This window comes from Lotus japonicus, chromosome 2 (assembly GCF_012489685.1).
Source record: "Lotus japonicus ecotype B-129 chromosome 2, LjGifu_v1.2".
In the NCBI taxonomy this organism is placed as follows: Eukaryota; Viridiplantae; Streptophyta; class Magnoliopsida; order Fabales; family Fabaceae; genus Lotus; species Lotus japonicus.
In genome coordinates this window covers 72,490,093-72,601,412 of record NC_080042.1, presented here as the reverse complement: position 1 = coordinate 72,601,412, position 111,320 = coordinate 72,490,093, and the positions used below count along the sequence as shown (strand labels likewise).

At 37.2% G+C, this 111,320-nt stretch overlaps 10 protein-coding genes, 1 long non-coding RNA gene and 3 pseudogenes across 22 annotated transcripts; 8 read left to right on the top strand and 6 right to left on the bottom strand.

Annotated features, from left to right (window-relative positions):
- The first annotated feature begins 8,419 nt into the window (after positions 1-8,419).
- On the top strand, positions 8,420-9,754 carry LOC130737001 (uncharacterized). The gene has a single exon (XM_057588772.1). The coding sequence runs from the start codon at positions 8,420-8,422 to the stop codon at positions 9,752-9,754; it is 1,335 nt and encodes a 444-aa protein (XP_057444755.1).
- A 5,669-nt stretch (positions 9,755-15,423) lies between these two features.
- LOC130737000 (uncharacterized) lies at positions 15,424-16,862 on the bottom strand. The gene is made up of 2 exons (XM_057588771.1): positions 16,232-16,862; positions 15,424-16,145 (listed from the first exon to the last, which is right to left on the bottom strand). Exons 1-2 carry the CDS (start codon positions 16,860-16,862, stop codon positions 15,424-15,426), a joined length of 1,353 nt encoding a protein of 450 aa, XP_057444754.1.
- Positions 16,863-17,167: 305 nt separating this feature from the next.
- LOC130736999 (uncharacterized) lies at positions 17,168-20,775 on the bottom strand. The gene is made up of 5 exons (XM_057588770.1): positions 20,378-20,775; positions 20,127-20,284; positions 18,363-20,015; positions 17,840-18,179; positions 17,168-17,792 (listed from the first exon to the last, which is right to left on the bottom strand). Exons 1-5 carry the CDS (start codon positions 20,773-20,775, stop codon positions 17,168-17,170), a joined length of 3,174 nt encoding a protein of 1,057 aa, XP_057444753.1.
- Positions 20,776-26,206: 5,431 nt separating this feature from the next.
- LOC130739363 (pectinesterase 31-like) lies at positions 26,207-31,769 on the top strand (annotated as a pseudogene).
- A 1,437-nt stretch (positions 31,770-33,206) lies between these two features.
- LOC130739364 (uncharacterized) lies at positions 33,207-34,510 on the top strand (annotated as a pseudogene).
- Positions 34,511-37,241: 2,731 nt separating this feature from the next.
- LOC130735648 (pentatricopeptide repeat-containing protein At5g15340, mitochondrial-like) lies at positions 37,242-38,771 on the bottom strand. Its single transcript, XM_057587571.1, is given in 2 exon segments — positions 37,242-38,230; positions 38,232-38,771. Coding segments are annotated over 2 exon segments (1,278 nt in total). The 5' UTR covers positions 38,601-38,771; the 3' UTR covers positions 37,242-37,321.
- Positions 38,772-42,953: 4,182 nt separating this feature from the next.
- On the bottom strand, positions 42,954-50,630 carry LOC130739361 (ribosome biogenesis protein WDR12 homolog; annotated as a pseudogene).
- Positions 50,631-52,280: 1,650 nt separating this feature from the next.
- LOC130739362 (uncharacterized) lies at positions 52,281-57,300 on the top strand. 11 transcript variants are annotated; one of them, XR_009019855.1, is made up of 7 exons: positions 52,281-53,012; positions 54,382-54,567; positions 54,770-54,963; positions 55,258-55,372; positions 55,448-55,539; positions 56,793-56,855; positions 56,941-57,300. It is a non-coding gene; the product is annotated as an uncharacterized LOC130739362 (long non-coding RNA). The 11 variants fall into 11 exon arrangements; XR_009019856.1 differs by having other exon boundaries at positions 52,282-53,012; positions 54,465-54,567; XR_009019854.1 differs by lacking the exon at positions 52,281-53,012 and adding an exon at positions 53,946-54,381 and having other exon boundaries at positions 54,465-54,567; positions 54,750-54,963.
- A 7,028-nt stretch (positions 57,301-64,328) lies between these two features.
- Positions 64,329-67,560, top strand: LOC130736997 (UDP-glycosyltransferase 83A1-like). The gene is made up of 3 exons (XM_057588769.1): positions 64,329-64,341; positions 65,341-65,826; positions 66,680-67,560. Exons 1-3 carry the CDS (start codon positions 64,329-64,331, stop codon positions 67,558-67,560), a joined length of 1,380 nt encoding a protein of 459 aa, XP_057444752.1.
- A 9,581-nt stretch (positions 67,561-77,141) lies between these two features.
- On the bottom strand, positions 77,142-87,052 carry LOC130739360 (uncharacterized). The gene is made up of 4 exons (XM_057591636.1): positions 83,608-87,052; positions 83,023-83,282; positions 80,891-81,481; positions 77,142-79,763 (listed from the first exon to the last, which is right to left on the bottom strand). The coding sequence occupies exons 1-4, from the start codon at positions 86,974-86,976 to the stop codon at positions 77,339-77,341; spliced, it is 6,645 nt and encodes a 2,214-aa protein (XP_057447619.1). The 5' UTR covers positions 86,977-87,052; the 3' UTR covers positions 77,142-77,338.
- Positions 87,053-87,158: 106 nt separating this feature from the next.
- LOC130736996 (uncharacterized) lies at positions 87,159-89,031 on the top strand. Its single transcript, XM_057588768.1, has 2 exons — positions 87,159-87,423; positions 87,991-89,031. The coding sequence occupies exon 2, from the start codon at positions 87,994-87,996 to the stop codon at positions 89,029-89,031; it is 1,038 nt and encodes a 345-aa protein (XP_057444751.1). The 5' UTR covers positions 87,159-87,423; positions 87,991-87,993.
- A 62-nt stretch (positions 89,032-89,093) lies between these two features.
- Positions 89,094-91,118, top strand: LOC130736995 (uncharacterized). Its single transcript, XM_057588767.1, has 3 exons — positions 89,094-89,290; positions 89,483-90,698; positions 90,810-91,118. Exons 1-3 carry the CDS (start codon positions 89,094-89,096, stop codon positions 90,996-90,998), a joined length of 1,602 nt encoding a protein of 533 aa, XP_057444750.1. The 3' UTR covers positions 90,999-91,118.
- Positions 91,119-91,810: 692 nt separating this feature from the next.
- LOC130735647 (uncharacterized) lies at positions 91,811-92,728 on the top strand. Of its 2 annotated transcripts, XR_009018528.1 has the most exons (4): positions 91,811-91,937; positions 92,013-92,114; positions 92,195-92,260; positions 92,351-92,728. XR_009018528.1 is itself a non-coding variant. In XM_057587570.1 (3 exons), exons 1-3 carry the CDS (start codon positions 91,989-91,991, stop codon positions 92,408-92,410), a joined length of 252 nt encoding a protein of 83 aa, XP_057443553.1. In that variant the 5' UTR covers positions 91,981-91,988; the 3' UTR covers positions 92,411-92,728. The 2 variants fall into 2 exon arrangements, 1 of the variants encoding a protein (XP_057443553.1); XM_057587570.1 differs by lacking the exon at positions 91,811-91,937 and having other exon boundaries at positions 91,981-92,114.
- A 1,419-nt stretch (positions 92,729-94,147) lies between these two features.
- On the bottom strand, positions 94,148-97,875 carry LOC130739359 (cullin-3B-like). Its single transcript, XM_057591635.1, has 2 exons — positions 97,548-97,875; positions 94,148-96,282 (listed from the first exon to the last, which is right to left on the bottom strand). The coding sequence occupies exons 1-2, from the start codon at positions 97,706-97,708 to the stop codon at positions 94,242-94,244; spliced, it is 2,202 nt and encodes a 733-aa protein (XP_057447618.1). The 5' UTR covers positions 97,709-97,875; the 3' UTR covers positions 94,148-94,241.
- Positions 97,876-111,320: the final 13,445 nt, after the last annotated feature.

Below are 111,320 nucleotides of genomic sequence, written 5' to 3'. Positions count from 1 at the left end.
CAAACCTGTGAGAGTGCTTGACAGAGGATCTGGTGACTCTGACTGCCTCAGAGGCCTGTTGAGAAGTGGGCAAAGGTACTTGCTGTTGTTGCTTCTGAGGTTCCTTTTCCTCAATTCTCACTTTCTTCTTGTTCTTCTTTGGAGGAGGAGGCTTAGCATCATCAGAGTCTGAATCAACAGCTCTCTCAGAGTCAGCTTTTGGCTTTCTCTTAGCTTTCCTCTTTCTTGGAGAATCAAGATCAGGAGCTTCTGGAAGATTCTGAAAGAACTCATCTACATCGATTTCATATCCATCAGCCCTGAGAATGTCAATGTAATTCAGGATGACATTAGGTGGATCTGCTCTGCTCTAGATAGGATAGTCATCAATTGGAATTCTCCTCTTGACAACTTCAGATGAATCAGAAGAGGAAGCAGAAACAATCTCCTTGCTTGTCAGACCCATTCGCCTCATAGTGTTGAAGTTTAGAGGATCTCCAGTAAGAGTAGTAAGATCTTCAGTGCATCCAGCTTCCACTAGAGCATCAATCAGCTTACTCTCAGTGAAGATGTCAGATAGAAGTCTTCCAAAAGGAATGTACTTGATGGTGTTCTTCGTCACAACACCAGTAGTTCTGGACTTCTTGATGCACTCCTTCAAGTAGTTGAATAGAATGAATGGAAGACAAACTTTCTTTTGAATGGATGAAGAAGAGCATGACTTTCTGAGAGAGATTGATGTAGTCTTCAGAACTACCAGGAGGTCTAGTATTGATGCACTTCAGAAAGATTTTGTGCCACATGCGAAGCTCTGGAAGAAGTTCTTTAGCCTTGACATCAATTTTCCCAGGCTTCCATGTTGGTGCAATTCCAAGATTGATTCTCTCTTTGGCTTTCTTGGATTTGGAATCACCAGCCTGAAATCTGTAACCCTTGATGGTATCTGGACCAAGAAGAAGAGCAATGGACCTCACTGTGATAATGATCTTCCTTCCCAGAACATGAGACACAACATGATGTTCATCACAATCTGCGTGTTTCCAGAATTCCTTGACCAGTTTGTCACAGATGGGACCGGAAAGCCTCTTGAAGTAGGATTCCCATCCTTGAGCTTGAATCTGAGAGCGAAGATCCATACCATTCTTGGCCATGTTCTCAAAGTCCGGTCTTGATTCGCAAAGGACCAAAAGATCCTTTGGAGAGAAATTGCTGGTAACTGCACATTCCTTCTGTGTGATAGGGATTTGCTTCCCAACACCTTGAGCACTGACTTGACGCGGAGGACCTTCTTGTCCTGTAATCTGACCAACAACCAAATTTGGAAACTTGCTGCCTTCACCAGAACTTGCCATTTCTGCCTGTTCTTGAGCGGAGTATTCTTTGAAGAAATCAAGAGCAGCTTGTTCATCTATTCTCTCCATATAGGCGGTTGAAGGCTAGGGTTAAGAAGGTGAAGAAAAAAGATTGAAAAACCTTTTAGAGGGAGAAAGTGTGTAAGGGAAGTGAGAACGTGTGTGATAACGTGTGTGAGAACGTGGGTGTATAAGTTTTGAAAGTAACCGTTGAGTGATTGAAGACAACAGTTAAAGGAAATAAGTCAACGGTCAGAACTTAAAGTGTAATACACGCAATAAATACACAAATCAAGCGGTGGAGAATCAAGCAAATATAATCATTACAACAGAAAATCTCGAGAGGCACAAGGAACAATGCATAAGAGTTAACTGACACATGTTTGTTGTCTTGTCTCAGAGGAAACACCAATGGGTGCACACATATGATAAAGTTACCATCAGAACTAGACAACCTCTGATAAGAGCAGAGGCATCATAGTCAGAGGTTCTGAATTCTCTTCATATGAGACAAGAGTCCATATTCAGATTCTTCAGTATAAACTTGAATCTATCCTCAGCTAAGGGCTTTGTGAAGATATCTGCCCATTGATGGTCAATATCAACAAACTTCAACTGAAGTACGCCCTTCTAAACATAATCTCTAATGAAATGATACTTTACCTCAATGTGTTTGGCTCTGGAATGGAGAATAGGATTCTTACTGAGAGAAATTGTTGCAGTGTTGTCGCAGTAAATAGGAATATTGCTCTCAAGAATCTGGTAGTCCTCTAGCTGATGTTTCATCCAGAGCATCTGAGTGCTATATATAGCAGCTGATATATACTCTGCTTCTGCAGTGGATAAAACTATTGTAGACTGCCTCTTACTAGCCCATGAGACTAGATTACTTCCTAGAAATTGACAATTTCCAGAAGTACTCTTTCTTTCCGTTCTATCTCTAGCATAGTCAGCGTCACAATAACCTGAAAGCTTATACTCTGATGTTTTCTTGTACATGAAGCCAAGGTTAGTGGTACCTTTCAGATATTTGAGAATTCTCTTAACAGCAGTTAAGTGAGTTTCTCTAGGATCTGATTGGAATCGAGCACATAAATGCACACTATAAAGAATGTCTGGCCTAGATGCAGTTAGATACAGAAGTGAACTTATCATGTCACGATAGAGCTTCTGACATACTTTAGCGCTTGCATCTTCCTTTTCCAGAATGCATGAAGGATGCATTAGAGTCTTAGCAGGAGTACATTCTGTCATGTTGAACTTCTTCAGAAGTTCCTTTGTGTACTTGCTCTGATGGATATATGTTGCTTCTGGATACTGATCCACTTGGATGCTCAGAAAGTATTTAAGTTCTCCCATCATACTCATCTCAAATTCAGCCTGTATCATCTCAGAAAATTCTTTGCAAAGAGATGGATTAGCAGATCCAAATATAATATCATCAACATAAATTTGCACAATTAAGATATCATTCTGATAAGCTTTGCAAAAGAGAGTTGTATCTACTTTACCCCTAACAAACTCATTTTCCAGAAGAAATGAGCTTAACCTCTCATACCATGCTCTGGGAGCTTGCTTTAGACCATAAAGAGATTTCTTCAGCTTGAAGACATGGTCAGGATTCTTTTCATCCTCAAATCCAGGAGGTTGATGCACATAGACTTCCTCTGAGATATAACCATTCAAGAAGGCACTCTTGACGTCCATCTGATGTAGAATTATGTTGTGATTCACTGAGAAAGAGATCAGCAGCCTGATTGCTTCTAACCTTGCTACTGGAGCAAAAGTTTCAGTATAATCTATTCCTTCTTGCTGACTGTAGCCTTGAGCAACTAGCCTTGCTTTGTTTCTGACTACATCACCTTTCTCATTCAGCTTGTTTCTGAAGACCCACTTTGTTCCAATGACATGAACATCTTTAGGCTTCTGAACAAGGTTCCACACATCATTCTTTGTGAACTGGTTTAATTCCTCTTCCATAGCCAGATCCCAATCTTTGTCTTGAAGAGCTTCATCAATAGATGTTGGTTCAATCAAAGAGACTAATCCTTTTATGCTTAGGAGAGCCTCTTCAGAAGGCTTGAACGCTGATCTGGTTCTGACTGGTTCATCTTTGTTCCCCAGAATCAGTTCTTTAGGGTGAGAGGCTATAACTCTGCTTTTCTTCTGATGGGGTTGATCAGAGGTATCGACTGCTTCTGGAGCAATTGCCTCAGGCTCAGCAGCCTCTGGGACTTGACTTCCATCAGATACATTGATGCTTAAATCTGCAAACTTTTCAACTAGCTTTGACTTTTCAGAGTCAAGCTTATCATCAAATCTAACATGTATAGACTCTTCAATAGTTTTAGACTCAATGTTATAAACTCTATAACCTTTAGAACGATCAGAGTAACCAAGCAAACAGCATTTAAATGACTTGGAATCAAACTTATGCAACTTATCTTTGGAATTTAAAGCATAGCAAATACATCCAAAAGGATAAAAGTAAGAAATATTGGGCTTTATATTCTTCCACAATTCATACGGAGTCTTATTCAGAATTGGTCTTATGGAGATTCTGTTCTGAATGTAACACACTGTGTTTACTGCCTCGACCCAGAAGTGCTTTGCCATGCCAGTTTCTTGAATCATAGTTCTTGCCATCTCTTGGAGAGTCTTGTTCTTCCTTTCCACAACACCATTCTGCTGAGGAGTTCTAGGACAAGAGAAGTCATGTGAGATCCCATAGGAATCAAACAGATCCTCAAACTTCTCATTCTCAAACTCTCCATCATGATCACTTCTGACACGCACAATCCTGCATCCCTTCTCATTTTGCACTTGAGCAACAAAGGTAAAAAACACAGAGTGAGACTCATCCTTGTGTCTTAAGAATTTTACCCATGTCCAGCGGCTATAGTCGTCAAAGATGACCATCCCATATCTCTTGCCACCTATAGATTCAGTCTTCACTGGTCCAAATAGGTCGATATGCAGAAGTTCTAACGGCCTTGAGGTGCAAACAACATTCTTAGCCTTGAACGAGACTTTGGTAAATTTTCCCTTCTGACATGCTTCACAAAGAGCATCTGAAGAGAACTTCAGAGTGGGTAAGCCCCTGACAAGGTCAAGCTTACTGAGCTGAAAAATCTTTCTCATACTGGCATGCCCTAACCGTCTATGCCATACCCATTGCTCCTTATTAACAGAAAGAAGGCACTTCACCTTCTGAGTTTCCAACTTAGATAATCTGATCTTATAGATGTTGTTCCTCCTCTTGCTGTTAAACAGAACAGAGCCATCAATCTGACTTACAGCCCTGCAAGACTTTTGATTGAATATTATGTCATAACCCTTGTCAGCTAATTGACTTATCGACAATAAGTTATGAATTAAACCGTCTAACAACAAAACATTATCAATGCATGGACCATTACCAATATCAATAGTTCCAGAACCAACAATCTTACCCTTCATTACCTCCAAAACCAACCTCACCTCCAGGTTTGAGCTTTAGATCTTGGAACATACACCTTTCGCCCGTCATGTGACGTGAGCATCCACTGTCCAGGTACCAAGATTGGCGTTTTAGTGGAGCGATCAAGGATATCTGCAACATAGATAATCTTTTCCTTAGGTACCCATCTTCTGGGTCCTTTCTTGTTAGTTACTCCAGAGGTTTTGGAAACCTTGGGTCTATCAACATAATATTTCAAAGGAATCTGAGCATGATATCTAGACATAGAAAATGTTCCCTTTTTGAGAGGGGTTTTAGCAATCTTAGCAGGTAATGGTTCAGGTAGAATAGTACCAGAGGGTACAAAGTGCTCATACAAGGATTTAGACTTAGGCATAGGAGGCTCCTTTCCACTGTGTCTGGAATAGCCAATGCCATCCTTTCCATTTCTGCTGACGCCATAGATCATTGAAGCCATCAAGCTTCTATCTATGCTCTTGGCAAGAAATCTTTGGAAGGATTTTTCATATTTTGATTCATTCTTAACATCAGACACATCAGATGCAATAGCTTCTTCTAACTTAGAAATTTGGTTTTTAAGCACAGAGTTAGTGTTAGCAAGGAAGAAATTGTTTTCATTCAAATCAGAAATAGTTTTCTCATGCTTGGCAGTTATATCAGATGCAGCAGCAAAATCCTTTTTCAACTTTTTATGCTTGATTAAAAGAGAGTCATATTTACTCATCATTTCAGATAAAACAATTTTAAGCTCAGAAGGAGAAAATGATGAGAATACCTCACTTTCATCGTCAGAGTCTGATTCAGCTTCTGACTCTGGTTCTGCTGCAGTCTCAGCTTTGGACTCAACTGACTTCTCGTTGACAATGGCCATAAGTCCTTCAACGAATTCTCCATCAGAGTCAACTTCATCAGAGTCTGAAGCATCAAAAGTAACCGTGAGACTTTTCTTCTTGTAATGCTTCTTGGGCTTCTTGTCCTTCTTCAGCTTTGGACAATCACTCTTGTAGTGGCCAGATTCTTTGCATTCAAAGCAGGTGACTTCCTTGAGAGAATGCTTCTTCTGACTAGAAGATGATGATTCACGCTTTCCTCTGGACTTGGTTGAACCTTTGTACTTGTTCTTCCTGTGCTTCCAGATGTGACTTAATCTTTTAGAGATCAATGACAACTCATCTTCATCAGAATCTTCAAAGGAATCTTCAAATACTTCTTCAGCTTGAAGAGCCTTAGCTTTTTCAGGTTTGGTCTTCAAGGCTATAGACTTCTTAATGTGAGCTCGATGTTCTGCACGATCTAGCTCATGACTTTTTAGCATGGCGATGAGTTCCTCCAAACTCAGCTTGTCAATGTCTCTTGAAAACTTCAAAGAAGTTATCAATGGTATCCAACTTTCAGGAAGACCTCTCAGAATCCTCTTGACATGATCAGCAGTAGTATAACCTTTGTTGAGAACTCTTATTCCAGCCATAATCAACTGAAATCTAGAGAACATATCATTAATGGACTCATCAGGCTCCATTTGAAAGGCTTCATACTTCTTGATCAAAGACAGAGCCTTTGATTCCTTCACTTCCTTGTTTCCTTCATGAGTCATCTTCAAAGAATCAAAGATAGACTTAGCAGAATCACGATCAGTAATCTTCTCATACTCCTCATATGAGATAGCGTTGAGAAGAATAGTTCTTGCTCTATGATGATCCTTGTATTTCTTCTTCTGCTCAGTAGTCATCTCATCTCTTGGGATCTTCTCTCCAGTAGAACCAACTGGACGTGTGTAGCCATCAACAACAATATCCCAGAGATCTGCATCAAAGCCCAGAAAGAAGCTCTCGATTCTATCTTTCCAGTACTCGAACTTTTCTCCATCAAAGACAGGAGGCTCTGCACTGTAGTGGTCCTTCTGCGCTTCATTGGTGGCAGCCATGATAGTTTTTCACACCGGCCCGGATCACTAAACACTGTTAGGTGTGGTAATCAGAACTTGCGCTCTGATACCAATTGAAGGTATGAAAAACACTAGAAAGGGGGGGTTTGAATAGGGTTTTTAATAACCAATGCTATCCCTATAAGATTTTCACAAATCTATTGGTCACAAGAACACAAGGTGCAAAGGGTAAAGAGATTAAGAAGAACACACAAGTATTTTATCCTGGTTCACTTGATGAAACACTCAAGCTAGTCCAGTCCACCCGTTAAGGTGATTTCTTCCTTCTTAGAATGAAGGCAATCCACTATTCACTATTTGTTACAACTGCACTAGCAACCTGCTCAGTGACTAACAATACAATGAACTAGTAAACTCTAAGATTCACTCTCTTAGACTTCTCAAGGATCTGACCAGCCTTGGTCCCTTAAGGAACTACAAACAGCTGTTTAAAGAAATGCGGTTTACAAAGAGTGCTTATGAAATAAGCAAGTGTAAACTCAATGAATACAGAGAAGAAAGATTGCTAAGATATGAATGTATCACTTGAAATTGTTCTAAGTTTTCTTAGTCTCTTTCTTCAATCTTCAGCCCCTTATATACTCCAAGATAGGGTTTGTAGCCGTTGTATGCATGCAACCGTTGGAGGGCAAATCCGGTTTTTCCAGATTCTGCTATGGCTGAAGAAATTAGGTAAGGCCGTCAGGAATAGTACAATTGCTTTTGTACTTGGATAGCGACGTAGCCTTTGCCTTGCTGACTTCTGATCTGGAGACGCTTCATGTTGGGACTTGTGAAGCAGAGATCAGAGTCAGAGGGAAGCTTGGTTCTTCTGACCGGTGTAGCCTCTGAATCTGGACCGTTCTTTTGAACATCTGGTCTTCAGAGTCTAAGCCACTTGGTCTTCAGAGCCAACTTCACTTAGACTTCAGAGTCTACAAGTCTTCTGCCTCTGGACCTTCGGCTCACTGCTTCTGGTCTTCAGAGCTTCAGCACTTGAGATCTTCAGAGTCCACATTAGAGCTTTATAGACTTCAGAGTCTTATGAAGTATTTTCCACTGTTCATCTGAACATGGTGAGGTGCGAAAGCGTTGCATTGGTCACTCTTTTTGGCTTAGTGCTTCTGATGGTTGTGTCCTTAGATCAGAGTCAGAGCCTGTCATTTGAACACTCAGAAAACAACGTTAGAGTACCATAATTTTTCATACATAATAATAAACTTGTAATCATCAAAACATAGAGTTGTACTACATGACCAAACCTTGGTCTTACACCTATACCTCGGGAGTCCAGAAAGAAATCCACAAAGAGAAACCCTTGTTTAAACCTTATCAAATAACAAAAGGCTCTAAACTAAGTCTTCAAAATTCCAAAGATGAGAAGGATGCTGATAGCAAATTCCTTCGCAAGGTGGTTGAACAACTCAAACTTCTCAATACTGTTGTTCAAGATACACCACAACAATCCTTAAACACTTTGAATTCAACAGAACCTGTTGAGGATTTACCTAAAATCAGCCCTGTCATGCACAATCCAGGAAACCAATGGAGAAAAGGGACCAAACTCTATTACCAGAGGGCCACTGCTCCTGACTTATTATTGGAAGAAAAAGATTCTTCTAATTTCAAGAGTTTCAGTGCCAACAATATCTATGAATGGAACATTGATGGTGAGAACGAATATGGGATCACCAAAATATGACAATGGTTGCTATAGCCTATGCAACTTCAAACAACAGTCCAGAAAACTTAATTGTAGAAATCCTCATAGCAGGATTCTGCGGTCAACTCAAAGGTTGGTGGGATAACTATCTCACTGAAGAAGAAAGACTCCAAGTCCTGTCAGCCATCAAACATGATGATGAAAATAACCCCATTAGAGGAGAAGATGGAGATTATACCTCTGATGCTGTCAATACTCTTATCTTCACTATAGCCCAACACTTCATAGGAAACCCCTCCTTGATCAAAGATAGGTCTGGCGACTTACTATTCAACCTTAAGTGCAAATCTTTAGGAGACTTTAGATGGTACAAAGATACCTTCCTGACTAGGGTTTACACTAGAGAAGACAGTCAGCAGGCCTTCTGGAAAGAAAAGTTCCTTGCAGGTCTTCCCAAATCCTTAGGCGACAAGGTTAGGGAAAAACTCAGGAGTCAACATCCTGGCGAAGAAATCCCTTACCAAACCTTAAGTTACGGTCAGCTTATCGCTATAATCCAAAAAGTTGCTCTTAAGATCTGCCAAGATGACAAAATCCAGCAGCAACTCTCAAAAGAAAAAGCCCAAAATAGAAGGGACTTAGGAACCTTCTGTGAACAATTTGGTTTTGGAGTTCGTTGTGAAAATAAATCCAAAACTAAACCTAAGCATGATCTTCCCAAACCTCAACATAGAAGAAAACCTAGACAACCCTACAATAATAGGAAACCTAGAACTAAAACTACTCAACAAACTGAAAAGCCTTATGAGAATACTAACAATTCTCGCAATAAAACCATTACCTGCTATAACTGTGGCAAGCTTGGCCATTATAGTAAGTATTGTAGGCTCAAAGGAAAATTTTCTGAGCTTAAACTTGACTCAGAAGTTGAAGACAATATCATCAATCTCCTTGACCAATCTTCTGATGAGGAAGAACCACATTCCCCTAATTCTGACAAATCTGAAGACCTTAATCAAATCCAGGATGATGATTGTTCTCAATCTTCCTCCTCTATTAATGTCCTAACCAATGAGCAAGTTGATGATTGTTCTCAATCTTCCTCCTCTATTAATGTCCTAACCAATGAGCAAGATTTGCTCTTTATGGCAATTAATGCCATTCCTGACCCAGAAGAGAAAAGGAAATATCTTGAGAGACTCAAATCTACCTTAGAAAGCAAACCTCCTAAGGGTCCTCTCACCACCAACAAATTTAATCTTAGAGAAACTTTTAAAAGGCTTGAGAAATCTAGTATTAAGCCTGTTACCATCCAGGATCTCCAATCTGAGGTCAACAACTTAAAAATTGAGGTCAAAAGCCTGAAGCAACAATAGGCTAGCCAACAGCTCATCTTAGATAGCTGGATTGAAGAAAAGTCGTATGAGGATGATTCTTTAACCTTCAAACCTTCAACATCTGAATTATCTAACGACGATGATAACAATTCTCCTGAAAATAATACTCAAGAATTCTTGAACTTAATTAATTATGTTACAATCCAAAAATTCTATATTGATGTCAAAATCATCATAGGAGATTTTAGCTTTAAAACTGCAACTCTTTTTGATACTGGGGCTGATTCCAGCTGCATTCTAGAGGGACTTGTCCCTACTAAATATTTTGAAAAAACAACTGAAAAACTCAATGCTGCTGAAGGTTCTAAGCTTAGTATCAGATATAAAATCTCTTCGGCTATCATTCAAAACGAAAATCTTGAAATAGAAACATCTTTCTTGCTTGTCAAAAATCTAAGTAGCAAGGTTATTATTGGAACACCCTTCATAAAGAAACTCTTCCCTTATCTGACAACTGAAGATGGCATTACTGTCCAACATCTAGGTCAACCTATTACTTTCAAATTTTCCAAACGTCATTTTAAAAAGAATTTGAATGTCATCTCATATAAAGAAAGACAGATTAATTTCCTCAAAGAAGAGATTAATTTCAAGAATATTGAAGCTCAATTACAACAATCCTCGAACCAGTCTAGGATTGAAAACCTTCTTAAAGAAATTCAATCTTCCATTTGTTCAGATTTACCAAGCGCTTTTTGGGAGATAAAACGCCATATGGTTGATCTTCCTTATGAAAAGGATTTCAATGATAGGCAAATTCCCACCAAAGCTAGGCCAATCCAAATGAATGAAGAACTTCTTCAATTTTGTCAAAAAGAAATCAACGATCTTTTAAGCAAAAAATTAATCCGCAAAAGTAAGAGTCCATGGTCTTGTTCAGCCTTTTATGTTAACAAGCAAGCTGAAATAGAAAGAGGAACTCCCAGACTTGTAATTAATTAAAAGCCTCTTAATCAAGCCCTCTGTTGGAATAGTATCCTATTCCTAACAAAAAAGATCTTCTTGCAAGACTACATAATGCTAAAATCTTTTCTAAATTTGACATGAAATCCGGATTTTGGCAAATCCAAATCAAAGAAGAAGATAGGTATAAAACCGCTTTTACTGTCCCGTTTGGACAATATGAGTGGAATGTCATGCCGTTCGGATTAAAAAACGCCCCGTCTGAATTTCAGAAGATCATGAATGATATTTTTAATCCCTACTCAAAATTTACAATTGTCTACATTGATGATGTTGTGGTCTTTTCCCAATCCATTGATCAACATTTCAAGCACATCAGTATTTTCATTTCTACTATTAAGAAAAATGGTCTTGCGGTGTCCAGATCAAAAATTAGTCTCTTCCAAACCAGAATCAGATTCCTTGGACACAATATCCACCAAGGAACTATAATTCCCATCAATCGTGCCATTGAATTTACAAACAAATTCCCTGATCAAATTATTGATAAAACTCAATTACAAAGGTTTTTGGGTTGCCTCAATTACGTTGCTGATTTCTGTCCACAACTTAGCAAACTCATAAAACCCCTTCATGATAGACTCAAGAAGGATCCTCCTCCATGGTCGGATGTCCTCACCAATGTTGTCAAGCAAATAAAGTCTCAAGTCAAAAGTCTTCCTTGTCTTTATTTACCAAATCCCCAAGCCTTTAAAATTGTTGAAACTGATGCGTCTGATATTGGCTTTGGAGGCATCTCGAAACAGAGAGGCTTGGACAAAGAACAAATTATTACTTTTACTTCAAAACATTGGAATCCTGCTCAGCAGAATTATTCTACTGTCAAAAAAAAGGTTTTAGCAATTGTTTTATCCATCTCAAAGTTACAATCCTTAAACACTTTGAATTCAATAGAACCTGTTGAGGATTTACCTAAAATCAGCCCTGTCATGCACAATCCAGGAAACCAATGGAGAAAAGGGACCAAACTCTATTACCAGAGGGCCACTGCTCCTGACTTATTATTGGAAGAAAAAGATTCTTCTAATTTCAAGAGTTTCAGTGCCAACAATATCTATGAATGGAACATTGATGGTGAGAACGAATATGGGATCACCAAAATATGACAATGGTTGCTACAGCCTATGCAACTTCAAACAACAGTCCAGAAAACTTAATTGTAGAAATCCTCATAGCAGGATTCTGCGATCAACTCAAAGGTTGGTGGGATAACTATCTCACTGAAGAAGAAAGACTCCAAGTCCTGTCAGCCATCAAACATGATGATGAAAATAACCCCATTAGAGGAGAAGATGGAGATTATACCAGGAATGCCTAAAATTTTTGTTTTGAAGGCCAAGGATGGTATTTTCCCAAGCTCTAACATAGTCCCAATAATTAAAACAAAGTTTCAATCAGATTTGATTAATCAAAAAAATTTAGTCCGTGTAGATTGTAAATCTGCAAAGGATATATGACAAAAGGATGTTAAAAATCTAGCTTCAAAACAAATTTTTGCTAGATGGCAAGCTATTTTGAGTGTTTTTGATTTTGACATAGAATATATCAAAGGCTCAGCAAACTCTCTCCCTGACTATCTCACCCGTGAATATCTACAGGGAAGAGGCTAGAATGGCCTCCAGAACCTCTTCCTCCAGAGGAAGGGGAAGCAGCTAGAATAAAGGTAAGATGATTTCTATCAATCAGTCTGGGTCATCTACCCACAACCAATCCGGGTCTTCCACCCAACCTAAACAAACTAAGGCAGATTATGCCTTCCCAATCCAAACCCTTCAGGCCTTCCAAGAACAAGGCTTAACTGAACTTCCTAAAAAGACTTGGGCTAGCATTGCAGATGATGATAGCGACCAAGACCTACTGTTGTTACTTTTGGTTGTCTTGCATTTTGTCCAAAACAACCTGATGTCGAAGCAGATGCTGTGACATCTGCCTTTGTGTAGCACAGGACATCGGTCCTTGACCTAAAGTGTTGTTGTGTGCCCTGGAAATCCGGAAGTATATTAATTATGGATATTTACGGATTAAGTAGCTGTATCTTGGCTATTTAATGTGGGTTGGTTTATTTGTTGAAGCAATCTTTGATTGGAGATTTGTTTCTATTGTATTAATGGTGATTCTATTGTGAACGCAATCTACATTAAGGGAGATTGCATTCTGATTTGTTGGACCTGTTGCTTCAGCCCATGCAAAAACCCTAGTGCCGCCACTACTGCTGCTGAAGCCTATAAATATGAAGACCTAAAACGTGAAGATGTACCGAAGCTTTGAGAGAAGAATATCAAGTGTTTTAGGATTGTTATTTGTGAGTTGTTCTTTGTCCTTGTGTTCTTTGTGAACTAACCTTCTTGGGCAGAGATCTCAGAATTTTTCTTACCAGTTTTTCATCAGACATAGGTTCTCCCAAGGCAAAGGATGAGTTGGCCAGATCACGTACACGCATATGAAACTCTGAAATTGTCTCTTCTTCTGTCATCCTCAAGTTTTCAAACTGAGTGGTAAGCATTTGAAGTCTAGACATCCTCACTCTAGCAGTTCCTTCATGTGCAGTCTTCAGAATATCCCAGGCTTCCTTTGCAACAGTACATGTGTTGATGAGTCTGAACATGTTTTTGTCAACACCATTAAAGATCGCATTCAAGGCTTTAGAGTTTCCCATAGCAGCTTCATCTTCTTCCTTTGTCCATTCTTCCTCTGGTTTCTCAGTGGTTGCACCGGAGCTTCCTTCAGTTGATTCCTTTGTTGGATGCTTCCAGCCTTTGACAATAGCTTTCCAAGTCTTGCTGTCAATTGACTTGAGAAATGCAGTCATACGCACTTTCCAATAGTCATAGTTAGTACCATCCAGAATGGGTGGCCTATTGACTGATCCTCCCTCCTTGTTGTCCATGAGAACTGAATCTATCTCCCTGGAGCTCACCCAACAGAACAGGGTGCCTGCTCTGATGCCAATTGAAATTCTGGTTCCCGTATGGCAAATGTCCTACGCGATGCTTAGGCAATTGCCTCAACAACTGAACAACAGTAAACAACAATAATCTAAAGAACACAAAGCACAACACCAAAGTTGGTAACCCAGTTCGGTGAAACTTCACCTACGTCTGGAGGGTTTGCACCCAAAGAAAGGAAATCCACTATCTCAAGATATAGGAACTACAGACACTCATGAACACCACAGTTCATAGTTCTTTTCCTAATCTACCCAGTGTTTTTCTACTTAGTGTATCGACCTAAGTATGAGAGCCCCTCTCACTTTCTCTCAATCACTGCCACAGTGATTGGTAAGAACAATAACAATCAGAGTTATATCACTCAAGAACACAGAACATAACCTTGCCTTATAGAATCAATGAGCAAGGTTAGTTCACAAAGAACACAAGGACAAAGAACAACTCACAAATAACAATCCTAAAACACTTGATATTCTTCTCTCAAAGCTTCGGTACATCTTCACGTTTTAGGTCTTCATATTTATAGGCTTCAGCAGCAGTAGTGGCGGCACTAGGGTTTTTGCATGGGCTGAAGCAACAGGTCCAACAAATCAGAATGCAATCTCCCTTAATGTAGATTGCGTTCACAATAGAATCACCATTAATACAATAGAAACAAATCTCCAATCAAAGATTGCTTCAACAAATAAACCAGCCCACATTAAATAGCCAAGATACAGCTACTTAATCCGTAAATATCCACAATTAATATACTTCCGGATTTCCAGGGCACACAACAACACTTCAGGTCAAGGACCGATGTCCTGTGCTACACAAAGGCAGATGTCACAGCATCTGCTTCGACATCAGGTTGTTTTGGACAAAATGCAAGACAACCAAAAGTGACAACAATCTCCCCCTTTGTCAAATTTTGTCTAAAACAACTTGAACATCTTGAGTAACTGAGAAGATACACAAACCTCCCCCTTAGCAGCGGAACTCCCCCTCAAATGGTGCAGCCCACAACACACAAACACCTAGCACACCAATGATAACTTCTTGATGCACACAATGGCAGAATAACTAGTAGGCAACTAGTAACAAGTAACATCAGACGCTAACTAGCAGTAGCAACAACTTGGAGAACAATCAACATAACTTGTCTTCAACAGAAACAGACAGTACATAACTAATCACCTTGAGTTCTTGAGTGTAGTCTTCAGATCAGATCAGATTAGTACAGACCATAGCAACAAACACTAACTACTCCCCCTTTTTTGCACAAATTTGCAAAGGGTGTCCAAAATACAGTCAAACAATAAAAACAAACACAAACAGCAGAAAATGCAACAAGATCTAATCATCAGAACTAGATTCCTCCCCCTCAGTTTCTTCACCACTCTCTTCAGATCCTTCCTCCTCAGCAGGATTTGTATCAGCAGCATTTGCAGCAATTGCTTCACCTTCCTGAGCTTCTTCCTCTTGCAACTTCAACAACAGCTCATCCACCTTGATTTTCCTAGCAGAACTCACAATGATGGTCTCCTGAAGAGCCTTAGTAACAGCCTGCAATTCATCAATGATTGCCCTTCTGCTAGACTTATTCACTGAAGCAGAGGCAAATGTCCTGCTGGATGGCACAACAATGTCTGGGACATGTGGCCCAGAAAACAGGCGATGATCCAAAGTGATTGGAGCACCCTTAGGCATAGCCTCTTCATCATCCCTAACAATCCTGGGATGCTGCTGCATAATGATCTATGTGATAAGAGAAGGAAAAGACACAGGCAACTTCACAGCACATGTTTCTGCATGCTTTAAGGTCTGTTCAAAAACAAAAGTACCAAAATCAATAGGAGCCATAGTACCAATCTTGTAAATTAACCAGGCAAGGATGGTAGAGATGGTAGAAGTATGTTGGGTAGGCACCCAATTCACAACCCCAATCCTATTGAGGATTGCATATTTCATACTCAGATTCCCAGTGGGCAAGAGCTTCTTCTTGGGCCATTTCTGAACTAGGCCAACAGTCAATTCCTTGGCAATCACATCCAAGGATGGTTCTTCAGCAGTCACAACAGCAACACTTCTACCAAGTGCTTTATTGATCACTTCAGGGGAAAATTTCACACATTTTTCCCTTACATACACTTTCTTGTACTCCGCACTTTCAGGAAGTCCTACTTCCACAGACAAATTCACCACAAATTCCTTCACCAGCTTCTCATAGCATCTCCCAACTTGGAGAACAATCTTTGTCAGCCCAGCCTTCTCAATCAGGACCATAACCTCCTTGCATTCTATCACATCAGGCCCAACCTCTCTTTCAAGAGCAAATCTCCTTTGATAGACATATTTCCACTTCAAAACATTTTCTTCAGAGTGAAAAGAGACATTGTCAAGAGGGGCTGCAGATACATTCTTTGGAATGCGTCTTCCAGCAAACTTCTTCTTCTCAGCAGGCACGATGTCTGGGACATCTGCTTCAACATCTGACTCAGACTCAGAAATCACAACAGGAGCTTTCTTCTTTCTCTCCCCTTACTCTTCACAACCTTTTCCTTACCTTTACCTTTCACATCCACTTGCCTTGACTTGTAAGTGGCAGGAGTGGATTTTGTCTTCTTTTGTGGGGCTGACGAAGGGGTTTCAGACACAGAGGCCCTTCTTTTTCTTTTCAATCTTGCAGCAACACTTTCAGAAAAGGTTGCTGTCATAGGAACATCATCATCATCATCAGAACCATCATCATCAGAGATGGTCTGAACAGGGACTTGACTGGGAATATCAGAATGGGTTTCCTCAGAGGATACACCCTTCTTGGAAGATGAAGGAGACACAGCAGTTGCAGTGGGAATGACTTCTTCTGCAATCACATCCTCAACATCAGGATTTTCAGAAATTGGGGTTTCAAGAGAGACATCAACGTCCTGTGGTGCAGATGCCTCAACATCGGGCCCATCATTGTGATCGGAACCCATTGAGGTTTCTTCTTCGTTGATACTTGCAGGAGCATCATGAAAGGGTTCTTCTTCGTCAGAGGGAACATCTTCAAGAATGACAGGAGTGGAATCCTCTTCAGGAGCCTTTGATTTGTACAACTTCCTTGTTGGTGTTCGCCCTTTCTTCCTTGAGTAGGATAGTGGTTTCTCATTCTTGGATGAAGTGGTTTCTGAGGACCCACTTTTCAGACCCATGAATCGCACACCATACTTGTTGGTGACACAGCCTTGGCATCTCCGGAATCATTCTTTCCTGAGGACTGAGACATTGTGAAAGTAATCGAGACAGAACAAGGCAAACAGAGAACAATGGAGAGAAACACAGAGATTCTTGTAAACAGAAACACAAGAGAATGATAGGTGAAGACAAAATGCCCGTTGAGATAGGTAGTTATAGGGCAGTTGCTTGAAGAGATGGTAACTTCTCTGCTGACATCACAACGGCAGTTAATGATGTTTAAATGAAAACTAGCCGTTAACATCATTTTGTGCGCTGATTGCTATAGGCTTTCACTTAAGCAAATTCCAAGACTTCCTCTTAACTTCTCAAATGTGCATGCATCAAGGGGTTTTGTGAAAATATCAGCCAACTGCTTCTCAGTAGTCACATGCTCCAAAGTGATTATCTTGTCTTCAACTAAATCCCGGATAAAATGATGTCGAATGTCAATGTGTTTAGTCCTGCTATGCTGAATTGGATTTTTGGAAATATTAATAGCACTGAGATTGTCACAGTACAATGCCATGGCATCCTGTTCAACATCATATTCCTTGAGCATTTGTTTCATCCACATTAACTGGGTACAACTACTTCCTGCTGCAATGTATTCAGCTTCTGCTGTAGATAAGGAAACACAATTCTGCTTTTTGCTAAACCATGAGATCAGGTTATTTCCAAGAAAGAAACATCCTCCTGATGTACTTTTTCTATCATCAGCACTTCTGAACTGGTCCAGTTCTTCTTGCATTGCATTAATCCAGTATTCATCAGTCAAAGCCTCATTGACATTTTTGGGTTCCAGTTTGGATATGAAGCAAGCATGAGCAATGAAGTTTCTGGATCTAGTAATGACTCCTTCATGAAGATCACCTATGATGTTTTCTTGTGGATGTATCTTCTGAATCCTAATTGAGGGAGCTTTGTTAGAAGTAGCCATCTTATCATCTTGAACAGTTTCCATGATTCAGGCTCGATGTTCAGGTCATCTGCTGGCACATCTGCACCTTCAGTAACATCTTCATCTTCTACCAACACATTTTCCTGTGCTTCACTTGGCTGATCATCTACAATCACATTGAATGATTCCATCATGGTCTTTGTGCGAAGATTATACACCCTGTAAGCACTACTATTAGTAGAATATCCCATGAATAAGCCCACATCACTCTTAGGATCTAGCTTTCTTCTTTGTTCTCGATCAGCAAGTACATAACACTTACTTCCAAACACATGAAAATACTTTACTGTAGGTTTTCTTCCCTTCCATAATTCATACTGAGTAGCTGATGTTCCTGCTCTAATTGTGACTCTGTTATGTATATAGCAAGAAGTATTCATGGCTTCACCCCAGAACTGATAGGGAATCTTCTTAGCATGTAGCATTACTCTAGCTGATTCCTGCAGTGTCCTATTCTTCCTCTCAACTACACCATTTTGTTGTGGTGTGATTGGTGCAGAGAACTCATGACTTATACCTTCTGATCCACAGAACTCAGAGAACTTGGAGTTTTCAAATTCCTTACCATGATCACTCCTAATCCTTACAATGGCACTGCCCTTTTCATTTTGAAGTTTTAGACAAAGATTCTTGAAGATCTCAAATGTGTCAGATTTTTCTCTGATGAAGTCCACCCAGGTGTACCTAGAAAAGTCATCAACACAAACAAATACATACCTCTTTCCTCCTAGACTTTCAACCTGCATAGGGCCCATGAGATCCATGTGTAAGAGCTCAAGTAACTTTGTTGTAGTCTGATGCTGGAGCATCTTGTGTGACATCTTGGTTTGTTTGCCTATCTGACATTCACCACACACTCTTCCTTCACCAAGCTTTAGCTTAGGCAGTCCTCTGATAGCTTCTTCAGTGATGACTTTCTGCATACTCTTGAGATTAAGATGGCCCAGTCTTTGATGCCAGAGATTTAACTCATCTTCCTTTGATAACAAGCATCTTGAGAAATGAGACTTCTCTTCTGAGATCCACATGTAGCAATTATCCTTGGATCTGACCCCCCTCATTACTACTTCTTCATCATCTTTAGTGACAACACATTCTGTTTTGCTAAATTTCACATCAAGTCCTTTATCACAGAGTTGGCTTATGCTGATTAGATTGGCTGTCAGTCCTTTCACAAGCAACACATCAGTTAGATTAGGTGATTCATAACCCACAAGCCTACCAATTCCTTTGATTTTTCCTTTAGCTCCATCTCCAAAGGTGACATAGCTGCTGGTGTGTCCCCTGATGTTTTCCAAATAGCTCTTGTCTCCTGTCATATGTCTCGAGAAACCACTATCAAAATACCAATCTTCCCTTGATGAGACTCTAAAAGAAGTGTGAGCAATCAGACTTGAGACTTCACCCTTGGGTATCCATCTTCTTTTCACTTGAGTGTTCTCAGAGCTTCTTGGCAGACTTGATATTTGAGGATAACCATACAACTTGAAACAGTAAGGCCTTATATGACCATTTCTTCCACAGTAGTGACATCTCCAAGGAGCACTTCTAACATTTCTGTACTGAGTAGTCACATGTTGAGGCACATGCTGAGACATCGGATCTGACATCAGTTTGATGATTGGCTTATTGAACTCAGATTGTTTTACAGCACTCACAAATTTCTTTGGACTCTTATGACCTTCCTTGTTAGCAGTCTTGTAATCAAAACCAATACCCTTCAAGCTTCTCCCTTGTTTGCGTGTTTCCTTGAGAATCTCATCAAGCATATCTGAACCATTATTCAGCATCCTAAGGGATTTGTGTGTGGTTTCAAGCTTGTTTTTCAAAGAAGCTATTTCATCTTCCAACTCAGCATTAATCTTCATGAGTTTCACCTTTTCAAGAGTATCAATATCTTCAAGCTTTGACTTCCAGTCATTGAGTTCATCTTTTAGTTTCCTGCCAATCTCACATAGCTTCTCATTTTGAGTAGTTAATTGCTTTATCTCGCTTTCTTGCTCTCTCACATGCTCACATGCTTCCTTCCACTTGTTATGTAGTAACCTATAGGTTTCAGCCAATTCTTCATCAGTTATTTCCTCATCACTAGAATCAGATTCATCAATTGTTCCAGAGAAGGCTGTAACTTTGTTGGCAGTAATCTCATCTTCCTCATCAGTGTCTTCATCTGACCATGTCACCACCATGCCTTTCTTCTGCTTTTTCAGATAGGTAGCACACTCTGTTCTGATGTGACCATATCCTTCACATTCATGACACTGTACTCCTTTAGTCTGACCAGACTTCTCATCTTCTCTTGCCTTCCTTTGAAAATTTGCAGATCTTGGGTTGTCGAACCTCATGTCCTGGACATTAGTCTTCGATTTCTTATCAATCTTTCTTAAGGCTCTGTTGAACTTCCTTCCAAGAAGAGCCAGAGCTTCAGAGAGATTTCCACTATCACACTCAAGATCATCATCCTCATCAGTGTTTGACACAAAAGCAATGCTCTTATTCTTCTTCTCAGTCTTGTCAAAAGTCAACTCAAACGTTTGCAAAGATCCAATAAGTTCATCTACCTTCATGCTTCCAATGTCTTGAGCTTCCTCAATTGCAGTGACCTTCATAGCAAACTTCTTGGGCAGAGATCTCAGAATTTTTCTTACCAGTTTTTCATCAGACATAGGTTCTCCCAAGGCAAAGGATGAGTTGGCCAGATCACGTACACGCATATGAAACTCTGAAATTGTCTCTTCTTCTGTCATCCTCAAGTTTTCAAACTGAGTGGTAAGCATTTGAAGTCTAGACATCCTCACTCTAGCAGTTCCTTCATGTGCAGTCTTCAGAATATCCCAGGCTTCCTTTGCAACAGTACATGTGTTGATGAGTCTGAACATGTTTTTGTCAACACCATTAAAGATCGCATTCAAGGCTTTAGAGTTTCCCATAGCAGCTTCATCTTCTTCCTTTGTCCATTCTTCCTCTGGTTTCTCAGTGGTTGCACCGGAGCTTCCTTCAGTTGATTCCTTTGTTGGATGCTTCCAGCCTTTGACAATAGCTTTCCAAGTCTTGCTGTCAATTGACTTGAGAAATGCAGTCATACGCACTTTCCAATAGTCATAGTTAGTACCATCCAGAATGGGTGGCCTATTGACTGATCCTCCCTCCTTGTTGTCCATGAGAACTGAATCTATCTCCCTGGAGCTCACCCAACAGAACAGGGTGCCTGCTCTGATGCCAATTGAAATTCTGGTTCCCGTATGGCAAATGTCCTACGCGATGCTTAGGCAATTGCCTCAACAACTGAACAACAGTAAACAACAATAATCTAAAGAACACAAAGCACAACACCAAAGTTGGTAACCCAGTTCGGTGAAACTTCACCTACGTCTTGAGGGTTTGCACCCAAAGAAAGGAAATCCACTATCTCAAGATATAGGAACTACAGACACTCATGAACACCACAGTTCATAGTTCTTTTCCTAATCTACCCAGTGTTTTTCTACTTAGTGTATCGACCTAAGTATGAGAGCCCCTCTCACTTTCTCTCAATCACTGCCACAGTGATTGGTAAGAACAATAACAATCAGAGTTATATCACTCAAGAACACAGAACATAACCTTGCCTTATAGAATCAATGAGCAAGGTTAGTTCACAAAGAACACAAGGACAAAGAACAACTCACAAATAACAATCCTAAAACACTTGATATTCTTCTCTCAAAGCTTCGGTACATCTTCACGTTTTAGGTCTTCATATTTATAGGCTTCAGCAGCAGTAGTGGCGGCACTAGGGTTTTTGCATGGGCTGAAGCAACAGGTCCAACAAATCAGAATGCAATCTCCCTTAATGTAGATTGCGTTCACAATAGAATCACCATTAATACAATAGAAACAAATCTCCAATCAAAGATTGCTTCAACAAATAAACCAGCCCACATTAAATAGCCAAGATACAGCTACTTAATCCGTAAATATCCACAATTAATATACTTCCGGATTTCCAGGGCACACAACAACACTTCAGGTCAAGGACCGATGTCCCATGCTACACAAAGGCAGATGTCACAGCATCTGCTTCGACATCAGGTTGTTTTGGACAAAATGCAAGACAACCAAAAGTGACAACAAATACGATGAATACGGAACTTTAAATTCCGTATTTAATAAAGTGGGGTGCCAAACCCAATAGGTGGGGTGGCAAACCCAATTCCCAGAATAAAGTGGAAGACGAAATGGGGGATAGGTCAAAAACAAAGGGATGGGAACATGAGTCTCCATATTCATTTTTTTTGCGCAGTTTGAATTTCCCATGTGCTTCTTGTCTGCAAAGTCTACATGGTAACGAGTGGTGTAGTTGGGTGGGTTCACAATGCCACATCAAATAAAAATCTCAAGTAGAAAGTGTGAGCCATCATTCAGTGAAAAAATGATTTAAAAGGTTAACTTTATATATTTCCTGTGATTAACAAATAAGAATTTCCATTTAAAAAAAACAAATAAGAATTTCTACTGCTTAAAACCAGCATATGCTATATTTGTGGTGACGAAAAACACATTGAAGCCAATTTGAAAAAATATATTGAAGCCAATTTGCTTTAATAAAATTGAATCAATTTGCAAATTTGACCGTCAAAAAAAATTGCAAATTTGAATCCCAAACATTATCCAATATGATAAAAAAATATCATTTCTTTATACTTTTTTATGTTGAATTTATTTTTCAGTTTTATTTTAGTTTTATTTTCATCAGATGTATTGCTTTTTTAATTGTTTTTCGTAATTGTCAATGATAACAATATTCATTTCAAAAAAGACTTAATTGCACTTTTGGTCCCCCAACTATCGCCTTCCTGCGAAAATCGTCTCCAAACTTCAAAATTAGCAAAAAAACGTCCTCCAACTATACATGTTGTTGCACTTTTGGTCTGCCGTTTGCCTTCCGTGAGAAAACTAACGTGAGAAGTTGGCGTGGCTCCCTCACGCGTGTCTCACCTGACCATTCAGGAGAGAGAGTGATGATTGGACAAACATGTGCTTCTTACGTGACTCAACCAAGCTACAACGGTCATCTCCTCCCATCATCTTCTTCACCCGACCCATTAAAAGAGGTGTTTTTGATTCCTTGTCTCTCCCTCTGAATCACGATCTGAAGAACGAAGAAGAAGGCTATGCGAGCTCTTCGAAGCGAAGGGTGGAAGGAAATGGGAGGTGGGTCTCAAAGTTCTGGCTCGTATTCTTGTTCACAGAGGAGGAATGGAGGTCCGATTTGTGATTGTAGTTTTGATGCTCCTGTTGTAACATCCTGGACCGATGATAACCCTAGGCGAAAATTTTACGGTTGTGGACTGTTCAAGGTTCGCGTTCTTATCCATTGTCTTCTCCTTGCTCTCATAGATCTGTTATCTGCTCTCTTATGTGCTCTGTTTTTCTGTATTTGCAGATACATGGCAAGAGAGTCTGCAGATTCTTTGTTTGATGTGATGAATATCATAGAGTAGTAAAATATGATAGGTCTGATGAAGAAATTGCAAGGGAGAAGAAAATTATTGGTACACTGTTGAGGAAGATTGATGCTATGAAGAAGAAGGAAAGGCTGTTGGAGATTTCTTTGGGGACTTGTATCGTTTTGATGATTTTGTTGTTGTTTGCTTATGTAAACAAATAGGAAAATTAGATGTTTGCCTAGGTAATTTGTTGTAGTTGTTATGTTGTTATGTATGAAATTGAGATTTTGATGCAATGTAAACTTGTGGTATTTCATGAATGAATTAGAGACCTGTAGTATTTTAGCCATCTCTTTATGTCATTTTTATGTACAATTTGAAATGTGAACATAAACACATAATTGAAAGACTCTGCCAAGATTAAGAGAACAAGGACTCTGCCACTTGTAATGTAACACACAAAATTACAATGCTACTTAGGCCTTCATTTGTCATGCAACACACAAAGTAACTTTGGCACTTAGGCCTTCAATTGTCATGAAGTAACACACAAAATAACACACAAAATTATTGCACTGATTCAACAAAATAACAGTGGCACTTAGGCCTTCATTTGTCATCAAACACCCACAGTAGAGTACACAATTGGCACTTAGGCCTTAACAACATTACAGAAACCATTAAAAGAGTCACATTTCTCAATTGGCACTTAGGCCTAAACCACATTACAAAAACATTAAAAAGAGTCACATTGCTCAATTGTCACTTAAGCCTACTTTGATCCACTAACTTCTCCAAGCTTCCTCTTCTTTCCTCCCTTAGCATTTTGTCCCTGTTTCCCATTGGCTGGCTGTTTCACTTTCCCTTTTCCTTTCCCCTTAGCTTTGTCAGCCTCATTTGATCCAGCTTGAATACTTTGAGCCTGTGGAGGCTGAGACTATGGAGCCTGTGGAGGCTGAGATTGGCTAAGAGGAGGTTCACCATGGGTCTGGCTCACTGGAGGTGCATCCTGAGTTGCATTTTGAGTAGTTTGCACATCCCTATGCTCAGGCTGCAGTAGTGTAGGGTTATCCTGCAAAATTAGAAAATATCCATGAGAACAACAATATTACAAATAGGAATAGATATAAGAATACATGCAATGGACAAGTATCAAACCTTATTCCCTCCAACAGGAACCTCTCTGTCAGCTAGGTCCTTGGCCTTGCAAGTTCTTACATTGTGCCCTTGTCCTCCACATCTTCTACATTTCAGTGCAAAGCCTCATTTCTTCAACTTTGTAGGGTTCTTCTTCTCATCATTTGCCTTGTTTCTAGCCTTTTCTGGCCTCCCAGGAGCTCTTCTTACAAAGGGAGGGTTAAGGGGCGGGGCAGGATCTTCTGGCCATAGCTTAGGCCCATTATTGGGCTTTAATCAGATAGGAATATGTTTCTAGAAAAGTTGATTTCCTGGGATTACAAATTGAACAACGACAATTACAAATAGAACTACAATTAACCATAATTAATTCAGAACTACAACAATTAGAACTACAATTGTAATTTACCTGTAGCTTGGATCCACATAATTCTCAGGGTTCTGGCGTGCAAACCACATACATGCAATGGAGTGTGAGCAAGGAATGCCTGTTAACTGCCATCTCCTACAGGAACATGTCCTTTCTTGCAGATCTACAACATAAGAATTAGAACCATTCCAAATGGCCTGGCATTTGTCAGCTGCTTTCTTGGAGAATTCCAACCTTCAGTGGACATATGGTTGAAGTCTTCCATCTCAGCATCAATTGTCTTTGCTTGACAATCCTATTGTTGATGCAAAACTTCAGCCCCTCTAGCAGAGAAATGATGGGCTTGTCCCCATGCTCCAACACTGCCATATTAAATGCCTCGCACATATTGTTGACCTGCAAATCGCATCTTGTGTCTGTGCTATAGGCTGATCTTGCCCACTGCTTTGCTGGCAACCTCATCATGTCATTGTAAGCCTCTTCACTAAATGCCTTCATCAATTCCATTTCTTGCTTCCACTCCTGCACTGTGCTTGCCCTGGCTGCCTTCCACAATGTCACTTTCAATTCTGATCCTGGATATTTCTTCCTGAAGTTACCATAGATATGCTTCACACATAGTCTGTGGTGAACATCAGGAATGAGCTCCTGCAGAGTAGGAACTAAACCCTGCAAATAAAAACCATTCCAAATGTCAAAACATAATTTAAATAAGTACAAAACATAAATAGGAAGATTAGATTTTACCTTCTGCTGATCAGAGATAAAAACTCACTTTTTCTTCTTAATTTGGTCTAGATCCTCCAACAACAAACTCACAAACCAGTTCCAAGAGTTCTTAGTTTATGCCTCCACCACAGCATAGCATATTGGAAACATTTGATTGTTTCCATCATTCCCTACAGCTGCTAGGAGCTACCCTCCATAAGTGCCTTTCAAAAAACATCCATCTAGACCAATTAGTGGTCTACATGTGTTTGCAAAGGCTGTTTTGTTGCAGCCAAACAAACATATATTCTCATGAACACTGGCCCTTTAGGTCCCTCCTCACTCTTGATGATTACAGTGCTGCCAGGATTGCTTCTCAGCAGTTCATGAAGATAATTTCTCAAGTGGTTGTACTGATCAGTACATGCACCCTGAATCATCTCTAGAGCCTTGACTTTTGCCCTGTAAGCTTTCCACCACCCCAAAATGTATACTCCACCTACTCCTTGCTTCTTCAATTAATCCAGGTATGCTCAAGTTAAGACTGTGCCTGAGAAAATGCATAAACTTTCTAGCCATAAAAAGAGTCTAGCCATAAAAAGAGTCTTAGCCTGCCTATTTGATGCAGACCTGGAACAAAATAAAAACCATTCCAAATGTCAAAATAAAATTTAAAAAAGTACAAAACAAATATAGGAAGATTAGATTTTACCTGCAACAATTGTGAGCAGCCACATATGTTACAAGCAGGAAGTAGTGCCTGTTATTTGTTTTACTGATTCTCAAATTAAATGGGCAGCACACAATTAACAACCACCCTCTTCTTGTCATTTTTCACTATTTTCAGATCTTTCTTCGGTTGCAGAGCAAATTCCTTAACAGCATGAATAAAAATATCCTTACTGTTAAATACCTGACTAAGGACAAATTTCACACCATCACCATCTCCTGCAGGCCTAAACTTGGGGTATCTCCTTGTCCTTCCCTCTCCTTCTCCTTCAGATGGACTCTCTAAATCATCAGAATCCTCATCTTCATCTTCAAGATCTGAGTATGTGTCGCAACCGGGGTCGCATCGGGACGACGAATAAAAGGTTGAAAATCAGAAAGAGTCGCCACCAATGGGATCTTGTGGTTTGTCTAGAGGGTTGACTTTGTTATCATGTGTGGTTTGCAAGGTGAGTTCTCCTTATGAGAACAGTTACCACCATGGGGATCAGGTGGATTCTGGTAATTTTGCATTTACTGCAGCTGAGGACGGCGACTACACAGCTTGCTTTTGGATACCGGATAGTAGGGCTGGCGTCTCAATTGTGACCATTGAATTCGATTGGAGAACTGGGGTTGCTGCCAAAGACTGGTCCAAGGTTGCCAAGAAAGGGCAGGTTGAAGTAAGTAGCATTCTGTTGTTCCTTGACTTGGGATTTATATGTGTGCCAATTGGTATGTGGTAATTTTTGTTATTGTTGTTGCATTTTAACTCTCTGTTGCCGATCCCAAGCCTTAATATTGAGGAGGGCTGTATTAGGAAGCTTGCTGCCAAAGGAAAACTTTGTTGAATCTGTATTACATTGATCAGCGATACAATGGTGCTAAACTTTGCAAAAAAACTATTCAAAAGCATTGCTCTCTAAATGAGTTCATTGAATTTTTTTGATTTTTGATAGAGCGGAATAGCTTTATTCTGAACCATGTTGGTAAACCCACCTGGTGGATCAATTTACAACTCCTTTAGACATATTGCCTGAATGATATTTCGAATATTACACACTGCCCAAATAAAGTTATGGTGTGCTCTTCGGACACCTACAGTATTGATTAACTAATGCTATACTGGTGTCCTCTCATTCTAGCTGGAAAGCTCTGATACAAAGCAGCACTGTCTTGCTTTGATTGGCAACTCGTTGACGATGTGAATAATATTAATATAGGAATAGTATCACTATGTTCTTGGTTTCCATTATTGATCTTCTGAAATCTTTGCCAATTTAACTTTTTTATTAAAAAAGTTTATCTATGATGAATTGCACAAGATCTTTCTATAAAACGCTCAGTCAATGGAACTTTTGGAAAATCAAGTTTGAGTTGTGTTCATAGAGAAACCAAGAAACTGACATAGCTTGTATGAGAAAGGATGTACCAGTAGCCCAGATTTAGTGTTAAGAAGCGTGAATTCAACTAGTTAACCAGTTATTTACTGTTCGGCAAGTATCTTTCCTGCTTACTATGTCAAATCCCACTAACACGAACATTTGTTATATCATTGTCATTCAACTCCTGTTTTTTATATTCGCTGTTAACCTACAAAGTTTTATGTAAATAGTCACTAACTAGTGATCTGTTTCTTATACTGGTTTAAGTTTTTTCACCCTTGTAAGGTGTTTTGGGTCTATAGATCTAAGTATTTTGGTATCTAATATGTTGTTACTTCCCATTGTTTAGGTAATGGAATTTGAGTTGAAGAAGCTATATGATACAGTTGCATCCATCCATGAGGAGATGTTTTATCTTCGCGAAAGGTATAAATGTCATGAGACTCTGATTTCTGCCAACAAGTCCTGACTGTTTTGTAATATAATGGCTGTCCATGTATCTTTGATGGAAAAAGTATTTTGCTGAGTTCATTCAAAATTTCTATAAATGGAAGACAGAAGAAATATAGTTGTTGGGTCACAAGAGATTGCAATCATTTGCTGATAGGGATCTCTTGGGCACAGTGGCGGAGCCAGTTTTGTAGGTTGACTGGGGCCAAAATCAAATAAAAAAGATGCATATTTCTTTTGAAGTCACTTACAATTTATCCTTAAAAAATTAACAGAGTATTAATTGTCATCCAAACCATATTTCTTTTCTCTTAGTATATCTATTTACTAGTCTACTATCATTGAGTGCACACCAATTTTTATTGTATATATATATTGAGATTAAAGTAACTTGAGAAAATTGTGCGCCGAGAAGCTATGATATCGACATTTGTACATCTATGTTATTTTTGAATCACTTAATTGAGAGCATGTAATAAATTAGTCATTGTTAATTTTTTTAAGAGAGTTATAAAATCATGGGGGTGGCCGTGGCACCTGTATGCCACCCCCTGGCTCCGCCCCTGCTTGGGCATAGGCATAGTTATGTGCATATTCCTCCTAGTTTTTCCATAACAAACCCTAAGGCCTAACCAATAAAATAGAAAAGGGAACAGTTCTAGATAATTCATGACATTACTTTTTTTGTCCCAGTTTAACAGATTATTGTCTATCATCTACCATATCCTCCTTTCTAATCGTTTAATGGGTTGGATTGGAGTGGATCAGAAATTTGCTGTTATATCACCAACATACTTATTTCCTCTGCTCCACACTTGATAATGAACCTCTTTGCTTACATGCTATTCTGTATGGTTCATTAGACTGATACCGGACGGTTTAGTGTTGACCGTGCCACAAGATGGAACCGGACACTACCGGACGGTGCAGGAAGCCATTGATGCAGTGCCACTCGGCAACACTCGCCGGACGGTGATTCGGGTGTCGCTTGGAATCTACAGACAGCCACTGTACGTGGCCAAGACCAAGAAGTTCATCACCTTTGTTGGTGTGCGCCCTGAGGACACTGTTTTTACATGGAACAACACTGCCACCAGAATCGAGCACCACCAAGTAGGTGTTTTTTTTTTGGTGTTCTCCTCGTTTAGGGAAATGGGTATGTGTCAAATATCAAAATTGCTTTGTTGCTTGGGGGTGAGTGGTGACTTGTGAGTTTTATTCCAGGGTGATCGGGTAATAGGGACAGGAACCTTTGGTTGCGGAAGCATCATTGTGGCAGGAGAGGACTTTATTGCTGAGAACATTACTTTTGAGAATTCTTCCCCTGAGGTAATGGTTAGAGTTGGCTTGGCTGGTTTCTTTGTGATTGCTTTGTTGGATAACGTTGACTTGGTAAATTAGCACGAGTGCATTTAGGTAGAGAAATTTGATTGTTGTGATGGGTCTGACAAAAATTGTTCATCAAGGAGCTAATCATTTGGAAACTTTCAAATTTTAAATGAAAAGATAAATAGCTTGAATGGTGCCCTTTGTAATTTGAAGCTTTGCATTTTCCTTTTTTTGGGTGAGAAAGAAAGAAAAGAGAGAAATCTGATATATGATGAGTGATCTCATGGGAAAAGTTGGGATTTGAGGGGTGTAAATTCAATAGATGTTGTTATAGTTTCTCTCTGAATTTCCATACAAATTAGAGTCTGTTTGGATACTCGTTAGGAAGTATGAAAACGGGTACATCCATAGTTACATTTTGTTGAAGTAACAACGTGCTTCTTCAACAAAAAAAAGTGCATCAGGATATGTTAATTTTCTAGTTTTCATACTTTTTAACGAGTATTGAAATAGCATTTTAGCATTTAGTGTCGTAATAAGCTAACTGCAGAAAATATTTTTGACTGGTGCACTGATTGCATATCTTATTATTCATTTTCCTTCTTTTTTCTCAAAGGGTTCAGGGCAAGCAGTGGCAGTCAGGGTAACAGCAGACAGATGTGCATTCTATAATTGCAGATTCCTTGGTTGGCAGGTAGCCACACTCTCTTGATGTATAAGTTAGAGAGGCTAAATACAATATCTTATATGGTGATGTATTGTTAAGTCTCACATTGACTAGAGATATGGCTAATGGAATACTTATAATGGCAATGGTTAGAGTATGGCCTAGCACAAACTGTAATATGGTATCAGAGTGAATCGTAGTTCCTTTGAACTGTAAAATAGTAATTTTATGTTGGATGATGTCTTTTTGTATTGTAGCATGGGAACAAACTTCTTTAATGATTATGGTGCAGGACACACTGTATTTGCATTATGGCAAACAATATCTGAAAGATTGTTATATTGAAGGAAGTGTGGACTTCATTTTTGGTAATAGCACTGCACTCTTGGAGCATTGTCATATCCACTGCAAGTCTGCAGGGTTCATAACTGCACAGAGCAGAAAATCTCCACAGGAAACAACCGGTTATGTATTTCTGAGGTGTGTGACTTTGTCTAGAGTTAACATTTAACAACCTCATCTTCCCACCTATCACTGCATTTTATTCCATAAGTTCAACAAGTCAAAGAAAGAGCTAGTTTCTTAATAAGGAACATGTTTTCCGTACAACAATGTCAATTGAATGATTTCTGTTCTGGTACCGTTGCAGATGTGTTATCACAGGTAACGGAGGAACTTCATATTCATATCTTGGACGACCATGGGGACCTTTTGGAAGAGTTGTCTTTGCATTTACTTACATGGATCAATGTATAAAGCATGTTGGTTGGAATAATTGGGGAAAATTTGAGAATGAAAGAAGTGCTTGCTTCTATGTATACAGGTATGTCATTCCCATTTTGCAGTTCTAGATGTTGCTGATATAAGCCCTAAATTTTTTTCTCATTAAATCAATAACCGGAGAAAACATAGGATGAGTTAAGATAGTGAACTAAAACATATAATAAGAAAAAAATACTATATTACCAAAAGGGATCAAATTCCTGTCACACTAATGAAACATTGTCATGTCAATTAAAAACGACATAAGTGGGGAAGTTGCAAGCTTACATGGTGGTTTACAATTGGCATGTCGAAATTTTATTGGTGAAAATTAGACCCCATTTGTGGGCAGAAGATTGCAATCCTACCGAAAGTTACAAAGATAAATTTGATTTGACGCAATAATGCAACATATGCTACCAATTACATGACATAAATATGCCAGGGTTTTTGCTTCTTCCAAGTGTATGTATGCTTGTCCCATTAAACATACAGAAGAGTTATTTGACATAATTTTAAACTTCTTTCAATGCAAAATTGTTGTTTATTGAGTACAAAAGCTTAGAGTAATTTCATATAAAAAGTACAGGTGCTTTGGACCGGGTTGCTGTCCATCCAAACGAGTAAAGTGGGCTAGACAATTAATGGATAAAGAAGCAGAACAGTTTCTCATGCATGGCTTCATTGACCCTGAACCAAAGAGAGGCTTGCTCAAAGAATGGCCTTGAGGATTCCATATTCTGCATAGAAATTGTTGGAGACACTACCAGAAAGCATGGATACCATGACATATGAATTTGATGTGTAATAGCACGATAATACAACAACTTTTTTAAAAATAAATGATATTACATGAGTATTGGACTATGAAATGATGTATGTAATTAATATAAATCTACATGTTGGCCCGCACGCTGAACGGGAGAAGTTAAATAGATTAATATGAAGATCATAATATTTATCACCAATATTCATTGAATTGCAGGGAAGAACTACATAATCAGCTACAAATGAAATAGCATTCCATTTAATATTTCTTATTATTTCTAGCATTGAATAGAAAATGTTTGAGATGAAACATTTGCAACCACAATATCTGTTGTGAACTTTACCTGTAGTTGCTCCATATCATTTAAAGACATGTATTGGTAATTAGTTGCTTCTGTTGAAGTGTAAATTTTCCCTTCTCTTGATGCTCGACTTTAAAGCTAGTGCTGCCTAGAGAAAATTATTGTCAATGAAATAGTTAAAGGGCAATGGATGACATAACCCTGCAAGTGAAGAAGACTAACTTATTATTTTTTACATTGCATTTGTGGGCAAAAGAGGAGTCAAAACAATTTTTCATGCATACATAATAGTCTTGTGTTGGTTTTAAAGCTTTCATTTATCAGAGTACCAAAATGAAAGATATTGTCTTTTCTGATATTCTACCTCCCTGCTTTTATTCTAATTTGCAAGAGTAATAAATAAAAAGGCTTAATAGCACCTTTGGTCCCTCACTTATCATCATTTGGCAGTTCTGGTCCTCATGGAATTTATTAGCCTACAACGTCCTCCATGTTTACTAATTGTTGCAGTTTTGGTTTTTTGTCAACTTCCATTCAATTTTTGACAGTTTTTGATTAAAAAATTAATTAAAAAAAACTAGAAACCATAAAATTGTTAATTAGAATTCAAGCCTTATTTTTAATTTATTTTTTAATTAAAAATCGTTAAATATTGGATGAAAGTTGACAAAAAACCAAAACTGCAATAGTTAGTAAACGTGAGGGACGTTGTAGGCTAATAACTTTATTGAGGAACTAGAACTGTCAAATCGTGATAAGTGAGAGACCAAAATGCTATTAAGCCTTACTAGCCTAAATAAAATCGAAAGAAGAATCAAACTACAACATAGATCAATTAGGCTGTGCACTATAAGGAAAAGGAATTTGTGCCCTTATTCTATTCAAAGTTCATTTTCTGAAAGGTGTCTGCTTTTTAACTACAAATAATGAGTTGTATTAAGGGAAGTGTATAACATTCATACCTAATTATGAATCGAGCGGTTCTGAGCCTCGTGGGAGAGATGGCCGGAGAGGGGGTTTGCCTAATATCCTTTCTTGGCATGTGTTGTTGTCTGCACACAAAAGTTCACATCATCGTTCATCAAATTAAACTACAAGTTTTGAGCCACATGGACCCAATTATTATGGACTGAATTTCCACACCTTTCCAAAGCTAAATACCATCCACCTTTCACTTCTCCATCATAGTTTACTATTCTCCAACCATGTATAATTATGATTATTTAGGACTTAGATCAACATCCTAAATTTAACTTTACCTGAATGAATTTATTTAAATACCATGCCATGCAATATATAGTACTGAGAAGAAAAGGCCTACAAACATATCAATTATTGTGTCATTCATGTATATTATGGCAAGTGTTGGTTCATTTCCAAACCCGGTTACTGAAGAAGCATGTGCTTAGAGGGCATTGCCATACAAAGTCAGCATCATACCCAGTGATAAGAAATGAGAAAAAATCCTCATTCAGATACAGAAGCACTGTTGATGTTCCTCTTTATGAGTTGCCTGGGGTATTTAGTTTTAGTTTTACTTTCCACCCTTACATCTTCCTCTTATAACTTATATGCTAGCTAGTTTGTCTAAAACACATGTTAATTTGTTTCGCAGGCTTCCTTTGATCAATATATGGATGACAAGAGCAGAGTCTTCAGAACAGTGTTTCCTGACCAAAAATCAATGAAACAGCTCAATGAGGTATCTTTCACTCGTTATCTGGAAAGGGAAAGAAACTAGGGAATTGTGTTTCTTCAGGAAATTTTCTTTTTTCCATTCATCATCATGGGCGATGGGGAAATGGTATAAAGATTTTTAAGGTTTTGCAATGAAAATGTAGTTGCCACCAGTATTTATTTAATGGGGAAAAATATTGTAAAACTCGTTTAAAAGGTTAGTCTGTGAAAACCAAGATGAATTCGGGAGTCTGTGTATGCACAGGAATGTTCCCTTCTTAATTCTTATATGGATTCTCCTTAGTTAAATATGAAGGCAAGGACCTTTATGAAGCTATTGCCACTTTGAAATGTTTGTGGTATTATTGTGTTATGTGTATGCAGGAAGAGTGGAGGATCAAAATGCCCCCCATACAATGCTTATTCTTGAGTTTCCACCCAGCAGCAGATGTCAGGTTATCATTCAAGTCTAATGGAGAAGATTACCCACCTAACATTCCACATCATGTGACCAAAATTGTTGAGCTTAATTTTGTAAGAACTTTCTTTGGAATATATGTTCTTCTATAACTTGTTTTTATTAAAAATTTTAGAGTTCATCCTTGTTAGAGATATTGATAGCATGTTCCGATGCCAAAATCAATTATGGGAAGAAGTTTATGTGATTAGCTTCTAGATGCTATAATTGATTCTGGACTGAACGGCATAAATAGCTTAAGCTTTTGGGTGAAAGCACGTCTATGATTTTATATATATTTGAAGACGGAGAATGACTTTGTATTATAGCTCAAATTTGTTTTTCTTTTGTAGAAAAGGTGGGAGCTGCAGGGCCTCAGTAATGGTCTCATCGATCCTGATCATTTTAGCCTAGATGTTAGAAATGCTATTTATCCAGAAAGGATGGGAAGAAGTAGCTGGCTTAAGAATCAAATGGAGTGGATATAAGCTTTACTGTCACTCTAGCAATCACTTTAATCCCTGAAAAAATCATCCAGGATGCCATAGAGTTGGTTAGACTGCCTCTGCTTACTTCCTTTTCGAATTTGAATTCTCTCCACTAAGTGAAATCACGCATTCAAGTATTTTGAGTCGTCTGATCAACGATCAGAGGGCTCACATTCGGATGAGTTACTATTTCAAGTTACTAATTATAACTTAAAATGTGAAACATCTTAAGATCAAATGGCTAGAAATGCTTGTGAATGCGGGATTTTCCTGACGGCAGGAATCCAAATTCCTTTCTTTCCTCCTATTTACCACATGCATGCTGCAAATTGGATTTGCTTAAACCAAATTCTGATAACAGGCTCGAATCGCAAGAAGAAGGATGAAGCAAACCGTAAATAAAAAGCGGCGATTGTGAGTAAGGGTTCTCGAAAGAGCAGTCCCATCACATACTCTTCACGTGGGGTTGACTTTCAAAACCATGTTAGATGAAATGAAGGAGGAAATCCTAGGCAGATTATTAGTAGATTATAACAGTTTCAAGAGAAGTAAGCTCCAGAAGATTTTAGTCCAGTAGACATGCTGTTCCATTCATCTATTTCTTGAATCCAATGACAATAATACCATTCATTTTTCAACTGCATATGAATCCTGAGTAACTCTCATGTATCTCTTTGTAAAGGAAAAGATGATTCTGTTACCTCATCTTTAATTGCTTGCAAGTTGTTACCACTCTTCATTTCAAAATTTTATTTGTACTTTGTTTTAAGCATTAATTATTCTAGGTGTTTTTTCTATTTTTAATAAAATAAGGATCTGATTTGGAATTACAAGGAGTTGGAGGATAAGGATAAGGAAAGAAAAAGTACAGAGAACTGAGAACAAATAAAACAAGCAGAGGTTTGCTTTCCCGGGCTATATAGGCGTCTCAGCACAACTATTACATGTAGATGAACTTGTTTCAAGTGACTTGGATTTTATAATTGTTAATAAACACCTTCATGGTGAATTGGTTTAATTTATAATTTCATTGATTACGTGTTTAATTGATTGATTTGCCTAGTTTTTTTTTGGCTTATTTAAGTTTTTCGTCCCTAACCTTTGCCATAAATATGGTTTTCGTCCCTCGCCGGAGCAAGACGTGGTATTGGTCCCTATCTTTTGTCAAAAATGATTGGTTTTAGTCCCTCCGGCCGTTTGGGTCAACACCGGAGCTCCGGTATGCCCATGTGTCGCTGCCACGTCGTTTAATGATTCGATCTGGGAGCGCCACATGGGTATACCGGAGCTCCGGCGTTGACCCAAACAGCCGGAGGGACTAAAACCAATCATTTTGGCAAAAGATAGGGACCAATCCCACGCTTTGCTCCGGCGAGGGACGAAAACCATATTTATGGTAAAGGTTAGGGACGAAAAACTGGATTAACCCTTTTTTTTTTTGTATTTTCTGTTAAAGATATAATTTAGTTATAAATTAGGTACTCTCTTCCAAAAAGTCTGATAAATCACTGGTTCTTCTTCCCTTTCTAAATTTTGTATGGACCGAAGGTATGTTTAGTTGCAAAAAACACAAAGCTCTTTTTTCAAACGATTTATGGTCCAGACAGAACATCATAAATGAGATGGATACCTAATTTTTTGGTACAATATAGATAGATGGATACCTAATGTGTACTTGAAAATTTATGGTACATAGATGGATGGATGCCTAATGTAATGTGTACTTGAAAATTTACTAACCTTTTTAGTTTTTACAACTTGAGGTCGGGATGGTAGTAGCTCACTTCATCTCTTAATTAGGTTCAATCTTCGCTCATAGAAATATAGCACATTTGTGGCTAACTATTTACCACTTAGTGTTAACATCCATAATAAGATGATTAGTCATTGCTCTATTGACACTGATTTTAAAAAAAAAAGAATTTAAAGTAGAGCTACTTCAATGTCTGTCTGGTTTTCAGTTTAAAGGTGTTTTCACCCATCACAAAACTGCAGGTTTTAAATTGGAAAAAAAACAATGCGAGATTTCTTACATCTTTTGTCACTTAATTTACACTTTTTCTTTCCTAAAAGGGCAACCTTACACGACCTTTTGGCTTTTGCTATTTCACTAATGGAAGTCTTGAGAAATATGGATGTTGTTTTATGGAAAACAAACCATAATTTTATAAGAAAAAAATGGAGATGCAGGGGATCGAACCCTCTACCTCTTGCATGCAAAGCGAGCGCTCTACCATTTAAGCTACATCCCCATGTTGAAATTGATCCATAGTTATTTATAAGACCTATAACTACAGAAAGACAACTCATTAACCTGGCATGACAATGCAAACTGAAAAGAATTGGGGATACCATTCATGTCTATTCTTCTAGGTAATTATAAAGTTCAAGTGGTGTTCAATAGTTATAATATCATACATATTGAGTGGAGTAATGATATATACACACCTCCTTCTTCAAACACTCATTTTCCACCTCTTTTTATTTCTATCTCTCTCCTCTTATCATCTATCACATCTCATGCTTTCTCTCTCTTACTTTTTCTTTTATTCCTATCTCTCTCTTCCTTCCACCTCTACACACCTATAACATTATTCTATTGAGTGAGATATTATTATTTGTTTAGATTTAGAACTTCCCAAAAAATAGGTGAGGGAAGCAAACACAACACAGGTCTTGAAACTGAAACCAACTCATTTCATTATCTTTGTAGTCAGCCTAGCTTTCACTTTCCCCAACAATACTTGGTTTGAGGATGGACCTCCTCATATTGTAAACCGAGTTACTCTAATGAGTCCCTGATGAATGAAACTTCAATTTCTTCGTCCAAAAGGTTCATTCACCAATAGTCAGAGCAAGAACAAGAACCCTGCTTGAAACTATGGAAACGATAACGATCTCGGACAACAATTTCACGTTTGTATACGTCAGAGGCAATCTTAATAGCAGAATGACAGTCTTGGCATATCCTTAGGTTCTTGAAAATATATAGTGGAGAACCAGATGCTGTGCTCATTAGGCCAAAACACAATGCCAGCTTCTCACTATGAGTGAACAATACCTGTTCTACCTCCTCCAATGCTTCCGTGCAATCACCACTCCTGCTAGAACAACCAAACAAAACTTGACAAGTTGTATTGGGGACATAGCCAGCATACCTCAAACGGCAAATCATGTCGTCTAGCTTTATGTAAATCTCTGAAGCTCGCGGGTGTGACTTGTCCCCTGCGCTAAACTGATGAAGTTGACCATCAACATATATGGAGCTCATTCCTGGCACCTTTCTGATACCCCTTTTCTTAAGAACCTGCCTAAAGGAATTTGCCTTTTCTACTTTTCCAGACAATGCATACATGTTTGAAAGCAGGATATGATGCTCTGTGTTCAGTGGATCCATCTCAAGCAACTCTCGCGCAATCTTTTCCGCCAGGTGCAGCTTACCATGTGCATAACATGAACCCAAAAGGGACCCCAGAACAACTTCATTTGGACGAATTGACATCTTCTTCACCAAAAGCTCAGCTTCTTCCAAATGTACAGCTCGACCAAGAAGATCTACCATGCAAGCATAATGCTCTATTTCTGGCCTTATCTCGTAAACAGGCTCAAGATCACGAAAGTACTGCCGACCCTGTTCAACTAGACCCGAATGGCTGCAAGCACTTAACAAAGCCATAAAAGTCACAGCATCAGGTTTCACTTCTTCCACCATGCGAGGAAACATATTCACCACTACTTTACCCATCGATCCCATGCATGGCCAACCCACCAAGCATAGCATTCCACGCCACCACATTCTTTCTTGACATGTTCTTAAACACCATCAACGCAGTACTTATCCTACCACATTTTGCATACATGTCAACCAAACTTGTCCCCACCATAACACCCAAGTCCCACCCCATTGCTTTCACTGCAAAACCATGAACCCACCTACCCACACACACATCACCAGACTGAGAACAAGCTGACAAAACCGAACAAAGGGTAATACAATTCAACTCAAAACCACAACCAAAGACCATTTCTTTCAGGAGCCAAAAAGCTTCCTTTGTAAACCCGTTCCCAACATAACCGACAATCATAACAGTCCAAGCAACCTCATTCCTCTCAGGCATTCCATCAAACACCACCCAGGCAATGAGTGATTTAACCCAAAATTTATCATGAGTCGTTTAGACAATCTCTTTTTATTTTTATCAAGACAATCAGGCAGAACAACTTCTATGTGCTATATCAACTACTATCACATTTACCACTTAGTTCAACTGATTGTTTTCTGTATTTCAGTACCCTGCAGCTACTACAGTTACGGTTTACATAAAACCCCAAACTCCAATTTCAGTGACAGTTATGTAATGTAGGTTTGAAGTGTGTGTACATATAAATATTCCAAACTATGTGATTGTCATTTATGTTGGTGTAAGTGTTATACATTTGTAGTTTTGTTTTATATATCCTCCAATTTATGGTCAAGGCCAAAGAACAACATAGTAAGACATGTTACAACACCAGTGGCTTTTCATTCTCTTCAGTTCATTCTCATTTCTAAAAGCTGAAGTTTCCTCACCCACATCATCTAGCAAAGAAAAGTATTAACAAATCTACTAATAATTCAGAGAATAGGTTATTCAATTGTGATAGGATAATATTTAATCCGATACATGCTAATGATTTTTTCCAACTTTTGTGGTCAAAAGTTTTGGAAAACTATATATTTTGAATAAAAAATCTCACAATTTGAGGTTGCAATGCCCCGGGTCATATATTCATCCATCTCCAACTCATAAAAATTAGGCAAATTTAAAATACAAAATTCAAAATACTTTTTTTAAAAAACCTTCATTATAAAAAAAACCACTATCACACACTTTAGAATTCACAAATTGTCAAGTGGTATTTATGTTGAAAAATTTATTAGGAGAGACATATTCACTTAATGTGATTAGAGTCTCTAGACTCAAGTAAATTAGTTTTATAACAACTAGCTATGAGATATTGGAAAAAAAATCTTAATCTAATATATATATATATATATATATATATAAAGGAGACTTGAGTTTTTTTGCATTAAATACATCAAGTAATTCCTACCACTATATTAAAATGGTAATTGTTAAACGCACCCCGCTCATAGCTAAAAACACCCCCCTAAAAAGTGCAAAAATACGAAAATACCCCTTTTAAATTAAAAACTTCCCATAACCTCCCAAAACCCCCAAAAACCGCCACCCCCCACTCACACCTCCCATTTCAAATCCCTAATCCCTCACCCCCCACTAACACACACCAATTTTAGAAACTTGAAAAATTCTCAATCCCTCAAATCCCTAAGAACCCAAATCTTCTTCTCCCACCAAGAACCCTTACCCACTTGTTCAATCTTCTGCCGCTGTGACCAAGGCCCTCACCGTTGCTTCTTCTCATCGCCGCCCAACACCACCTTGATTCCATGGTTAGTTTTCCTTGATTTCTCTCCTAACTTTTCTCTTTCTCGAATTTCCGACTGTGCTGGTTTCGTGCGCACCTGAAGGTGCGTGAAAGTAGTTCACGCACCTTCAAGTGCGTCCAGGTCTGTCGTTTTGCATTGTCTTGTGTTTTTTGGAAAGCTATGACACGCACTTGCAAGTGCGTAGCCTAACGCACCTGCAAGTGCGTAGCCTAACGCACCTGCAAGTGCGTGATTGTGCATATGCTAATTTGGTGATGGAATTTGTTTGTGCTAGGGACCACCGAGGACAAAGAACCATCCTCGTAAAGGAATTCAAATACTTGATGCCCCATCCCCTGCTCGTATTCGTCCCACGGGGTCGAATCGCAAGAAGAAGGAGGAAGCAAACCGTAAATAAAAAGCGGCGATTGTGAGTAAGGGTTCTCGAAAGAGCAGTCCCATCACATACCCTTCACGTGGGGTTGACTTTCAAGGCCCTCGACATGTTGCGGAAGAGTCTAGTGATGATGATGAGACTGAGGAGGAGGAGGGGGAGTATGAGTCTGAAGAGGAGAATGAGGAGGATGAGGAGATGCAAGATAATGAGGATGAAGAAGAACAGGTTGAAGGAGAGGGTAGTCTTTACTTCGGAGGGGGTCCTTTTAAGTTGGACCTCCTTAAAAGTTATAAGACTCATGCTTGTTGTCAAATTTGGAAGCATTATTTAGCCCCAGAGGAGGAATATTGCAGGATGGTGCTGAAGATTTACTATCATGGCAGACATCTTCAAGGTCCGGCGGAGTTCTTTAGTCCTCGGGTTGAGCAGGTGGTCCAAAGGGCAGGTTTGGAGACTCTGGCTTACTGCAATTAAGATTAAGACTATTAAAATTATAATTTATTGTAATTATCAAAGTTAAAGTTCATTGATTGTTGATAAAAAGTATAATAAAATGTTCTTATAATTTATTTGGTGATATTAAAACTTATTAATTAATTTAAAACTTTTGAAATTCACTTCATAATTTATTGTATGGTTAAATAAATAAATTTCTAAATTGTTAAAATCATTTCAATGCTAATTATTAAATTTCAATCGTATTTTAGATTTTAGACTATTAAAATTATAATTTATTGTAATTATCAAAGTTAAAGTTCATTGATTGTTGATAAAAAGTATAAGAAAATGTTCTTATAATTTATTTGGTGATATTAAAACTTATTAATTAATTTAAAATATTTGAAATTCACTTCATAATTTATTGTATGGTTAAATAAATAAATTTCTAAATTGTTAAAATCATTTCAATGCTAATTATTAAATTTCAATCGTATTAATTATTTAAACAAAGAAAACTCTAATACTCATAATAAAATTTTTTAACACAATTATTTTTATTTTATTATAATTTACAAGTAAAATATATAATCTTTATTTCATATTTTTATTTAAACTATAATAATTTTTATATGATGTTGATAAATATTCTAAAAACAGCACCCGTGCAACGCACGGGTTTTATATCTAGTTGAGAGAATTTCTATCATTCATTTGAAGCTTTGTAAAGAAGCACAATAAATAAGTCTAAAGTGGTGTGGGGTGAGCGTATACCTCACGGTAGTAATGATATAAGTGAAGAATATCATATTTTCACTCAAAATCTTACATCAATGAATGCATTAGCCCTTTCACTCATATATTGTTCAACACTCTCATTTTTACTTGATGTAGGACTTCTTCTATTCTTTATTTTATTTTTTCTTAAAATTCTCAATAATTAGATAATTTTTCACTAATCCAAAATTTCACTAATTCGGTGAATGGTGAAGGTGAACAATATTTATCAACATCATATAATTTTTATATGATGTTGATAAATATTCTAAAAACAGCACCCGTGCAACGCACGGGATTTATATCTAGTTGAGAGAATTTCTATCATTCATTTGAAGCTTGGTAAAGAAGCACAATAAATAAGTCTAAAGTGGTGTGGGGTGAGCGTATACCTCACGGTAGTAATGATATAAGTGAAGAATATCATATTTTCACTCAAAATACAACAGTGGATGCATTAGTCCTTTCACTCATATATTGTTCAACACTCTCATTTTTACTTGATGTGGGACTTCTTCTATTCTTTATTTTATTTTTTCTTAAAATTTTCAATAATTAGATAATTTTTCACTAATCCAAATTTCACTAATTTGGTGAATGGTGAAGGTGAACAATATATTAAACTCCATTTTGAAGATGAAATTGGGGATCAAGATTTTCTGTTTCTAAATAATGTCTCATTTTATGTTTCAACCAATGAAATTATGTCGTGTTAATTAAAAAAATATGGTTGTCTAAACTACCCATGTGAGTAACTTTACCTAAGCTTACTGGCCAAATATGATTATTTATAAATAATAAATGTTATTATGGTTCTCGCACAGGACAGATGTCGAACACGATGCTGGGACAACAGGTTCGACAACTGACTAACAGTACAGAAATTAAGCCACGGCGATTGTTACAGTAGAAACAACACAGTAGCAACAATTCTATTTATAAGATAGAGAATGAAACATCATTTAGGTACAAGGTAAATGGGGTTGCTGAGACAATTCACTCTTCCCTGGCTTGGGTTTATAGCTTTTTTTTTTTTTGAACTGGCTTGAGTTTATAGCTAATTATATTGCTATGATAACATAGTTAACTTTAACTTCCATTTCTCAACAACACTTCCTTCTTTTTATTTTATTTTTTAAACAACTACTAAATTCTGTGTCTTTTTATTACCACTTATTTTATTTTTATTGCTCACTCAGGACTATCAACCACTAAAGAAACATTTCAAATATCACCAAGAATGCCTGTGATGGACAAAGGAGCCTTGTTTTGGACAAAGGAGCCTTATTTCAAAAATGCTATTTAATTACATAAACCACTGCACACAAAAATTTCACCAGACAGAGTGGTGGGTTTGCAACACTGCATATGAAAGTGTTGACTGAGAGAAAGTGACTACTTTAGTAATGAATAAATAAGAGCAAGGTCTCCAAAACTGAAGCAGATGTATTAATTAAGGGTTCACACCAATAGCCATTAGCTACAGATTTGGCAAATAGAATGAATTCAAGCTTTGCATAATTTTAAGGGTTTTTACCCCAATAGCCATCGACTACAGATTTTGTTCACAGCAACTGATACAACACTTCTCATTTGCGCCTTGGACAACTTGATCTGTTCCCAATACAAAAAAATATTTGCCCCTAACCCATACCCCTCAAAAAACATAGTATGATTGAAGTTTCCGTCACTGTACAGGAATTTCGGAAGAAATGCAAAGTTGAGTCTGCTCCACCACTGATAACACTGTCACCTTTCCACCAGTCAGCACATAGTACCTGAGTTAAACGAAAGAAATTTTACTAACGACAATTTTGACCCTTCTCAAGCGTGTAAAATAAAGATGTTCGAGAGGTATTATTTCTTTGGCTTATTAGCACTTTTGGTCCCCCAGGATTGCAAAATGTGCAAATAGAATCCCTAAACTTTAAAAATAGCATTTCGCCTCCCCGACGTTACCTTCCGTTAACAGTTTTAGTCCCTCCTTAATTTTCCATCCAAAAATTAACGTTTTCTGGATTTTCCAGAAAAATTCACCACATCTTCATCTTCTTCTTACATCCTTCCATCATCTTCATCTTCTTCAATTTTTTTTCTTCAGAAAATCAAAGTTCTTGAAACCCAAAAAATCAAACCTATTGCCTGAAATGCTGAAAATGGATCCAAATAATGGTGTTTGAATAATTAATTAACGGTATCATCTCCCTTCATCCTTCTTCTCAAGCATGATAGTTTCTTGCTAATGTAAATAACCAAGTAATACTAAATGAAATTCTCCATTCAACATATTAGGCCATGACAAAAGTGAATCAGAGAGAGTTCCAAATGATTGCATTATTCGCATTATTAAGGCCTATCCAGTATCCATTTTCAATGATAATAATGACATGGTAACAAAGAGAGGCAAACAATACAGGGCGGGCAGTACAAAAACATAAATTCAGAAGAAACATTGAGAGAAGTTTAGTGCGATGGAAGGATAATAACGAAGAACACCGCTACCACTGCCTCGCCACAAAGAGAGAACGCCTTCTTCCCTAAAAACCCAAACCCATAAACCGTTCAACCCAAAACCCCAATCCAGAGAAAACCAAAATACCGAAACCTCAACCCAAAACCCCCCAATCCAAAGAAACCAGAAAACGGAAGAACCCAGAAAAGATGGATAAGAGGGCATCACCACCACTCACATGCAGATCTGAGGAGAGATGGGACAAGGTCTGGTCATCACGTGCGAGAGAGAGGAATCGAGTGCGAAAAGGATATGGTCGTCCTTGGTGAAGGTGATGAGGCTAGATCTGGTCTTCACGTGCCAATGAGAAGAGTCGTAGTGAACATGATGATGAGATGGCAAGACAGAGATGATGAGATTCGAATTGAATATGAGTTTCAATCGATTTCGGGTTTCAATTGAAACAAGGACTGCAAGACGGAGATGATGAGATTTGGCGGTGGTGGTTATGGAAGTGGGTGATGACGTTGAGAGAAGGGAAGGTGGTGGAGGGGAAGCTCGTTGTGTTTGGGTTGTTTTATGATTTGGTGGTGGAAATGAAGATGAAGAGGGATTAACGTGTTAAACTGTTAATTATTGGATATGGAGTAAGTAAAGTTTGATATTAAGTCAAAAGTAAAACACCAATATTTTGAGTTTTGATTTTTTTGGGTTTGAAACTCTTTGATTTTCTGGAATTTTTTTTTTTTGAAGAAGAAGAAGGTGAAGATGATGGAAGGATCTATGAAGAAGATGAAGATGTAGTGAATTTTTCTGAAAAATCCAGAAAACGTTAATTTTTGGATGGAAAACTGAGGAGGGACTAAAACTGTTAACGGAAGGTAACGTCAGAGAGGCGAAATGCTATTTCTAAAGTTTAGGGATCCTATTTGCACATTTTGCAATCCTGGGGGACCAAAAGTGCTAATAAGCCTATTTCTTTGCTGCTAAAACATGGAAAGAAAGTTTACCTTGTCGCTGTGTGATTCAATGACTGAGAGAGGCCACTGCAACAACAATGGAGAAAATTAGTAGGTAAAAACCCAAAGATGACGTATAATCACCAAAATTAAAAAGTTCTTGACAGATGTATTACCGCAGCTCTCAGATCCCATAACATAACTTTCCCATCATAGGATGCAGGAAGTAAATGAAACCAAGAATTATCATGTCATTTGCAAGATGATACCCAAGAAGTATGAGAAGCAAACTGGAAAACTGGACCAGAAGTGCCTACAGAAAAGAGAAATTGTACTATAAGATACTAGCATGCATGTGATTCTCATTGGAAGTGAGAGGAAATAATTATTTGCTTTATTTAGCAGACCTGGCTTACGAGGATCCCAAACCCTAATAACAGGGTCAGAACCACCAGCAGCTATCAGAGCAGAACCTTCCCCGCCAACATCAAGGCAGTTGAGAACTTTCCCACTGAACTGTACATGGAGAGCAATGTAGCCTTAAAATTTGAAAGCTCCAACTTTTGATATAGTGGTACTTGACTACTTTTGATCGCATATGAAATCATTTTCCATGATACATTGGTATGAAAAAAAGATTCAAACAGTAAATAGATAACCATTATTGCCATGAACAAGGTTCCACTTCCTCCAGGTAAGCACTTAAAATGATTTTTTAGACAAGAACATTAAAGTAGATTTAACAAAACCTAAACTAAGCATTAGCAATGATTATCACATAAAAACATCATAATCAGTAACCATTTGAGGGAAAATTGAAGAACTAGCATACAAAGATATAAATTTTAGACAGAATCTTAGGCAGAGAACCACACAATTCAAAGATGCCAGAACTAGAGATTAACAAAGCAAACAGAATCTTTAATCTTAAGTACAAGAACAACACAAAAAAAATGATCAGCATGCCCTAATCAAGTTGCAACTTCACTGCCTGTTAACACCCATTTAAATTTTAAATCAATGGCAGAGCACCCAAGGGTAACATGTCACATAGCAATATAGCATAACTTGTAAACCAAAAGAAATTGAACTTCAAAAGTATACAATTCTAACAAAGGAGAGAGCAAGAGCAGCAATTTATCAACTTACTATATCAGACAAGTTTTTGCCCGTCTCAACATCCCATTTCCTAATACAATGACCCATGAGGCAGAGTAGATTGACTCTCGTTGCGCCCAAACTACAGAAGATACACACTGTGTATGGCCCACGAGGGTTGTGTAAGCTTCTCCCTATAGTATGTAAAACAGAGTGTTATTGCGAAAACTTGGTTAAGTTGTTGTCAAAAGCTACTGAATGATACATCAAATGGGTTAAAACAGTCCCAAAATAATATTAAACGAAGTTTTGAACTTGTCATGATTAGATCATTATATTCCTTCAAAAAATAGCTTTAAAACATCAAAATTTCCTGGCCTCTAGCCTCTAGCGTCAGTCTAAGCACGAATTTTGAGACACCATATCAGGAATTTTCTTCTATGCATGAAGTTCTTGAACAAAAGTAGGGGACAAGAGCACAGAAAACAAAGTGGGAAATACAAATAGAACCATCCTTAACTTTTTACTATTGCACTTACCAATTAAAACAATTCAGAGAAGAAAGAGTCAAATATGATTTTTAATCAATCCTTACAAGATAAATAAGGCTTCCAAATAAATAATCTTCAGGAGAAAAATATGTGACACCTTAAATTCCAATTTTAACAACACAAGTAAAACAATATAGTGCAAGGAACCTGTCCAAACCTCTAATTGAGAGTCCTCCACTTGACCTTCAACTTTTCTCTTCTTAGAAACTAGGTCATCTGCTGCATTAATGTCACTAGTTTTCCAAACATTGATGGTGCAATCCCAAGAACCGGAACAAACCTAAGCATATCAAACAACAGAAGACTGATGTTACAGAGCACTATTACACTATACATGAACCAAGGAGAGGGAATGTGAAGAAACTTAAACAAGAAAAGTGATGGAATCAGCACAAGAATTGAGTTTATTGATTGAAAAAGAACTGAGATTCCCTGAACTGAGAACCAAAGCTCAAGGTACAACAATGGAGAAAGGGAAACCCTAACTCCCTCTCTGGAATGTTTGAGAGTCCAGTCTCTCCTAGTCCCAACTGAATTCCTAACTGCCTCTAACTACCCCTTTCCCTCTTATTTATACCCCTACATAACAGTAACTGAAAGAGCTAACAGTAACTACTTCTAATATCATATATCACCATAAGGCTAAGCTATAGCCTTCCCCTTATTTCTCCTCTCATATACCTTCCTAATTGGAGGTCAATATTCATCAATCCCCCCCCTAAAAATTCCACCTTGTCCTCAAGGTAAAGGATTGAATACAAGCTATAGAACAGAACAAACTCAGCTTCCATCTTGTGCTCAAGCTACCCACTACAGCAAAATGTAACTCATCCCAGCCTGGTATGTACTGGTGAGCATCTGAGCATCTTCCAGCTTCAACCTGGATCCCATTGCATTAAGCAAATCATCCCAACATTGTTGGTATAGGTGACCATCTTCCTTGAGCTTCTGAAATAAATTCTGCAAGGGGAAAGTGCTGGAAAAACAACTGAAAAGAGACCCATCTGTAGCAAACATGCTGTCGCCTCCAGATTTTCACAACCAAGAGCAGATACTCATTGTCTTCACCCTTTTCATGCAATGAGAATTCAGCAGCCATCCTTAGGACTAACCTCAGAGACCACCTTAAGCCTTGAGTGAACATTTTCAGAAGAAACAATTGCAAGCTGTCAGCAAAGTGGGCAGGAAAATAGGAAACTCCTAACATTCCCCCACACTTCCGCTGTTATGAATCCACTCGATTCCCACTGCGAGAAACATGATGACCACCAGAAAAATGAGAAGCAATATTGCCCGGTAGAACAAAAATCCTGATGACCCTCAACACTAGCAGTAGTGGCAACCCGAATAAGGTTAATCACCATAGTATCTTTGGTGAAACCAAGCTGGCAAGTGAGCAATTTGAGAACTGAGAGTTTGCGGCCTCATATCCAACAATTTTCCAACAGTAATTAGTAGAGTGCCAACTACAGCTGTGATGTGCATACACGCAGCATGGTCCACCCTTTCCCTTGCAGCTATGATAGTGTCAATCGGGTCAACATCATGCTTCCCTAGCTCATTGATTAATTGACACTTGTATTCGATTGTGAGAACTTCATCAAGCTTAAAGTCCCTATCATCAACTCTTTGAACCAAGGTCTACCCCAACTTTCTATGGTCAATAGGATGTCAATATAAACTACTATTCCCAAGAATTTGTCCTTGTCTGCAACAATTCTCATCTTCATAACGTTCCCACCAGGATCAAATAAAAACCCATTAAAACTGTCATGTTCCTTTCCGTTGTTAAGTTGGAGATGGCTCAAGCTAGATATGAGAGCTACAATATACCTCCTTATTGAACTACATTGAATTTGACCCACTATGCCAAAAATATTTTCACATAGCTGTTTATCTTTTCCCAATCCATGCTGGTGAAGAATTTTGCTACTGTATCTAACTCCACTCTTGATAGTATGGCCCAGCCCATTTGAATGTGTTTCTCTTTTGAAAACATGCAACCCACTCCTAAATCAATGCTTCCAGTGACCGAATTGTGACCAGCCACCACTAAGGCCCAATTTCCTCCCATCAGTAATTTGGGCTTGGCCCATTGATGGAATCAGAACAAGAATTGAGTTTATTGATTGAAAAAGAACTGAGATTCCCTGAACTGAGAACCAAAGCTCAAGGTACAACAATGGAGAAAGGGAAACCCTAACTCCCTCTCTGGTTGAGAGTCCAGTCTCTCCTAGTCCCAACTGAATTCCTAACTGCCTCTAACTACCCCTTTCCCTCTTATTTATACCCCTACATAACAGTAACTGAAAGAGCTAACAGTAACTACTTCTAATATCATATATCACCATAAGGCTAAGCTATAGCCTTCCCCTTATTTCTCCTCTCATATACCTTCCTAATTGGAGGTCAATATTCATCAAAAAGCAAATAGGAACCATTTCTCCAGAAGTCTGCACGGCAACACTCTGTACAGGAGATTTGTGACCATGCAAGATTTTGAAAGCCTAACCCTTGTAGGAGTGTTGACAGCCTCATTGGTATTGAGCTTTTACACAAAGGAGAAAATATGAAATAGTAAGCATAAGCTCAATATAAGGAATTTAGTTCAGCAGCTTCTTGTAGTTACCTTCCATAGCCTTAGTGTCCGGTCTTTCGAAGCAGTAGCTATAGTAACAGTTTGCTCACCTGATTACAGTACAAAGCAAGATAACAATTCAAGTATAGTTTTAAGAGTCAATATTATGGAACACTATGCATATAAATTAGACCTAAACGTGCAAGATGTGCACCATACTAAAGATTTCCCCTAAACACATGATACAAGCATAAATGACTCTGTGCATAAAAGCATAGTGACTGGCAAACACGGTATATATTTATCTCGTGCAGTTGAAGAAATAAAGTCTTTTAAGCACATTAAAACAGTGGAACACTGACTAATATCATAAAAAACATAATCACCACCATCTTAGACAGGAATGGAAAGAGGAGAATAAGTAAATATGTAATAATTTAGTAGAATGACATTGCACTTCATGGACAAGATAAATCAGCCATAAGGCATAAGCTCAGTTATACTATTAGATACAAACCTTATGACTTTCTCAACAGAAAAAAAATTAAGCATCTACTAAAATTTCAAATTTGACTAGTGGCAATCGGAAAACTAATCAAATTTGGCAGCATGTAAGAGAAAATCCTTTGCTTTTTTATACCTTCTGGATTAACGATACAAACAGAAGAGACAGCGTCGCTATGTCCTTCCAATATATGGGAACATAATCCAGCACCTTTCCATACCCTAAAATATATATTCTTTCATATCAAGGTGTAAGCTCAGTGAATGGAGAAAGTAATCAAATGAACATAAAATATGCCAACAATTCTAGAGGAGCAAAAGTGGGTGAGCAAGTCTATTACCTTCCCAAACCATCATAACACCCAGTCAAAAAAACCTGCAGAAATAGTGAAACTGTCAACTTTATATTCTTATTGAAGGACATTCACTTCAAACAACAATTAACTTGCTAAAAAGAACCAAAATTCTAGTAATTTAGCCAGTGAAAATAACACAATGGCAAGGATTATACAAATAGGTTATAGAAAATCAAGCATTTATCCAAAGACCAAAAGTTAAGCCTATTCACGAGCAGGGTGTCCTCTGGCTACTTCCATTCAGCACACTACAAATAACCGCATCCAATGAACACCAAACCATTGATGGTGCGCTCAAACCCTACGCTATCACAACACCAATTCTCTTGCCATCATCACCAATTATGACCCAAAAGATTAAGGGAAACCAAACAAAAACCAACCACAAGGACTTAAATTCAACCTTTTCTAGCTCATAAAAATATTTCACAATCAATGGCTAAACAAAAGGAGTTTCTTCTTAAATTTTTCCAGTTGCCGAAATTAATAAAGATTGGAGTCAATAGAAAACTTAAAATTGGACCATTATGGAAAAGATGAATCATAAAAAGTCTTGGAAAATTTCCATAAAAAATATTACACATTACAAGCTTACCGAGAAGAAGAACCATCAACAGCACTGACCCAGTCATCATGTAGAGAAGGGTCTTCCTCCTTTCGTGGGGCTACAACCCTTGTGTACACAATTTCCAATGGCCTTTCCTAAAAATAGATAATCAGCAGTAGTTAGCAATGGGGCAATGACATCAGAACAAAAAGTAAAAACTGTTTGTTTCCATTGTTACAGACGAAATTAAACAAATGGATAAATTACTGTTGCATATACCCAATTTCAATCCCTGAAATTTCAACATTTTCCTTGTAAGTGGCATAAGGTTATAAAATACTTAAATTCCAGATTGAAACCCAAGGTTTTGTTCAATTTAAGATTCACGTTGAATTCAGATAAGCGCAGAATGCTGATGGTTATCGGCTTTCCGTGTTTTTGTCTAAAAAAGTTAATTGAAATGCTGAATATAGCTGTAGGAACTAGGAACTAGGAACCATTTATCTATAAAAAGTCAATTTGCAATTGATCCAAATCCAACTAAGTCAGTCACAACTCACGACTATAACAACTATGCCATTATTGCCTCATTGACTTAATTTGAACCACACCATTCCGGCTACAACTATATCACAGTCACAATTTCCATCAAGACTACCTAAAATCCACAGCATCACATTCGACACCATCCCCGTAAGTCCATAACAAAAACCAGCATTTATTAGTTTTATTGAAACATACATGCTTACACTACAAATGAAAGCTTCAATAAAAGAACATACAAAATCAAAATAAATCATTGTAATCCAAAATCCAATAGATAAAAGAAGCTAGGCCTACTTTTCAAACAGATCTAGTACCAACTTCCAAGTTAAAATTTCATCACATATAACTTCATTCAGAATGCAGGAACTTGAACAGGGATGGGGGATGATTATTTACCGCGGAAATTCCTTTAGCCAGAAGAAACTGTTCAAGCGACATACGAACGAACTCGCCATCAATCAAGAAATCAATGGAGGAGAGGCCGAGTCTGGTGAGGTCGGCGGGGATAGCGATGGCGGCGGTCGGAACTTTATAGGGTTCATCCACTTGGACCCTCCTCGTGCTAACTTCTAGAGGCGGAGACGGCGACGCCGTTTTGAGGTGTATATGTAGATTGAATATTGTAATTTTTTTTAAATATATGAATTTTTTTTATTTAACCATGGGTAACTTTTTTTTTAGAAGCAATTGAGCATCTCCGATGCTAATTCTTAGTTCTTAGCACTATTCATGTGGGCCCGTACTGCCACATGTGCTTAAGTATCTCTCAAGCAATTTTGCTCCAATTATGATTTCTTAGTTCTTAGCACTATTCATTTGGTCTCACCAACTACATTATTTTACTTTTTATTTTCATAAAGTAATAAAACAAAACTCATAAAATAATAAAGTAATTTGGATGAGAGAGAAAAAATATTTTTTTATGCTAAGAACTCATAAGAACTCAAAAAGTAAAACTCCTTATATAAGAACCTAGTTCTTATTTTTAAGAACTAAGAACTCCACGTCATTCTCTCCAATGGTTAAGAACTCAGTTCTTAATTCTTAGCTCAAAAATAAGAACTAAGAACCTTGCATTGGAGATGCTCTTAGGGAAATAGGGAAATAGTTAGTGTATTATCTACATTTTAAGATTTTCACAAATATTTAATAGATCAGGTCCTCCTTCTCCACCCCTTCCATCCTGCCACAGTCCACCTTCTTCTCCTGCAGATTTGTTTGCTTCAGCAACCACTCACCTCATCATGTTCATCATTCAACAACAAAAAGATTCAGCAACCCGAAACCATTTATCTCAAAAGTAGGCAACTTTGAGCACTAAGATACAGATACAACACCATATATTTTTCTCCAAAGATTCAAGTTTTACAAACAAAACCAAATGTAAATCTCAGCAAGCAACAACATTTGAATTTAACAATAAATGATCAAAGAACCCACGCACTGAGAACAACCTTGAAAACCCCAGAAGCAACCCCAGATCCAACATTCCCAGAAGCTTGACGCCATGGTTGCACTCAGAACAACCTTGAAAACTCCAGATTGAAGAAAAAACCCAGATGCGTTCAAGCTTTCACCTTTTTTCCTGCCATTTCGTGTTCTTTTTCTATGAAATCACTGTGGGATCTAGGGGTTTTTGAACTGTGAGAAAAAATAAGATCTGGTTCGATCTGAACCTCTGAAACTCATACCCAGATCTGGCGGTACGGTGGAGTTCGAAGGAGATGGTGGCGCCGCGCGATTTAATGGAAGAAGGAGATGGAGGTCGATTCGCGGATGGGGCCGGAAAAGGAAAAGGTAATCGTGGCGGCGGCGGCCATGGATGAAGGGCGGCGGCGAGGGCTAGGTGAGGGAGATGCATGGTGGGTGCCAGATCCATTGTTGCAAGAGATGAAGGTGAGAGAGCTCTCTGTAAAATTAGGGCCGGCTCCATTGTTGCAATCAGATTCAATTAAATGAATACTTATCATTCTCTAACTATTTGCCTAATTACTCTATTATATATTAAGTATATTAATTTTCGAAAATACAAAAAAAAACATGAAGTAGGAGGTCAAAATGCCTTGGTGTAACTATTCACAAGTTTTTACTTGTGTATAGTAAATTTTTCCGATGAATTGAGCTTCAGAAGTTTTTTTTCTTATGAAAAACTAGTAGCCTCTCTCGAAAAATCTTTATTAGGGTTCCATAATATTACAATGTCTGTCTTTCTTAGGAGCTTCTCCTCCTCCACTAGCTGTTTGAGTGGTTTATGGGAGCGCTATTTGAAAGAACTTTTTTTTTTTTTTTTTTTTGAAACTATTTGAAAGAACTTGTTATCTCTGCTCAGATGTTTATAAGCTTCTATGTTTTTAGGTTCTGTATCAGGGTCGTGGACACCACTAGGCCAATTAGGCAATTGCCTAAGGCCTCCCAATATATTTAAGGCCCCAAAAAAATTAGTATGTATAAGATATACTACTAAGACTTAAGAAATGTAATAAAATAATAAAAAATTAAGTAATATTAATGGCAACATAAGAAATGCAACGTGAGAACTTAGAAGTGCAACTTTGGTAATTATTAGTAGTAGTATTTTGTATTAATAAATTTACATTTTCTAAAAAAATAAGTAAACAAAATATCCGTTATTTTTACATTCTCAAAATTGAAAAAATTAATTTATGTTACTCATAATAGTTATTTTTTTATGACTTATATATTTATAGTATCTATCTACTACATCTTATTCTTCAGTTGCTATTCATAAGAAACAACCTATCAGCTTCTGCCATCTGGCTTTCTTCCCTTTATTTATTTTTTTTCAGAATCATCTCTGGGATATGACGTCGTTTTTACTTAACCAGTACTGGACTCTTGCATACGACGTCGTTCCCCACCTAACCTGTCTTCATCCCTCTCTCAAATCAACCCTAGCTGGCAATGGCGTGTTGCCTCTCCCTCTCTGCCCACTCCGCCGTACCTTTCGTCATCTTCTTTTCTTAGATTTCTCTTTCACATATTTCCTTTTCTCCACATTCATCGGAACCATAGATTTCTTTCCGTGTTTAAGTTGGTTTTTTCACCCACTTCTGACCAATCTATCACCTTCATCTTTTCCGATTGATCTGATGACTCCTTTATCTTCGCCGCCGGTTGCTGTTCTTTCATCATGCTTTCTCCTCAGTAGCCCAACTTTAGGTTTTACTGTTTGTTTTGATCACGATTGATTTATGTAAATTTTCGTCACTCTGACCTATGGTTCTTCGACCCATCTTTGTGTTAGGTGATAATCTTGTGGTAGTTGATAATGAGAAGGAGGAGAATAGATTGTTGAAGATGTTTGATTTGTTCACTATTTGTTGTCAGGAGAAGAGCAGAGTCAGAAGCCATAGGTGTGGTTTATTTCGTCAGCTTATGGTTTCCCTATCAGTTGAGTAAAAGAGGGCTGGTATTCATTGTGGTTCAGCAGGTTTTTTTCTGACACTCAATTCAATTCAATTTATTTCAATTTCAATTTATTTCAATTCAATTGTCAATGGTTTTTCATTTTCAGTTGTCTATAAATACTCCAATTGTGTGTTCTTCCTACTGTGCCTGCTGTTCGTTCTCTTTTTGTGTATTTGTTTAAATCTTTTGTCTTACAGTATACAGTATGTTTGTTTGGTGTATAGGGTGTCAAAATTGAGGCTTATATTAAGAAGAACTACCTCAGTAAGTTCAGGGGTGAATTTTCAGAGGGCAATGTCTACAAGATAACTTATTTTGGTGTCTACAGACTGTCCAAGGGGTTGGGTAAGCTGGAGTTTTGGGATATCTACGGCTATCCCTGGGCAGTGATTTATTTATGCACTACTTTTGAATCAATGTATGGACCCCATTTACTTTTCACTTCAAGTTCCCTGTTGATTTCATTCATAAATTTGTTTGTTTTAATTTGATTTTGAATCTCTGTTCATTGAATGGATTTTGGTTCTTCTATTGGATGAGTTTTGGTTTCTTCTTGGAGATTTAATATGACCCTGGATCATTGATTTTCAAAATGTGATCGTATCTATTTCTATTTATATTGTGTCAAGGATGACCATACCCTTTTTTTGTTATAGATTTTCTCTTTTGTTCTATGTCAGTTTCCTTTGTGTACTAATAATTTTGTTATTAGTTTTGTGCAGCTCCTACACGTTTAAACAAAAACATGCACTTTGGTTGCTGCAAGTGATGTTCTGCTAGATTCCCCAGTTATGAAGTACAACCCCATGGATTGAACTTCATAGAGGGTAATATTCTTCTCTGTGGCTATTCTTCCAACTTTGTTTCTGGTATTGCATTAATAAAGAAAGTCTCTGAAACAGTGAAGGCCCTTGGAGCAGTTTGATTTCTTCTTTGTGTATAGAATGTTTCTTAGATCCAGTTCCTGTTGGCCTTCCTAACATTCTTATCACAGGTACTTTACTTATTTTTGATAACTTCTAAGTGTTTTCATCTACTTTCTACATTATGTCATTGTATTGACTGTCATATAAGATAATCAACTTGCAGTCTAAGTTGTTCCACCTTTTTATTCCTTCATTACATCCTAGAGTATTTTGTAACTTTTAGATTTTAATAGCTTTATATTGATTATCTAATGTGATAAGGGAGTCACTATGTTAGACAAATCTCATATTTTATATTTAGCTCACTATATCTACCCTATCTAAGTGCACTTGTGCAAGACCTTACTTTTTTTTTTTATATCAAAATCTATATGAAACTGGATAAGAAGAAACTGAACAAGAGAATTATAATTTTAATAAAAATAGTTTTGTGGTTCCACAAGCTATTGCCTATTTTGATTCAAATATTGTTCATGAACTTCATGACTTTGTTCATATGGTTCTTGGTCAATTTTGTACTGCTACTGCTTTGATCATTTGCAGTTTCACTTTTGGAGTTGATAAGGTGTTTGTTTGCTAAAATTAGTATTTAAACATCTGAAGTTGAATCAACTATTAAATAATAAGAAAATATCTATGCTTTTTTATGCTTGCTACCCTTTTGGTGCATATGGCTTACTTCGTGGAGTGGATATACTTGTGATTGTGTTTATGATAGCCATTTTGATCGAGAACTGTCTCTCCTCACATGTTAAAGGGAGTCTATTTGTGTTGGAAACAATTTTCGTCTCTCCACCACTTACCTGCAATTTTAATTTGAAGTTGATGTTAATGACATGAGAGAAGTGATAAAATCTAAATTATCTTTTTTGTTGTTAAATGGTTTGTTAACAAAGTGGTCTTCAGTTCTGCTCATGCAAGGTTTAAGTAGTCTTGGTTGTTGCATGTGTTGTAGTTCTCTTTTGGCATTTCCAATTCGAATCATCTTCTTTCATCAAAGGAATTGATGAGATGTGTATGAGCTGGAGCAGGGCTATGTGTGGCATCTGTGACTAGCTTGGGTCAAGGACATCTTTTAGGGGCATTTTTTCATTGTCAATGTTTATGATTGTCTGTTGAATTCTAATAATGATGTTTTCAAGTTTGAAAGTAGTCATGCTATATAAGATTTGTTCAAAATCTGATTAGATCTTCTTTCTTAGATGCCAAAGGTCTATTAAACTTATTTTAGGCTTTAGTGAATGAGGGTGCTTAAACATAGTGATCAACATATCTTTACTTCACTCCCTTTAAATCTTGAAAGCATTTAATTTATTTTCAGTTTCAAGTCATGCTAAGATGAAAACCAAGCTAAGGTGTCCTCAGCTTGAAATGATCAATGCAAGTAAGTATTCATGTTTCAGAACAATTTATAAATTCCATTTTCTTTTATCCATGATTACTTATCTATCTTTTATCATTGTCAGTAGCCGTCCAATATTGCTGCTCAAAAGAAGTCCAACCCTGCAAGAGATACTGTGGGATGACTTTGGTACGATGGAACTAACACATGGAAACAACTCAAAAGCGATCCCCATTTCACGGCTCCTTTTGTTTTCGCAGTCTAGATCATTGGATGTGAAAGAAAATATTTGCATTATAAAATGTAGCCCTGAATCACACCTCAAGCTCTTAAAGTACTAAAAATTCAAATTTGACATTATTTTTTTATTACTGTAGTCCTTTCCTAATGATGCATTGATGAACAGGGAAGAGTATCTATGTCCTAATAGTAAAATTGGTTATTGTTATTATGTATTTTTAATTTGAAATAAAAAAGCTGCTCCTCATATTGTATTGATTTCAATATTAAACTCACTTGATTTTTTACATTAAATACATTAAACAATAAAAATATTCTACCTTTAGATTAAAATACATTAGGACAATGTTACCTACAGTATTTTAGATGAAATGCAAGAACACTTGACATGTTTTTTCTTTTTATAAAAAGACTAGGGAATCACTCACATACAAAATTGAATTCATAATAGATCAAATGGTGAAAAAATTCTCATAATAAACATGTCAAGTGTAAAAACTCCACCCGTTTCATATACGCTAAAGTGTTAATAAATAATAATCAGTTTATTATCACCTATTTATTGACAAAGTTAATAATAAAATTTGTTCATTTTAGATAATTGTGTAGATTATAAATTGCTCGTATGTAAATTAATTAGTTTATTTTGTTAAATTATAAAATTAAAAACCATAAAACGTAGAATCGCTCGTCTGTGAATCACACGGAAACGAACCAAACTTAATATTTCATAGTTATCTAATTAATGTCCATTAGTACGATGAAACATTGAGATATAAAAGGAAGATAATAACAACATATAAGCGTTCCACTGATTAAAATTGTATATTTTAATAAATATACCATTGTATTACTCCATATATATATATCAAATACTCAATGATTATAATTAACTATTTATTTGGTAAAAATTTACCCGTGCGATGCACGGGAAAACGGGCTAAATACTAGTTGTATAATGTTTTTCACGGACTTCACTCATTATTTCTTCTCTAAAAAAGAAAAAAAAAATTCATGTTAAAATGAATTATTAAATGAGATATTTGGCATTAAAGTGTTGCAAAATCTCACATTGTTTCATTCATTGTGTTCCTGGTTCTATTGTTCATAACATTTTTATTTATTTTGTTGTATAAAACTCTGATAAATGATTTTGCAGCTCAAAAAACTAGAAGGTTAATATAAAAAAATTGATAATTGATATGATATATAAGGTCTCTTTCATATTCTTGTAAAAAAAAAAAATTACGTTAACATTTTCGCCTTAGGCCCCAAAATCTCTATACACGGCCCTGTTCTGTATGATCCTTAGGTTTTGCATCGTGTTTTTAGCTTCTTGCTCAAGTGTACATGTTTGCTCTTCTTATGTATCTATGAATTGTTGTAGCATTCTTAGAGATTTATTCTCACATGTAGTTTGGTAACCCTTTCGATATTTGTTTCAAACATTATTGACCAAAAAATAAAACTTTGAAACTATTATGAAGCATATAGCATTTGGATATGAGATAAGACGGAGAGTAGGGTGTCTCTCTTAAACTGAGGGACATCGGTGCCCCATATTTTCACTTGAAATAATATGTTTTAAAAATTTCAAACGAACTTTCCTTTCCTAGAATAAAGGAAAGGTTGAGTGTTTAAAGTAGAAATAAAGGAAAAGTTGAGGGTTTAGAGTAAAAAAAAGGAAAATTTCAAACGAGTACTCTCTTTGGTATAGAAGAGAGAGATAGAGAAGAGAGAGTAGAGAAGAGAGAAGTTGAGTAGAGAGAAATAGGTGAGAAATAGAGTAGATTTATAGGTTGTTTGATATGATAAAAAGAGAAGAGAGATAGAGAAGAGAGAGACCTCTAACTACCCTAAATCAAGCCTTCACTCATTTGGAGATAGGGGTGGGAATAGGCCAGGCCGTTCGTAGGGGCCTATGGCCTAGCCTACCACAGGCCCAGGCCAGGCCAGACCAAAATGGTAAATAGGCAAGGCTTAGGCTTTTTGAAAAGCCTATTTAGTTAAAAAGGTCAGGCTCAGGCCATTCAACAAGCCTTGTAAGCCTTACAGACTAGCCTATTTAAGTAAATATGATTAGTATTTTTTTGGTAAATTGTAAATATGATAAGTATAAATATATTTTACCCTTGATGATGTCTATATATTAGAAATTTATTATAATATCTTGATATTATATACTTATTGAGATTTTTATATATTTTTAAGCAAATTGACTTATATAACGAGTCAAAGTTATAAGTCTTTTTAAAAATGAAGTGTGATTTTAAATTGGCTCTCCAACTCTAAGAAACCAACATAATCTCGTTTAGTTTCTTCACTACTTATTAGCTAATAATATTATAAGTCTGATCGTTGAAAGATTATTTTAGTATAATTTAACCCGTTAGCTTATAAGTTTGATAGCTTTTTACAGATAAATTTGTTAACAAACGTAAAACTGTTGTTGTGAAACGGGCCTTTAAACAGGCTACCAGGCCAAGCCAGGCTTTCGGAAGGCTCAGGCCAGGCTCGAAAAAAAGCCTTTGATAGGCCATAGGCCAGGCTCAGGCCTTAAGATTTTTAAATAGGCTAGGCCTATTTAAGCAAAGCCTACCTAGGCCCAGCCTATTCCCACCCTTATTTGGAGAGACCAAAAAAATGGTAGGACCCACCACTTTTTCTCCCCTCTATCTCCCTGACTCCCTCCTCTCACCTACCAAACACATATACTTCATCATTCCTCCCCCTAACTCTTTCTTCTCCATCTCTCTCTATCTAAACCTCCCTCTAACAAACAAAGTGTTATAGTTGCATTTGCCAAGAAGGTTCTCCAACACTCTGAGACAAGCTTGATCGCCGTCAACGGCAAGAGCACGCATGCCCACCGGAAAATAGTCTCCGGAAACATCATCACCCGCCAAAGGGTTCCCCACAGTCACATCCATCTTGAGCAAAGAGATCCAATTGACTACAGAACGTTGTTTCTAAGCAATGGAGGAGAAGAAGAATTGGAAGTGAGAGAAATGGAGGGTGTGAGAACTGAGAAGCAAGCAAGTGTTAATGAAATGAACTGAACTGAAGTAACCAAATGTTACCGTTTGTATAATGTCTCGGTCACTTGGAATTTTTTTTTTTTTTAAATTGATATCAATTGAATTGATTTGCTGTAAAAATAAAAAAAAGATCTCAATTTATTCTTCATTGATTTCTTTTTTATTAAAATACCGTGTGCAATTTCAAAAATAAAATGCCGTGTGAGACTTTAATTAATGAAATTGATCTTTGATTGATTCGGTCAAGTTAAAAATATGATCTTACAAATTGATTCGGTCATTTTACTTTTTTTTGAAAGTTATTCTTACTTTTTTTTTTTTTTGTTACAAATGGAATGAAAACAAAGCGCAAAAGCTAGACAACTACATCCTGACAGAGCAGAGGTACAACAACAGCCGGAGGAATGCACCAGACTTTCCAATCCCAATTCTCACGAACTGCAATCCTGGCCAAGGCATCAGCAACTTGATTTCTCTCTCTCGGAATATGAACAACGGTAACATTCCAATTACGAGCGAGTAAAGCCCGACGAGCCATGATATCTTCCCTGTGCCAATAGGTGCTCGTTATTTTTACTTTAATATATTATTATAAAACAAATTTTGAATTTTATTTACATTATTTATTTCTTAAGGTGCGTGATACCACATTTCATATTTTTTTTACAGATTTTTGAAATTAGATTCGTACAAAAAAAATTAAGCAAACAATATAAATAATATGATTTACTAATGAATATCTCATTTTTATTTTAAATGACTATTTGTTCATTTAATAAGTCTAATTGATATCTAAAGATAATAAATAGTTATAGGTGATACATTTTAAATGTCTAAAAGAGAGAAATATATAAACACAAATTTCCAACTTCAAGGAACATGAGAATATCATACTTCGTGTTATCATCATTAGAACTCAATAGAGTAGCTAATTGATTAGCTGAAAATTCTCATGAGCTGGATTTTGGCTTGCACAGATGTATTAGATGGTCCTTCTCGAGATTATAGGATGAGAGTTTCATTCATGAGCATTATTTTAGTTTAAGACTTGTGTTTTCGGACATTTCGCTCTCCTTTAAAAAAAATCACATGTATATATTGTTTCTACAACATAAAACTTTTGGATTCGTCCCAGCTGTGTTGTGTTATTCTAACTGAAGCAAATATTTCGGGTTCAAGTGCTTGTAAATGAATGGAGCTCGAACGCGTTTTTTTTTTTTTTTTGTGTAAAACAAGTATTATCTGCGGGAGGCAATCATGTTTATGTACTATGAACATATTTATGGGGTTTCCATAGAACTCAAACTTGAAACCTTACTTAAGAGGAATCAAGTATGTACCACTTAAATCAATTATCTGTCGATAGTTTTATCTTTAGTTGTAAAAAAATACTCAATGTGCGTTCTATCCATTGACCATTGTTATAAAAGATTTGTATATTAATTAGATTAATACTGTACCGTTATGGACTTTGGACCGGATGGTCAAGTCCCTACCGGAAGGCTAGGCTGCCCTCTGAAGTTTGGGCTGGACAGGTGAGGTATGGGCTTACATGCTAGAAGATTAATGAAAAGATCCACTCTCTTACGAAGACATCCAACCGTTGATGAGGAAGCAACTAGACCGTTGATCACGCGCTTGGTCAAGAGTCATGACTGTCGCTGACCAACACAGCCTGGCACCAAGTCAGCCGACTAGGTGATGAAGGGCTTCCTTGATGGACGAGATTGATCCACAAGTCAACCGACACAGTAGTGATTACGCCCCATCAGCGGGGATGGTTGGTCAATTGTAATAAATATATTGGTTAGGGTTCAGAGGTCGACCTGTTATAAAAGGAAGACCTCCCCCTTCTATGTAAATCATCTTCAACACACTGAAATACACTGTAAGTTTTTTGCTCATCTTCTAGATCTTAGGGTTTTATATTAGACCATTGGCGCCCACCATGGGGCCCGGTAAAACATATCGGCTTCCACAAGAGTTTCTTCATTCCCTGCCCTACCGCCGCAGCCTAGCCGCCCAAGGCTACGAAGGGTGTTGTCTAGGACATTTTTCATCTCAGCAAGTATGGAATTGAAGGCTATCCGTAAATCCAAAGGGAGGATGTGCAAACACCATGTAAGTATAACACCAAACTTCTTACTGTCAAAATATTCACTTTGTTTTGCAGGAAGACTTCCGTCGACAACAGGCATGTCGATGTCAAGAAGGTATGTCGCTACGATCACGACCTATAAGGAGGGAGGAAGTCGACCGGGAGAAAGTCGACCGGTTGATCCAGATGCACAACCGTGGAGGAATTTTAGAGTATGCTCGCACTTGGGTTTAAAAGCAGGAAAAGAAGAAGGGCACACCACAGACGATAACTGACAATGAAGCTCTTCCATATGCCCACAAGAAAAGGTAAACTAACTTGGTAAGATAGTGTTTTCATTTGAGCACGAGAATAGAGCAACGTTGTGATCCTTCAAAGGACCTTCACATTTTGACCAAATCCATGTCCAACCATTGGTTTGAGCATAATATACACCCAGAAAAATAAACAAGGAACATACAATTTTGAAGGATACTAAGTTTTCAAACAATCGTGCGTTTATGATCTCCGCCAACTCCAGTCGGGCGTCGAGCCTCATCACCTAGTCCTCGACTGGGTGAATTGAACTTCGCTGACTCCGGTCATGCGTCGAGTCTCACCGCTTGGTCCTCTACCAAGTGCGTCTCTTCTCTGCCAACTCCATGTTCGACGTCGACACCGCACCCTTGGTTGCTCAACCAAGTGCGTCTCCTCTCCGCCAACTCCATGTTCGGCGTCGACACCGCACCCTTGGTTGCTCAACCAAGTGCGTCTCTTCTCCGCCAACTCCATGTTCGGCGTCGACACCGCATCCTTGGTTGCTCAACCAAGTGCGTCTCTTCTCCGCCAACTCATGTTCGGCGTCGACACCGCACCACTTGGTTACTCAACCAAGGGCGTCGCTTCTCCACCAACTCCATGTTTGGCATCGACACCACACCACTTGGTTGCTCAACCAAGTGCGTCTCTTCTCCGCCAACTCCATGTTCGGCGTCGACACCGCATCCTTGGTTGCTCAACCAAGTGCGTCTCTTCTCCGCCAACTCATGTTCGGCGTCGACACCGCACCACTTGGTTACTTAACCAAGGGCGTCGCTTCTCCACCAACTCCATGTTCAGCGTCGACACCGCACCACTTGGTTGCTCAACCAAGGGCGTCGCTTCTCCGCCAACTCATGTTCAGCGTCGACACCGCACCACTTGGTTGCTCAACCAAGGGCGTCGCTTCTCCGCCAACTCAATGTTCGGCGTCGACACTGCACCACTTAGTTCCTCAACCAAGCGGCGTCGCTTCTCCGCCAACTCCATGTTCGGCGTCGACATCGCGCCCTTGGTTGCTCAACCAAGTGCGTCTCTTCTCCGCCAACTCAATGTTCGGCGTCGAGGTCAAAAACCACGTGGTTACTCAATGTAGCATGTCATGCATGCTGCTTTGAGTAACCAGGCCTACCGCACCGTCACTTCTCCGCAAGTGGAGATTTCAAACACTTGCTTAATTGAAAGCTCAAAATGAAAGGAGAAAGGAGTGAAAAAAGAAAGAGAAAGTGTTTAGTTCGATGGAGAAGACCAATCTCGCGGGTCCCAATAATCTGAAAAGGTGAGGAGAAAAGAACAAAAACATGAGAGAGAAGGCTGACCATGGAAGGACGAGGTCGACCGGAGCCGACCGTGGAAGGAGGAAGTCGACCGTTGAAGGACATGAACTAGGAGAGAGATGGCTGACCATTGAAGGACGAGGTCGACCGGAGCCGACCATGGATGGAGGAAGTCGACTGTTGAAGCACATGAACTAGGAGAGAGAAAACTGACCATAGAAAGAGAAAGTCGACCGGGGCGGTAGAGGAGGAGGTCGACCGGTGAAATGCAAAAACCAAAAGGGAGAACGCCGACCGGGGAAGGAGGAGGTTCACTGGTGCGGAAGAGGAAGAGGTCCACCGGTGGAGCGCACAAACCAAAAGGGAGAACGCCTACCGGGGAAGAAGGAGGTCGACCGGTAAAGCGCACCGACCAGGAGGGAGAAGACTGATTACGAAGAGAGAAAGCTGACCGTTGAAGCGTGAATACTAAGAGGGGGAAGGTCAACCAAGACCAACGAGACCTTACATGCACCAGAAGAGAAGACTGATTGTGAGAGAAGGTAGCTGATCGCCTCTGTTAAGGATGACCATAAAAAGTTGAACTACAAGAGGACGCAGGGGAAGGGGTTCCAGATATTTAGCTATGGCACACACAAACTCTTAAGGCTTTGCGGCTAAAGCATTTAGCCACAAGCCTTGGGGGGCTGTGTACCGTTATGGACTTTGGACCGGATGGTCAAGTCCCTACCGGAAGGCTAGGCTGCCCTCTGAAGTTTGGGCTGGACAGGTGAGGTATGAGCTTACATGCTAGAAGACTAATGAAAAGACCCACTCTATTACGAAGACATCCAACCATTGATGAGGAAGCAACCCGACCGTTGATCACGCGCTTGGTCAAGGGTCATGACTGTTGCTGACCAACACAGCCTGGCACCAAGTCAGCCGACCAGGTGATGAAGGGCTTCCTTGATGGACGGGATTGATCCACAAGTCAACCGACACAGTAGTGATTACGCCCCATCAGCGGGGATGGTTGGTCAATTGTAATAAATATATTGGTTAGGGTTCAGAGGTTGACCTGCTATAAAAGGAAGACCTCCCCCTTCTATATAAATCATCTTCAACACACTGAAATACACTCTAAGTCTTTTGCTCATCTTCTAGATCTTAGGGTTTTATATCAGAACAAATACAAAATTACTTTCATACATGGGATGAAAACGAAAAAATAATGCAAAAAAGCAATGGTGGAAGAAAATATAAGAATTACAATCATCTATCCCCGAATCCAAAGACAAATAGATAACAACACCAATAAAATATTTTTTATGCATGAATTCACCAAATCATTAACATTCAAAAGGAAATTAATTCTTTTCTCTCTTTTTTGATTATTTGATGGTACGATGTTTTGCAAAGACACCAGATCCAGTCTTCATTGTACACTACTAAAATATGTCATGAGTCATAACACATGAAGACAAGTAAACAACAATAGGATCAACCACTCATTCCCCCCAAGAATCTTGAGATAAACTTCAGTTTAACAATATATAGCAAGAGCTATTTTGTTAATGTGCATAGCTAGGGAATAGTTAGGATGGCAAGGCCACATGTTATGGTTGTACCTTACCCAGTACAAGGGCATGTGATTCCTCTAATGGAGCTTTCTTTTTACTTAGCCAAACAAGGTATCAAAATAACTTTTGTGAACACCAAGGATAATCATGAAAGGATAGTGAGTTCATTTCCAAGTGGAAATGATTTGTTATCTCAAATTTTCCTAGTGTGGGTATCAGATGGATTAGAATCCTCTGAGGAGAGAAAAAGGCCAGGGAAATCATCTGAAGCAGTCTTGAAGGTTATGCCAGAGAAAGTTGAGGAGCTTATTGAATGCAATAATGGATTAGAAAGTGAAAAGATTACATGTGTCCTTGGTGATCAGAGCATTGGATGGGCCCTTGAAATTGCAGAGAGGAAGGGAATTCGAAGAGCAGCATTTTGTCCTGCATCAGCAGCACAATTGGTGTTGGGATTGAGAATCCCCAAATTAGTTGATAATGGGATCATTGACAAAGATGGTGAGTTCATACAATAGAACATTCATTTATTCATTTCTTGTTTTCTTTCACATTGAAATACAAACTTGCATTCCCAATCACTTTAGCTGAGCCTGGGGCACTGAATATTCATTTTTGAATGCAGAAAAGTGATACCGCTAGGAAGAGGGCATGTCCATCATATTTTCCAATTCCTTCCTGAGTCAATAATCTTAGACATACAAGTATATCTATACTTCCTAGTTCCTATTATAAGTTCAATGCTTCCAAAGGCTTGCACTAAATATTTTCCATTTTTGGGTAATGTTGTGAAATTCAGTTGTCAAATCTCACAATTAATTATGTTCAACACAGACACTACTATCTCCAGCTTCTACCAGAATAGAATTTGGCTCTAAAATTAATTCTCCAAAATGACTCTCAATCATCAATATTTTAATCAAAAATTGACTTTATTCCACCAGAGTTGATTCCGGGGTTTCCTGCTAGGAAACCAAACACACTTTAACATGTTATATGAAAATGGACTTCTTGGGAAAACAAGAAGTTAATCCAAGAATTGTATAACCTGGCATGCCATATTTCAAACACATCATTCTATATGGCAAAGGAAGAGGGCATGTCCATCATATTTTCCAATTCCTTCCTGAGTCAATAATCTTAGACATACAAGTATATCTATACTTCCTAGTTCCTATTATAAGTTCCATGCTTCCAAAGGCATGCACTAAATATGTCATACTAAAATGTTTAATGTTGTTCATTGAATTAAAATCACACCAAATTTCATGACTCTTGAAATAGATATACCATTAAGATAGATGCTGTTGATTTAATTATTATGCCTTTGACATATAAAGTTTAAATTACCTAGGAACTCCACTGAAAAAAAAGGTCATTCAGCTATCACCCACAATGCCAACCATAAGTACAGAAAACCTTGTCTGGGTTTCGCTGGGGAGCAAGATAGCTCAGAAGCATATTTTTCAGCTCATGGTTAAAAACATAAAATCTACACAGAAAACTGAATGGATTCTTTGCAATTCCACTCATGAACTTGAGCCTGCTGCATTTTCTCTGGCTCCAGAAATCACACCCATTGGGCCACTTTTATCAAGCAACCAATTTAAACACTCAGCAGGAAACTTCTGGCCACAAGAACTGAGTTGTTTGAAATGGCTAGATCAACAGTCACCAAATTCAGTAATTTATATTGCATTTGGAAGCTTCACAACTTTCGATCTTACACAGTTCCAAGAACTGTGTTTAGGCCTTGAACTATCCAATAGACCTTTCTTTTGGGTTGTGCAACCAGACATCACAGAAGGGACCAAAAATGCATATCCAGAAGGGTTTGAGGAAAGGGTGTGTAAACAAGGTAGAATGGTGAATTGGGCACCACAACAGAGAATTCTGAGTCATTCTTCTGTTGCTTGCTTCATAAGCCACTGTGGCTGGAACTCCATATTGGAAAGTGTCAGCAATGGGATCCCTATCCTGTGCCGATCTTACTTTGCTGATCAATTTCTAAATAGGAGCTATATATGTGATGTTTGGAAGGTAGAATTGGGGCTTGAACGAGATGGAAGTGGCGTGATCACACGGTGTGAAATCGGAAGTAAAATAGAGAAGCTTTTGAATGAAGGCTTGAAAGCAAGGGCTGCAAATCTCATGGTGAAGGTTCAAATTAGTACTGGACAAGGTGGTTTGTCAAACCATAATCTGCATAATTTCATCAGGTGGATAAAAACATAGAGTTTCAACTCACCCATTTGTATCACAATTGAATATCATCCTATCAAATTACTGGAAATTGGTTAGGAATTTGTCTCCAACGTGACGATTTCAAAGGGTCAGAAATCGCAATTAACAGTTAACAGAAAAAAAAAATAACCAAGAATCAAAAAAAGAAAGCAATCAGTGTATAGGTTCAGTTTATCACTTTCCAATGAGGCTTCAAGGACCTCCCCCTTCCCCTCCACCTCCACTTCCTCCTCCACTCTCACCTTCAATGTCCCATCCCGGCCTCGGTATGACAGGTACACGAACACCTTTGATGTCATCATCAATGAAGCCATTTAAGTCCTCGTCTTCTGGTGGCTGTCCTGGAAATTTATACATCTTGTGCTCCTTCAAATTCTCAAAGTCCTGTACGGCCAGAAAGGCCATTCTGTCAGCAGTTCTATTAGCCTCACGGAGTTCCCACCGATATTTTACTCTTCCTGTATATTTTGCTTCCAGGTCCTTTATGACCTGTAAATTTTTACTATCCCAATGTGCATCAACATTTACTTGTTGCCTCAATGTTTTGATTAGCCCAAAGTTGTCAGACCATACTTCCAAGTTTGTAATGTTCATGTCCTGTTCCAGACCATAGTGCATTCCACCCGTCATTGCATCTACTTCTGAACGCCAGCCGCTTCCAGAATTGTCTGCATACCACATGTAGAACCCACTCAACCAGGTTCCGAAATGGTCCCTTATGTGCCCTCCACAGCCAGCTCTCTTTGAATCTGGATTGTAACTGCCGTCCGTATATAGACCTTTGAATCCTCTTGACGGTTTTTTGAATTTTACACTGAGAAATAAATCAAAAAATTGTTACCATACTATATAATTGTATCTTATTCAGGTGGTATGACAAGTATGATTGGCCTTCCTTCAGATCACGCTCTTGTTGAGGATGATGAATGCTTAAGATGGATTGAAAAATATGCAGAAAATGAGAATATGTTCTTTGAAGATTTCAAAAATGCATATGTAAAGCTGGTGAATTCTGGTGTGAGATGGAATAGCTTATAGTAAATTCAGGAGTTTGGATGTTCCAAACTTCCAATATAGGGGCAGCTTGTTTTCTATTGATTTGCTGGTAGTGTTGTGAACAGTTGCCATGAAGTTTTGGGACCAGGATATTAATATTTTGTACATCAACATCTACCATTTCTGGTTACTAAAATATTCAATGTTCTTATTGGCATTTTTTTTGTCAAGATATTCGCATTAAGAAAGACTTGTTTTCATATTCAAAAAAAAAAATTGTATCTTATTCTCTGGTTGGTGTAAAACCTAACTGTTTTAGAGGGGTTTCTTTGTTAGAAAATGAGAGATGTGTGCTTTTGTCAATGAAAATTTGTTCTATCTCTTAATCCCTTTCTCTCTGTAAGATCTCCAACATTAACAACATTAACAAATAAGTTCTATGACCGTTAAGCTAAGTTCTGCTTAAAATACCTGGTTGGTTGGTAAGGGGGGCGTTTAGCCACATTTTGAGGTGTTGAGGAGGATCTTTTTGCTTGTCCTTCTTTTACCCTAACAAGGATGAAACAGTTAAAAAACGCTAAAATAATTTCAGAGGGGGGAAAGATAAGAAAAGAGAAGAAGAAGAGCTAAACTGCTGCTGCACAAAAACAACTAAAACCAGAAAAACAGCCATAGAAACATGCCACAGCTAGGTTCAAATAGCATCCAGAAATATGCCAAGCCTTCCATGCGTCACTCCCTAGGCTAGACCAGAAAAATACACCTCATAAAACCAATCTGAGTGGTTTTGCAGATCAGGAAAAAGCGCAGACCCAGGGGAAAAACACAAATTAATCAGCACCAAAAAAAGAGAATTCAGAGGAAGCCTAAACAATATCTGGGATTAGAGGAGCATTCATAGAAGGAGAAATGGAAATTGCGACAGTAAGTTCTCAGCCAGTTCCACGCCCTTATCAAGAAAAAAGCTCAATTTCTAGCAGACCCTAGTCGATGGATTGAATCAACAAACACATAGCAAACATGAACATGAACATGAACAGTGACGGAACTAGTTGATAGTAAACATGAACATGGATGAAATTGCAGATAGCAAACATGAACATCTAGCAGACCCTAGTTGATGGATTGAATCAACAAAACATGAACATGGATGAAATTACAGATAGCAATAATAGCATGGTGTAAATTTGAAGTGTAAAATTAAGGACTTAATAATGAAATTGGAAACTGTTGTAAAATGCACAAACTATCATTAAAAGTTAAAAACCTTCTTGGAAGAGAGGTGTTTCCTCCAACAAGCTTCTCCTTCACTGTTGGACGAGCTCCAGCTCTAGCAAGCTTCTCCAGCGCTGTTGCAACCCTGAAGAAGAATAAAAATACAATCTTGATTCAAGAAACAAAAATGTGAAAATTTAGGATAGAAATGTAGATTGAAGGCATAGAAATACTTTTTAGCAAGAGTTTCATCTTCAACAAACTTCCCCTTCCCTGTTGCAAGCCTGAAGAAGAATAAAAATACAATCTTGATTCAAGAAACAAAAATGGGCAAATTTAGGATAGAAAGGTAGTAGCATGTGTAATGTATTACCCTCGCATGTGTGATGCAGTAGCAGTTGTCTTCAACCCTTCAAAAATCTTCAGTGCTTCAAACTTTGAGGTCATGGTCATGGCTTTCATGATCTTGTTCATCGCCATTTTCACTCTTCATGTTCCGCGCTCTTTCTTTTCGTTCTGAACTAATGCTAGTGTTATTAATTTAAGGCTTAATTGCACTTTTGGTCCCCCAACTATCGCCTTTCTGCAAAATTGGTCCTTAAACTTCAAAATTAGCAAAACTGGTCCTCCAACTATACATGACGTTGCACTTTTGGTCTGCCGTTAGCATTCTGTGAGGAAACTAACGTGAGAAGCTGATGTGGCAAACTCACATGCTTCTCACGTGACTTTTTAGAGAGGACTTGATGACTGGACAACATGTGCGTGTCACGTGACACTATCAAGCCCCAACGGTCATCTCCTCCATCATCGTCTTCTTCACCTGAGCCCTTAAGAGAGGGGTTTTTCATTCCTTGCATCTCCCTCTGAATCACTACCTGAAAATCGAAGAAGAAGGATATGCGAGCACCTCCAAGGGAAGGGTGGAAGGAAATGGATGGTGGGTCTCAAAGTTGTGGTCCGCTTCTTGGTTCGCCACTGGTTTCTTCGTCGGGGTCCGCTTCTTGGCTCCAATGTTCTTGTTCGCTGTTGCTTCTTCGTCGACGTCGGCTGCTTCGCCGTTGCCTTCTTCTTCGGCGTGAGCTTCTTCGCCGTCTTTGTCTTCCACTCTCACTCTCTCTCGTTCGTTTTGGTCTGCTAGGGTTTTCTTGTGGCTGCAATTTTGGTCCCTTATCTTATGAAATTGAAAACCCTAGTTAGACCTAAATCCTCTTTTAGTGTCACGTGACACGCACATGTTTGTCCAGTCATCAAGTCCTCTCTAAAAAGTCACGTGAGAAGCATGTGAGTGAGCCACATCAGCTTCTCACGTTAGTTTCCTGACAGAATGCTAACGGCAGACCAAAAGTGCAATGGCATGTATAGTTGGAGGACCAGTTTTGCTAATTTTGAAGTTTAAGGACCAATTTTGCAGAAAGGCAATAGTTGGGGGACCAAAAGTGCAATTAAGCCTTAATTTAAAGGTCGAACCGGTTGATGAGTGTGGGTGTGGCCGGTTCATTCTATCTTGTCATTTGCTCAATGCTTTCGAAAAAAACTACTACTCGGTGTTTCATTACTATTTAACTAGTGTTTTTCACCCGTGCGTTGCACGGTGAAGTTTGTTCTTGTGTTTAGTCCCCATATTTTTCTCTTTTTAAGCATATACATACATACATATATATATATACATACATACATATATATATATATATATATATATATATAATTTCTTTTAACATTGATTTTTACACTTAAATTGATATATTGCTGAATAATAAGATTGCGAATGTTATAAAGCATTCTAATTTGCTACTTTCGTCTTTCTTTTTCTTGTCATCATACTCATGTTTGATCTCATTGCCTGTCCTTGAAGTGGGGCTCTTAGTCTTAACTCTTCATTTCAAAGTACAATGTCTTATTAGTAAATTACTCATTTTATCAATGGCGCCTAAAAGTTAGTACTTTATAGTTACTTCATGGATGCTACAAATATTATAGTTACTTCATGGATGCTACTAATTTTATTTTCACCACTGCTATCAGGATTTCTAGAAATTCCCAGTTTGGTAATGGGCTGTTCAAAGTTGTACTAATACTCAGCCACATGACACATTTTAATTGACTTGGTGTAATAGTAAAAGAATATAATGAATTTGCCCAGGGTGGGGGAGAATGATTACAATGAATCAACCAACACAACACAGTCAAAAAGGTGAATCCGTAAAATGTCCTTGTTCTGCGGCAATGAATTGCCCATTGCCCGAACTACAACTAATGAATATGTCTCTACTTCTAAGATGGAATTCCTTTAATTGCTAACGAATGTGTACAAAAATACCTCCATATACGCAGTGTTCTCTAATCTGTAAAGGCACATTCACATTTATTTTAACTCTCAAAATTATGTACAATCACAAATAGGCATAACCCTTCGTCTTTCTCTGCATTCCCATGGAAATAATTTGTCTGCTCTTAACCTCAACCATTATCTTCTTCTCTTCCTCTATCAGACATGACATACCTTGTTTTGCTTTCTCCACAAAACTTGTCAGTGAGAGCCTACTTTTTCTTAGTTTCTTGCAAGAAACCTGCCAATAAAATTAGAAGCAACCACCACAAAAATGAGATTATCCAAATTCATTTGCCTTCACATGATTCAACCTCAGGAGGAGAAATTATAATCTAAATCTCACAATTTTTTTTGAAATAAAACCCATATAAACACATAAGGGTTGGAACCTTTTGCTAACCTATTTCAAACCCAAATTCTAACAACCACTTTGAAGGTGTTAAGCAATTTCAATCCAAGTCATTCACAACATCAGTAACCAACAAACTGGAAGAGGAACCACGAAGGAGACATGTTGGCGAATGAAAAGAAGACATGCGAAAGCTGAGTGGAGAAGGAGAAGGCGACACATAATCAAGGAAAGGAGGGAAGCAAGGAGAGTAAGCCACCTAGGAAATCCACCAACTGTTTTTAGTTGAAAAGATTCATATATAGACTAATAGATATGATCACTATACTGTATTAGAGTTGGTGAGGTATTAGGTATCTAATTTTTAGATCAGAGGAAGAGGAAGAGGAAGAGGAAGAGAAGAATGAAGTTAGTAGCTTTATTATAAAAGTGGCAATCCTATATGTATTACCTACATGTTTTTACCACACATGCTCAAATCACGTAATGCAAGATAAAATAGGTTCTAGTGCTACCTTAACTTTGTCTCTAATACTTTTTTTAATCTTATCTTGTACTCTGCGTCCATTCATCCTGTTTTCTCTAGACATACTAAAAGGAATACTTCAAGCATGAGGCCAACATACCTCGTTCGTGGCAGAAACAGGGAGCCACCCCCCTGCTGCTGCTGGGTAAGATCCAGCAGCGGGATCACCGCAGATTGCTTATAGTTGGATGGATAGTTGGATATAATCTCCTTAGCCTGTAATTATCATAGATTAAAAGGGGTTGTCTAAATAACCCTTGATAAAAATTGGGTTGAATCACCCTTTAATGAGGTGTCCCAATAAAATTGTAACACATGTCTTTATGAATTCCAACTCATTTCATTTTCTTTTTTTCCTAATATTCATTTTAATAAATAACTTATTTACACAATAATCCAATCAGTTAAAATAATAACACATAACTCCTACTAAAAAAACACTAAGAACCTAAATCCCCAATTTCTTCCGTCTTCTTTAAACTGAGAACTCATTTTATGCTTCGTTCACATGGCAGGAAAAAAGTTCACATAGATCTTATAGGCTTTAATTTGGTGTATTTATTGCTTAAACTATGTCTAATGAATATTGATATAATGATCGAAGTTTTTCTTGAACCTCTTGATCTTCCATAGCCTGGTTTTAGCGATATGTTTATGCTGTATAATCCCCTAATAGTAATACTTGGACATTACAATTAATTTGATGCTTCCCAAAAAAACAAATTAATCAATTTAATGAGAAGTGTTTTTCCAACATATATGAATTTGCTTCGTTTCTCACAATGAATAAAGCAATCCAGAAAATGGAAGAAATTTGGGATTGGCCGATTAGGGTTCTCACTTCTTCTCCTTTTGAGAAAAGGATACATGTGTTATTATCCTAATTTATTGGTTTATTGTGTAAATACTAAATAGGTTATTTATTAAAATGAAAATAAAAAAATAATGAAATGACTTGGAGTTTATAAAGACATGTGTTACAATATTATTGGAACACTTCATTAAAGGGTGATTTAACCCAATTTTTACATAGGGTTATTTAGACAACCCCAGATTAAAATTATTGCAATTGTATAAATAAGTGCTAGTTACCAAAAAGGATCAGACAAATAATGTCAATATTAAATTAAAAATCAATAACTCTTGGATACGATGGAACCAATCAAATTATCAATAAGGCTTAGATTCAAAAACTTTACACTCCCTAATGCAATATTTTCTGCTTTAATCAGAAGCTTTTGACTCTGCATGTTGAATTCAATAATCAAGTAATCAGAGTAAAGATTAAAGCTAGTTAGGCAAAAAAAAAAAGTAGAACAAAGGCTGGGTTTGGAAGAGCTTATTTGAGCTGATCTCATATAATGAATACTTATTCAAGTGTTTTTTCTCTTCCTCCTCCATCAGACATGACATTTGCTTTTGCTTTCTCCACAAAACTTGTCAGGGAGAGCCTATAAAATTTAGACGCAACCACCACAAAAATGAGATTGTCCAAATTCATTCCCCTTCACATGCTATTCAACCTCAGTGGGAGAAATTACAATCTAAATCTCACAAAAACTTAATGTTCTTAAAATAAAGACACTAACAGCAAGAAGCATCAAATACTTAAAAGTGAAAAGGCTTAATGGAGTAACAAACAATGTGCTAATAATTACCTCAATATGGAATCCTATTTGCCAAAGATAACATCTGCATTTCTCAGATTTAAAATTTTCAAATTAGCCAAGATAGATTTGTTTTGGAAATAAATTTTAGGTGCAGAAATTTCTCCTCTCCATTAATAACTGAATGCATTCGGTTGGTATCCCATTTGATTTTATTTGAAATTTAACATAATATCAATCAATTAGTTTAGAATCTAATGATTGTTTAAAAAAATATAATGATACTTTTTATATAAAACAAAATCTCACGTTTCATATACATAAAGAAATCTCTAAAGTTAAAAAGAAGATTTTAAAATTATAAATGGAATGACACGTGAAATTTTTTTCCTGAGAATGACACGTGGGATTTTTTTAGAGTATTAATTAATTTAAGATAAAAATAAACAACCTAAATCCTAATTAATTTATACTCTAAAAATAACTCTAAAATAAAATAAAATATTTCCTGAAATTAACATTAAATAAATAATAAGATAAAATCAAGAAATAAACAACCTAAATCCTAATCAAATCTAAAATTTAAAAAGGTAATAAATAAAGATAGATAAAAACTACAAACATCTAGCAAATCACAATAAAAACTCATAAAATCCTGAATTAATTAAAAATCCGAAAATTCAATAAAAATACCATAAAAATTAATTAATACTCTAAAAATAAATAATAAGATAAATTAAGATAAAATCATGGAATAAACAACCTAAATCCTAATCAAATCTAAAATTTAAAAATGTACTAAATAAATATAGATAAAAACTATCAAAATTTAGCAAATCACAATAAAAACTCATAAAATCTGATTTAATTAAAAATCCGAAAATTCAATAAAAATACCATAAAAATTAATTAATACTCTAAAAATAAATAAAAAATAAATTAAGATAAAATCAAGAAATAAACAACCTAAATTCTAATCAAATCTAAAATTTAAAAATGTATTTTTTATGAGAATTAACCTGAAAATGACACGTGAATTTTTTTTCATGAGAATTAATGTGAAAATGACACGTCACTAAGAATTAACGTGAGAATGACACGTCACTAAATCAGCCTGATAGAAGTTCTTCTTTTCTAATATATATTGATTGATTCTATTAAATGCATTATTATTTTTTGACAGAAAATGCATTTTAAACTTGATACTAATATTGTTATTTAGTTTATCAAACTTTAAGTATAATATGTCACTATTAATTTGTATTTTCTTATAATATTTTAAATATACCGGGTTAACCGGTCCAACCAGTGATTCAGTAGTTCGACGTGTGACCCATAAAAGATTCAACTCGATCTCTAAATATGGATGGTGGTTGAGATTTTTTTTTTTAAGTATGTTATGCGTAATTGGCGGGTGCTCTACTGCGTTCGGGTGAACAATCGAATGATATTTACTCAATTTCAGTGGAATTATCAGTTTATCAAGTTTTAGAAGTAAGTTTGATCATAAGACTTGAGCTTGATAAAAATATAGTAAATATTTCAACGTTATTGAAATATATAAAAATACTCTACCGTTGGTGAGATTGTTAAGTGATTATGTGACAATAAAGATACTTACTTCTCACCCACACATGATACCACCTCATTTCTCATATATTAATTTTCCATGTCATTTTAATTAAGCTTCAAACAAAAAATTGAGACCCATAGTTCTTCCTCCCATTTTCTTCTTCCTCCTCCTCATATCTTCTTCCTTCTTTCTTCTTCTTGGTCATGTTTCCTCTTCTTCAACCCTTCTTCTTCCTCCTTTATTCTTCGTCTTATCTTCTTCTTGCTTGTGTTTCCTTTGTTAGAGCTTGCGAAGTTGGACTGGCTAAGACAGTTTAAGGGAGAGTTAATGAGAATGAGAGATGGGGATTGGGGAGTGAGCAAGGAGAGATTCGACTTTTAAAAGGTTTTCTAAACCTTAATTTGTGACGCTAGACCGGTGTAAATATTTGGTTTCTTACTTTAGATAATAAAATATGAAACTATGGTCATTGATAAAAGAAAATTAATTTTTTTAATTTTTCTTAAGTATACATGCTTTGTATTACGAACCCAATCATTTTTCAATCACCGGCAACTTAAAGTGCACATTTTCACTTTAGATGTAGGCTTAGAGGTTATCATAAATACTTTTTTATATAAGATAAACTCTTTTAAATACAATGTGTTGGTTTAATGGTAAGTAAGCTAAGCCTATGTATTTGACCAAAAAAAAAAAAAAAGCTAAGCCTATGTACAGTACAGGTGAAAATACAAGTTTGAATTCTGAAAAAATCAAAAAGACAATTCCAGCTTTCCAACGGTTAGGAACATCCGTAAAATAAAAATAAAAATAAAAACCCCACGCTTGCCACATTTAATTTCTCTTGAAGGATGAAACTCCTGAAATGGCAATAACTCTTCAGAGGTTGTATCTTTTTAAATCTTTTTGAAGAAAATGCACCCTGAACTCTAACAAATGGGCAATGAAACAACATGTATCAACACAAAACAGGGTGGTATGAAACAGCCATTGAAAATAGTTTTCACCCATAATTTCATTGAGGGTAAAAAAATTTATCAATTAATCAATCCATGACCTCCAAGGTTTGATCAGTGCCAAGTAATAATTCATAACAAATAATACAGTACTACTACATCGATACAACTGCTCTGCATAATTATCATGTGAAACCACAACTAGTATACAAATCCTAGCCAAGAAGAAAATAAGGACTAAAACTATCCCAGGTAGAAGAATTAATCATCTCAGGGAACAAGCTGTCAGCAACACCGCCGGTCATTTTCTCATGTGATTTTAGGACTAACATAAATAGGTTAGAGATCAAAGGGTTTCTAAGAAATGGATTGATGGCTGTTCCAAGCACAACTGCATCAGATAGAAGTTTAGCATCATTATTGCCAGAAACAACGAAAATGCAGTTCGAAATGGCATAGAAACCGAGTAAATTTGTATACACGGGTAAAAATGCATCTTTATGGTTGCCTATGCCTCCTATCCAATCATTCCCTTCCTGTTTCCCAATATGATTTTCAGCATATGACACCAAATGCTGGGAAAATCTATTTCTCCATCCATGTAAAAAGCTCATGAAGTCCTCTCTGTCAGCCCAGGACTTTAAAATAGGCAGCTTCTCCATATTGGAGCAACAAATTTGGCTGATCAAAAGCTTCTCTTCATAGAAGTTGTCAATCTCCTTGTCAAAAACTCGCCTCAAGAGATCTCTTTGGGATGCTACATAGCTTTCAGCATGTAATACACATTGACAGAGGAAACTGAAGTAATCAATCCAGTGACCAAAAGTAGAAGAGAGATGGTCAAAACAGAATCTTATCACTCTATCTACTTGAATTGGAACCAATCCAGGAGGAAGGTTGCTTCTCGTTCTTTCTGAAGTAAAACACTTTTGAACGTCTGAGGAAAGCCTCAATCTAACTGAGTCATCTTCATCTTCCAAAAGCTTGATGCATGTGAACCATGCATCAAGGACATGATGAGCATATGAATTCACAGCTTCCTTTTTTGCAAGACTAGATGAATTGCCTGAGGGAATATGGTCACTAGAAACAAAAGAGCCGAGTAGCCCAACCTGCTCAAGCAAACCAGATGCTACCAAGGATCCAGCTGCTGCCCCGCGCATACTTGCCAGTTCAGATGATGAACTATTTTGTTTAATCATGTTGCAGAAAAAAACAATGCAATCAAACAACAAACCAAACATCTCCTCCTGATTAGTTTCACCACATACCGTAAACCCCACTCCTTCATTGTATAGAAAAGAAGTTGCAAATAACATAATTCTCTTAGCACATACTCCGAGACAGTGAACAAGAGTTTCTCGGGTCTTTGCATGTCTTGTTTGCTTGTACAAGAAAACTAATTCATTCCAAAATTGCAACACAGAGTCAAAGTCCATTTCACCAACATAATTTGTGCCAATGCAATTGCCATGACTAGCTTTCTCAAACTGTAGCAAATTCCAGGCTACAAGGACCCTCAGAATGTAATTCATACATTTGTGGTTCTTCTCTGATGCCAAAATCTTCACCAAGGTTCCATGAAGGTTAGTTTTAGCCCAGAGCTGAACAACCCGGATTTCATTAATCGAAAGATCACAGAGCTTACTACCAGATTCAGCTGTTTTCAGGAACTTCAGCAGCCACTTCAGTGTTGCGAGTCTAACTTCATATGATGAATCTGACAAGCAGCGAACCAACCTATCCAAAAGACCAGTGGATGCATTCTCCATTTCATGTTCAGGCAATGATTTTGAACTGGGAAGAGAATGTCTAGGTGGCAAATGGATTGCCTCAACCTCATCTGTAGATGCTTGAAACAAACAACCAAAATAGGAAATGGCTGCTTGTTCACGAAGTTCAGCAATGGTTGGGTCATAATATAACAGGCCATAAGATTCTAAATCTAAGCATTCTATTGACAACTCCAAAAGCAGGTTGCGAATGGAAAAGAAATTTTTTGTACTCTGGCATGTTCTTGCAATATTGAGCATTTGATCCAGAACTCTTAAGAATGTTTCATTGACAATAGGGCACGGACAATGAGTAGGTCTTGCAATCCATGAACGAGGTATAAGAATTTGGATCAAGTCACCGACGATATGATCTTTCTTTGAATTATCAGAAAGATTTCTACAATTTGCCTCTAGCAGAGAACTCAACTGCAAGAGAATTCCATGAATCAAGTTGAAGGAAATCCTGTAGGAACTATGAGTTGAACACACAATGATTGGAGAAGTAGATGATTTGACTAGGTTTTCCACACAGGGCAACTCAGATGCGATATTGAGAAGGACTGATGACAACTTCTCATTTGATACCAGACTTGTTAGAGCTCTAGATGCAAGAATACGAACTCGCAAATTACTTTGGGTTGAGCACTTCCTAATCCACGGCATGAGAAGGAAAGGGTCGAGCTCATCTCCTGTCTCCCCAGCAACTGATGAAGGCTTAAGCCTAGATAAAAGAATCAGAATTGGGTACAAGCTTGGATGCAAATTATTTCCCCGGACAGATTCTAAATCTCCTGAAGACGCAGGACCCAGAAACTCTGTTGCAACTTCCAGCTCTTTGAACAGAAATGAATGCAGTGATGGATACCTTGAACCAAAAAAATGACAAGAAGTCATTAGTTGTCAACAATTCACACTATCTTAGAACATACAAACTATAACAGATACTTCTATTTAGAAATATAGAATGTATATATAAACTCAAGACAAGAATATAACCCGTGATTTCATGAAAACATTTCTGAAAGAAGTTTCAAATTGGAAATTCTGCAAAAATCTATGTTGAGGCTGTATGAAAGAAGATCACAAGTGATACAAAGTTCCCTCTCAAGGATGTAACTCATGCATTTTACTTCCATCTGCAATATAAAAATGATGGACAAATAATGCTAAGTGCACTATTTCTATAACGGATCTGATCATGTCTATATACCTATCAACGGGCAATATATAAATTAAAGCACAGAAAACAGTGATTTTACTTGACGTAAAAAAGTGATATAACGCTAGATTTATGATGACGGCAGACATGGATGTCTTGGGTTAAAATATGAAACACCAAATCCCTCAAAAGCTTAAGCTATAAATGAAAGCCCAAGAATGGTTTTATATATCTAACAATTATCAAATGTTAGAAACTTTAAGTAAAATGAATACAAAAATGATTTTCCTAATTACTGTTCAAAACTTCTTGGGAAATAAACAAATTAACTCTACATCTATAGATCTGCACGTGAATAAATTCCATGCAGATCTCACCAAAAAGAAAGAAGGCCCAGGTTATATTGTGGGACCCATATAAAATTCACCGAATAATAGATTCTATTAAGTCTGTTAATATAATTTCTTTAAGATTGTTATATATGACAGATTTTACTACTAAAAATAAAAGCAGAAAATGAAATGTACATGCTTGCTGTTATTTACTATCACTTTATGGAGTAGTTGAAAAAATAATAATAGGATAGTTCCTCAAAGCAGATTTTATATTTGATAAGAAAGCCTTTATATATTAATAAGAAAATTTCTTTTTGCATAATAACACTTTCCAGTTGACCATAACAATAAAAGGTCTTGCTGACTCAGTATGATTCATTAAAACAATTTAAGATCCTTATAAGCTTCAGAGATACATACATGAAACAATAAACTGAGTTTTTTACCAGTAAATTTCTTGGAGTAAAAAGTAATGAGACCCTATAGCCAAAATCATACCTGTGAAAAAACTCAAGCCCGGATAGAGCTCGTCGTGCTGATTCTCGCTTATGAACATTGAGGAAACCAACCATGCGACGAACCAAAGCAGTATAAGCCAGACAAGCACTATTTCTGATCTCCCAGTATGGTGAAGAGAAAGAGCGAATGGACAAAATCAAAGCCTCAGCAGAGAAACCAGATGTATCAGTAGCCAAGTTAGAGTCATTGAATGCAGCTCTTAGCACATTAAATGCATGTACAGTAGGAATGACTCCCTCATCTCTGATCTTTGACAACATCTGTTTCACATGTCTTTCAGCTTCCTGTGTAGAACTATTTCCTTCCATTGAACCATTTGACTTGCATGGGTCACCATTCAAGCTATCACTTTCAATCTGATTCATCATAGACCCATTACCTACATCAATAAGCCACCTTAATGCCCGAGGGAGGAGCTTCTTTGGTGTGCCCTCTGGCTCTGAGAGAAACAAAGCAGTAAATGCAGCAGGTATTCCAGCACTTCTTCTCAACAAGTTATCCACTACTTGTCCTTTGGCAATAGTTCTTTGCATAAGTTGTTCCATCCAGGATTCTGTCAATCTATGAAGTCTGAAAAGGAAGACAGACATCTAAGAAGCAACAAAAACCTGATTTCTAACATGATAATTTGTCATACTGATAATCTGATCTAACCTTCATTTGAGTCACGAACACAATTCTATACAAGATCATAAATAAGAATTTTACAAATCATTAATCATACACATGGCAGTGTTTTATCTATGATGGTATAAGGGAAGGAAATAGGAATTCAAAAACTTATCAGTTTCAGTATTTATCAGCAACGACACTAAAACATCAAAGGCCAGCTACCTGAGGCATTCATTATTCAAAAATACAAAAACAGAAAATTCAACCTCTTAAACCTGCATGCAATCAATGAATAGCAAATCCAGTGAAGTCACCTAAATATAAGAGTTAAACTCCATCCAAATAAACCAAAGTATAGCCTAGATTGCATGTTACCACAAAAAATAGTGCACCTTTTTTAATATTTGCCTCTTGCAGTTCGAATTTATGGGTATAATAAATTAATAATTGTGATTGCTTGATTAAATTATTCTTTCAATTTCTTGGAATTGTAATTATGAATTAAAAGTCTAATTCTAAAAAGTAAAAACCATAGCAAACATAATATTTAGAAATTAGAACTATAGGGTCCAATTCCAAAGTTCAGTTCCAAGCCCAATGCCTTACATTATTTTAGAATAATATTATGAAGGAAATAAAGACAAATATAAGCTTCCATTAAGAGTCTCATTGCATCTAAACTTGTCACGAGATAGGGATTATGTTTATGGATTCACTTAGTGTTGCACTCTTCAGTTTTATTCCTGGTACTTTCTAGAACGATTACTTTAAAGGATATCATATCCTGTCTCTGGCCAGCTAACCAGTGTGCTCGATTAACCTGCTCACCCAAGCACATCCTTCACACAGGTCTCTCTTTACTCTGTTCAGTGTTCATGAAGCTTTCTGTTTATACAGGATTCACACCCCTCTATCACAGGTCTGTTTTACTCTCATGTGTTGTTATACGTGTGATGTAATTCAGACTTCAGAGGTCCCCACATTTCACTAACTTTCCTGTCGCAACCCTCTCTTTCTTTTCTATTAATCATATTGTTTCCCAGTTCTAAAATTCACTCATATATTCTCATAATCTTCCTACGTCCCCCTAGCCCTCTGTAGTGTGTTTTTCATTCACACCGCATAGTTTCTGATTCTGAATACACCTTTAATATTGGTAATTTTTACTCTTAAGCTTTCATACGTGTCTAGTATAAATCAACTATCTTAAATATATAATCTTCAGTATAGCAGTCATCTTTCTATTCACCATCTAGCTTTAGTGTCTGTGGATTACTCACTCTGCACCCTATCAGGGATTGATAACTATGGTACAGGTATAAACAGGAGTAGTTCTTTGTATTATGTACTTGTATCACATCATTACACACTATATCTATTGAGCATTGTTTTCCTCTCTCTTCGTCCTTCTCAGGCTTCCCTATCTACAAAAGCAACTTTCTTAACATGCAAAATCAATAAAGCATTTCATATAAATAAAAACATAGTAATATCCACACCTTGGGTCACTGGAGCAAAGTAAACGATTGCAAAGTGCTGTGAACCCAGCCCTCGTCTTATCAATTGCACCATTATGCTTCATCTTCAAGAGGACTTCTAAAAAGTGATTTCCAATTGTTTGAAGTTGTTCTAAACCAAGCACAGGATCAGATGAAAAGCCTGCAGCATCAACAGAAGGTCCCTCTAGCTCAGCTAAATCCGAATGTGCATTACTTGGCAATGGTACCTTTCTTATGATAGTCCCCAAAAGAAGGCTAACCTGAAGAAGAAAACATAGGGAAACAACAATTGAAACAAAAAAATAATAAGTATTGCAAACTTTGCATCGTATGGTGAACAACTTTAACGCAGTTCTAGCTTGAAACAAACAATGCATGATGATTTGTAAATAATTTATGTAGGCATCATTTCTAGACTTAAAAGCAAGTAACTCTAAGGAAAGTATTATCATCAGTCAAGACATAATTGATCATAAATTAAAACCTTTATTCTTTCAGCTTCATCCTTTCTAAAAATTAACAACCTATCATAATCCAATGCAATTAATAGTTCTTAAACACTGTTCAAGACTTCAGGTTAAGTACCTCTTTCATAGCCAGCCAGCAACCAACCATGACAACCTGTTCCGATGATCTGGCATCACAAGAAGGCTTTGAATTACTGTTCTCGTTTTCAGATGAAGGTATATCATTGTCTGGAATATCAGACAAAAGAATATCATCATCAACCATCTCATCCATGTCTTCAGGCAGACACCAAGCATCTGCAGAAACCACCCATAGTGCCAATGAAGTTATCCGAACCACAAGCTCTAAAAGTCTTTCCAACAAGTATCTCATCTCTGGAATGATAGATGATATGACATCAGCATTCCAGTCCAGTTCCTCAAAAGTATAACGTAAAGCTAGTAATACACCATGGACAAAGCTGTTCTTGCATGCCTTAGAAAGATCTTGTTCCCCATATTTTACACCAGCATCCAACCAATCAATCATTGATTTCAAATACAGGATCACAGGATTCCTGAATTTGCTTGACTGATTATTCTCGTTTACCAATTCAGACTTCGAGTTTAAATGGACAACATTGAATGAATCTTCAATCAACCAACCTTGCTCCAACACATACTTTCTAAATATAAGCCGTAAAGTTAGAGCTCCGGCATCACTTTCTCTTACACGTGGACTGTAAACTAATTTCATAGCCCAAACAATTACTTTTTTCAGCATCTCTTCAGTTGAAATTCCAGGTAGTGGGGTTGGATAATGGAGTAAAATATGAGATGAACTTTCTCTCAACCTGTCCCAACTATCAACAATTGATCCAACTAACAATAGAGTTGAATCAGATGAAGTCATTCCCTTGCTGTAAGGATAGAGATGATTCCCCAACAAAGAACTGTTAAATTCCTCGCTAACTGATGACTTAATAGGCCAAACATTTATCATAATCAAGATGAGATCCATCGCCATTATTTTTCTCTTATAAGGAGCAGAAGGATAGCATGAGAAAAATAAGAAGCCACTCAACCACCTCATAAAGCAAAAAAGATGATCAGCTCTTTCAACTGGCAATTCCCCATTCCGTTTTGAATGATGCAATTCATTACCTTCATTGTGCCCAAGAGGGTTCCAGCTACCTTGCTTGAATTGTCTCTCCAGGGCGGTTCGAACCCTGGAGAAGAACTTACGAAACAAGCTGCTCCACTTCATCTGAAAAGCTGTGGAGCAACACCTCATATTCAAAGGCACAGCTTCCTTCATTAGAGTAAGCTCTAAATGAGAAGGCAGACTAGCTGTCTTGGGGTTTGAGAAAAGAGACTCGGCAGCATCCACACGTAGTGACTCATCCACGTGGGTCAATGCATTTACTAGCCACTGAACATGGACCTTAACATTTATTCCCTTTATGCACACAAGAGCATGGCTTTCTGTTCCCAGTCCAGGCTCTTTTTCATTTGCAAAAGGATTTTCATACCAATCAATGTCCCCTTCAACCAAAGCAAGTGACCGAGATACCTTGAGCAATGAAACTAGAATTGCAATTCTCTGTTCCAGACTCAATTCCAAGTTTGCACAAACAACCTCCGGATATTGCAGTCCATTTTCATCCCCAATTGGCCCAACAGAGATGAAAGAAAGCATAGGAAATATACTATCCACATCCACTTCCAGTAAAACTGGCAAAGTATAAGTATTTAAATTGGTGCGAAGTTTTGAGAAACCAGAAGCTAGCCCATATAGAACTGGGGGAAGACAAAGTCCTCTGTAGAGAGCATACCCACCTTCAATGCCATCAGTTTCCCAGTACTCATCACGCAAATACTCAAGAAAACACTTGAGAAATAATGTAACAGCGCAGCAAACATCATCATCAACATATGCCTCTATTGTCTCAAATAGCAAATCCGGCCTCATATCCAACATTTTCTTTGCTCCCAACCTCTTGGTTAGTAATGATAAAGGAACATATCTTCCTTTACATCGTGACCCTAGTGAAAGAAGATCCAATCCAATCTTCTGCAAAAATTTGTTTATTTTGTCACCACCCTCCGACCAACGGAGGGATGATTGAATGTCCAAGAAAAGATCAAAAATGAGATGAACTTGTTTCACCGTTTGACTCAAAGGATCCTCCAAGTTATTCCAAATAATCCTGAGTATTCGCATCCCCATCTCCTCAGGAATAGGATCATAGTTTCCTGACAGATCAGTAATATTTGATAATATCGATGTCTTTATCTGCTGCAAACAAATTTGCATCACAGTCAATGCATGAAAATTGAAATGGCTATCAACAGGGCTCTCACAGTGTTTGCACAGCTCAGGCAAAATTCCATCATACAATATAGTCTTAACACACCTTCCCCCGTCCTCTCCAACGTCATAGCCATTTAAAGCAGTAAAATGAGTGTTAAGCAAGTTTCTAGAAACTGCAGTAAGAATCCCCCTTATGAGACAAATCCTGCTGAGCACAGAAAGACTACATAATCCTAAATACACATCCCCTTTACAAGGAATTTTCTCAATGGCAGTCCTAAATTCACTCTCACAACAATCAACACCGCCCGTATTTAAGACCTTTAAGTTAAAAATACCTTGAATCAAAACCAAGCCAAGCTCTTGTGGACTAACACACAATTGAAGAGCAGCACAGAGAGCAACCCCAGCAGCCACAAAGCAATCCCTGGAGAATGCAGAGGAATTCAACAATCTCAAAACAACAGTCACAATCCCCTCCATAACACTCGAATAACCTTCCACTTCTGATTCTGAAACCACACCATTCTCACCCTCAGAGCCACCCAATTCCCTGAACTTGGAAGGAAACTTCTGCAGCAAGTAATACAAGCAAGACAGAGCCTCCTGGCACTGCTCCATGGCAATAGGGGAAGGGCGAGCCAGCTCGTCGGCCTCTGAAACGATGCCGTTCAAGCCGCGAACGACATTCCAAGCCACCAAAACAGCACAACCCTCGACCACATCGAGCAGGCACCCCAACTTAGGCATACCCAGAACCGACAACGCGGCGCGCGACACAGAGAACCGCTTCCCTTTTCCGCAGCCATAATCCTCACAAAGCTTCCTGAACGATCCAGCAAGGGCGGAACCGAATGTTCGAACCTTTGCGAGAGGGGAGAGAAGGGTCCGGTGCAAGGGGGAGGAGTTTTCGAGGAAGAGGAGCTCCAAGTAGAGTTCGGAGGCAATGCGGACGGCGGGATCGGATTCGGGTTGGGAGCGGAGGAGGAGGTCGGAGAAGGAGGAGGCGAGTACCTTGGCGTGGTGGAGCTGGGCGTAGGTGGAGGTGAGGGAGGTGAAGTGGAGGAGGGTGGTGTGGAAGGAGGGGGAGTGAGGGAGGAGGTGGTGGAGGGAGTGGAGGAAGGAAGGGGGGAAGACGACGGCGCTGTAGGTGTAGCGGTGGCGGTGTTGCAGGGCGCGCCACTTCGCTGACATGTTCGATGAAATGCCTCAGAGAGATTGAAAATAGGCGCCGCCAGAAGGAGAGTGTAGTAAGCACAAGCAGAGATATTGAAGGAGCTACTAGTTATATTGGGTCAACAAGTAGAGCATTGTGTTTCAACTTTCAAAGAGTGAGGGGGAATTAGATTTCCCACCCCTGGGTTTAGCTTTGCCACCCCATTTAAAAGTGGGGAAAAACCAATATTGCCCCTCCGTGTTTTAGTCCGAATGTATAACATTCGGACTCCTCCGAATTTTCAAATGTCGGACTCAGTTAATAATAGAACAAAACTATCAATTCAGATTCACATTTGTAACGGGACAGAACATCAACTCTCGGACTGGTTCAGGAGAAGCGACCCAGAGGCACCCAAATCGACCCACACATCACGACCAAAAGCAACCAAGAATCATCTGTGATTCAAAACCGACCACACTGAGGTAATTTGTTGGAATCCACGACCAAGAATCATGTGTATTTTGAATCATGTGTATTTTGATGAGTTAGTGTTGTAATTTCAAATTTAGGGTTTCAAATTTAGGTATTTCAGATTAGGTTAGGTTTCGAATCCCTTTTTATGAGTTGATTTGGTGAAATTTCATTCCTATTGTGATTTCTGGGGTATATGGGGTTCTGAGGTGCGAATTTGGGGATATTCGTACTCCGAATCTTGAAGATTCGGACTGGTTCAGGACTTCAAGATTCGGACTGGTCCAGGACTTCAAGATTCGGACTTGAGAGATTCAGTACTGTCTCTCCTATTGCTTCTGTTATTGTTTTTCATGATAAGATGAATGGGGTGAAGATAATTTCCATGCTTTTGGCTATCTTAGGGTAGTGGTTAAGGACATAACCAACTTGAGATTTCACATTTGAATTTCATAACATTATTTGAATTGTATTGAAATTTCATAACATTAGTTTACTGTGTATACTTGTGGATTGCTTCAACTAGTTAGTTACTCATTACATAGCTATTAATCTGTTTTCCTTATTTTTTCTGATAGATTATGGCGAGGACAAAGCAAACTAAGAGGGTATCGTCTGAAGAGTTGGCCGATCGTCGTGCCTATCTCCACGCTTCTCATAGGCGAGGTGATCATGATACAGATGTGTCGACTTCTCGGAAGCGGGCTAGGAAGGGGGCTCCGAAGGCGACCACTGAGGTTCCTGCCCCTGCTACTGAGGTTCCTGCTACTCAGGTTCCTGATACTGAGGTTCCTGCCCCTGCTACTGAGGTTCCTGCTACTCAGGTTCCTGCTACTGAGGTTCCTGCTCTCTCGACGCCTGAGGTTACTGCTACTGAGGTTTCTCCTCAGTCGACGCCTGAGGTTACCGCCCACGATACTGTTGAGCCTTCCACCTCTTCACTTGATATTGATGCAGTTGAGGAGTCGGAGTCGGAGTCGGGGTCGGAGTCGGGGTCTGAGTCTGAGATTGAGGGTGAGGATGTAGAGGTAGAGGATCCGAATATGCCGCCGCTCCAGAGAGATCCACCGTTTCCTGGTGGGCCGGTTGAGTTGTCACTTCTGCAGCATTACCCGGATCACATAGCGCCGTGGACGTGGCATACCCTACTAGGCACCACTGACCCTCGTTATTCTGAGCGAGGTGATTTGAGGCTTGCCACTGCTGGTACGAAGCTCGGGCTGATGACGTGTGAGGGGGACAATTACAGGGAGGTCCGCTTGATTGTGGAGAGGAGCGGACTGTATCCACTGGTCAGGTGCAGCTATGTAGAGACGGATCCAGGGCTTATATCGGCCCTTGTGGAGAGGTGGCACGAGGAGACTAGTAGTTTCCACATGCCATTTGGGGAGATGACTGTCACCCTTGACGACGTCTCCGCTCTTCTTCACATCCCGGTTGGTGGGAGATTCTACACTCCAGGAGTGGCCTCGAGATATGATGTGGCAGAGACCTGCGCTTTGCTGTTAGGGGGGGATGCAGATTTGTACATGGCTGAGTTTGATAAGCTTAGGGGTCCGACTATGAGGTTCAGAATATTTTTCCTGAGGCTACCCATTTACTATGCCTATTCCACATAAACAAGAATGTTGAGGCAAAGTGCAAATTGTGGGTTGACACAACGGATTTTAAAGCCTTAGTGATGCAAAAGTGGAATGAAGTGGTATATGCGGAAACAACTACACAATTTGAGGAGGAATGGAGCGACATGTGTGATATGTGTAAGGATCATCCAAGGTTCACATCGTACATTTATGACACTTGGTTGGTTCACAAGGAGAAATTTGTGAAGGCATGGACAAACAGAGTGAAGCATTTTGGAACGACAACAAGTAACAGGTACTACGCACATGCAATCTTGATAGACTTGCTTCATTTGATAGAATTGATTCATTTAATAGGCTTGTTTCATTTTTTGTATGCATTTGATAGACTTGTTTCATTTGATAGAATTGATTCATTTGATAGGCTTGTTTCATTTTTTGTATGCATTTGATAGGCTTGATAGACTAGCTTCATGTTTGTATGCAGGGCTGAAAGTGCACATGCAAGCTTGAAGAAGATGCTTAGGAATGGCAAGGGTAACCTGTGCGATTCATGGGAAGCAATTGATAGGTTGACCATTGTACGCCACAATGCAATACAAGCATCGTTTGAGCGCAGTATTAACATTGTAGAGCACCGTTTCAAGTCTCCAATGTATAAGAATATGAGAGGATTCGTTGCTAAACATGCACTTCACCTAATGTATGATGAACAAAACAGATTTTGGGGTCATGGTGAGAAATGCGGTTGCGTGATGAAAGTCACTCATGGACTACCTTGCGCTTGTGCACTTCAGAGTATTGCCTCAATTCCGTATGCAGCAGTTGATCCATTCTGGAAGATACTTTCTTGGGAACAAGTGCCTGTTGTGGAGAGTCAAACCTCAAACAGTGGATGCATGCCGCTAGAGATTGAGGCTTTGTGGGCTCATTTCAATACCTTGGATGATGCGGGCCAAAGTATGCTGAGAAGGAAGCTTAAAGAGCTTTATTGTCCTCAAATCAGTTCATTGTGTCCTCCTGAAGTGAAGATAAAGCACAATCAATCGTCCAAGGAGAGGAAAACCAAACCTCCCAGAGGTCAATCAATAGGATCCACCCAGCGTGACCTTTCACATTGGGAACATGTTGACAATCAGACCAAAGAACAAGAATCGAAAGCTAGCAAGAGGAAACCTAGGCTCACCAAAACTCCTAAAACAACTCCAACATCGCAAGCTCCTAAGTCAAAGAACAAGATGGCTATGACGGCCACCGGCTCCAAAATCTACTTACCGGAGTTGCCATCTTTTTTATGGCCATATATACATGAAGTGATAGATGTTGTCGGGGATGGTAATTGTGGATACAGAGCCGTCGCTGCATTGCTGGACCTTCAGAACGGTCAGGACGGTTGGCCTCGGGTTAGGGAAGAGCTGATTGTAGAACTCACACTCTATGAGAAACACTATACACGCATGTGGGGTTATGATGTGGTACAAGCCATGCACAATCGTCTCACTCTCCCTCCTGATGGTAGAGCCACTAAAGCCAGATGGATGCATCTACCGGAGATGGGGTACCTTATTGCTAACCGGTTTCGGGTGGTTTTCATCTCCATCTCGTTAAAATCTAGTTACACTTACCTTCCGATGAGAGGAGGCGCCCCACCGTTAGAACATCCTGTCATAGCTATTGGTCATGTGACCAATCACTTTGTACAGGTATATCCTCAATTAAATACATATCTTCTTTTTTATTAATACACTCTCTTGTCACGTTAAACAATTTATATTGAAATATATCTAATTTTACTACTATACTCTTAAATGTAGCTGAAGTTGGTGTCTGGACATCCTATGCCGCCAATTGCTCCCCAATGGGAATACAACGTTGAAGAACCCGAGTCCGAATGGTGTAAACCGTATAAAGAGCGTTTGGATAGATTTATGGCTGAACACACTGTTTGGATTGGTCCTTGTGTTATTACCAACTTTGATTTAACAGACATAACAGAAGATTGATAATATGATTCATGTTTGTAATGTTGTAACCATGTCTGTAACCATATTATTAGCAAGAATATTTTCCTACATATATTAAGACAATGCTCCAGTATTGTAACGAGGTCTGTTTGTCCCATATTATTGTCACTGCATTTTCACGTTTCTGTCTGTGATAGGCTGGTTTTAGAGGTACGAATCTTGAAGTTTCATATTAATCCGGGTTTTCAACTCTCGGACGTCTTAAAAAGGGGGGTGGTAAATTTAATTATGAATCAGTCCGGAACTTATAGTCCTGGATTGATCCGAAACTTAAAGTCCTGGAGTGATCCGAAACTTATAGTCCTGGATCACCCTTATCAAGCAGCAGAATGCCTACACAACCAACTCTGACCACCATCAATTACAATCTCAACCACCATCACTGCCTACACAACCAACTCTGACCACCATTAATCTTCACCACCAACCCCATTACTCATTCCTCCTACACCATAAATCCCTTTACTTCCTATATTAGTCCCCTATGCACCAAAGGCATCCTCCACCATTACATTACTTCCCTTCTTCCCTTGTTGCAGGAAATAACCAGAAGAAATGGAACAAGATCCACCATCAACCTTCATCCGCCCTTGCAAACGCCAAGACAACCTTGCCTCCAGCTCTCGTCCTCTCATTCCCGGCCCAGCTGGCGCCGTCCAGGCCGCCATGATTCACCGCAGATCCACCGACGACAAACCAAACATTTCAACCCAACAATTCGTTAGGCAAGTCCTCCAAGACGGCCACGACACCGATCCCGATTTCCAATCCAATGCTTGGCTTTCAGCCCTGCAATTAAACGGATCTGCCACTCCTCTGGATGCAATCACTCACCATCATGAAAGAGTAGATCACGTCATCGGTGTTATCAAATCCTGCAATCCCAATGGGTTTGGAGATGCAACAGTTACACTCAAGGTATTTCCTTATTCCTCCTTATATTTCAGTGAAATGATTCATGTTTCTCTCATGACATCTGAGATTGAGATTCAGGACCCTACGGGCACTGTTGGCGCTAGTATCCATCACAAGGTCTTCACTGAAAGCGTATTTGCGAAAGACATAACTGTTGGATCTGTTCTGCTTCTCCAAAAGGTTAATCTATAGGCAACTTTAACATTTTAAGCTTCTTTGGACAACTTGGACATCACATCGTTTCTTCACTTTGCTTTCAGGTCGCTGTGTTCTCTCCTAGAAAGTCTAATTGTTATCTGAATATAACCTTGTCCAATGTAGTCAAGGTATGATAATCTTGTTCCACATCTAAAATAAAGCATTTGAATCTTTTCCACATCTACAACAAAGCATTTGAATCTGTTTTCATTATACAGGTATTTTCAAAGGACAGTGCACCTCCACCTGGAAGCTTCACAAACATAACAGAAGATTAATATTAGTTCTTTACTAATCTATATTAAGGACTATTTGTGTAACTTTTGAAATGCTGAACTTAGATTTCGTATTGTTATTTTGCTTTACTTTTCTAATGCTTAACTTGGATTATTGTATTGTAATTTTGTTTAAATTGGATTATGTAACTTTTCAATTTTAAAGTCATGTTATATTTGCTGCAATTGGACTAAAGTCATGTTATTTTAACTGTAATTAAAGAATCCGAAGGTTTAACTCTCGGACTAGTCCAGAACATCAACCTCTGGACTGGTATGGAGGTTTAAGTCCCGGAGGGTATTCCCGGCATTTTTTTAAAAAGACTAGGGTGGCAATTCTAAACCCAGGGGTGGGAAATCTAATTCCCAGAGTGAGGCCTCAGTGGAATTTGGTTTCATATTTTTTTCAACTGGCTAGGGGTATGTTTGGAATTCATATTACCATTGATGTTTTCTAAACCTAATTTTACTAACATGTATAGAAAATAAGTTCAATAATTTTATAAATTAACCAAAGAAGAACTTGTTGAGTAGATTATCATAGATGAATTGTGAAGCGCGTAGATCAACTGACACATGATTGTTCTAACTTAAGTAAATGTCTCAAGTTCGAGTTTAGATGAATACAAATGCGTTGAATCTTGGTAGAAATAACTTTATTGCCTATGATTGATTCTACAAGTCTCATAATTGAAAAATTCTCGTGGGAATTAGGACATCATCTCTCATCTTAAATTTATACACCCAAAAAATTCATAATAAAATTAAATTAATTAATTTTTTGGGTAGTATTTTAATAATATAACTTATAGTTATATTCAAAGTTTAGTTAGTGAAAAACAAAAGTCTATAGTTGTGTGACTAATCTCTTATTTCACAATCAGCACAATAAGCGGTGACTAATGAGTTTTTTCATTCATAAGAGTTGAAAGTCAAACCTTAACCACGTGCTTAAGGGATAGATTTCTGAACTTCAACCACTACGCGTCTACGCCAATGGACTAGGGTGATTTAATTTAAATTTTTAATATTAATTAATAATATAGAAATACTAATTATTTTTAGTTTTTAAACTTGAACAATAAACTAGTACTATAATAATATAAAAATACTAATTATTTTTAGTTTTTTAAATTTGAACAATAAACTGGTACTAATATTTTCCCAAGTTGATTTTCTAATATATGTAGAACATAATTTCATTTCAACATTCGAATAACATATAAATAGTTTATTTTAATAATTAATTACTTTAATATCATAAAGTATCATCAAATGGATTCAAAGTTTAACTGAAATGCAAATTGACTATTATTGTCATTAAAACTTTGTCATGTGAATCTTAATACATATAGATAGAGGTGAAATATAAATAAGAAAATATTTTAATAAGTATTTCAATTGATGAGAGGATATTTTACTTGTAATGAAATTTATTTTTATTAAAAAAATACATATAGCAGAAATCTAACCAATTCGGAGCACAAGTTCTGAATTCGATCAGAACAATAATAATCTATTCACACCCTTACACCTGCAGTTTTACTTTTACTAGCAGAAATGAAGTGTGAATGATCACAACTTTTATCAGAGTATGCTACTCAAATCGGTGTAAAGCTTCTTCCAGTTCAGAGCATTTCTGGTAGAGCTCCTTGCTCAGGTTGTATTGGTTAATGAAATAAGTCCAAATACAAGTTGACTGAAAAGTATATTTTTGTTGAGAGATTCAAGCTAAAAAAGAGATTCAAAAAGCTGAAAAAAATTGCAGCAATTTCTGAAGAATACTGAAACATATGACAGACAGAATGCCATGATAAACAAATGGACATAATGTTCAAGCAAGATAGCGGTACATTTTTCTGTCCACTTTATCCCTCTCCAAAAACTCACGTTCAATAAGGGATTCAATCCGTTTCTTAATAACAACAGGATTAGGCAAAAATCGAGACTGCAGCTGCTTTGTGACCTCAGCAACAACATTGTTATGATCCAGAGTCCGCCTAGATTTCATTATCCTCACGATTGCTGCCTCAATCTGTGGCTTTCGGTCTTCTTCCACTCGCTGTCGAGTTTCAAGATTTTCTGGTTCAGACTCCCTCTGCGCTACAACAGTCCCTATCTTCACCTTGAAGAACTTGCTTGTGAATTTGTCATTGAAGAGGAATGCATCATCCTCAGCTATGTCCTTGCTCATTGGCTCTTTCCGAAGAACATTTTTTCCCTTGACACAGGCCAGAGACTGAAGGCACCTCTTCAAGTCTGACATGGGTATTGCTGTAGCCTGCTCGATCTCCTTGCAAGTCAACCGATCAGCATTGTTGAAAAGCATGAGCACACACATCTGAAATGTGGAAACATTCAGCTCATGCTTCTGGCCTTTACCAAACGTTGCCTTCAAATCAGCTGTACCCATATTAGTTTGCCAGGACAATCTCCTTCCACTGTGGGTGCCAAGATAGTAAGCCCGAAACTTATCACATACACCAAGGATTTCAGTTGGAAGATTACACTGAGGGCTAGGCTGAGTCGGCCATGAACCGGTTGTAAGCACCTGAATAGATAGCGTAGGGCCATCCCCCAACTCAGGTCCATGGGATGCATAGAAACCATGTGTGGTATCATGAGAAGTCTTCATGTCTGTAAACATGCTCTCCAGCTTAGAAGTAAATTGGTATCCACACTCTGTTTTGAGCTTAACGATCAAACTTCTTTCTGCTTCATCAGATACAGTCTTTCCTGAAAGAAGCCTTTTTGCTAAGTGTTGCTTGTAATACTTCTCAAAGATATCCTTCTCTTGTAGGAACCGGAAAAGCATCATGACTTTGTCCAGTATAATCTCTACATCCTCCTCACCTACCCCTTTCAAACCTCTGCGAAGTTTGTCATCCACAAACAAAGAAATGAACTCAGGAGACCGAGCATTCAAATTGATGAAATGTTCAAAAGAGGAATTCAAGGCATTCTGAAATGTCTTGTCATTGTTAAATGCCATACTAATGATCTTGTCATATTTATCCTTCAAATCCAATAGCCGTTGCACAAAATCCACAGGATCTTTCAACCTTTCAGGGTCCAAAACTAGCTGCTTACCAGTATCCCGTATAAAAGAAGTCATGACTTCTTTAACAATTGTGAGCCCAGCAAGCACCCGGCGAAACAAGTTATACATTCTTTGCAAGTCTTCATATTTGTCATCCAAAAGCATATTAACTAGCCCTGAGTTCTCCATATGAACTAGAGTGTGGATGTGATTTTCAATCATCTCCTTCTCCACCACAGCAGTTATCTTGGATTCACTTGCAGGATCCAAGTATTGGGATACTCTCTCCATTTCTTCATTTAAACGCCTCTCAGCTTTCTTCAGATAATCCCCACAATCACAAGATTCAATGAATCCCTGGGACTCAAGGCAGTAAAAATTTGTTGAAACTTCAAGAAACTGTTTCTCAAAGTCGCCCTCGTAAACACGCGGACCCAAATCCATTAGCATCTTTATTATATTTCTCATCAAGCCTCTGTTTATTACTTCACCATTCCTTTCTCTAAGCACAAGATCCAGAAGTGTATCTAGAAGCCTAGCTCGAGTTTTGCTGGAATGGATCACCTCATCTCTCCAGAGATTCAAACCAAGCTGATGAACAGGGGTTTTATGGTTGCTTGGTATGTAAGTTCGGTCCATGTACATCAGTATGTCCCGGATCATCTGTAATGCCTTGTTATGATCTACCCACTTCCTGTTGAGCTCGTCCAAGAAAACTTCCCCTTGAGCAGATTCAATTGATTGAGAAATTTCTCTTAGATGAGAAGTAACAGTCTTCACAAGTCCTAAGTAAAGCTTCTCCCCAAATTTGTGCAGCACCATATTATAAGCATTCCTGAATGGACAGATCATGATGATCAGAAATTTCAGAAATAGGTGCCCAGATATGATTACATGCAGATCAGTGGTAACAACCATCATTAAGTAAAGTAGATGTAGGCAACAGGCCTGTTGTATAACAACAAATAAAGCTACTGTTATTTGATCAGTTGTAAATAAATGACAAGTTTAATGAAGGCTTGTGGCTTTGGTCTAAGGAAAACGATTTTTTTCCTTCCCACTAAATGGCATGAGCTGAGCTGAGAATGGTTTGCATATGCTTGGCCATCTGAGTAAGACTAAGTAAATGCTGGTGAGTTGACCAAACAAAAAGCATAACAATCTAAGACAGCCAAATAGCATAACGGAGAATGTTTCAATATTATATGCTACTAAGATGTGAGGCAAGAAATTAAGAACTTATGCAAGTATGCCATACATTAATCCTTGACAAGGCCTACAAGTCACAATGCGACCAAAAAAGGATAAGAACAAGTATGATTAGGGCCAAAGGCAATAGGAACTGTATTTTTATTTTCCATTACCTTCTGTACTAATCTTAAAAAATATGATAACATTTTTGTCATTATCAGTGAAAGTTAAAAAACGAAAAAACATTTTCTCAGATCAAACAGACCATAATACAGAAATGCACAAACATACATATATAAATTCAAGCAACCCAGTTTAACTAGCATACAAGATCATTCAACCTGGTGGAAACACAAACAACACACTAAAATTGAAATTAAAGATCCAAAGTACCAAACAACTTTGTAATTATCAGTCAAAATTAAAAACGAAATAACATTTTCTCAATCAAACAGACCACAATGCATACTCAAGCAACCTAAAATGTAACAAGCTGGTGATACACAAATAACACACTACAATTGATGTTAGAGATTCAAAAGTAACACTTCGTATTTATCGGCGAAAATTAAAAAACGAAATAACATTTTCTTGGATTGAACATACCCAGACACACACATGCGCACACACACACACACAACGAAAATTCCTGCAATTTAGTATAACTTGCATACAAGAACAAGGTCAATTAACACAAACTCCAATTGATGCTAAAAACTAAGTCCTTAAAACCCACAAAGATTGAAAGCTGAAACGCAATTCCAAGTTTCCAACATGAAAGATCACACAGCACAAAACACAATAATCAATAGCTGAAAATCCATATCAAGATACAAACAAACACATATCAAAATCATTTCAAAACCAATCGGAAAACTGTAAATTGAAGAAGGGTAATAACGAGCGAACCGGTAAAGCTCTTCAAAGCTAAGACCACTAGCATTATGGTTATAAATCTCGTTAATGGCGTGCTCAAGAACCTTCCATGTCTTCTCGGCGTACTTGGGATCAACCACCACACGGTGCTTGAACGCTTCAATCTGGAAACTTCTCTTCTTCTGGGCGCTCATCGTTGAGGGGAAATCGGAGGAATCGAGAAGGAGCAGAGGTTGGAGGAGAATCGGAAGAGGGGAATTGGAGAAGTTAGGGTTTCAAATTGAGAAAGGGAATTTTGAGAGATGAAGCAAGAGATAATAATAATAAAAGGAAGAAGAAAGAAATGAAATGAGATGTGAGGAAAAACAAGAGAGAGAGAGTAAATATAAATAAATGGTTGAGTAGTGTGACTTGTTGCCAGATTTTACTAATTAATCTTGGATCTATTTAATAATTTTCTTAAAACCTTTTTAGTTAATCTTGGGATTCATGTAATTTTCTTACAAGAGTTCTGATTCGTGTACATTGTTTTTATGACAAACACATGCAGTTTGTAGCGATTAAAAACCGTCACAAACTGCAGAGTTTATGACCGCATAAAATAGCGTATACGAGTCATTAATGTTCTTGTGATAATCATTTAGTGAGTGACACCTCAATCTACTGTATTCAAATTATAGTTGAGTTGGCACATGGTGAATGGTTTTTTTATACAAGAACTTAATAAAATAGAAAAATTATAGTCAAAGTGTCGGATAATTAAAGAAATCGGCTAAGAGGATATAAGTCATATCCTCCGGAGGAGCATGATAAACCACCAAATCGTGAGCGGATGAGGACCCTAACTTTGCTAGGAAATCATCTCCAAGTTGAGAGACCCTTAGGAGCTAATGGTTGAAGATGCTGTGATTTCTTTAAGGAGGCTAATGAGTGGTCTTCAACCAGTCATTACTTAATTAGCATTGTTGCTGCAGTTCTTGCATAAGCTTACTAATTGAAAATGACAAGTAAAGTGAGAACGAGCAACAAAAATCAAAGATAGATAACAGAGGACATAATAAAACTCCAATTGTAACCTACGATAGCAAGAAAAGTTAAGAGGTACAAATTGGACATAACAAATTGATGGACGCATTAAGGATTTAGATCCACTATATAAATAAAGTAATACTAGAAACACACTATTTGAAACACACTCTCCAACATAATTCATATGTTTAGTTTATTTTTTAAAAAGATACCTCATTTTTAATAAGTGGGAGAATTTTTTTGACTATATTGAAAATAGACTAATTATTATAAATGTGTTAGAGAATGTGAACAACTTGGTATAGTGGGGAAATGGTCACTAAAAAATGGGAGTATGCATTTCTTGATACAATTTCAATGTGTCCTCCTCCACATCATGTCAAAACAAAGGGGAGGAAGAAGACTATTGCATATGATCTATGAAATGTGATCCTTCCTATTCTGAGTTAGTTGATGATTACATGAACTCAGTCGTGATAACAACTATTTCCTTCCTTCAACCAATGTTCATTTCTCTGTCTCTAAGCGCCTTAAGAGTCCATCAACTAAGGTTATCTCATATGTTAATCAATTTTCACAGGAGTTTAATTATTATATATAGTGATGACATCATAGATGTTGTCTCATGTTGCCTTCCAATAACATACCTATTGTCATGCAAAAGCAAGTCATTAGGAGTTTTCCTTATCCCATATTTGGAATGTATACAACAGTTTGACATGCAACAAAAAGAAAACACTTTGGCTCATCTATTTATGTAAACATTACAAATGATTGAAAAATTGTAATTTGATATTAAACAATTGTGTTGATATGATGTGTAACTTTTGACATCTTCTTAAGTATTTGCATTGTAATTTCAGCACATTTATATATTGTGTTAAGTATCTTCTTAACTTGCCATAGGTTTTCCAAACTTTCTTCGAGAGAGGAAAAAAAAATATGAACCTTGCTGGAGGAGCAACCCTAAATTCCCTGTGGGAATTGAAGCAGGGATCTTCACTTGCCATAGGTTTTCCAAACTTTCTCTCTCTCTCAGAAAAAAAAAAAAATGAACCTTCTTCAGACTTGGGATGTAATAGTAGGTCCTATACATTAGCCAATTATACTGTTGGGCTAGTTCATTGAAACCCAAGACATTCGTTTGGGTCTGTAACCGAAGACAGATAACGTGTTCATTTTTTTTTCTTTTTGAGAAAAAAAGTTTTACTTTTCTATTTTATTTTAATAAAACAGATTGAATTTGTTTTGGTCAACTAACAGATTCCATGATTCATAGTTGAACCCCAGTCCTGATCGTTATGGACATATCACAGTTGGGCCTCCAAAATCTAGACCAACATTGTCTGAGCACTAATCCTGAATTTTTCATTATCTTACCACAAAAAAAAAAATCTTAATGTTGATAGCTCAAGTGGTAGGAGCTAAGGCCCGAGGGACATATGAGCTGGGTAGGGGGAGGTCTAATGATCAATTTCTGGCGGGTGCAATTTACATTTCCGATGTAAAAAAAAAGCTGCCATAAAACCAGATGGAATGATGAACACAATTATTTTGGCTTGGAAGTAAGTATTTTATTTCATTGAAGACTCATGGAATTTGGGGTTGTTAGAGTATTACTTTTAGTGTTTTAATTCTCATGTAATAGTTAGAGTAAAGGCGTGTTTTGTTCTTAATCTACTTATCTTATTGCATTGCATTATTACTTTCTAGAATTTTATTTTTACCTGATGTAAGTGGTGTTGAACAACTATTTATGTTGTTTTGCTTTTGGATTGAATATAACTAATGCACTAATTGTAAGACAATGATGAATGAACTGGGTCTTTTACAATACGTTTTTAGAGTCAAACCTAGCGTGGTATAAGAACAATTAATTCCTATTGAGTATTGTCATGGAATTATGAGAACCCTTTCTGTTTTTCTTTTGATGTTCTAATAGAAAAAGCAATAGTTCAATTGCTATATGTGATCTGATCTGTTTTACCAAAAATGCTATGAACAAGTAACAACACATTATTGGGTATATACACTTTTCTATGCACAGGGAATTGAATTTTATGTGGGTTTATTTTTTATCCAATCATATTATTATACTGACTCCAAAAAAGAAGTGACATTTCTGCATGTCAATACACAGTTTGTTTTTTGGAATTTCTTGTAAACCGCCAAGACATGGTACAACTCCGCCTATACTTCCATAGCTGGCCCCAACCCGCGAAAAAGATGAGAGTTGTGTTAGACCTTGACAACCAACGAGAAACTAGTTGATATATATCTTCATTATGGATCCAACATTAAAGATTTTTGTTAATGATCGAGTTTTTTTTATCAAAATCAATGACATAGTGTGATTCATATAACTGACTTCATTTAGTCGGATAAAAGCTTTTCTTGTTGTTGTTGTCGCTGCTGCCAAGACAAGGTCTCACACTCACTCGTCAAATTCATGACCACTCATGAAAGTAACTAAGAGTTGTCCACATGCTAAAAGCTATCTGCTGGTGCCTTGGATCATTATCCATTATTCACCCTTATTGCTAGTTTTTCCCCCCCTTAACAATCAAAGCATATAAAGTGGGATAACAGTAAGTTATGTTTGGTCAAATCATTAAGAAAATGATGGAAGCCAGGCCCCTCCAAAAGTATCGTGACCTGTGTTTCATGGAGGGTATGTTCTGTAAGGGATGCACCAAAGGGACAGTGTCATCACCATATACTCAAGGATATACAGAGTGCACTGCATTGTTTTCACAATTAAAAAGAAAAAAGAAAGCTTTATATCAGGATTGGAATATCTATGGTCTTTTTGTTCCTCACTAAGTGTAGGTGTGAAAGCTGTTCTACAATTGATTAGGAAACTAAACAAAATTTTGGGAAACATTTCAGTGAGTAACTTCTGCATGTCAAAATCAATTTTGAAAAAAGATAAATTGATTCAAACATGTCATGAATAGAATTTAAACATTATATTAGGAAGTTAAGATTAAGGAAGTAGTTAAAAGACTAGGAAAGGAACATTTTGATACTCTTGTAGGGCACCCATTTGAAGTATAAGAAAAGCTTTTTCCCCTGAAATTCTGCAGAATATACTCAGCCAAGAAAATGAAACAAAGAAAATTGAAAGTAAAGCAAAATGTATGATGTAACTCAAACACAATTAGTGTTACGAAATTGAATAGGCTTGATCGTGATGAAATCACTTTCCTTAAAGTATTTCAAGCACTCTCTGATTTCGTCTTAGAGTTTGGATGCAAGAATACCCAGGATAATCAGCCTTGCTTCGAGTTTGCACAAGACTAATGAAAACTCGAAATGCAGCTAAGTGTTTTCTGGAAAAAACAGAGGATATGATTGTGTATGGAATTCTGAACATGCACTATATTTATAAGCAAAAAATAGAACAATATAGAAGGTTGCGACCCTTCATATATTGTGTCTGTTACCAACAGATATGTCTGTTCCCAACAGTCGCAAAGTTCAAATTCAAAACGAGCAAAAAACAAACGGACGTTACGGCAACCGCGTCGCCGTCGATGCGCGGTGAGGGGTGGTGTGAATGGAACAAGTGACATAAAAGCTTGGGACCACCAAACCATGCACATGTGACACTATATCCTCTCTTTGTCTCTTTGTTGAATGATTGGCATTTAATGATATATAAATGCTTTGAATAGTTACTCCACTTTCTATGTGAGACTTCATTCAAATTCATTAAATGCAACACATTTGTCATTTTGGAACACTATGTAATTATTACTCCTTGAGTAATTATTACAACAATTAGAGCATATGGGACAGAGGGATCGTACAGATTTAATGGTGTCCTGAATGCCTAAGCAAAAGCAAGTATCAATAAATAAATAGTAGAGGGGTTAATAATTGTAGAGTTAATTGACTAAATGTTTGAGAATTTTTTAACAAATGATTTTGAAGTCAAAATTAACTATGAGGAGAAGTTTCGGTTAGCGCGCTATGAAAATCCTTTAATAAAGTCAAAATCGATTTTGAGAAGTCTATTTGAGTTGTTTCTAAGTGTTAGAATTAATTATAAGGAAAAAAAAGTTGACACTGATTTGTTATTTGAGGCGCATGTGCTGCCATGTTAAATAAAAAGTTAAATTAGTAATCATTTAATCATGGGAAATCAGTACAAATTCCATGATTTCCTGAATGCCTAAGCAAAAGCAAGTAAGAATAAATAAATGGTGGGGGAGGTTAATAATTGAAGAGTTTGAACTTTGAATGCATGTTTTGGAATTTTTTTACAATTGATTCAGAAGTGAAAATCAATTTTAAAAGAAGTTTTTGTTAGTAGTTTTTGTGTGTAATAATTTATTTTGAAGAAAGAAAAAGTGAAAAACTGATACAAGTTATGAATGATTTACTGTTCTAAGGGGTACTTGACCCTCTTGTGCTGCCATGTTAAATAAAAAAGGGAAAAAGCAGTAATCATTTAATCTTAACTGCTTAGATGATTCAACCAAATTGAGATCAAGGACCTGAATCAAAGTTCTTTAATTAATTATGATGTGCAAGATGAGAAAGAACACCTTACAGCTACAAATCTAATATATAATTCACATGAAGCTGCTTAATAAAACTGCTGCTAGCCAATAGAGTAAGACCGCAGACTATAAAGTTGTGGTCCATAACTTTGGACCTTGAGTCTACTTTTTTAGCCTCTAATTGACCACTGAATTAAAATGCACTATTGGAAACAATTTAGGATATGGAATCAATTGAATAGTGAGATTAGATATAGATAACATTTTTAAGGACAGTATGTTAGAAGGATTTAAAAGACAAAACATATCACATGCTGCATTGTTATACAGTGTGAGTAATACATATACACAAGGACTAAATTAGTTTCACCTAATGGATCCCATGTTCCCAAAAGAAGCTACAACACAGCGAAAGCCACTTCATCTATTTCTGCATATATATTTCATTTTCTTTGTATTCTTAAAACTAAGTTGGACTTTGTTTTATTGCACTCGTGACCACACAAATGACTATTCCTAAACCTTTGAGCAAGAGAGGTCCCAAGAACCACGTTTTTAAGTACAACTAAGTGCTGAAGAACTATCCGACCAGTTCCCATTTCTTGGTGACCTATTCCAAGCATCTTACTAGCAACATGTTTTTACAATTTTTGATCCTGTTAATTAACATCAAGCATCTTAATTACTGTACGTATATTTTCATAATTTTTTTCTCACTGATTAATGGATTAGCTGAATGAATGGTCATGATTTGTTTGCTGGTCATAATTAGCACCAAACATTAAGCTTTTCTTTGCTGTTGTCATGTTATGGATTAAGATGAAATTTATGTCTAAACAAATCATTTAGGGTTAATTTTTAGTTTTCAGATTTAAATTTGAAAATGAAACATTTTAAGCAAAATTGAGTTGAAATTATTTTTTTACTTAATTTTAAAACAATTTCAATTTGATTTTAAACAAAAAAAAATGATTTCATAACTATAGTTTCAATAATATATAACATCACCGCTACTACTAGGGCACCATTAGTCTGCCGCCACCACCACCACCGTCATTGTCACAATGATTTTGTTTCATGCACACAAATTTTGAGGTACTACAACTTTAGTTAAGGTTTGATTAATATGAAACTTGTTATGATATTGAACATGATATGCATTCAATAACATATAACACCACCGCTACTACTAAGTCACCACTAGTTTACCACCACCACCGTCAGTCACAATGATTTTGTTTCAAGCACACAAATTTTGAGTTACTACAACTTCAGTTAAGGTTTGATTAATATGAAACTTGTAATGGTATTAAATATGATATGCATTCAATAACATATAACACAACCGCCACTACTAGGTCACCACTAGTCTGCCATCACCACCATCCACCACCACCACCACCGTCATTGTCACAATGATTTTGTTTCAAGCACACAAATTTTGAGGTACTACAACTTCAGTTAAGGTTTGATTAATATGAAACGTGTAATGGTACTAAATATGATATGGGTTTCATTTCAACTATGGATTTTGTAAAAAGAAATCTCATAACAACATTTATCAATGGTTTTTTTTGTCTACAACAATATCTTCTTTATTTTATTTTGGTCTACAAAACATTTATTGATGTGATCAAATTAATTTTCTTTGCTTAAAAAAATGTATATGACCATAATTCTAGGGCAGGGGCCTATAGAAGTATGAACCCATTCTATTGGGCCCACTGGATCATCAAAATCCTTGATACAAGCCCACCCATATTACATAGGCACTGTGATTTTGATATGACAAAAGTATTGAAGGGATGTAACTTGGTTTTGTCACAAAAAGAAAAGTAAGGATGTGACTTGGTAAAGTAATGAGGAATGTTTTTGTAGGCTTACTAATGGACAAGTTTGTATAATTCAAATGTGTGTGATGGTGACAAGCCTAGCTAGCTTGTGTGAGATCATAGGATGCAATAACTAAGATCGATAGTGCAAAGTGTTTCACTTGATTTTGCTATTTTAACTACTCCAAACACATAAAATACCCTTTTAATATTTTTGACCCCAAATCTTGATTTATTCATGTCTTTGGAAACTAGAAGAAACAAAAGGTTTATGATTTAAAAAGGTAGACATTTGGTCAAGAAAGTTAAGTTTATCCCATGATGATAGAACTATATTTCGAACTTCCTACCTTTGACATTCTTTTTAACACATTTTAAAAAATATTGTTTGGATTTACGTATGCTAGCTTTCTCCTCATTGAGATATAGTTCGTATAAATATAATAGCTGTGCTATATGACACGACAGATTTTGTCCTGTCATGCACGAAACTCATTTTCTGGCGGTTTTAAACCCCCAGAAGCGCATAAGAGTCACAAATTGTAAAAACTTGATTCGCATTTTTTTGACGGTTTTGACATTACAAGCGGTTTGTAACCATCACAAAATGACTTCGTGCATGACACGATAAGATGTCTGTCATGTACTTTAGCATTTTCCTAAATATAATGCTATTTGCATTTACAAACATTATGGAATATAATAATAAGGAGTTTTTTTTTTAATTTGAAAGCCATTTATAAATGATAACCTAAAAATCCTATCGGTGCTCTCTTCTTATTTTCATTCTCTTAGAAAGAGAAAAAAAATTTCAACAGAAGAAGAATATAAATTTAACAAAATTACATTTCTAGCATTGGTCTGATTTAAATTTTCTGTAAATCCTTAAATTAATTCAAAGATTCAGCTAAGTTCGATATTTGTAGGGGCATTATAATTATTTCAAGAAATGTACGTTGTCCAAAAGTAAATTTTAAAAGTGAACTATTTTAACTAGTACAAATGTGAGTGACTTTTTTTTGGCTTAATCCTCATATTAGTCCCTGTCTTTGTGTCGCCGTCTGAACCAGGTCCCTGACCGGAAAAATTTGTGGATTAGATCCCTCTCTTTTAAAAATGTATGGAGCCAGTCCTCGCCGGAGCTCTCGCCGGAGCTCCGAGCTCCGGCGAGTGATGAAGTGTAACGCTGATTGTATTAAAAAAGCTGATGTGGAAAATAAAAAATCTACACATCAGCAAAATAAAGTTTTTGGATTTTTATTTTTTTCCAATTAAAATTAACAAAAAAAAGTTTAATTAATGAAAACTTAATTAAAATATTCATCTTCATCATCCAATTAAAACTCAGAAACCAAATTAATCAGTCTTTCATCTTTCATCTTCACCTTCAACAAACCCAGCCACTACCACCCAGAAACTCACCCCACATCCAGCAAGTTCAACAATCCAACAATCATTTTCTTCCCTTTCATACCACGTCCCATCACACCAGCATCAAGTCCCCTAAGTATCTGTCACCAGAACAAACTTGCAATTGGAACCAGAATGAAAAAGGGGAGAAAGAGAGATTGACAGAGAAAGGAGAAAAAGAGGCAAAACAAAAGAAAAGAACAATTAGGGGAATTTCTAGGGTTCACCTTCGTCCAGATCGAACCCCCACCTGTAACCAAATCTGTGAACCCCAACCCCACTCCCACCTGCAACCAGATCAATGAACCTCTACCCCAATAGGATAGCGGGGAAGACATTCCACGCTACCAGTAAAACAAACAGCAGAAACGAAAAAGGAAAAAAAGGAGAAGAATAAGAAGGCCCAAACAAGAGTCACGAAAGAACAACACAGAACAAATAGCTAGAAGGAAAAGGGGCAAGAAAAAACGATATGGGGAAGCATGGGATTTCTCCTAAAACTCGTTTGATTTCCCTTGAAACTCCATTGTAACCTCTTCACACAAATCACCATTTTCATATCTGGTTCCTCTCATCTGCAACCATGACGGGCGGTCATCTCTTCAACAACATCACCCTCGGAGGCTACGTCGCTGTCGAACGACGAGCCCCAGCCTTTCACCGTTGAAGATCCAGAAGAAGAAGACGGAGAAAACGAGGACTAAGGGTTTCGAATCTGGGTTTCCCCCTCTCAGTAGAAGTCTTCTCCCTCTCACAATCCCTTCCCCTCATCTCTTTACCTATCGCTATAGATCTCTTGAAAACTGAGCAAGGGATTCGGTTGTGTGGAGGAAGGAGGAAAAATGAAGGTGGTGGGAGAAAGGAATTAGGCTGCTGGTAGAGGAGATGAAGATGTTAGGGTTTAGAAGAAAGTTTATGATGTTTTAATTTAATTTATTTAGGGTTTTATTTTTAAAAAAAAGTTTGGGTTTTTTAAATTTAAGTTAATTATATTATGTGTAAATTAATTTTAAAAAAATTTTAGTGCCATGTCACCTTCATTTACACAGTCAGCATGTCATTTCATCACTCGCCGGAGCTCGGAGCTCCGGCGAGGACCGGCTCCATACGTTTTTAAAAGAGAGGGATCTAATCCACAAATTTTTCCGGTCAGGGACCTAGTTCAGACGGCGACACAAAGACAGGGACTAATATGAGGATTAAGCCCTTTTTTTTTTACCTCTTGGTAATTTGGCCATTTATTATAGTATATTTTATAATATTAATAAAAGTAATTTTTTAATAAGATATTAATAAAAGTATATTACTATTAGGGTAATAATTGATTGAAAATGAAATTCAGGGTTGAATGTTTATGGTGGGAGAGTGGTTTTAATTTGACGGTTGGAAATGCGAAAGCTTGCTCCATTTTGTGGGTTTTTTTTTTATAAGCCCATCTATCTATATCTTCTATATATATATGTAAAGGAGACTTGAACTTTTTTGCATTGATTACCTTACATTTGTATTAAATACATTAGATAATAAAATACAAAACTAAAAAAATAACTACATCTACTTTATTATTCATTATATTAATTAATAATTGTTAAAATTTTCAATTTCCTAATTTAAAATAAAAAAATTTCAATTTCCCATATTTTAAAATAATTTTTATTATTTATTAAGTTTTAACTATTAACTATAACTTGAGAACAAATTTTGAATAATAATAAATTAAATTGACTACTTTTACATTAATAAAAATATATAGTAAAATAAATTTTACATTTATAACTAATTGTAAAAAAATTCAAATTCTTATATATTAAGATTAAAATTATTATTCTTATTTTAATTATTAATCATAAGTTGGTGAATTTTAAAAATTAACCAATAAAACTTATTACTACATTTTAAATATAAATAAAAATTAAGTACAAAAGTTAGATATCATCTTAATAAATTATATATATATATATATATATATATATAAATATTGGACTTGAGATCTACATTACTGGCACGATTGATTAAATTTTTATTTTCATTTCAATTAATTATTGACACAAGGTTGAAAAAATGAAAAGATACAAAAATAGACCAAATTAATATCTTTTAAATAAAATAAACATGTTAAATATTGAAATTAGTTAATGGTTGAATTATTTTTGTAAGTATATATTTTGGAAATTACTTTTAAAATATGAAATGATTATGCATGTTGTTTAAATTAACTATCATGAAGTTTTGTATTATTTAAAAAAATAATTTTAAATTTCCTTGTGATTTTTCTTAATAATGATAGTAATAAATTATTGATGAATATTTTATGTTATTAATTTTATTGTTAACTATTAATTTTTTATTTTCATTTTGTTATAGAAAAGAATAATTTATTACGTAGTACTTACAAATAGTTAGAATATTAACTATCAATCATAAATTCAGAGAAAAAAATTAAGAAATACATTATATGTAGACAATATTAATAATTTAAATTAAATAATAGTAAAGATAAAATTTATTAATGAACAATCTAGAAAAATATTTTCAAAATTAAATAAATGTCTCTATAAGATATTTACTATTAAATATATTGTATGTGTGTATTATTTGAAAAATAATTTCAAATATGTTTTTTTATCTATTATATAGTAGTAAAAATATTTTCTAAAGTTTTCTTATGTTATTAATGATATTTTCCTTTTCAAAAAATTTTATTAAATTTCAGTAATATCCTTTATTTACATAAAGGAACTCCAATACAAGTAATTTAATTCATCAAAGGAACTCTAATACTATATATTTAGATGTCTAAACACAATAATTTTTTCTATTATATCTATACTGAAGAAATATTTGAGTATTTATTTTTTATATAATTAAATTATAGTAATTTTCATATAATATTAAAAAATGTCGTAAATAAACCCGTGCAACACACGGGTATAATATCTAGTTTTGTGGGTAATACACACCCGGTTTGGTATGTGATATGATTGTTCTTTCATGAATGTTTTTTTCCTGGTCTAATTCTTTCCTGAATGGTTGTGATGATCATTTATGCAGGCGACATAAATTTGCATTAAAACTTGGGACCACAAAAAAAAACTTATTACGAATGATGGATAGATCTTGCTCATTTTAAATTTTTTAGTAAAGTAATCTAAAACTATGATGGAAGAATAGCATCCCCAACAAAGAATAGAACTAAAATTGAAACATCTACCGTATCATACCCAGTGGCATTTGATGAGGGAATGTCTTTCTTAGAACTAAAATTGAATATGTTAATTAATTTATAACACTTCTAACTCACATTTTCTTACACTACAAGAAAATTTACTATTATCATCAGTATAGATTATAGAGAAATTTCTGGCAGTATTTAGTCTATCAGTAAATATTTTATTGGAAACTGTCACCACCGATGATTTGTATTCAAAGTTGATGGTAGGTTACTAACAGTTTTTACATTTGTAATTTACGACGATTTTTTTCATCTATAACTTATCAACAAATTTTGTTGACAGAAAATTAATGACGGTCTAGACGGTTAGTAAATCGTCATTTATTATATAAACTTGAACGAAAATAGCTCCTTTTGTTGGGGATGAAAGCGTTACCTTGATGGATAGAACTCAACTTTTAATCTATTATGCTCTCTGTGATAATTTTGCGAAGGCTCTTTATCTAAATTTCACTTTTCTCTCCATGTTCTCAATGCACCATAAAACAATTGATATTCATCAAAGAGTTTAATTTTGATGCACCGACGATGTAAAATTTTTTTACACCGTCAACCAATCAGATTTCAAGGATGTACCACGTCAATTAATGAAATTAAAGGCCACGCACTACTACTACCTTTGATGCCCAAGTGATTGCGATTACTGTAAAGGCTCACAGCGGTGACTGGAGAGGAATCGGTTGACAGCGATGGGTGTGCGGCGCTGCTTCTTCTAATTGGGAGAAAGTGATGTTAGGGAAGAAGAAAGGGGCAGGAACTTAAAGTGTGATTCTCCCTCTCTCGATGGTATATGTGAACACATTAACAATCAGATGTGTGTTAATCTTGATTATAGAAGTCTAATGTTTGAATGGAGATGGGAGCAATTGGGATTGGAATTGGGAAAGAGGACGATAGAGAATAGAAGAAGAAATGAGAATTGGAATTTGGAAGAAAGAGAAGGAACGTGTGCACGTGAAAAAAAGCCAGATCATCATTCGTCAGATTCGTATATCAAACAATTCGAGCTAGGTGCTGGGAGGAGAAGAGATGGATTGAATTTGAAAATCAGAAGGTTCTGGGATTAATTTATAATTACAATAAACATACATGGTTCATTCAGAGTTTTAAGAAGTCCACAATATTATTAATAAATAATTCAAGTGTAATTTTTCTATTGGTACATGTCACTCTTGTATTTGACCCATAATGTTTTTGCTTGTACCAGAGGAAATGCCTATAAACACCGCTCTTCATGTTTAATTCGGTAAATGTAATAAAGAAGTGATATATTTGGTGAATAATAGTGGACATGAAGATATAAATAAACAATATATATATATATATATATATATATATATATAACATGTGAGTTAAAAAATTGTAATTTTTTTTCACATTGGAAAGATAAATTGCATTATTCAGGGATTGAACCCCTAGCCTGTACCTCCCTTATCCAACTCATATGTTCCCGACCTAGTTCTTACCACTTGAGCTATCATTGAAAAACAATTGAACATAAACACAGTAAAAAATATAATTATAGATTCAACGTCCACATGCATGGTTACTTGGTTACTCGATCAGTTGTCCATTCTCATCTACTAAGAACAAAAATGCTCTCATCAACTAAAAATGATCTATATACGCAAACAGAGTGATGATGAAAGTGGTAACTGGTTTTGTTTTCTTAAGTTTTTGAATTTTGTAAATGACAAAACAAGTGACTTCACCTTTTATATGTTTGTTTAAATGTTGAGAAAAAAATAGATAAACATTAAACATAAAAAATAGTGAAATATCTAGATGAATGAAT

Excerpts from the sequence above, each read along its gene's own strand:
- LOC130736996 (XM_057588768.1), top strand. The coding sequence starts at position 87,994 with ATGGCGAGGACAAAGCAAACTAAGAGGGTATCGTCTGAAGAGTTGGCC.
- LOC130739359 (XM_057591635.1), bottom strand. The coding sequence starts at position 97,708 with ATGAGCGCCCAGAAGAAGAGAAGTTTCCAGATTGAAGCGTTCAAGCAC. Across the intron at positions 96,283-97,547 it reads AGCTTTGAAGAGCTTTACCG|GAATGCTTATAATATGGTGC; the intron begins GTTCGCTCGTTA and ends CTGTCCATTCAG.
- LOC130737000 (XM_057588771.1), bottom strand. The coding sequence starts at position 16,862 with ATGGGTCTGAAAAGTGGGTCCTCAGAAACCACTTCATCCAAGAATGAG. Across the intron at positions 16,146-16,231 it reads AGTGGATGTGAAAGGTAAAG|ATGTCCCAGACATCGTGCCT; the intron begins GTAAGGAAAAGG and ends ATGTTGAAGCAG.
- LOC130736999 (XM_057588770.1), bottom strand. The coding sequence starts at position 20,775 with ATGGGAAACTCTAAAGCCTTGAATGCGATCTTTAATGGTGTTGACAAA. Across the intron at positions 20,016-20,126 it reads AAGAGAAGATGAGAAGTCTG|ATGAAGACACTGATGAGGAA; the intron begins GTCAGACTAAAG and ends TGACATGGTCAG. Across the intron at positions 18,180-18,362 it reads TGAGTTCTGTGGATCAGAAG|GAACATCAGCTACTCAGTAT; the intron begins GTATAAGTCATG and ends CAATTAGAGCAG.
- LOC130736995 (XM_057588767.1), top strand. The coding sequence starts at position 89,094 with ATGCAAAAGTGGAATGAAGTGGTATATGCGGAAACAACTACACAATTT. Across the intron at positions 89,291-89,482 it reads GGAACGACAACAAGTAACAG|GGCTGAAAGTGCACATGCAA; the intron begins GTACTACGCACA and ends GTTTGTATGCAG. Across the intron at positions 90,699-90,809 it reads TGACCAATCACTTTGTACAG|CTGAAGTTGGTGTCTGGACA; the intron begins GTATATCCTCAA and ends TCTTAAATGTAG.
- LOC130739360 (XM_057591636.1), bottom strand. The coding sequence starts at position 86,976 with ATGTCAGCGAAGTGGCGCGCCCTGCAACACCGCCACCGCTACACCTAC. Across the intron at positions 83,283-83,607 it reads GCTGGCTGGCTATGAAAGAG|GTTAGCCTTCTTTTGGGGAC; the intron begins GTACTTAACCTG and ends TTTCTTCTTCAG. Across the intron at positions 79,764-80,890 it reads GGGCTTGAGTTTTTTCACAG|GTATCCATCACTGCATTCAT; the intron begins GTATGATTTTGG and ends TTTTGGTTCAAG.
- LOC130737001 (XM_057588772.1), top strand. The coding sequence starts at position 8,420 with ATGGTTGCTATAGCCTATGCAACTTCAAACAACAGTCCAGAAAACTTA.
- LOC130735647 (XM_057587570.1), top strand. The coding sequence starts at position 91,989 with ATGACATCTGAGATTGAGATTCAGGACCCTACGGGCACTGTTGGCGCT. Across the intron at positions 92,115-92,194 it reads CTGTTCTGCTTCTCCAAAAG|GTCGCTGTGTTCTCTCCTAG; the intron begins GTTAATCTATAG and ends CTTTGCTTTCAG. Across the intron at positions 92,261-92,350 it reads CCTTGTCCAATGTAGTCAAG|GTATTTTCAAAGGACAGTGC; the intron begins GTATGATAATCT and ends TTCATTATACAG.
- LOC130736997 (XM_057588769.1), top strand. Across the intron at positions 65,827-66,679 it reads TGGGATCATTGACAAAGATG|GAACTCCACTGAAAAAAAAG; the intron begins GTGAGTTCATAC and ends TAAATTACCTAG.